The 121,896-nt window shown below is 38.5% G+C and overlaps 4 protein-coding genes across 9 annotated transcripts; 2 read left to right on the plus strand and 2 right to left on the minus strand.

Annotated features, from left to right (window-relative positions):
- Nucleotides 1-30,739: 30,739 nt before the first annotated feature.
- LOC137131963 (cystathionine gamma-lyase-like) lies at nt 30,740-40,033 on the minus strand. 2 transcript variants are annotated; one of them, XM_067513897.1, is made up of 12 exons: nt 39,764-40,033; nt 38,299-38,380; nt 38,057-38,152; nt 37,757-37,866; nt 37,296-37,430; nt 37,108-37,165; nt 36,593-36,670; nt 36,125-36,277; nt 35,662-35,783; nt 35,041-35,093; nt 34,646-34,784; nt 30,740-31,261 (listed from the first exon to the last, which is right to left on the minus strand). In XM_067513897.1, the coding sequence occupies exons 1-12, from the start codon at nt 39,947-39,949 to the stop codon at nt 31,244-31,246; spliced, it is 1,230 nt and encodes a 409-aa protein (XP_067369998.1). In that variant the 5' UTR covers nt 39,950-40,033; the 3' UTR covers nt 30,740-31,243. The 2 variants fall into 2 exon arrangements, with proteins under 2 accessions (XP_067369998.1, XP_067369999.1); XM_067513898.1 differs by lacking the exon at nt 38,299-38,380 and having other exon boundaries at nt 39,764-40,005.
- A 2,714-nt stretch (nt 40,034-42,747) lies between these two features.
- Nucleotides 42,748-67,352, plus strand: LOC137131961 (ankyrin repeat domain-containing protein 13C). Its single transcript, XM_067513893.1, has 13 exons — nt 42,748-43,422; nt 45,358-45,399; nt 51,094-51,198; nt 56,027-56,112; nt 56,851-56,896; nt 57,731-57,797; nt 58,986-59,130; nt 60,043-60,174; nt 60,753-60,914; nt 64,252-64,331; nt 64,620-64,718; nt 65,011-65,111; nt 65,200-67,352. The coding sequence occupies exons 1-13, from the start codon at nt 43,047-43,049 to the stop codon at nt 65,328-65,330; spliced, it is 1,572 nt and encodes a 523-aa protein (XP_067369994.1). The 5' UTR covers nt 42,748-43,046; the 3' UTR covers nt 65,331-67,352.
- Nucleotides 67,353-68,382: 1,030 nt separating this feature from the next.
- On the minus strand, nt 68,383-77,078 carry LOC137131962 (serine/arginine-rich splicing factor 11-like). Of its 3 annotated transcripts, none has more exons than XM_067513895.1 (12): nt 76,721-77,078; nt 75,681-75,814; nt 72,729-72,838; nt 71,390-71,479; nt 71,258-71,304; nt 71,036-71,169; nt 70,680-70,761; nt 70,420-70,533; nt 69,879-69,968; nt 69,599-69,670; nt 69,309-69,486; nt 68,383-69,144 (listed from the first exon to the last, which is right to left on the minus strand). In XM_067513895.1, exons 1-12 carry the CDS (start codon nt 76,840-76,842, stop codon nt 68,938-68,940), a joined length of 1,380 nt encoding a protein of 459 aa, XP_067369996.1. In that variant the 5' UTR covers nt 76,843-77,078; the 3' UTR covers nt 68,383-68,937. The 3 variants fall into 3 exon arrangements, with proteins under 3 accessions (XP_067369996.1, XP_067369995.1, XP_067369997.1); XM_067513894.1 differs by having other exon boundaries at nt 68,383-69,165; XM_067513896.1 differs by lacking the exons at nt 75,681-75,814; nt 76,721-77,078 and adding an exon at nt 73,114-73,579 and having other exon boundaries at nt 68,383-69,165.
- An 889-nt stretch (nt 77,079-77,967) lies between these two features.
- On the plus strand, nt 77,968-105,000 carry xxylt1 (xyloside xylosyltransferase 1). 3 transcript variants are annotated; one of them, XM_067513900.1, is made up of 6 exons: nt 77,968-78,118; nt 78,365-78,491; nt 79,078-79,716; nt 87,241-87,388; nt 95,192-95,324; nt 103,993-105,000. In XM_067513900.1, the coding sequence occupies exons 3-6, from the start codon at nt 79,180-79,182 to the stop codon at nt 104,387-104,389; spliced, it is 1,215 nt and encodes a 404-aa protein (XP_067370001.1). In that variant the 5' UTR covers nt 77,968-78,118; nt 78,365-78,491; nt 79,078-79,179; the 3' UTR covers nt 104,390-105,000. The 3 variants fall into 3 exon arrangements, with proteins under 3 accessions (XP_067370001.1, XP_067370000.1, XP_067370003.1); XM_067513902.1 differs by having other exon boundaries at nt 77,991-78,281; XM_067513899.1 differs by lacking the exon at nt 78,365-78,491 and having other exon boundaries at nt 77,970-78,118.
- The last annotated feature ends 16,896 nt before the right edge of the window (nt 105,001-121,896 follow it).

Here is a 121,896-nt window from a genome sequence, read left to right on the forward strand (position 1 = left end):
TGTAATGTTTCATTATTCTATGGGAAACTGTGGTAGGCAGTTTTTACTGTTAGCTGACCTTTTTATAGACAGATGACTCATCAGGAAAATAATCAGAGGATAAATTGCTAACAAAAATATTTATAAGTTGTGGCCCTGTTAGTGATACATTTTTAATGAATTAGGTCTTCATTAAGTACAAACAGCCTTAGGATTTAAGTTTTACTAATGCTAACAACATGAAGTCTAATATCTTTCCCCTTTTTCCAAACTGAAACCTTCTGCTCACCATAACTACCGCCCTTTGTCACAGAGAATGAAATAAAAAATTATAAATACAGCAACCACATTAAATTTGTAGGTTTTTAAAATTCCTCTTTGGGAACAAGATTTAAATCAGTTTTCATCAGAAAGTTCATTAGTTTTAACCTTTACAGTTATCTAGGACTGATTGTGTGTTTGTGTTTAATGATTGGTGAAATTGTGGAGGGGATTAAACTCTAAATCTTTTCATTAACAAAATGATTTAATGAACAAGTGGTGAATAAATCTGGAGTAAGAGGGACAGAACAAAGACCTCTGCAAGTGTGTTTATGCAGCTTAAGCAAAACGAAATTCTAGTAAAGCCCAGCAAAGTCCATGTACAGCAGGCACAACATTAAGTACACTTGCACACTTCAATACAGCAGCTCTGCCATGTATTTTTACCTTTACAAGATTATATTTCTCAGGTTTTAGGTTGAAACTTTCAAGTGATAATTATACTATATGTTTATTCTTGAGATTAAAGTGGGTAGTTGGGTCATACTGGAGTTCATTATAAGAAGACGTGCTACTAATGTTTTGGCCACCTCATCAGTTTTAAATATGGTGGCTTATTCTATTTTATTTATTTATTTTTTTATTGTTCATAAATGTACTCAACAACAAAGCGTCATTCAGTTGAAGCCTTTCATGTCCCACACTTATTCACTCCTCATTGTGAGGCAGTGCTAATGTGAACTGAGAGTGCATGAACGGTAAAAGTGGGTCGTCAGTTGCCATATGGGGTCAGTCACAGAATACATCCGAGAAGCTTTTTTTTTTCTTTTCACATTTTACTGACAAAATCTCCAAATCTCCAGTATTCTGAGAAATTTATGGAAGGATACATAAAAGTGTGGAAAGGCAGAATGAGTCCCCGCTCAGCAAGCTGCTTCATCTCCAAAACATTCTAAAATGTGGATAATAAGTGGCATAATGAGCAAGAGGAAATAAATAGTTGAGACTAAATTCTGATACATCTTCCATTTCATCCCTTTATCCTGAGGGAGATACTTTCAGATTTCTGTGTCATGATTCTGTAGCTAATGCTGTTTCTTATCACCACCTCCTAATATCTGTCACTCATTTTTCATCTTCCCCACAGTGACTGTGATGTGAAGCCTGATGTGTCAATTTTGCCCACTGTGACTTACTGGCAGGATGCTCTCTCTTTGTTCCATAGACAAAGAGCCATTAAAGCCAAGAATTTCCATTCAGTTCGACTGCAATGTGCCCTCAATATCTCTTGTTTGTTTTATTCACGGTATCAATAACATAACAATAACATGATCATCATGTTATTGATACCATGATATAGTATTGATACCGTCATATAGAATCTGGCTTTTAAATAGAGGAAATCATATCCTCAATTAGCACATGAATATCAATCCTTGCACCAATCTTAGGCTTTTCTTACTTTCTTGAGCAGGACTTTATTATGCTGAGGTCAGTTTTTGTTGCAGGACTCTAAATATCGGATACGTTGGACAGGTCTTAGTATAACGCAAATGAAATTATTCAGTGTGACACTGAGCTTCTGAGTACCCAGGAAATGATGAAAGGAGGGTATTTATGCTGTGATGTGTTGACCATAACGGGGAAATGCAGTCTTAAAACGGTGTGTATATTTGTATCTGCTACAGCCTGGTTAACTTAACTATTGTGGTGGTATATTGACAAAGTGATCAGTTTTAGATGTCATGTGTTACCTGATCAAAAGATTTGAATACAGTGAGTAAGACTTTCAAAATTGGGAATAGAACCGCACCTAAGGTCTCCTTAAGAGTGTTGCATCCATTTCTTCAAATGAAAAGACAGAATTACCTGTGTAAAGACTGGGGGAAAGAACTTAAGAGAGACGTGGCTTACTTTGAATACTCTGCACACTGAGTTAGCTGAATATGTTGGATGTAAGTTCAGATGCTCTATGCCAGTTTCAGACTGTAAGATGTTTTTGTCTGATAGGATGGTCACTGTGTGAAATTAGGTGAAATGAAATATGACAGACTAAATATCAAAACAAAATCAAAAACCTTGCCGTTCTTAATGACTGGTGGTGTCCTTAGAAGGCAGTGCCAGGGATTTTATTCATAATTATAACCATTTTTATATTTGCTCATATTTGTTCTTGAATCTACTTGCCAGCTCTGGCCTTTCTGTGTGGAGTTTGCCTGTTCACCCTGTGCATCAGTGGCTTTCGTCTGTGCACTCTAGTTTCCTCTCACACTCCAAACCCTTGCATATTAGGTGTGAATTTGGGTGTGAATGATTGTTTGTCTGTCTATGCCTCTCTGTGTTTGCCCTGAGTCAGACAGGCAACCTGCCCAGAGTGTACCCCGGCTCTCAGCCAATGACCTGAACAGGATAAGCAGTTGAAGATAACTAATAGAAGGATGGATATTTGTTTATTCAAGTATTTGGGAACTTACGAGGTATTCCAGAGGCAGTTTGGTTGAAACACATTCAGGCATTTTCAGTCCTAGGGAAAGGAAAATGCTCTGTACAGATCATCACAGGGATTTGCTTTTAACCAGCAGAGCACAACTGAGCCGCTTCGATATACTACACATAAACAATTTTTCTAGAAAATATTGTTGGAAGAAACAAATGTAAAAATTCTCCAAAGTACAATTTCATGCAGGTTTTGCAGATGTTTGCTGTCTGTAGCTGTCTGAATGTGTGTCTGTAGCTCTTTGGGAAGATTTGCTTTGGCCTCGAGCACAGCTGCCATTAACCGAAACAAACAGACTTGTTAAATATCCGTTTGCATGGACAAGGTAAGCTCTTAAACAGGAGTCTGGGGATGTACAAGGCCACAGCGGAGCCACATCTGCATTTTTAACCACGTTAAAATTCAAAAATTCACTTTATTCTGAGGGCTCAAGGTTATGAAGAGCTCCGCTGGCAATTTGTGCCATCACACAAGGTCTTTTCAATGAGTTTGTGTAGTTTTGGGCAGTCCACACTCTGCAGACGATCTCTTGTCACTGAGCAGGTGTTTTAAGGAGGATTTCTTGAGATCTCAGGGTCAGGACTTTCTGCCCAGTGAAACAAATTTGATCAGCTGTAAAATGTTGCATGATAGTCCAGGTATCTTTTATGAGTCTGATGTGTCAAGATGTGTTGTAATTTTTACTGTAATACAATTTGGTGGGAGATTTTCCACTACATTTGTTGGATAATCAATGGAAAAAAATATGGTAAAGTTAAGGTCTTGTGTTTGTTTAAAAAAAACCTGATGAGCTCACAGTGTCTGGGGTCTACAAGCAAACAGAGGCTTTATACATTCTGAATATGAATGGATAAAGAGAGACAGATCCTGTTTTGGAGAAGTCAATTCAATTTGGTGTAATTTTACTTTCCTGACTTTAATCATTTGACCCTGTTTTCTTAGACATCATTAATCCTACATAGCAAGTTTGAAAAAGTTCTTCAGTGGTAAGACTTCTGTTGGGGAGGTTACAAAACATTTAGCTTGAGCTATTTGGAGGTTTAAGTGAGAAGTTCTTTATTTCCATGTGTATATTTTATGATGTAACACATTTGCGAAATTGTCATCATTGCTCTGACCTCAGTCCATTTAATAATTTTCGCTTTTTAGTGAATGCATCTAATATAATACTTCGGGCAATGAGGCATGAATAGAAATTCACTGATCTTTTTTAAATCATCATTTCTGTTTGACTGTGTGTATCATTACTTGGAAATGGAAGTAGTGAGAAGACAGTCACTGCCTTTTGTTATAATGGTCTATAATTATGTGTGCAAAAGTTGCTTATCTCCTGTTTCATGCCCCTTTTCTCATCATTAGTTGCTTCTGTATGTTAGCATGTATAAACTCTTTTCACATATTTATCTGCCAGATTGGAAAAATAATGAATTTGTGTAGAATTATTTTTTTGTTCAATGGGCCTTTGCTCTGTTAAAGGGGTCAGCTTTACTGTGGTGTGTTTGTTGTCGATGTATCATCTCAGCTGCTTACTCAGGGACAGTGAAAACATAATTGGGTCTTAGCAGTGAGGTCGAGTGAGGCTGAGTAGGTAAGATTTTATCAGGCTATAATAGGCCACACTGTTTTGCAGCTTGCTTTAAGGCTGGAGACTACTTTGTTTTTCCACTTGCACATTTGTTGAATGTTCTGGCTTTAACTTTTGTGTATTAGTATTTTTCACACAGACTCCTCCCTATAAATCTGTCCCCACTTTGACACATCCTTTGGCTTTTACATGAGGCTGAAGTGTGGCACAGCTGTGACTTTTAGAGAAAGCAACCATGTGCATCTAGTGCATACAGTCTTCATAGTTAACTTTGAGAAAGAGAAACGTTGTCAGTCAAATAAATAGAACAGAGCAAGTGAAATATAATATAATAAAATGACCTCATCTTAAATGTCTGAGACTAGATACAAGTACCCTGACAGGTTTTTAGTGCAATTTTCTTAAAAGCAGGAATGTAATTCATAATTTCTAGAGGTGCACATCAGATGCTGAATTAAACAGAATAGAAAGCTCTTACATTAAATATATGTAATCTGATAGAAGTGCAGACTTTACTCAGTCAATGTCATTAATTGTATGTTAGAAATACTCCCCAAAATGCCCAGATAACATGTGTCATCTACATAAAAGTTGGATGTGCCAGGTTGTGAACAGCTGTTCAGGTGGGAAACTCATTGTTACTGTACAGTTTGTTGTTACAGCTAAACAGCATTAGCATAGCTGGATGCTGTGATCCTGTCAGCTATTCAGCTTCACCAGTGTCTGTTACTTTTAAAATTTCGATTGTCGTCCTGGTTCAACAAATGATGCAAGTAATATTTCAGAGGAAAGAAGAGGAAAATTGATCACTTGGCTGGATAAGACCCAGAAGTATCAGAGTGAAGCCAATAGGTCATAGATGCCATTTTGTGTAGTGTCAACAGAGCCTTTAAATAACAAATCTACTGAAATAGAAACAAAACTTTTCTTTCTTTGTCTAACAAAGCGTGTCCCATAGAATGCACATGAGGAAGGAACTGAAACATGCGGACCATGCCCTTTTATTGAAAAGATCGATCTTTATGCCTTATTGTAAAAGATATAAATCTAATCTCAGATCTCAAAGTCATCTCTATGTCTGACCATCTACAGCAAAGTCGGAAGCTTATTTGCCTTATTACCTTTTGTCGATGCCAAGAAAGTAGTAATGGCTCCCAGGAGCATTTATTTGTGAAATTACCTCTGCTGTTATTAAAGAAAGGGAAGCAGAGTATGCTGAGTCATTTATGTGCAGATTGTGTGATTGAATTTTAAATTTAGGTTTAGTTCATTTGAGGGCGGCTGCAGCACTGCATGTCTCCGGTTACTGGTCAAAATTGCGGAAATGTCAGAGGATTTGGTCATATTGTGGACGTACACTGACATTTAAACAATGAGGTAAGAGCCCAATTCTGATGACTCGCTTCCCGCCAGCTTCAATCAATTTTCTTAAATGTGTGATTGATCAGAGCAGTGACGGGATCCTGCAAAAAGAGAAACACTCTTACATACATTACACAGCCACAAAACAAAAATATACAATAAATCTGTGGTGATCAAAGGCACTGACTCAGCACTTATTTCCCTTAATTATTCTACTCGCTAATCTGTGTCTACACCCTGTTTGAGTTCATAACCTGCAATCACTATCTTTATCAACTCACTAAGAAGCGACTTTTTTGGAAGGTAACTGGTAACTTCCAGGTCGGCCTACAAAAAGACATCATCCCTACAGAAATCTATATCTTAAGATTGTTCACACTATTAAGGGCTGTCAGCGCCAGCAGCAGACAAACATTTTTTTTTTGTTTGCTGTTCACACACATTTGTCACTAGTTGATATAACAATGTTATTGTACAGTAGTTAAATGCAGTAAAGATGGCACAGCTTACGAGCCAGATACATGAGCTGTTCCAAGAAAACACAGGGAACTGCTATTTGACGGCTAATCTTTCCACAAACACAAAGGATTACGACCTTGACTAGAAACATTGTTCAAGTGAAACAAAGTTGTATTCTATCCCTGTATTTCTCAAAAACAGTATCATTTGTAATTATTGTCAGATTCAATTTATGTGCAGTAAATGATTCATATTTCCATTAAGTTTAAAATGCTGATGCATAACCTGATAGAAGGACTACACAAAAACAGTAGTACTTGTTTTAGATTCATTGCCGCTGGGGGAAAGTAATTAATCGAAGGAAGGTCTAAATTTTACTGGCTCACCACTTAGAAAATCCTCAGGTGGAGGATTAAAAAGCGCTTTCCTTCAGAAAGGGAAAGGGTGTAGCATGCAGCAGTATGCAGCAAAAGACTTTTACTGTATATGTGCGGCTGTGTTATGTGCTGCAGGAACACTCCCCTTTAAAAGAATATAAATTTACTCTCGTTTTAATGCCATTCCCCACTTTACAGCAATTGATGTAGTCAGGCCATATGGAAAAAATATAGCAGCCAGGACATCCAGCTTTAGGTTATATACTGCAGGGCAAGGCTGCTCTGCTGTTGCTGCTTATTGTTGTACTATGTCATAAAGACTAACCTGGCTTAGATTAAACTGCAGTGCTGTTTTCCTCATGACTCTAAAGGAGAAGTTACTTAAGATGCCTGAACTATGTTAAATTCTGTGGTATATTTATTCTGTCCAGAATGTTGACTGCTAATTCCTGGGTTGTTATGCATAAGACACATTTCAATTTTACACCAGTTTTACTGGAATCAACTACAACACTTTTCTCAACTGGTATGAATATGCTCATCAGATGGCATAAATTCAGCAACAGAAACCACCATCCGTCTCACCTGTGCCCTGCTTGTTCTTAAAAGATGCAGAACAGCTAAATGCCAGTTTGCAGGACACTAAAATAAAGTGATTATATTTGAAATGAAAGATATTTCTCAGCTGGTGAACACCACTACTCAGCAAAAGAGCCTCTTTTCCAAATATGTTCTTTTAATATTAATGCTCTAAAACACATTGAATAATGTCTGGATGTCTCTGTGGGGCCCTGTAGTGCATTTCTGGATCATCAAAGGGATCCATTAGCTGATGTTACACTGAAAGAGATGAGAATGCATTTTCGGTGTGCAGTACCTCCATGAGGATGATGGATCCAAATGGCACTGAGCCATCTTGGCCGTCACAGCCTCCTTGGCTCTCCCATAATTATCTTTGTAAAGAGACACATGTGGGACATTGATGAAAGCCTGAAATCACAGATTTTTTCCTTTTATTTTAATGCATGCTGGCATAACTGGTGCAATTAGAAGTGTTTTTTGAAATATTTCTCTTGTAGTTCTCATTGAAGTAATGTCGCAATAAGGGCCTCCATCTTTGCCATTGTCATTTTAAATATTTTTTTTTAGCTATTCAGAGCTAAAGAACTAAAGATGCCAACATTAGCTTATCCATTGACCACTTTCCACAATGAGGGCGGGCATTTCACACATCTAAGCCACTTAAACTTGATAGGTTGGTGAGGACTTACAGTTGTTATTGTAATACCTCACGGGATGGAAGTGATGTTTGTTACATACTTTCATGGTTGTCAGCAAAAACTTCAATCACCCGATCTCTTCTCTGATTAGTTCTGTGTGCCCGGTCAAATTCAGTTGTTGATCCAATACTTTGATTTATAAATAGACACATGGCATGTTTGTGTTTGGTGCTTGCTGCCATCAAAAAATTACCGTACACTCTAAACTACGGTGGTAAAAACTTATACTGCTAAACACAAACATGTCTGGACTATTATTGTAAGCATTTAGCTCAAAGTAAAGTATAGGAGACACAACTCTTAGTCTTTATTATGTACATCCGTACAGTCTAATAGAGCAGCTCTGCCATGAATTAAACTTTTTGCAGTGTTAGAATTTTCCAGTTTTTTATGTTGAAATTGTCAGGTGATAATTCTATTATATCTATCATAGTGGTTGGTAGAGTAGTACTCGAGTGCATTATAGGGGGGTTCTAATGTTTTGCCCCCTCACTTATTTAAATAGGGTGGCCAAAACATTTGACCCACCTCCTAATTTAATGCATTACAGTACTCCCCTGTATCTGCTTTTTTGTTGAAATTATTTTAGGAGGATGAGATAAATGGGAGAAATGCTGAGCACATTGTGGTGTTGATGTGGACCTGGGATTTCTGAATTAGTTTTGATTTCCCAGCTGTAACTTATTTTAGAGATAGCTTGAAATGTCTTGGATAGTTAAAGGTTGGCAGAGGTTTTCACTCTGCCAAAGTGGGCTTTTTAGGTTGAATTTATTGCTGTTGCATGTCTGACTAAAAGGAAAGGAAATTTGGCTGCGTGAAGTTCTTTAATCCTTTTTATGGACATCTCATACCAGAGCAGGTGAGAAATTGGGAGAGAAATGGAGTTGAAAAGCCTCGGTAGCCTTCCACCATGTTGTCAGATCAGTTGCCCTTTGAGAGATACCGGCTTGTTATCGCTTTATGCTCAGTGTGTGCTGCCGGTCAATGAGTGAAGCCTAAGAGCCAAGAAGCTGCCACAAAAGGTCAGCAGTGACAGAAGCCAGACACATAAGTCAGTCCTGTGCTTAAGCAGTGATGCAGCTTTTTTAAGCTGTTAGGAAATAGAATCCCACACACCAGACATCAAGTGGACTGGAGATTTGCACTGAATCTTTTAGCAAATTTCAGTGCTTTTACTTTTTAGCAGATGAAGGGGCTCCTTGGTCTCTTTTGTCAATGTGCGTAAGACTGCCGTAAACAGAATGTAACAAAGGTCAGGAAGAAAACATTTTGTAATGTGTACTGGCATAAAATGGGGCGGCACTTTGGTGGAGTGGTTAGCGCTGCCACCTCACAGCTACAAGGTTGCGTGTTCATATCCCCGGTCAACCGTTGGCCCACTGTGTGGAGTTTGCATGTTCTCCCCGTGCTTGTGCGGGTTTTTCTGTGGACACTCCAGTTTCCTCCCGCAGTCCAAAGACATGCACCTTTGCTTAACTACTGACTCTAAAAGTGAGTCTGTGTGTCTATCTGTGTTGGCCCTGAGATAGTTCTCTACTCATCCGTCACCCTGGAGAAGTAGAGGTGAATATTTGTTGGTTCCTTTGCCTGTGTATGTATGGTTGAATCTAAAAATGAAACAGTCACACCACCAGTGCTCAGACAACTAAGATCATTTAGTTTATGTATAGTATGAAAACACAGACGGGACATTTTAAAGAATATGAGGAAACTGTAACTATTACTTCTTGAGTAAACCAGGGTCAGGACCTTGGAGAGCTCTGTCTCCACTGACAACAGCAGGATCAGAACACTGGAAAGCGTCTGACACAAGTACAGTTAAATTAATAGAATTGATGCTAGTAACATGACATATAAAACTGAAATATAGATGCACAGTTGTAACCTCAGCATAGTTCAACAAAAGGCTGAGGTAGTTGGATAAACACAAACATTATTTGACATAACCTGAACACATTTTTGTCTGTGTTGCACAGCAACTGGGATAAGCTCAAATGTCATTGGCCTTTATTTGCTAATTAGTTGTGTCTTCGTTTACGGATGAGTGAAGAATAGACATTATTCTCCATAATATAAGACACTGCCCTTTACAAGTGAAATAATTCCAATAAAGAGCTTTATTCTCAAAAGATTTTCCTGGAATTACACCCTTGTTTCGAAATAACTTAGAAGGTCAAGTGTAAATTTTAAAAATAAATCATAACGGGGTTATTAGATAGAAGGCACATGTTCAAATTGAGAAATGTGTTGTTTTTTTGTTTTGTTTTTTACCACTGTTGCAGGTTGCATCGATTGGCCATTTTCATTTTCTTTCAGTAGTACTTCATGAACATGCGGAAGAATTGTGCAAGTATAGACAAATGTCTCAAGAACATACAGTTCTTTTCTGTAATCCTTGAACTAGTAAGAGTTCACTTGAGGAGGGCAGATGTTTGCCAACACATGGGCTTGAACCCTGCTAGGTTGGTTGAAGGATTGTTGAATTATTTTTCTCCTCTCCCTGCTGTCACACAAGAATGTTGGCACTTGTTCAGACAATAAACTACTACTGTGCACAGCTTGTACTCTATGCAGCACACTGTAGCGAGTATTAAAGGTAAAAATAAAACTCAGAAATCTAATGTTCCCTGCACCTGCGATTGAGTACAACAGCCCTGAAGGTACAGGCTGTCTGAGTCGAAAATCCAACAACATAGTCTGTTTGTGACACTGCTGATGGACAGAGGACAGAGAATACATGAATGCTCGACGCAGATCAGTTCTCAGATAAATAAATTATTTTTCATCAGCTCACAGCAATTTATTGGCCATTTATGGGCATAAAAGCTCATTTCCCAGATGCACCCACAGCTCACTTGTTTTGGATTGTACCAGCTTATTTCTAGATCTTCCACAAATGGTGTGTGTCCTAGCTAGAAATGTATATGAGCCACAGACTTTTTAGTCTGGAAACTGTTCCTCTTTTGTGAGCAGTTTATGCTCTAAAAGAAAAGGTCATGGATTTTTACATGGTTACTATAGTTACTGGAGGTCTGACTATAGTTTTAGCAAGACTTCCAGAGAAAAATAATATCCACAGATTAAAAATCTTTACCTGTGACATTCTTTCTGTGCACTTATGGGCATCAGTCAGCCCACAGATTCTGTGATCTGTCTCCGTGGATGCTACATGCTGGTAACATGTTGTAAAGCTGGCACAAGGGTGCTTTGGTGATGTACTGTGAGAAAGAAAAATTATGTCATACTTCAAATATGTAACATTTATTTCAACATGCTTGACACTGATTATGTGAAGCACTTGACATCTAATTTCTTTAACTTTTTTGATTGTTCAATTAAAAAAAATTAGGAAGTTACTTCAATTTGTCTAAAATAATAAGGGTAAACTGTGCAGGTCTTGCCTGTTCTTTGTCAGAAAAGCTCTACTCAACAGCTACACACCTGTCAGAGCTGCCAAGTGCAAGCTGAGTTCGCTGTAGCATAAATTCCTAACTGAGTGACAAATTAGCAGAAGCTGTTTAACAGTAAGAAGGTGTTACCTATTTACTTTTCAAACTGGTGTGGGAATTGAATTCGTTAGCAGTCCAGTAGATGACACACATCAGACACAAAAACCGGTCGAAAAGTTAAATATGTGCATTTCATTCTTGGTCACAGATGAATTTTGATCTCTCTGGACAGATGGTTCAATAAAGTAATTAAACACTTTTACCGGCTTGCATCAGTTTTTTATTAGCACAAACCTTTCAGAGGACACGAAAATACTTGAATGCCACTAATGCCCTGACGTCTCACAGTGACAGGCTGCTTTCTAATTGCTTCACAGGGGGGGGAAGTCATGGTCCACAGTCAGCAGAGCCCTGGCTGAAGCTCAGTTCTTATTAATTAATCCGTTTGGGTAAATGACTAAACATACGTTGTCGTGCTGTGGTTTCCGTGGAAATCCTCCCAGAGAATGAGCCTTTCTGCACACACTAGGCTCTTTTGCCAAAACAGCTGCAAACTAGATTTAATGCAATTTTCCCTCGGTTGCAGCATGTTCCTTTTGTGATTTCAATGAATGGATCATTGTTTGTTAGAAGATTCCTTATCTCCAAATTAAGCTACAGGCTCTGTGGCTCTTTCAGCCCTCTGGAAAACTGTGGCTACTGTGAACATCTGACAGTTTGGAATCACTGAGAAACTCCAGAGGAGGAAAACCTGACTGTAAATGTTCCCATTTACTGCAATAAGATAAGCAGTATCATTGTAGTAACATTTACTGACATTCATCTAAACAGTCAGTAGATACTATGCTAAGCTGACCTGGCGGCCTTAATGGAGGATGTTTGTACTTTGTTGGACTTGAGCCCTGCGTAGCAACCGTGTTTGCCCTGGCAACAAATGATATGAGGACACAGTTCATCCTTCAATATGCTAAACAATTTGCAGTCTGTCTAGGCACACAGGGAATTGTGCTGGCCTTTTTAGATGGAACTTGGCTATAATGTAGCTGCTGCAATCATATATCAGCAAAGGCTGATACCGAAACCTGGCACCCAAGTTGTAATAAAAAAGACTTTCACGCTTCAAAGTTGACCACTGTGCTTAACGGAGGGCAGGGTTTTCGATTACAGAGCGTTAAGTATAAGGCTGTTAGTGACTCGTATTTCAGTAAATCATAAACCAATTACATTAAAACCGATGGCTGTCTTGGTGCATGTAGGCCATTGGCTTTGGTCATTGTGTTACCATTAGTGGTGGACCATTGCTGCACCAGCCCAAGCAATCACATCATGTCAGAGGCTGATATTGTAGCTACATGAAAAATCAATACATGGAAGTCTAAACTCCAAGCATAAATAAATAAATAAGCTTGTCTATATATTTTTATAGCAGAGGTATTTTATGTAGGGATTATTTGTAGTGGGATTTTAGTGGCATTTTAGCATTTTTCATGTATCCAAAATAAACCATAAAGACATTTTTCTTCCTCTACAGTGTGAGATGCTCTTACTGTGCGCAGGGATGTTTTCTATCTGTTTACAGTGTCTCGGTAAAAGGTCTCCTTCTGTTGACCCCAGACTGAATTGCATTAACTGTATGTGCCTGTACCGGATCAAATGGATGCTAATTGCCTTAGCTTTCACATGCAAGCAGAATCAAATAATTGCACACGGTGCTGTATGAAAAAAGGCAGTTAAAAGGCTACAGGGGTTGCACTGATGTATGACTGCAGGTATCCTTTTTTCTCCACGCTTACTGAGAACGTTTACCTCTAGCTCTGTTCCACACTGCTGGCTCAGTAAGTGTGATGCATTCTTTTAATTTTATTGTGCGATCACATCATCGCACTTGCACACACATCCCTGTTTGCATTTTCCATTATTTAATCCTGTTTTTTTTACTCTTTTCACTTTTCCCTGGGTCATGCCTTAATTATGATACGTTAGCAGAGCAAGACATGTTAGCAGATTTTTATCACAGACCCCTCTTTAGTCCAAATTCCACAGAGAAACCAGTTTCCTAATTGAGCTTAGGTGAAAGTTTAGTAAGGAAGATTTTGTTTGTGTTCATGTAATTTATCTGATCTTATTATCTCCATGATTTTCACTTCCCCACACTGTTTGACTCATCCAGTCTTTAAATTTCCTTGCAGTTCTGCTTCTCTGTCTTTCAGACCTACTTTTGCACAACATACCTCCTTCCCATCACCTTCGTAAGCTTGCAATTCAAGGACCACCATTCAAAGTTTTCCCTTGACCACTCTGCCTAAACTGCAGCCATTAATTGATAAGTTATGGTCACATTACACTTATTTCATATGAAAACTCCATTAAATTTTCCATTCACTTCTCTTGACGTTTTGGGATCAATGGATAGCGGATAAGGTCTGGTTTCAGAGTGATCACTTGCCAGCAATAATCTCCAACATCTGAATAATCAAAGGAAACAACAGACAAACATGACAGTTGCACCTTTAGTCAGCTTTGGAGAATGTTGGAATAAAAGCAAACCAAGAGTAAGGGGGGAAAAAAGACCGCAACAAACCCTATGTATATCAGGGTTTTTAAACAGTATAACAGACTAAAAATCAGCTCTGCTTGTGCAGTGGAATTGATCTCCAGTTGTGTGCATCTCTACACAACCGATACTTCACATGTTTGCGCGGCCCCCACCTCATTAACTGTATACTGTAATAACATAAACCCCCATGCTATAGTTTACCAACTTCACAGGTAATGTCATGCCACGCAGGAGCCCGTGTTGCAGATCCATAATCAATTGTGACTCTAATGACTGTGAATGTTGTGGTGATTAGCACTTCTCCCCCAACAACAGATGGAGTTAGAGCAGCCAAGGGAAGCTTGAGCTCCTGTTTAAACAAATTAGCCATAGGCGAAACCTTGAATATTTTACTGTTCGCTGCACAGTCGTGTTTATAAAATCGTCCATATCAATGTTCCCGAGCTTGAGCTGGTCTGCGCTTTCTACCAGATGGCTACAATCAGTCATGGCAGGACAATCAGTCATGGTAGGACCAGACCTGGTGAAATTAACACCAGGTCTATGTTAATATTGCAGTTATTTATAGAGGAACAATTTCTATGCAGTCAGTAAACATGTTTTATATTACTCCACCGTGTGTCTTAACATTGTGCAGAGCAACTGTTTGCACACAGTGAGCAGCTGATAAGTTTATACTGGCAATGGCTTAATTTCGTGTTTGGCTGGAGACTGTTATGTGCTGCTGATTTAATGACGGTTTCAAGCTTTAATGGGTTGGACAGATGTCATTAGTTCCAGCACTGTTTGCTGTGGAAGAAAATCTGAGAGAGAGTGTAGTGCATCAGTATTGAAAACCTGTGTGGAGTGAAGGTGACATGACATATCTCAGTATGAGCTGCAACTTGTGAAAAGTGTGTACATTCCCAACATAAAATCAAAAATGTTTCCAAAATTTTTAAAGGTACAAATTCTACGCTTTTGCAGAAATTTTAATTAATCAAAATGCTGCTAATTACAAAGTTTGAATATACTGTATATTTCTGTAAAAGGCTCATCTACAGAATTAACATTCAGGAATGTTTTCGTTACCATTTTTACTCTTCAGGTCACTCGCTTGACTTTCAGCTTCATAACATCTGCCCAACAAATCAGTGTGAGCATTGTTCACTAACAGGATGCAACCAGCCAATGAAATCAATGATAGTATAGATAAGAAAGTCTTTCAGTGCTGGAAATGTAACAATATTGTCCTTCTGGAATTTGAACACTGCTGTAACATCCCTGTGCACTGTGAAGATTATTTAAAGTTGGTTTACCCTAAGTGGTTTAACATTATGTTTATGACATGTCAGCTTTAATGCCCAGAGCAATGCTTTTGTTAAAAAGTAAACAAAAGCAGTGGCAGGGCCGGAGGGAGGCAGTGGACAACCCCAAAATCTGATTGTTGCATTATGAGAAGTAAATGTTTTTTTATATCTGAAAATGTTTTTAAGTTCAAAACCTTTTAAGTCAATTTCTAAATGTGCCACAGTATTTTGAGCATGTCCCCCAGTCTGGCCACCCCAGTAAAATTTCTAGACCTGCCATTGATCAGAAGTAACAAGTTACATTCAACTTGATAAAACAATGAAAATAGTTACATTAGTCATTATATTTCAAAAGTAACCCTCCCAATCCTGGTAATAACATAAACACTCATACTTTACTACTGAATACTTCTCAGTTAATGTCACATCACACAGGGGCATGTTGCACATCCATAATCAGTTGTGTAATTAAGTAGTGCCACAGGAAAATACATCTTGATAGAGATAATTAAATGTCATGTTCTCTCATATTAAGTAGATTTATTCGTTCTAATGTATCCTATTTGAGATTAACATATTTCTATCTAGGGAGACCTGATGTGACCTGAAACTTACAAGAAACGTTACAAGCAGTGTGCCATTTATGAGGTAATTTATTTACATAAATGAATTAATCATTTAACACAAGTCCACACAGAGGAAATGGATCTGCTCTGACAGAATAAGTACTTCAGTTTCTAGAAAAAACACACAATCTGCTGTTTTAATATGCAACATTTATTTCCTCTTGCACAGCATTAATCCTTGTTTGTGTTGCTCTACCATAAGCTTCTACCTGATCAGCATTTATCAGATATCACAGGGCCTTAAATAAGTAATAAATTAATAGGAGAAATGCCAATGCTTTGTTAAATTAAAGTTAAAAAGATCAGAAAGTACTGTATGTTTAACAGTAGTAAATGTTGTATCGGTTCCTTATGTGGAAGATATTGGTTTGTTTGTTTGTTTTTTTAATAGAAAGCAGTGACAGGAATGCAGTGACAGATTTTGTTAAAGAAGGTTATGTATCAGCAAAATGGCAAAATACAAAAGCTTGGTTTCATTCGTTCACAACATATCAAGTTACAGTGGATTTTTGTGTTTCAGTGTCTAGTTCCAGAAAACAATGGAATCATAAAGGTGATTGAATTCAAAGAACACTTGTTTTATAAAATCTACAAAGTTAATTTTCAACCAAACACATTATCTTAGATCAGATAGGGTAGTTGGCACAGCGCATAAAGACTGTTAATTATTTCACAACAATCGTCCTCAAATGAATGTAACCTTCAGTGTGAGTTGAATGTTCAAATATGTATAAATGAACATTAACAAACAGCATTTCTGCAGCAGTACAGTCTGGAGTTTATTTAAACATTTGTCAGAGACAGAGCTGTTTGCTCGATATAATTTCAGAGCTGAATCAAAGGAACAAACACAAACTGCAGTTGTTTTCAGAGAATGGGGCTAAAGTGGAAAATCCTTCAGGGCTATAGCTTTAATTGGTACGTTGAAAACTAGATTAAAGGTTTAAAGCAGTTAGGAAAGTGACTCCAGTTGTTTGAGCATCACACATCCTAAAACTAAAGGGGGTAATGGTGATGTTACTGATGGCTGCACGTTATCAGCAGCCTCTGGAGGAGAGAGTGTGTTGCTGAAAGAGCACAATGATTAGTTTTAGGGTCCTGGGGGAGTTGCACTGAGGTACTTGATTGGATACAGGTGGAAGTTCTCCCTGTTTGTTCTTAAACTCATGTACAGAGGACTGGCAGGAAAATATGAAAAGAGGATCTGATTCAGTTTTGAGAGTGGATGGGAGAGAAGTCTCTCCATGTGCCCAGAAGCTTTGGGCTTTAATAAGGCACACCAGCATTTAAAACAAAGGTTTGATGCAGACTGAGACTTTACAATCCTGCTTACATGTGGGCTAAGATGCCACGTTACTTAGTTTATTTTCATATGCTAAGATGCTAATTGGCACCAAAAACAAAGTGCCACTGAGTCTGGTTGCACTGTAATGTTAGTAAATTGTCAGACTTGAAAGTCAGAGGATCATCAGCATCAGTGTTGTTATTACAGTTCGTCCTCTAAAAGACATAAAGTCCAAAATATCTAATTTCACAGTAATTCATTTTATAGCAGTAGCAATTTCCCAAGCTTGTCTGACTGTCTGATATTCAGAATATTCAGCATTTCATGAGTGTGATGCTGTCGAGCTGTTCTCTGCACACTATTCTCTACGCGTTAAGATGGACATCTGTTCATCAAGATGCTGCTCAGCTGCAGTAACAATGTGTCACAGAAGGGCAGAGTCAAGCATGTTTGCTCATACTAGTACAAAAGGAAAACCTGCTCAGGAAAAATATTACTGATTCTGTTTGATAAGATACATAACAAATGGAAAGATGCAGTCTTTTTGTGAAGCCCAACCATCTGCAGCAATGTCTGGTGCATCTCAGAGCTGCTGGTGAATTTCTCACCCAGTCTGAGTGACCGTGGGTCTTCTCTCGCAAGGAATGAAAATTGGCTCCATGGAGTTAAATCCTTCTGCAGTTCCTGCTGAAGTGGAGGCATGGTGGCAGTAGAGTCAAAATAAATGGATTTGCTAGATCTGCTAGATGTCAAACATACAGCACCCGGTTTCATGCACAGGTGGGGGATGGTGGTTTCTCATAGTCTGTACGTGCGAAAACTCATTTATCTATGTTCATGGGAAGTTCAGAATAACACACCAGCATTTTTCATTTCAAATCGATGGTTATCAGTATATTCACAACATTTCTATTATCAATTCATCTAAAAAATGATTATTTTCCATCAGATACCAAATGTGATGCTCTTAAATGTTTAACACTCGAAATCACTACAATATTCAGTTTACCAGCAATTAGAGGAGCTGAAACCAGAAAATGTTTGACATTTCTTCTTTGGGAAAAGTTTCACAATCTGCACAATGTTCATCTCTCCCAAGATAAACATTTAACCTCTGGTCCAGAAAGAATAATCCCACAGTGATTGGTAGTCTGGCATGCAATGATTATGCCACTGCTGTCAGATTTATGGCTATCGGGTTATGTCAGGTTAGCACTGATATGTAAACAGGCTTCAGATCTAGGCAACATGTTTAACGATCTAATCATAATATGGAATGATTTGTCAGTTAGTTGATTAGTTGAGCAACACATGATTGTCATACTTGAATTGTTTGTTTTGAGTGATCTTGATTCAAATCTCATTATTCTGAAATTCACTCTTCCAGTTTACCATTTAATGACTCTGTGGAGCATGACTGGTTATTGATTAATTGATAATGTACTATTCATGCAAATGCTTATTAGTTGAAGTCTGAATTGATCCACCCACTACCAACTCCAGCAGGGCCATGGAGGATTTTGCTATTTAGGTAGCTTTAGGTAGAGATATTAGACATTAACACAATTTATTGTAATTCAGTTCAGTGCAATGAGCCTGTAATTACAAACCTGTGTTCATGACTAGTATTAATATTTTGTACTACTAATTATGGGAATGTGGTTTTTATTGTTTTTACGCATCAGGGTTGGGGAGGGGTTAGACATGATATGTCTCTCAGGTGTTGTTTGTGTCCGTTGTGGTTGTGCTGAATCACCTTGCATTATGTGTCTCTGATATTCTGCCTTTCCAAATATGGTAATAATGTGCATGAAATAGTAGGAACAGTTGATACTTGGCACAACTTAGCATTGAGATGATTCAACACACAAAGCAGGCAAAGTCTTGGCAAAATCATTTAGTGTCGTGTTTTAGCAAGGTTCTTGTTTGGATCACATAACATCTTGGTGTGTTTCTTTTACTCATTGTCTGCAGGGAGTGGGTGTAAAACATCTGCAGGTTGCAGTGAAGCCACAGGGGGCTGACAGAGGTGAATAAAAGCTGACTTTTGGTGAAACTCCCACCTGCCTGCAAACAATCCCTGACAAACGGCTAATTTATTTGTGTAACTGATTCACCTGAAACTTGTACAATTACAGTTTTTCCAGGAATAGTGATGTTTATTTATACCCTGCAGTATGAAGCCTAGCTCTTGGCTCAGAAACATTTTAGTGAGTCTCCCTGGAAGCACATAAAATTATTTCAGCTGGAAAAAGGTCACTGAGGGAAAGCTAAAATGAAGAACAAGTGGTTAGCAAACCAAATATAAATCTCTTTTTTTTTTCTACATCATGACTTGAGGCCTTAATTTGTGCTAAAGCGAGTCAGATACAGTAGTTCTTGGCAAGAATTTCCAATACAATTTCACCTAATGTACATTGCATTTTATGATCTGTTACAACAGACAGATAATTTATATTCTGAGCTATAAGAATTAAAGGACAAGTCTGCAATTTATTACACCCTCACACTGTAGGGAGAAAACTTGTGAAACAAATCATCATTAATATGCTTCCTCTGGCCAATAACAACTGTCCTCTTTGCTCCATTCATGCATGGTCCTAGAGAATAAGCAGCACTGTTAATGGAATAGTAAATTGGTGTTGTCAAGAATGCTAATTCAGCAATAATGGAGTGTGTCTTCTATCTTTGTGAAGTGGCTCTTTTAATCATTATGTCCACAATAAAGAGCTGTTTGTGTAAATGAACTAATTGACCAACATGTTAAGAGTCACCAAGTTAACATGAAAAAATGCATGTAATAAAACATTTATGATGAGGTGAGGTTAAAAAAAAAAGTCCCATCATCAAACTATCCACAGGTATGGTGGACCTGAGAGCTCAAAGCACTGCTATTTGAGAAAACGAGTGCAAATACACAAAACATAAGCAAGTTTACAAAAATAACTTCATCAATTTGACAACACAGGAGCAGCATTAAGAAGCACACTGCAAAAGCCACAACCCAACGGAAATGGCTCCAGGAGCAACAAAAAGTGCATTTACAAATCTAAATGTCCGTCTCTGTTTAGTGTCCCCCGGAACCGCTGTAGAGGACTGTCATAGTAATGTTTCCTGGGGACACTAAAAAGTGAAAAACATTTAGATTATATTTAGATAAAAATTATTGCAAATTAGTTTCCAACAGATACCAAATGCGATGTCCTTTAAATAACCTTTGTTTAACAGTCTAAATCACCAGAATATTCAGTAACTCAATACTAAACTCAACTTTTCAGTAACTCGTTACTAAAAGTAGCGCGTTACATGCTTACCTATGTTAAAATATATTAAAATATTTTGACATTCAGTACATAAACACATTTCTAGGATTACAGACTCTAATGTTGTCCTATGCAGTTTATTTGTGATAATACCAATCAGCATGAGAAGAGGGGTCTAGTCTGTAATCAAATCAAAATAATTAATTATGCTAAGTTTGTTCATTATTTTAGGTTGTTTTTCTTCTGTGTGTATGAGTTGTTTGTGACACCATGAAACAATCAACAGGCTGAAATTAGAGATTGTCTACTGGGGTGAAAAATTACCTCGCCGTCTGTCAGGATTAATTAAACCTTTTCCTGTGCACTCCTGTCTTACATTGACTGGAAATGAGGCTGGTGTGCTCAGAGAAAAACAAAACCCAAACAGCAATGTACTTCTGTAGCGTTTAAGATTTTAGAGTCTCGCCCTCTCACACAACAAATCCCATACCCCTGCAGATGTGTCTGGTTCAGTAAAGACCCTTATAACTCAATTGGTACTCAACAGGTACTTTGCTTTATGGTGCTGATTCAGTTCTTAAGAGTCCAAGCCTGAGTCACATTCATGTTCCTGGGATTCTGAGCTTAGTGAAAACTTCTTAGCTTCACTTTCCAGAAACAGTGGCTGAAATTAGTACATAAGACAGAACATGATTGTGTTTACCCACCTGTGATATTTTTAAAGAGACACCAAAAAGTCTAGCTTCCTCTAAACATATGACCAGATTTCTACAGGTATGAACCTGACTTTGTGCCTGCATTTAATGCATTTAAGACATGGGAGTCAACGTTTGTGCTGATGTTTCTTTGTCTCTAAAGACCAGGTGTAAACTGTGTAAATGAGAATTCTTTAAAACATAAAAAGGAAAGAGAAAAAGTAATTAAGGGGGTTATTTATAAAGCATCTTGTTACTTTAACACAAACAAATATTGCTTGCGGAGTTTACTTTGTTGCCTTGAATGTGAAGCTGACTATTAGTAAAATATGAAATGACTGCAGGCTACAATTAAACTGTTTCTTATTCTTTTCTACATTCTTTTAAGACACACATTGGGATGGTCAGCATTAACATCAACAACATCCCAACCTCCATCTGTAGTCTTTTTATTGAATCTCTACTGCACCTCTGAGCTTAGTGTGCAACTTAGGGATGTCCCAAGTGCAGTGTTACACGTCTTTCTGCTGTCATAGTAAATCATTTCTTTGGCACAATCCAACATATAACAAATGCAGCTCGTTGGTGTCCATGTGTTTAATTATTTGTCACGTGGGTTGTTTTTTGGGATCTGCATCTTCATGTCCAAGCTCCGGTTACTGTGCTTGAAAGGTTTTTCTACTGAGGCACTTTCCTTCTACTGTGTGTGTGAGTGTTTGTGTGCCTGAACGTTCCTCTCTGGAACACATTATTTGATTTGCCCTGGCTTTAATTATGTTGTCTTTTTTTTTTAATGCACACACACACACACACACACACACACACACACACACACACACACACACACACACACACACATAATGGTGTGCTAACCATTAAATGAGACTAGACGACATCAGGCCACAGTAAATGTGCAGCATCACTCAGCAGCAGATGGACGTGTACTGTAACACGTGTAAGTGTGAGAGCAGGTTTGTGTAGGCACACCACTCATGTGCCAGTGAAGATGTTTTACTTAAACAGGACCACACTGTGTTTTTCTGTATAAATGTTGCATAAATCCAAATTGAAACTGTGACAGATTTTAAAAACTGCTGGTAAATATAGGATAAATTTTGCTGCTGCTGTGGCAAGTACAGTGTTAAAGCAAAGCTATGATTAGAAAGATTAGAACAACCATCTAATGCACACAATGTAACATTGTAAAAGTAGGATTCATGGCAAAGCCACTGTATTGGATTGTATTGGATTGTATTGGTGTATCTAACAAAGAGGTAATTCCAATTATAATTTACCTTCTTTAGACTTTTTAGAAAACATTTCAAAGCCTTGAAAGGGAACTGTATGAAGTGGGCCAGTGAAATGTCAATGAGAGAGGATTTAATTGATACTGACCTTTTTAGACCGAGGTCTCGAACATAGCAGCCAGAAAACGTAATAAAATTTTTTCCAAATCATTCAAGGAAGAAAAAACAATCAATTGTCCTGTGTGCTATCAATCTGCATCGGCAGGCAAGCAAGACTGATGTAGGGGCACAAATTCAAACTGAGCTATTCAACCACAATCCAGTCAGAATACCATGTGGCACAGTAGATAGAAGTTACACATAGTGATTACACACTGGTATGAGATTATTCTAAAGCATTTTACCTCAAGCCTTAAACCTCCCTCAGATGTTTTTATGTTGATTGTGAAGGCTGTACCCTCTGATTAACACTATTATGATACTCATGAAAACATTAATTTGTTGGATTTTTCTAATAAGCCCTCAACACTTGAAACTACCCACTCCCGTGTGGCATTTGTATGTTACTTAATTTAAAAAAAAATAATTAGCAGGTTTGTCAACAATTATAACCTCTGCTATGAATATGTCCACTCAGTTGGCAATTTATGTGGTGCATCAAGTTAAATCTGATGCAGTCTAGAACTAAAGTCGAAATAGCAATATCCTTCATCATGAGGAAATAATGTTCAGTTTTTGCTGTTTTAGAGAGAGAGGAAGATCTTGATTGAACTATGGTAACCACCCAAGCTGAAAATACTATGAAAATGGACTCTCATACCTAAAGCACCATTCAATTTAGTTGGAATCAGATATGAAACAATTGAATTTCAGACTTATGTCTGATCTTTGTAGATCTAAATTGTCGTTGTTTATATTAGAACATACTGTACTGGTGAATTTCACTGTCCATTTATTAATGGACAGAACTTAATGATTCAACATGGACACAATAAGGATCTGGGCTATGTAACTTTACATCAGTATGTATTCATATAACATAGTAATGTTTTTAAAAGCTGTTCCCCTAAGTTCTGCATGAATACAGTTTTTCAAATAAGTTAAAAGACTGGAATGTAAAAATGACTGCCATGCTGTGCCAGCTAAAATCTCTGCAAATACACAATAAAGTTTTTAATATAGAAAAATGTTTATAGTATAACACTCATTTTGCGCCCATATCTGCTCAGAGCGCTTTGTCGTCTTCCCGACTAAGACTTATTTGCATTGTGCCTCATTTATAAGGTGCTTTAGATGAAGGTGTCTGCCCAATCTGTAAATAACACACATACTGTCGTATTAAACTCTGCATGTAATAATACAGAACCTTTTGAATTTTTTTCCTTTAGATTGATTCTTATTTTCATTCTTATTCTAATCATATTTCTTTTTTGCAAAAGCCCGCCCTGCACTTCTTTACACACTGCGAGTATGTTACAAATAAATCCCTTGAATCTATTTTGCATACTTGCCGATTAATGCCACAGTTGGTTTCTCAGTGCATTCATATGTCTGCAGTGATGCATTATTCAAACAAAAAACACCTCAGACACTAGTACAATGATGCTTATGGAATCACAAATTAGATTAGTTTATGATCAAGTGTTCTAATTGTCTTGGTGTGCACACTATGGCTCAGCGTCTCTGAGTTTACCTGCTTAGTTGCTTCAGTCTTCTTAATGGTGATTTTATGTACTTTTTCATAATGATTTCAGCAGGAATGCAGCAGATTGCAGCGAGAACAATGATTAACAGCTTGGTGCAGTTTAAACTCTCACACACTCTGCTAGCTTTTGATATTTAGATCCAGATGCTGTGACCACCTCCCTCGGGAGCATCTGTTTGAAGGACAACAACAATTTTAGTCCAACATGCATCCTCTTCTGGCTTCTAGTTCTTTTTTTAATGCTCAGAAATGGTGCAAATGACATCTGGGTTTTCATTATGGGGTTTAAACTATTCATTCACATGATTTTTCTCTCATGTCATTGGGAGAGATGTGCATTACGTCTCAACATCAGGATCATTTTTCCCTTTAAAACACCATCACCAAAAGAATAACTGAATCTCTTGAGTATGTGTTCATCAGATTGTTTTTTAAATAACAAAAAGTCCTTTGATGATCCAGTGAAATAGGTACAAGACCACCTTGTTGGATGAAAAGCTCACCTTTTTTGCCTTTGCAAAATTAGAAATAACCTTGTGCACATATTATATCTTTGTTTGTCTTTAACACAGGTTTATTTAAACCTCCAACATCAAATAATACACTACTATATTATACACTGCATATAGTGCTAGTCAAATAATTAGAATCTGGGGGAAGAGAGGAGAGGCACAGAATCCACAATGCTTGAGGTCCAGTGTAAAGTTTCCACATTCAGTGATGGTTTAGGTGCCATGTCATCTGCTGGTGTTGCACCACTGTGTTTTCTGAGGGCCAAGGTCAATGCAGCTGTATACCAGGACATTTTAGAGCAGTTCATGCTTCCTGGTGCTGACCAACTTTATGGAGATGCAGATTTTTATTTTTCAACAGGACTTGGCACCAGCACACAGTGCCAAATCTACCAGTACCTGGTTTAAGGACCAGCAAACTCGCCTGTCCTTAACACCATAGAAAATCTATGGGGCATTATGAAGAGGAAGATGCGATGTGCTAAACCCAACAATGCAGAAGAGCTGAAGACCACCATCAGAGCAACCTGGGCTCTCATAACACCTGAGCAGGGCCACAGACTGATCGACTCCATGCCACACCGCATTGCTGCAGTAATTCTGGCAAAAGGAGCCCAACTAAGTATTGAGTGCTGTACATACTCATGTTCATACATTTCAGTTGGCCAAGATTTCTAAAAATCCTTTCTTTGTATTGGTCTTAAGTAATCAAATTTTCTGAGATACTGAATATGGGGTTTTCATTAGTTGTCAGGTATAATCATCAAAATTAAAAGAAATTAACTCTTGAAATATATCAGTCTGTGTGGAATGAATGTATATACATTATACAAGTTTCACTTCTTGGATGGAATTAGTGAAATAAATCAACTTAGTGAAGATATTCTAATTATTTGACCAGCACCTATATCACAAGCAAATCAAATCTTATTTATATGGAAAACGATTCTGTGGTCAGATGAATCAAAATTTGAAATTGTTTTTGGAAGCCATAGACTGCGTGTCCTGCAGACTTAAGATGAGAGGGACCCTCCAGCTTATTATCAGCGTGCAGTTCAAAAGCCTGCACCCTGGTAGTATGGTATCTCTGTGCTTGTGTTGGTTTAATGTGGATACTCTGGTTTCCTCCCAAGGTCCAAACACATGCATGTTAGGTTAACTGGTGACTCTGAATTGCACATAGGTGTGATTGGGAGTGTGAATGGTTCTGTCTATGTATGTCTCTCTGTGTTGACCCTGAGATGGACAACGCTCCAGACCCCTGAAACAGGATAAGTGGTTGAAGACAACTGAGAGATGTATCTGCCAAATGAGTAAATATGCATTTGTGTGATTAGTGAGACACAAATGAGCTACACATTTCAAGTTACAGCAGATCGATGAGAACTTTGATAGAAAGGATGATATTTTCCTTTGCCTTAATTTCTAAGTAAACATACTGATTGTAGATTAAATTAAAATATAACGATTGTCTGGACAGTATTCTGTACTCCTGGACAAATCGTCATCTGTTTTTGTGCCACACTGATTTGGCTTACATGAGAGAACCCCTATATGACCACAGTCTTGGTGGATGACTTACTTCCTAACTTAATGGAAGTGAGAGGGTGGAAAAGAGTGTTTCTCATTTCATTAGTTCATATTAAAAGCTACCTTTTTTAAAATGCAGTCAATACAAAGGCAGATATATTCTAAATCTGGATTATGAGTAGAAGTCTCATTTAATTATATCGATTTAATGCATGTTTAATAGCATTTAATGTTTTTAAGAATTATCTAGAAGACCCTCACAGCTGTTACTGTGTCAGTGGCTGTGGTGTCTGCTAATGTGCTGTTTTGTTGGCTGAGAGTCAGAACAACTATTATGAGTGAGGGTCAGACTCGGTGCACTGTCTGTGATGCAAACAGGATGTTTTTTAACTTTCAGGATGATACATTTCTTACTGCATAGAGAAGGGCTTCTGGGAAACAAATGAAATATCAAATTGAGACTGAGGGAGATGGGAAGCTTCTCCGTCTGACCTCTCAACAACCAACCAACAATACATGTGTGCATGTGCATAAATTTTACAATATCTTACCTCGACGGGGTCAGAGTATAAAAAAATACTCTTTCCTGCTCAACTTGCAGATGCATCCATCTCCATCGTGTTCACACTGACAGGTTATTTTTTTGCCCTCTAATCCGACTGACTCGTCTTGGACTTCTCTCTGGAGGGGGGCAGCACGTGCATATGTGGTATATTGACGACACTTAACAGAAATGCATAGTTACCATACTTACAGCTAGCAAATGGAGGTTAATATTGATAAACATGAGCCTCCTCATTTCCTGCTGCTACAAACTTTCAGAATAAAAGAGATGAGAGCTAGAAATTTCCTTAAAGCAGATATATTTTATTACAGCCTCGGTTTGTCTCCATGTACAAAGGATCCCAGGACTGGTGGTTTGATTCCCAGACTGAATGTAAGTGTGAATGAGAAGCGTGAAGCGCTTTGGGTACTACAAAGTTAGAAAAGCCCTATACAAGTGCAGACAACTTACCATTTGAGGGTAACTGGGTAGAGGAGATTTATCGACGTAGTAAGAGAAGACCTTGAGTTACTGCAAAGGATAGGGTTAGATGGAGGCAGATGATGTGCGGTGGTGACCAGGAATCAGCTGAAAGGAAATGGAACAGCTGAAAGGAAAAGAAGAATTTGTGTGTAACTGGGTGACTGCACTCTGATTGGGTTGAATGCAAACATCTGTTTCAAAGTGTCAAGGCAGTAGTTTAAAGGGGAATTGCCACACATTCATAGCACTGGAAACTATTGCTCAGTAAGTTGACACGAACCAACTTGACCATTATTGTGTCTGTATGTATTTACAGGAATAGTGTCACAGTGGTCACCAGTCAGTTTGACAACACAACCTTGCTCACAACCATTTGCTTCCAGCAAACTGTGGAAAAAAGAAGATGAAGATGGATACTTTATTAATCCCAAGGGAAATTCAATTTTCCAAGGGGAAAAATCATAGTTCATGAGCTGCTATATGTAGTTTTCTGGGGAGCATTGGAAAAATACTGTAACATTCCTGTATTTAAAACATTTCTGTATATGTATTGACAACATTGCAGTATTAAAGACAAATAGTTTAACCTGCTAGTTGTTTAACTTATTAAATTAATAAAAGTACCAGATGAAATCTGGTAAAGGCAGAGCATGTCAATCTACGATAATCAGAAATTAATTTTATCTACATGAGAAAATGAGAGTTAATGGCACCACATATTGTGTCAGTACATTGTTTGAAATGTGGCATTAAAACATGTATGTCAGCCAGCTGACAAGTGAATATGATTATTCTCTCTGCTGTTTTTTCCTTTTTGGTCTGAACATCGTTTCTAATAGCATCAGTGAACTTCTAATAACTGAATTAACCAAATTTTAAGCAAAAATGACTATTTTCCAATTGCTGACCCCGGGTACAGTTCAGTTGTTGCTTTTCATGGGTTAACATAAATGCTGACAAGATCAACAACTGCTGCTTGTGCTGTTTCTGGGAACGCAGGCGAAATTGACATTATTCAAAATCAATACGACAGTAATTATGTTCTGTTCATTTCCAAGTCAGAGTGGTTAAGAGAAGAATGAAACCCTTCGGAGAAGTAATTGTTGTTGTTTTTTTGTCCAAGACATTTATATTGCATCCGCGCTAAGAATACATACACCTTTAGCAAACTGTAGTAATCTTCACTTATTTTCTTTTAAAACTTTGGCCTTTAAATAATGGTTGCTGATTCACCCTTCATACAAAATAGAGAAGACGATAATTCTTCTTTAAACTTCTAAAAATGACAGCTATTTCCTGTCCAGTTTCATCTTTCAAGGAAACTGTGTGACAGGGCTGACATTCACAGTTGCATTTTATAGAAATGACTAAGTGTCCAGTGCTTGGCCATATGAGATGCCACTGTACAAGACGTGTAACCTACTAAAGGTCAGCTCCAACAGACTGGTTTGGTCTGATTCAGTCATACTTTTAAGCACTAAAATAAAATTACTATTGTACAGATTTCTGTAGATAACTGCAGTTATGTCTCAGTGTACCTCTTTATTGGCCTGTTATACTGTTGCTATTTACTCTCCAGTCTCGCCTTCCTGCAAACAAATTGGTTAATGTGGAAGAGCGTTCATAGGGTTTGTCATGTCATCAGGTGAAGTGGTCTACGCCCAGTGTTTGATCCTATATAGATTTACTTAACAAAACCAGCAGCTCCCAGACTATAAATAGTGTATTCTTCTGCTTGGCCTTAAAATGGCTTTCAATAGCTGCCACACACACACGCACGCTTAATCTTACTTCAAACTCCTCTTGGTTCAGTCCTGTTGGTCTGTTCACTTCTGCCACTCTACTGGCAATCAAAGACTTTCCTGTTTCCTGCAAATCATTCCTAAAACTTCTCTATCCAGATTAATTACTTACCTTTGCCCACGTTCTCCTGCAATGTAGTTACTTGCCTGATTCATGTATCTGTTGACGTTTCCCACCTGATTGCTGTAGAGATTAGCCTCCTGTTACGTTAAGGAGTAACTTGCCTATCGTTTATCCTGTTGAAGTAACTCTGGAGAGAAGTTACTTACCTCACTCTAGATACTGTTTAGCTCCTAACCTGTTTACTTGTTCAGTCTTTTGTTTCTTTTGGTTAGTAAATCTGTGTGAACATCTTTTCACTTTTTGAGTGTAGTCGGAATCTGCTTAACACTGACATTTAAATATTCAGTTAAGTGTTGAAGAAACTATGATTAAATGTATCCAACACATTAACAAATTTCCACTTTCAGCCAACTTTTGTGCCATATTAACATAAATATCTAGGTTTCTTTCAACCTCTCGTTGCAAATTAAGTTGTGAAGCACAACGAATGAATTTTAGTCACTTTGCAAATAAATAATAATGAAATTTTTTACATACTATATTATAAAGTAATGGACCAGAGCAACCAACCCCTGTTCAGATGTTCCTTAAAGGAAGAGTTCAACAATTTGGAAAAGGTGTTTTATTTGCTTTCTTGCTGAGTAAGACAAGACAAAGGATGTTACGTGTACAGTAAATATGAAACTTGCTTTTTTTTTTTTAATTTACTTTGCTTGGCTTTCACAACTGAATGTGTAAAACTCAGCATTTTGTCATTTTACTGGAATTTTTGTCACCGTGTTATTTCGTGAACTGTCCAGATTAAATTCTGCTGCTTATGTCACTTCACAGGATCTCTAGGAAGACAAGTCACTATTTCTAAAACATTGTCATGTTTTTGGCTAATAGCACATTAATTGGCAGTGTTTGTAATTTCACAGGCTAATCTGTAAAATAAACAAAAAGGCACAACATAACCACTCATGCTTCTGGTAGGTTTTGTCATCAGGGACTTTATGCCAGGTTTAAAACCAATGCAATATATAGTGCTCCCCAAAAATGGCTCTGAATGCTTGAACAAATCTGATAAAAACTAAAAACCTGAGTTGAATGATGCTTTTATCAACATCAAACCACACAACATCCCACCACAAGAGTCATGGCAAGGCGAACTGAATTTTAAATGGAAAACCTTCTACAGTCCAGACCACTTCCCTTGAATATGTACAACCGCACTGAACATGTGACATTGTGGTGGCTACAAAATTAAAGCAAATAGAAACCTGCTCTGGCAGTACTTTGGGGAAGCTCACACAAAATCAGACTGGCTGAGGTAGGAGCTCTGAGATGTAAAATCGATTGCATGGTTGTAGGTAAGACAGCTGAACCAAAACCTTTAAAGCTGTTAAAGAACCGAAACCTTTAGTTTCCCCATGGAAATGCTGATGGTTCCGTTACTAGGACAGCAACTAGCTCATCTTATCCATCAGCTAAACCCCCAGTGTGCAGCCCACCACTATCCAGGCTAAAATGAATGTGGTCACCATGATCACATTTACATCGCTCGTGTTTTTACAGTGGAATGGATGAGAGGAAGTGAAAGAAGTGTACTGCAAACTGATTTTAATGGATTTGTCAGTTGCATAGATGACTATCACAAGTGATAGTGAAATGTGCTTTTGAGCAGTGATGTGATAACAACAGATTAAAAGCCATGAGTCAAATGTTATACTAAGACATACCCCTTTGACAGCTTTGGAAGTAATTTTTAGGAGGTTCTCCAAATAGAATGATTACATACTAAAAAACCCCTCACTGGCAAGTATCCTTATTAGTCTTAAAAAAATATGACTGTCCATGACTTATTCCATACAAAAAAAATACTACTGACATTTTAGTCACACAAAACCGGCATCCATTCTGTTTTTATTGCTGAAACAAAATAACTAACATTTGTACAGAGCCTCTAACATGTTTGAGTAGAGGATGACATCAAGACATAATATTTGACTTTTGGACAGTAGGTGGCAGGATTAGTTGAGTCTGTATGAGCCCCTGGATAGCATGACAAATGAGCATTATTAATACATGTACATGTGTATTTGTGTGTGTTTTACAGAGCAAAACATGGCATCTGTCATGCCATTTAAATAAAGAAAATATTGAAAACTGCTAATACAGATTAGAGCTGGCAATGTACTGTATAGAATTAAAGGCTTTCAAATAAACATTGGATGTTCTAGTAAAACTGACATTAAAAAGCAAAAAATGTTAATTATTCACAGATAGGACTTTTTATTTATTTATTTTTTTAAGTATAAGTTGTTCCCTGATAGGCAAATCTCTTCTTTTCTCTTCAAGTAAATCCTTCATCTTCAGAAGAATTAGTCTCAGTCATAAGAACGAAGAGGTTTCACTTTATCTTTGGATCCTGCAAAAAGACAGCAGGAAAGGAGAAATTGACTAGGGAAATCAATACTTGGGAAAGTACATACCCAGGAAGCAGCAGAGAGACATGAGGTTACATTTAATACCACACTATTTTATTTAAAAAAAATTTAAGTGATGCGTTATGTTGGAGCAAAGACAAAGAGGCACAACCCATAGAGTGGTTCCTTGTGTTTTTGCTTGATGAGCTGCCAAAATGTCTGCCATAAAGTCAAGTCAAAAAGAGATTAACAGAGTTCCCACCGCAGAGGAAAAGTAAAAGCCCAATAAAACACCACAGACTCGGCATTTAAGAGAAGAAATGATATATAAAAAACATTCACAAACTATAGACTCCAAATCCTTAACCAACTTTCAAGGGTGTGAATCAAACCTAACTCTAGAAAGAGAACACTTGACTGCCCTAGCCTTCCCCGCCTGACCTGATGTCCCAACATATTAAACACTTCACTCATCAGAGGTGCCTTTTCCCAGGACCACAGACAGTCATTAGAGACATTTGTCTCCATTTAATTCCCATTTGCCACAGATGGGCAGGAGAGGGATTCAGCGACATTATCTGAATCCTGAGGAGAGGAGGTGCAGGCTGCTGTGCAGGATATGGCTGCAAGAGGAGGCAACGCTGGTTCTGGCAAATTTCGTATCGATGGCAATGCAAGTCAGTAGGTGGCAAGTGGCAATGATTCATCCAAAACCAGAAACGTAGATCTCAGTTAGTTCAGCTTTAAATAAAAGAAAGCTCTGAGCTAACGTCTGGTCTTCATATGCCAAATTTATTCTAAATGAGCTGTTGCGTCTTAGCTCTCATTAGTTTCACATTTTTCCTAAAGATGCATCTAGATTAAATTCAAAGACTCCAACCAATGACCTTTCCACACTGGTCAAAAAAAATTATAGACTCTATATATAAAGTACTCTAAACTGCAATACTTTGAGTTTAAAGTTTCGCAGTAATAAAAAGGAAAAGAAGTGGTAAAAATGCAGCAGTCTGTAGGAGTCAAGAGGAGCAGTGTAGAGAAGGGAGAAAGGCTGAAACTGAGTAATGCACTTCAAACACTGCAGTACATCTGAGTCACTTGTTGGTCGCACAAGCAGAAATTAATGGAATTCTTCCACAGACAAATAATGGAAATATTAGCTAGCTACTTCAAGTATTTTTAGCTGAAGATACAAGTGTGTTTGTGTGAATCTATCAACACTTTCCAAACTTTAACAAGCTAAAACAAAAAGGGGAAAAAAACTTTGGGCCACTACATATAAACAGTCTAGACCGTCAGGGATTTGTCGACCAAGGGTAAATGGAGGAAAATCCCACCGAGGACTGTGCTGAGAGAGGGCTGCCTCAGACTGTAGCACAGATACAGTTAATGATGGATCTCTTTGGGGAAGAGGGGTTTTTGTGACATAGGTGGATACACCAACATCCTCTGAATAGCGTGAAGGCATGAAACCACTGAATACCTAACTCAGTCCTGGTCTGCATCCTTTCCTGGCATGACTCTCCCTAAAGTTCCCAAGATAATTATCCCTTCTCCAGGACTGATTTGTCTTCATTTTGACAGACATGCCTTATTTGGTACTATACTTGCACACGCACAAGAAAATGGTCTACAAGAAAATGGTACTTATTAAAGAAAACTAGCTTGCATGTTCCCGGCTCTAGAGTTTTCCTTTTTTACAAAGCCATTTCATAGGAACTTGAATGCAGCGTTTTTTTCAAATACAGGCCACAAGTGCATGTGTGACATATCACACAGCTCAGATTAGATATAACCCCGTACTTGTAAAAGTACACAGAGCCACAGGTCCAATTATCTTCTGATTATTCAGTAGCAAGTCCCACGTGTGACAATCTGGATCCCTCTCACAGCATTCAGTCCATAGAGCTCAGGGTGTAAAGTGAGATGGGGATGAGTGTGGTGCATTAAATGACAATAAATCTGATATCATATTTGCTTTTGGCCAGTGATTCTCTCTTATGTGTAAAAAAAAAAAAAAAAAAAAAACACGGACATGCCCATGTTGAAATGTAGTTCACGACCAAAAATCTAAAGGGTTTGTTAATGTAGCGCATTCTCTTTACAAACTGTGATATCACAGTATTTTATCCAGTGAGATTTTCAACATCTAATAGGGCAACATGCTAATTTGTACAGTTTGACACTATAAATTCATCATTCTGAGTCCCACATCACACAAACAAATTTATAGTACAATGTGAAAAATTTTAATATTGGCAGATTTTATCAATTTTTTCATTTGCCTTGTTTGCTACTGTTGTTAAACCTACTGTACAGGATGTGAACTAAGCCTTGCATGAAACACGTTTTAGAAGACGTACAATCCACAATTACGGATTTACACTAAGCTGAAAAGTAATCTCAAAGACGGCAGATGTTCATCAGTGTGCTGATACACCCATTTCCTATAAATACTAAATAATTTAGTTCTGTGGCTGCTCTCCATCCGCACCCACCTAAGACAAATCTAAAAGCATAGCTTAAGGCCTAAAAGAAACCCAGAGCTGTGTTCACAAGTCCACCACTTGCAAATCATAACTGAATAAAGGAGGAACAAAAATAAACAAAGCAAAGAACACTACACCATACACTCCATAGCACCACTGTGATAATGTGTGGTGGCCTGATCACTAATCCATCTGTGAAGCACATGCAGCACTACATATGATACAAAGACAAACATGGCAACACCTCAGAAGAGAAGCAAGGTGGAGGATGCATCATGACCTGGTTCTGTTTCACTACTTCTGGAAGTACTTCATTTTTTGACCAATGAAGGCAGATATGTGACATGCTATTAACAAATGGCAGCTAGTGGGAGTAGAACCATCTGATTATTATCATACTATGATTATGGCTGAGCTGAAGCAGGTTGCTCCTTTTCCTCACCTGCTATTAGCACCTATTTGGTGTGTGGAATAAAGAAAAGACTACAACTGTTAGAGTGGCATTAGCTTATACACACTGCATTTGTCATTTAGATAAGTTCACCATCAAATTATGAGAGTCTGGTGAAACCGCAAAACAGCTGTTTACAGCTGGCTGGCAGTTTTCAGTATGTTACGGTAGCTCAACACAGCCTGACACAGACTTATTGATCAGAGAGGCTGACAAAGTGAGGTTTTAAAACCACCATAAACAAGAAGTAACAGAGTGCTCAGCAGTTTATGAAAAAATAAAAACATTAAACACACTGTAGTTTTGCAGTTTCAATCACTGTAAGTGAAAACATTTCCACTCTCCCACAAACTTGGTGTCACAATTGTAAAAGTTGATTTTGATTCATAATAAACAATATTGGTTTAAAGACCTTTTCATTAGTCTGGTGTTGGATGTTGGATACTTACAGCAGCGGCCAGTGCTTGCTTCAGATCTTCAACAATGTCTGCCTCATCCTCCAGTCCCACAGACAGTCGGATGAGTGTATCACTAATGCCCAGCACTTTCCTCTCATTTTGTGGCACAGAAGCATGGGTCATAATTGCCCTACATTTTCATAAACAGAGACACACTGACAGATTACAATTAATGGAAATGAATTGTTTAATGTTAATTTAGTGTAAGTCAGCAAGAGCCCAATATGGAGGTTCTCTTGATCTCTGCTGCCCTCTTGTGGTGGTACGGGTTGCATTACAGCTTAGAGTACACTTACAAATGTTCTTTTAATGTTCAGCCCTGTTAGTTATATAAAGAAATATTTGACAATACTCTGTTGAGAGAAACATTTTCCAGGGATACTTACGGATGCTCTGCTAAACTTTCATAACCACCGAGACTCTCAGCTATTGCAAACAGCTAGAATAAAAAGAAAACTGATTTAGTGAAACAGTCAAAACGCTGTGAAAAAACAAGCCAGAAAAAGATGCTAAGTATGCAACTACAAAAACCAAGAAAGCCACTAACATTTGTGATTTGGTTCATTTTCAGACATGTAAACAGCGAGCATATGGAAGTCTGTCATTTACTGAAAAACACAATATGGTATCTTGTAACAGAACCATTTCTTAATGATGAGGTTTGGTTCAATTTTTTTTAAATAAGCGTTTCAAAATTTACAGCCTATATCATCAATGCCTTTCTTGCCTAAACAGATGTTTAACCTTTGGACATCACCTTAAAAGACTAAAATATTGAATGCTTCCACGAGAAAATGCCTACAAATGTGACTTGACTGCTTTGCTTAAACTTGTTCGTGTATACTACTGACTTTTTATTTCCTTTTACCTGGCATAACTGTAAGGAAGGATGATCCTGTCATTATGTTAATCCCCTCCAGCTTAGCAACATCACCCATTTGTTAAACAGAAAGCCAAACAGTCTGAATCAAATTATCAAAAAAAAAAAAAAAAATGTGTCAAATTACTTTAAGGTTTTTGAGGAAGGTGCTGGCTTGCTCGAGTTTGCCCTTAATGTAGAAGCTTATCATTCCTGGACAGCCAGTGCACTGTTTTCTCATGACTTCGTACTGGGGGTGAGAAGGCAGGCCTGCGTCAAGGGAGGGAAAACATGAGAAACCAGTCAGTGACAGACAAATCCTGTAATCACCACCTAAAGCTAGATGATTGTACACTGTAATTTGCTTTGCTCCTTAGTAAGTTGAGCATGGGTGGATTGAGTGCTGCTTCTTTGTACAGTGCAGAAATAATAAAAACAACAATGGGAACATTCACAGTCCTCAGTGCATTTCATGTTTTTTATTATTCTTCCATACAATGTCACACTAAAAAGTAATTCAATATGCACAAACTGTTTTTCAGTTTGGCAGTGCAATGACTTGTCTCAAGAATATGTTAGTGACATAAGTGGTGGATATCAAGAGTTTTTACCTGGAAATATGACACGCTCCACCATAGGATTGGCCTCCAGAAACTTGGCAGCAGCCATTCCGTTCTTGAAGTGGCGCTCCATCCGCAGGTGTAGCGTCTTCAGCCCCCGGTTACACAGGAAGCAATCAAATGGAGATGGTACACAACCCAGTGCTGCACCAAGGATTAAATGCATTAAAAAAATAAATAAATAAAAGGGAGTTACAGCAAAGCCTCCCAAACCCACATCTCAAAACAACAAAAGCATACACAAATACTTCCTCCTGAAAAGGCTTTGGTTTAGCCTCAGGATCATGTTTGTTTTTTTAATGAGTGAATGTAGGTCAGGTTGAAATAAGGTGCGCCAAAACAGGACTGGTAACTTCCCGACATCTACTGTGTGTCCTGACTCAGAACCTGATGAGTGGCAGGTGCTGAGTAGCTAACAGACACATTTTTGTGTGTAGACTGTCCTGTCTTGCTTCTCACCATTTTGCAGAAACTTCAGTCGCTCATACAAATCGTCTCGGTTCACTGAGACCAGGCCCATTACCACATCACTGTGACCTGCAAATTAAATGACAAGAGAATCATTCATCGAGTAAGCAAGAAATTTGTAACTGAATTTGCATTGTCTTTTTATATGAAAAATATTCATAGTGATAGAGCCTCTTAGGGGGAAAACAACTTGTGAATACATTTTAGTAAAACATTCTGTTATTTCAGAAACATTTCAAGACCACAAATCTTGTTTTTTGACATGTGCATGTTTCAACAATGACTGTGCACAATACCTCTGACAAACCTTTGCTAATGAGGAAAATTGATCCTCATATTTGGACAAATAGTTCACTACTTTCACTCACCACCTTTTTTTTTTTTCCCCAAAGTTGTGATTAGAAGACCTAATCAAACATTTCTGTAAACCTACAGACCTTTGGTTTAGACTGAATTAAATTTTAATCTAAATGTTTTAATATAATGGGAAGCTGTACATAACTTACCATTCATGTATTTGGTGGCTGAATACATGCAGATGTCAGCTCCCAAAGCCAAGGGGCGCTACAAGACAAACACACGAGTTAATCATTCAGTGACTTGTTTCCACATCCAGTGGAATTTGATTGCAGGAAATGATCAAAAGCTTGTTTGTAAATCAAAAGGGCATAAAGTGCACAGCTGTCACACTCACCTGGAAATAGGCAGACATGAAGGTGTTGTCCACAACCACCACTATGCCTTTGTCTTGCTCGTGAACCAAGTCAGCACATGCCTGGATGTCAACAACCTTCATCATGGGATTGCTGGGCGTCTCAATCCACACAAGCTGCACAAGCAAAGAAACAATGTAATTTCACTGTATCAACATGTTCGGGCAGGGTGAGACAAAGATGCGGTAAAAAATGAAAGTAAAGTTATAAAACGGAGCATTTAACACGAGGCCTAAAAAATACACTAAGTGCTGTCATATCACACAAAGGGTTGATTCACAATTACAGCTCCAGGTGTTCAAGGAAAGAGACTCAACAGTTAAGTAAAAAAAACAAAAAAACAAACAAACACAAAATTAGACTTCACGTAGAACATTAAATCAGCTGTATCAGCTTCAGCTACAGAAGCTTTAGGCAAACCACAAAGTCAATCATTACTTACTTTAGTGTTGGCCTTCAGTGCAGCCTTGAGTACCTCTGGTTTTGTACAATCAGCAAAGGACACGTCCAGGCCGATTTCACCAGCAATTCTTTGGAAGTAGCGGTTTGTGCCTAGTGATGAAGAATTAAACACTTTAAAAAATAACCCCATATATAGTTCAAATCTGACTGCCAGTGTACCTTCATTTTGACACCTATAACCATTTTTGTGTGATTTAAATTTAATCAAATGGAATAAACAAATACTTCATGGTTGCGTGATTGTCTCTACTTAGGTGTTCGAGCTGCTGAGGCGTCTCACCTCCATACACATCATCCATGCAGACGATCCCATCGCCTGCCTTGAGTAGGTGAGTGATGGTCACTGTAGCCGCCAAGCCTGACGCAAGAGCGAGGCCTGCAGGAGAAAAGCACAAACTTTGTAGAGACCCAAAATAATTTCCATTACATTTTGAATGATGTTTGAAACTAATCTTTTGCTTGTTTTGCTGCAATGTTGTCCCATTGTTTCTCTCTCTGTGAAATAGAAACACTCTTACTTACAATACTTAGCTCCATCCAGAGCTGCCACAGCCTTCTCAAGACAGTTTCTTGTGGGATTTCCACTGCGGCTGTATTCAAATCCCTACATAAAAGCACGTCTGTAAGTACCTTTCAGTCATCAAATCAAAATTTATATAAATCTGGTTTTAAAGTAGAGAATAAGTCAAGAGCCTGACCATACCCGCAAATAAATTAGTAAATGTTAATTTTCTATAACAAGCAAAATGAAAGACTATTGTTTTTGTATAGACACATGAAAAACCATAGTGACCCCTGCTCCATACCAATTTTATTTTATAAGCTGTCCCAGTGCCAGTTCAATTACACACATTGAGGCACAGCCACAATGTTAATCAGTAAACAGTTTAATAATTGACAGAGGCTAAGAGCTGTTGCTTGTACAAAAGACATCTAACACTATTACTAAAACTACAGACAAAATTATGCTAGTGAGGGGAGAAAAAAAAATGATGTTTCCAGAACAGTTGGTTTTAGTCTGGATTCCCAGACATGGCTGCAGTTATTTCCACACCAAAGGAGAAAAACAAAGTTAAGCTGTCACTCTGAAAATGTATCAATAATCAAGGGTCGATTAAATTTTGACGGAGAAAGTCAAGGATCAATCATTACTGTGTTGACGCCTTTAAAGATTAGCAATTAAATCAAGTGTACGTTTCATGCATTTAGTGTCTAATTACAAACACAAAAAGGGCTAAAATACAGTTTTGTACAGTCATATACATACACTTGTTTATTTAACAAACTTTTGTATTTTTAGATTCTATGAATAGTTACACACTGCCTCTTGCATAATGTCAGCTTGGTTTCAGCCCCCTAGAGCTGCACTCTCCATACACAGTACAGAATATTGCTGTATTCATTACAGCTTTGCAGAGATTCAATTCCATTCAAATTTGTACTAGTCTTTAGCTTACAAAAATGTTATAAACTCTTCACAGACAACATGGCTTCATTTAAGGAATAAATGGATCAAATAGACCCCTATTTTACATAATTTTCAACCCTTTTTTTTTGCTAATCATTATAAATCATTTCACAATTTCTCTTGTGACCCTTTGGATTGACCCTGATACCTAGGTTGGAAACCACTGGAAACTACAGTTACTACAGTGATTGGCTATGTTATGGACTAATACTTGATTAATAATATAAGAGTAATACACGACAATTTCTTATTATTTGTTATTGTTTTGACAGTAAAAGCACATTCCTCTGAGGTTACATTTGCTCGAGTACACGAATTAATGGAGTAATACGTATTTGTACGGTTCTAGGTCAAATGTTTTTCAACAAAAACCAATGACCACTATATACTATTACTATATTATTTTATGGCCCACTTACGTTCACGTGCACGAGACTGGGCTTCCCACATGCCCACCCCTCAGACCTCTACACCACCTCCCCTAAATAACCAAGTCGTGTAACTTATCGGGCTACTCACGGTGTGATGTCCTGGTCCATGCTGCTTGAACGTGGTAGACAAGGAAATCGGCGGCACTACAGCCATTGATTTCCATTGCTCCGGCTCCTGACCGACGTGAATAGCCTCTGTGGCGAACGATTTAAAAGCCGTGCGGAAACCGGCGAACACGCCGCTGGGCTCGGCTGGGCTGTGCGATAGATCCATGACAATGCGATCCCCCAGCTGTAAAGTACAGTCGATTCAGGATGAGTATGCATTACTTCCTCGGGGATGGGAAAGCCATTTAACAGAGATACGAGCCCTTTGCCATGTCAACCAATCAACGCTTAACACCAAGCGAACGGCGGCTCTGATTGGCTACCAAAAAGGGGCGTCAAACCCATGTGACCGTTCACAGTTTTGCGTCCTGTGCATTCAATCCAATGTGCGCCATACTGATGCAATGTTTCCTGTTGTTTGAATCAGTAAGCTTTGTGACGAAATTGTATTGCAGATGTACTTCTCCAAGCCAGTTGGGAGTAGCTAGCTAGTTAATTTTCTATTTTATGTTTTAACTTTTTTGTAATGCCCTAAGGTTACAATTAAAAATTATTTTAATACCCTGTCATCAATTATTATCTGGGATTTCTGATGATTGTTTAGGGTAACATCTAAGAAAATTCCAATCAATGCCCTGAAACCAAAGGAAATATATTTCAATTAATTAACAATGAAACTGCGACTATGGCGCAGGATGTAGAGCGGTATTCCACCGCGCCCTAGTTGCTGGTTTGATTCCCAGCTTCATGTCGAAGTTTCCTTTACAAGACATTGAACCCCAACTTAGTTGCTCCTGGTGAACGTTGGCCGGCTGTATAGCAGCTCCCCCATTGGTGTGTGAGTGTGTGTGTGTGTGATTGTGATCAGAAATGGGGGAATTAAAAGCTGTGTAAAGCTATTGGGTGCCAATAGGTAGAAAAGTCCAGACCATTTCATTTTTTATTCTTGTCTGATAAATGATCAAAAACCCAGAAATACTGAGTTTGCTTGATTAAAAAAAAAAAACATTGACCTTAAAAGCTAGTAGGCATACCAGTAAATGTGGCATTTTTTTTAAAACATACGTAAATAAGAAACATTTTGTCAATAGATTTTCTATCAACGATGATTAATCTACTTATCATTTCAACTGTATTGTGCTTGAGAAGTAATGAAATTGCATGTTGTAAGCGGTCAGTAGTTCAGTCAGTAGAGTAAAAAAAATCAATCTTCTCCCAAGGGCCCAGAAGGAAATCATTCAGGCCATACTCCAAAAACTGTACTTGGGGTATTTCTCAAGGACTGCTAAACACTGGGTATAGATGTAAGTGATCTGCTGAAAGTACTTGGTGGCACATGCAGCAGTGAAGCTGTTGTTCCAGTCCTGGGCCATAGGGGGAGGAAGGAAGTAGGCTATTCTGTCATGCCTCATAGATGGATAGATGGATAGATGGATAGATGGATGGATAGTTAGTCTGATATAGATAGATGGTTTTCACCTAGTAGTGTAACTTTTATTATAATTTGACTGCCTTACATTTACTTACAAACCTATCCATCCATTAGTAAAATACTTAATAGTTGCAGTAATTTACAGTTAGCAAGCAAAAATTTACTATTCAGTAAGTGCAAGTAAGGAGCCTTCCCCAGTTATGTAAACAGCTTATGAATATTTCTACCAAAATTCTGTTCCGTATTGCATCTTATTATCTCACTTTCGCTTGTGACAACAAAAACTGTTTCAAGCAGCACTGTGGATCTTATTGCATACATTTTAAGGAGGACAAAATGACAAACTGTAAGAGACTAATGTTTATTATATTGCTGTTGGGTTATACACCAAAGTGAGAGAATTTGATATAATTATCCCTCTTTGCATCTGGGACCACTGCTCGTGTCATCAAAATGTGCATTGAAACCACCCTTCCTATACTCTTTGCAAATCCTTTGTTATAAGCAATGTGCTGTGAAAGTGAAAGTCTGAGTGAATTAACATGCACATCTACTGCTTGGCAATAGCTTTAAATCACAAAGCTTTAATATTGTTACTGTAGTACAAGTAGTGTATATATAGAATGGTATGGTGTACAGTTGTTGACAATGATCACATACATTTACTCATGTTTTGTGCTTCAGTTGAATTTTGGAGTATATACACTTCAGTAGTTATATAATATTAACAGCCTATGGCCTAACACACACCATAAGTACAGACCATAAGTAGCCTACAGGCTTCAAGTTTACTCAATTTTACTCATGAGAAGTATAGGTACTTTGACTTAAGTAGACCTAATGGTCTACTTCTTCCTTTACTTCCTATAGTCAGTGCTGAGTGTTTTTAATTCCTAAATAACAAACAGTTGTGCATTAATTTTTTTACTTAAGAAAATGTAACCCACAAAATTTGGTGATATCACCTACCCAGGAGCCGGAGTCCTGCATGTGTCCAGTTGAGCAAAGTTGCAGCCATAAAGCTTATATATATATATATACACCATCACGCAAAGGCGCTAGAAATACACTAAATCAGCTCTCAGGTAAAAGTGCAAATAGTTTTCCAGGTATACATAAGCTACCACTTTGTTTTACTTAAGTAGTTACCTAAAGTACAGTGAGTTGGTAGGTAGGTACTTAAAGCACAAGCACTTCTCTAAGAAATCTGTGCAAGACTTAAACCGCATTGATTTTAACGATGTTGATAACATGAATTTAAGAGTGTAGTGCAGATTTGTTCCACTCTACCCTGCTGACCCACTGACCACCAGCTCACACACTTTAACACTCATGCAGACAGAAGGGCTAGTGTGATGCTGGTCTGCAGCCCACTGTAAGATCGTTTTGGATAGGTCTTCGTCATCTATTGCCCTTCAGGTAACCCGGGGATACCCGCCCAAATGCAGTTCTTCGGAGTGAGGGGCAATCAGCTTGTGACCGATAGTAACCTCTTTCAACTCTCGCGATACTACGAGGCGGAAGACATCAGCTGAATCTTCCGTACTAGTCAACTGGAGCCGCTTATGTTGTGCAGCAATCAGCGACAGTTTGTGCGACTGGCGGAGAGCGAACTGCTTGTTTCCATTATAAAGCGGTGAACTGGACTTTCTACTTGTTCACATTTGAGTTAGTCGTTTTTACCGATCTAGTGGGCGGATTAAGTGTTTTCATGTTGTGCGATTTTCAGTGTTTACGTGAAGTCTCCCAAGAGGCGAATCGCATCAGTTCGCCCGGAGGGTCCTCGTCAGCGACGACACCCTCTGCTCAGTTAGCGCCAACTGTTTAGAAAATGACCGGAGAGAAAGTCCGCTCCCTGCGCAAGGACCAGAGGCCGAGCAAGGACGAGGATCTACTGGAGCCGGACGAGGAGGCTGCAACCGGGACGTTCACAGCCTCCAAGACGAACAACAAGAGCAGGGCAAGTAAAATCTTCAGCAACCACAAGTTAATCAAGTCACCGTCCACACAGCAACAGCACCAACAGTCACAGATTAATGCTAACTCCAACACGCTGTCAACATCGGATGTTATCGATGACAACAACAAGAACCCAGTTATCCGAACCGGGCAGGACTTCCCTGTTCACGAATGTGTGTTTAAAGGAGATGTTCGACGCCTGTCTTCCCTCATACGGACGCAGAACATCGCCCAGAAAGACGTCCATGGTGAGTTTACCAGCTGCTTGTCACATTAGCTCTTAAAGGTAGGAGCCAAAAACCCATCGCGATCCACCAATTTGAAGGTGTAGTGAAGCTCAGTTCTAGCTAATAGGCCAGCAGCACCGGGATCAGGCGAGGCTTCTCCGTGCCAAGGCCTGGAAAACTGATGGCCAAAAGGATGAACAGTTAAACTCATCTGTCCTGCATTTTTTTCCTATTCAAGTCAGCCTAAAGACAAACGGTCTTAGTGATTATTTGGCTCAGACACCTCAGTGCATCTTCCCACCAACAGCAGTGAAAATCCAAATTGGTTGTAATCAATTAATCAGTTTATTGTTTGGATTATCTGTTAGTTGTCAGAAGACGGTGGCAAGTGTTCATCGCAATTCGCAATCAAAGTGATATCTTGAGATTTTGTCCAATTCACTCTAATGAAATAAATTATTCACATTTGAGAAGCTGAAGCAGAGAATTTTGACATGCTTTTGAAATGGCAAAATGATTAATCAAATGTCAAATTGTGTTCTTGTTTATTGGCTGATTAGTCGAAGTAAGCCTTCTCAGATAAGTCATCTGGGATGAACACTGGTCCTTAATGTATTGTTCTGTAACCCTGGGTTCTTTTGCAAAAACTAGACTGACAGCTGTTCTTCTCCAGCTCAAAGCCTTCTTAGATAACAGCCCAGTGTTGCAAGAAACCCTCCCATACTAACTGAACCACAGGATTGTCTTATTAAATTCACGTGCCAAGACAAAACATGGCCTGTGCTTGTGATCAGTGTCACTACTGGAATGTGATCTGTGTTTACATCAAACCACTGGTGCTGTGTAACGCAACAAGTTGTCAGACATGACATTTGCCTCTGGTTTTTAAAAGTATTACCCACCTTGTTGCGTGTTTTTCTAGTTTAGTGGCAGCAGACATTAGTTGAGCTTTCAGTGAATAAAAGCTGTAGCTAAACCAACATGCAGGTTGTAAAAGAAAGAAGTTTGTTGCTGTAAGAAACAACTAGCAACAAAAAAGCAAAGAAATATTGTTTTTATATTTATACCATTTCTATCTTTATCTAAACATCTGCCACAAATATATTGACCTATACATTTTTAAATTGTACAACTGATCCAGGCCCACATATTATGAAAACTATTGACAAAATTATCCGACTCAGGACTTTGGAAAAACATATTGCTAATCTAATGGTCAAATGATTTGGGTTATTAAAATAAAGTTCATTCACCTCTTTTAAATTTGGCTGATGTTAGAAATATTAGATGGAACATCATCAGGATGTAAAAATATTTTTGTGGTCCTAGTGAAGTGAAACTACCCTGATGCACACAAGTATTTGGGGTCTTGCTCAAGGACCCTTGAACTTAAGAGCTTTCTTTTAGTGAAGACTGCAGCTGTTTCACCACTATACAGTCTGTGCAGTTTATCATAATGTAGCTCTTAAATCCACCTGGTATGTTCATTAATATCAGGACGTCTACAAAGCAGGTCCTCTTGACTCTGAATGTTGGCCCATTGCTCTTCTCCTGGAAGAGCTGACCAGGTGGTTTGGCTTCCTCTTAAGGGATTCTTGATTGCTTATGAGGCACATTTCACATGCTGGGAAGAAAACTGCTTCTCTACACCTGACTCATATGTTATTTTTCTTGAATGCATCTCTAGTGTGCAACTCTAAGCGTTCAGTGTTTACTTGGTGACTGGTAAAAAGTCATGCCCCTGCCTGTTAAATGCTGTGGATTTGGGGCATACAGTAGGTTAATAAACTGGAAAATTGCTTGTCGTGGCAGGAGAACACACAACAGGCATGTTTTTTATAATTTAGTGGGTTGTGCCTCCCATTATAAACTCCTAATTCACCTTAAGTGTGACAGCCGTAGAGGCAAAGTACTTTCAATTGCAGCCTAAAAATGCATTTTTTTTCCCTTCTTAAGGAAACACTCCGCTGCATCTTGCTGTCATGATGGGGCACAAAGGTAAGTAATGTTTAAAAATTTACCTATGCGTAGTTTATTTTTGTCTCCTCTGTGGTTTTCGAAATTAATCGTTCTGCCTCTTTCTGCTTCCACTTCTTGTTTGTTTCTATTTATTTGTGAGTTTGTCTTTGTGTGTGCACATGCTTCTGTTAGTGTGCATGTTTTGGGCTTGTTTGCCTTGTCTTAGTGTGTGCATTTGTCTGGCTACCAAACATTGTCACAGATCACCACACAAACCCCAGAAGGCAAGATACTCATGCATGACTAAAGAGGTTTTGTTTATGGATTTTTGCCTGGACATAAAAGGGACAAAGCAAGAAAACAATGATGTTCTTTTATATGGACATATATTCTCTTATATTTATGCTGTTGTAGAGAATATTAGAATATATTTAATTTGCAGTGATTAGATAATAGACAATGCAAGAAATAGCATCCTCTAAGCGGCGAAAGTCTCTTGTTCTGATTGATCTTTCACTGGTTGCGCAAAGATAAGCAGCTTAAAGCATACAGGATAATTAGTGAAGATAAAATATGTCCTTTTCAATTTCCATTGCACTTGATAAATGTTCTGTTATATTTCTGCCAGCGTCTCTTCATTATTAATTTGGTTACTTGATTTAGTTTCAATGATAGGAGAAATCTCCAACAAACTTTTATTTTTCTCATTGTTCATGAAGAGCTTTGGAGTTTTCAAATTTTAGTTATGACTTTTTTTAGAATAGATAGATTTTGGAATCCCGAGTGAAGCATATTCACGTATTGCTATTTAGTTTATAGTGGATTTAGCAGGGCTTCCTAAAAATCTTTACATTATTTACAGCTAAATTGTCTGGACTGAAATATTAATGCACTGTCCCTTTTGTGAATTGATGCTTACATGTAATTTCACAAGGAGACTTCAGAACATGTTATTGAAAAATTAATCCCCCACCCACCCGCAGCAGGCTCTCGGTGAACAAATCAAGTATAGGGTTACTCGTGCTGTGCGTTCCCATTTGTTTAGTATCTGTCACCGGAGCACGGGTTTCAATTGATTTCAGTTCAATTCTTGTCACTAGAGTAAAGACCCTGCCACTGCCTATTGGTAATTCAGACAGCAGAGAGCTGAAGTATAGTGGCGGACGCGACGCTGTGGAATTGATTGTGCTAATGAGGTTGCCTATCTCTTGCCTTAGCTGACGATGTCCTCTAGGGATACTCAGGCCAGACAGGCTGAAGGCTACAGTATGAGATCATAGTCTGGGTGTGGCAGCTGTGATGGAAAGGAGAATGCTCTCTTTGTGTGTTGCATTTTGTGTGTGTTTACTTACCAGAGTTATAATGACATTGATGCTTGTCTGTAGTCCCTTAATTTTCAACGTTTGTACAGGTGAAATATACGTGTAGGACAATGGGTAGCTTTGTGTCTGAGGCCAAAAACCAAACTGAACACAATGTGTTTCAGACGGTCTGCCACTGGTAACAAATAAAAATAACATTTGACTAAAAAGAAATGTCCACACATCACAGTGCTAAAATGACAGCATATTCATCAGCTTATAATTATAACAGTTTATCACAATACACCGAGGTATAAAATTGTATCCATTCAATATTTTCTCCTTTAATAAATACAAGGTAATGGGCTTTCACCTTCTCTCATTGGAACTTTGATCCTTAGTGAAAAGGTATTGGAGAAACTTATTGAGCCACACCTAACTCTTATTTTCATGAATCAACCCAAGATGATTTTTCATACCACAAGAGAACCTCTTCAGATGTTTTGTTGTGTCAAAACCAAACCCACAAAGCATCATATACTTAGTTAACAAGGGAAGCTGCAAATATTTCATATTTGAGAAGCTGCAACCTGAGACTTTCTGGATTTTCAGTATTAATTGATAACCTAAATAGTTGATCAGTTTTCTGCCATTCAACTTATTGTTCCAGCTTTAGAAATTTAGGAAAACTGTAACTGAGTTGATTGAAAGACATGTCCTGATGAAAGATGTGGGTGAAAAATGTGGGAAAAATGTGTGAGTCCATAAAAAAAGCAAAAAAACAAAGCATCATATACTAAAAAAAAAAATAAAATAAAAAAGCACTGGCAGATCGATGATGGATTTTTCCATTCATTTGATTCTTTTCATGTCTCTGTCTCGCTCATTGTGTGCAACATTACCATGAAACATTCTCTGGAAGCAAAACTCTGGAAAGTGAAAGTATTACTACAGTCCAGTAAATACTGTGGCTGATGTCATTGCAGATGAATACAATTTAGACTTTTTTTCTTTTGAAGTCTGTTTCCTTTCAAGGGCAGAAAATGATTAGTTTCTATCCTGTGGTTTTGATATCTGTTCCAGTGGCCACAAGGATAAAACAAGTCGTCTCAAAAAGTAATAAAAAACATGTTATCAGGTCATCAAACACAAACACATCTTGTATTCATTTGTCTGGGAAGTAACACAACTTCCATCTGCAAAACAAAACAGGTGATACTTTCAATTACGCCTCTAAAACTGTGACAGTATGCTTCTTCAACCCCTGTTTGATGAGAGTAGGACATTTAATAGACTCATGCAGTGGTAATTTCTTCATCTCAAAACAATTTTGACAACAGTGGTGGGTATACCACAACAAAAAATGTCAATGTCTCAATCAAAACGTGAGCAGTATGATGAGAAGAATGTTTAAATAGGAACTGTCATTGAACTAGAACATTTAGTGGTCGATTCATGGATCAGACAGATCCACGAATCCCGTTGTGATTATGTTATGCAATGAGGGCTGAAACATGGAAAAGCAGGACGTGCGCATTCAGTCGGTCAAATGAAGTTTATGTGTAAAGGTTATAGTGCATTTTAGGTGCATTATGAAATTTCACACGAAAGTTCATTAACTAACTTTTTGTGAGTAGAGTATGTCAGTGCAGAATTGTTTCTCACTTCTCAGGCTAGCAAGATTAATGTTAACCATAACTAAAATGTGAAACCAAAAGTCTGGGATTGTTTTGATGACTTACAGTATTTTAAATAAAAGATCCGTTCTTGCCACATCGGTAAGCAAGTAGTACACACCCATTACACAGAAATGTGTGAATGTACTTAAGTACACTGTTGGAACATTTTATGTGTCACTAATTGTTTTGAAGTTTTTGGAGCTGCAGATGTCAGAGCTCCAGTTTTATTACCAGAGCATGCTGTTAATGACAAAGTGAAGTGAACTTAATGGAACCTGTTAATGGCAGAGTGAAGTCATGACTCAGGTACTTCTACAGTAATAATGCTCAACACCATCAATATCCTTGTTGTAGAGTCATGGTTTTGAAGAAAAAAAATTATATATACCTTTAAATAATTACGTCTTTCTTCTTCTAATGACGTTAATAACACAATGGGTCCTTTGAACTGTGGCTAAAGGACCAACTACCAGACAAGTCGTACTAAATAAAAATATAGATCATTAGGCCTTTTTTCATGTCTGTAGTGTGACTAAAAGTTTGTGACCTTAATGTAGACCTCAGTGAATCTGAGTACTTATTATTACTAGCAGTACTATTATTATTATTGTTGTTGTTGTTGTTGTTGTTGTTCAGGCACAGATTGGGTTAATACACACTGAGTTTTGCTTTTTTTGTTTGCTGATGTCGCCAACGTTTCTGGTGAATCCACAGCTTCTTTGTTTAATTAAAGCATGCAATATGGCCAATATTTGTGATCAGCATTTGGACAGTATTCAGTGCTTAACATGCAGAATATGTCAAAGCAGACTTGGGCAAAAATATAATAATTAAAAACTAGTTTAGACTGGCCATGAGCCAAGTCACACTTCCCCTTGGTGTGAATACAATAAGTCTCTTTCTTCATTTTAATTTTTTTTTGCTGCCACCTTGAAATCCACTTCACATTAGAGCAATGCTGTGGATGATGATTGTTTTTGTAAAGAATATACTATAAGTGCTTATGTTGCTGGCCAACATGCCTTTTTATTTTTCTGTGACTGCACCTTGGGGATAGCCACACTTCTTTCTTGTGAGGATAATATGTCTAATTAGCAGGAATTTTAGAATGTTTTCCTCTGTCCCATAAAGTATGGATGATACACTGGGCTCCTTCTCATTAATAGAACATAGTCAGTATGTAAATCACAGAGGTGAGGTAGTCATTTTGTCTGTGTGACAATGTTGATGTGTGTTATACTCTTTTAAAATGGCAGTAGTTATTCTTTCTGGCTCAGGGCACCCAGTTGCCTCTGTGAAGGCGCCATCCGAAGCAAGTTTCTAATTAGCTTTCATTCCGATATTTAGCAAGGAAACAAGTCAGAACATGATTGCTGTAACCAGTTTGTTTGTGTTCACATGACTATCAGGTTTAACTCAAAGGCTTTTAATGAAAGACTGGATCGAGGATTTCTATGCAAGTTTGGTCAGACCAAATTATCACTGAACAGACTGGTCCTACAAGTGCAATAAAGTTTCTGTCATGTCAACCGAAAGCCCTACACATCCACTCACTAGCAGACTGGTAGCAGTTATCCTCTGCTTTGCATTTGGGCGGTTTGCTGCTCACAGGACTGTGACTGCTCCCAGTGCTGAGACGGAGCTGTACAGCTGCCAGCAGTATAATGGATGATGTCACGACAAAACTGACAGCTGAGCAGGAACAGCAAGCTTCATTTTTGGCTGCATGTAGTTTGTTGACAGGCTGCCCAGAGAGTGGAGGGATTTCTGTGCTGCACTTACTGCTAATCCTGCCACAGAAAAGGGAGGACGCTTTTTGGCTGTTTTCCCATTATAAGCACATGTGGAGCTCGGAGGGCTACAGGATGGGTCTTTTTGCGAAGTTGGACATATTAGTCCTGAGAAACCTTCCTTATTTGATAGTTGGAGGGTGAGACTTGTGTAACTGAAGGTCCCATATGGCTCTTTGGTTAATGGGTCAGCTGTCATCTCAATCCTACACACAATCTGTCTCTCTAAAACCAGGATTATTTTTATACCATTTGAATTAATGCTGCAGGAAACACCTCTATACCCCAGACTTTTTAAAAATTTGGATCAGTACTACTCTGTTAGACCTGGCTACAGTGTTTATGGCATGGAGTTCATTAATGAGCGTATCTGGCTTTTTAGTCTGTTCCAACATACTCAGCATATAAACTAAATGTGTAAGTTACCTTAGCAACATGAAAGATGCTCAGGAGAAGTAGCTCATGGTAAATGTGGAATGTTAACCCAAATCTCTGCAAGAGGCCCGCGTTGTATTTCTTGTTAGAATGATAAATATAAAATAAACAGGAAACCTTCACACACCATAAGAATAAACTAGATATCCAACTCAAACATGTTGGATATCTTATGTATGTACTAAGATGATACCCCAAGGAAATAGAACTTTTAGCATCATTGTGGATGTCATGTTTCTCTGGTACCTTTTGTTTAAGCAGAATATAGCATGCAGATTTTTACTCAAATATTTTTTTCTACTGGATTTCTGCCCTTTCATGTGGGAGCACATTCAAACGACGCATGTTGTATTTCTGTAATGATTTCATTTCTTTCCACTATTGTTTTGTTTGTGCTGCTGGTATTTTATGCATATGTGTAGTGTATCTTGTTGTCTTTTGTGATGCTATTAGTTAGACTTTTCATTACGATAAAGTTGTTACAATTTAATTTCCATCTACCTGACAGCCTTCCTGTCCCCCTTACAGAGTGTGCCCACCTGCTGCTGGCCCACAATGCACCAGTGAAGGTGAAGAATGCTCAGGGATGGAGCCCCCTTGCAGAGGCCATTAGCTACGGAGACAGACAGATGAGTAGGTTACTGTAACTGAGTGATGTACAGGAACTGGTTGTTTACACACTGTTACACACCATGTGTACTGAAATCAATGTGGCTCCAATTAAGGTTCAGTTTGGGTTTTCCTGTGTGAAAACAGTGAAAAGGTCCAGTCAACAGAAGCATATCAACAAATGGCTCGGAACATTCCTTCATACTTCTCCCTACCAGTTGCTCCTTTGTCCCTCAAAAAGAGGGGGCATTCCTCAAGGCCCTCTAGCTTTTGTGCCTTGGAGAAAGGCCCTTCATTAGATGTTTCTCTCCCTGTAGGCTGACAATACCCAAGTCACTCTCTCACCCATTTTGTGCCCAGTCTGTATTGAAACTGTAGTTAAAAAAAAAAAAAAGTTAAGAAAAATTACTAATAAAAATTAATATTCTTAATGGCCTTGTACAGAGTAACACTAGCACTGAGTAAAAATATGTCAAACAAAATTTAAGCACTACAGTGCTGCCTCAAAATGACAGTCACACTGTGAGAATGTCCAATTTTTTTAGCCAATAATGGTTTATGACAGGCACATTGATTGGAAAGCTGTATGAAAGCTTAGAACTCCTCTACTTCTCCACATTAAAAATATATATTTTTTTTTGACAGTATTGATTGCTTTAAAATTTCCCAGCATTTCAGGCTGCTGGGTAGCACAGGAGTAGTAGGAATCCTTCCTAAAATGTAAATTTGGTGGTGACACAGAAACACAGTGTGTATTTTTATTCCTGCAATCTTGTCACAATAATACAACTGGGCACTTAATGCAGCTGCGGTGAAGCACAGTGGCAGAACTTTTTTAAAACACCAGAATTAAACATCTTGTCAAGTGTGACATTGTCAGTGAATAAGGGTCAGCATTTACTAGAGCAACCACTTGGCACCAACACTGAGCACTCATGAAGGCAGGCAGCGTAGAGTGTCTCCATTGACCGACTCAAATGAACTCTCTAATGCCACTTACTTATGTTTACAAGTGTCTATTGACCAAAGCAGCCTCTAATGATCGCCACTTTACCTTTCCACTGACAGCACTTCACCTCACATGGGTCGTACAGACCAGCGGGCAGTGCAACTGGTACATGATATAAACAAAATATTCTATTTTTATTTATTTATATATATATATATATATAGTCACAAATAAATGTAAACTCAAATTTACTAGCTTTTTATGGTTCTTTCTAATATCTTTCTAAATTCAACTGAAAATTGGAAAAATAACTGAATTAAAATATTTACAACAAGCTCCTAATTTTACTGGAAAGGTGTGATATTTCTATAGCCTAGAAGAGTCACCGGGCTTATAGATGGATAACCTTTTACCAAATCACTTATTGATTCAGACTCATTTTAAAGTTCTTACTGAATATAATATGGTTTACTTTTCAACATTTGAGGAGATTTTTCTACTTAACTTAACAGTTAAGTATTACCTAAGGCTAAAATAATAAGTCCAGCTACAGTTCCCTAAATCAAGAGGCTGCCACCTACACATTTGCCATTTAAAAAAAAAAGTGAGAAAAAGGAGATTGTGTTATTTTTGGAGCTCAATGAATCTCTATATTTTATAGAGCTAATAGAATTTAATCAATACCTAAGAGTCTAAAAATATAATTATTTTAGTAAATAGTAATAGTGGAACCTCCTCTGTGGAATATACATGAGAATAGGCCTGGGAGCCCTATATTTTTGCAAATGGAGGTGATAAGAAGACAGGGACAGGGTCAACCTACTGGCAACACGTACAGTAGGTCAACTTGTTGCTCCTGAGTCAGATGACAGGTTTTTGAAGCAGGTGGGGCAAGCTACTTTTGTTGCAGTGAAGCAACAACAACAAAAAAAACCTTCTTCTGAAAAACAGGCTGTTTTTCTTTCTACTTTATCGGCACCAAAGTGCAGAGAAAGAACTCAACTAGAACCTTTAAGTGTAAAATCGGCTGAATCTGCACAATAATAAATGTTCACACTTGGCCCTCCACATATAGTTTTACCAGGCTGCCATGAAAACACTTTCTCAAAAGCTAACTGCTGCTTGCTCGTTATTTTTAAACAGCATTTGTAAATAATTTTCCCTCATGTCAAATCACAGTTCATGTGATGCATTTATCATCTGAGTTTTGTCACCCATGGCTTTTCATTTGAAAATAAGTCATCAGAAATAGATTTTGTCATCCTTTTAGTTTAGAAAGAGCTATTTCTGTCCCAACTTCCCTTTTACTATGTTGTCAACTCTGGGAGCGTGTTTGAAGTCTGCTGTGCAGCATCTATTAGAAGGAGCAACAATGGTCTTGGTGTTTGCTCCTTAAATACACAGCCAAACCTGAAGCTGGCAGCTGAAAAGTTTAGTTAAAAGTCTGTGAATTTTGGCAGCTAGTTTGAAATTTGAAGCCTTATTTCGATGTTTAGATTTTTTTATTTAAGCTCAATATATGATGGTGATCTTGATTTCATAGTTACTTCACTTATTTGAGCAATTACAACAGTTTACACTATTTGACAAAAAAAAATTGTTACCTTTTACTTGCTGTTAAGCCACTAAAGCCATCAAATGAGACTGACAGGTGGTTAAAAAGGAATGCCACTTCGATAGCTGCAGGGATGTAAAATTAATTTGTGTTTGTATTTTATTGAGTGGAGAAGACTAACCGGTTTAGTTTTACATACCCTAGTTTTCCCACAGCAAGACACTAAACCCTAAGCTACTGCCCCTCCATGTGTGTGTTTGTTTGTGGTAATTAGCATGTCCTGCAGTTATTCTCTCTACTTATAGGATCAGTCAAATACAAACCTTCAGTCAAATACTGTAGGTTTTATAGCAAGTTTAACTATAGTCGATTTAAAACCTCTAACTATTTGTGTAAATGATAAAGGGTGACGTTGGTCTCTGCACAGACCAGATGTAACAGTTTATTTAATTTTTAATTCCCCAATACATTTGTGCAGACTTTATCAAAGGTTAAATCAAAAGTCTTTTTACATGTCTTGCAAAATAATTGACCACAAAGTTTAGACATTTGAGACTATTTTTGAACAGGACTGTCTGCAGCTTGCCTGTTGAGCTCTGCTGCACAGCGACTCCATGGGGGACCTGTGTCAACATTGGCTGTTCTCACTTTCTTGGAAGCCAGCTCACAGCTGTTGTCCAATAAGAGTCAAAGAGTAATTGTAAAATAGCTGCAGTTTGTACTGATGCAAACACAAATTTGTTCTGATTCTGTCCAATTTTATTAATGTGTGTAGCTGAAATCAGTTAATATCACTAATTAACTAATTAATGCCAGGAAAGTGCCCTAATCAGTATCTGGTTGAATTAGTGCCAGAACAGCATGAAGTGTCCGTTTGACTTAGCGGTGAAGTGGTTGGATTGGTTTTCATCCTGTGTTGGCTGGGTGGTCTGTGGGCAGATGGTGAGATTGTACTTCTTTCCTTATCCCACCGAGAGGTGGCGAGTATCAGGAGGAGCCCCATCCATAGCTTGTCCACACTCATTAGGCAGGCAGGCCGCAAAGACTGTGTGAGTGTGTGCGTGTTCAGTTAGCATACTTTTACCATTAAGCCCTTTGCCTCTTCAGTGCTGCCTGACAGGGAGCACCAATTTAACAATACAAACACCATGTTTGTGTATTTTGACTCATTCTGTGAATGGAGATGAGAACGGGAGCTAGTTAGTCCAATAATTATGCCCAATGTTGACCACTAGTCCTATTGAAATGTAGGGCAATGTGGGTGTTACAAGCCAAAATTTTAATTTACAATTTCCTTGAATATATTTATATAATTATATATAATTAGCAGCCATTCTGCTTATATGTAGATGGCACATGATGCTTGGATGTGGATATTCCCTTCAATTTAATGCTGTGAATGCTTGTTAATGTGACCCGTCTTGGTAAAAAATCTCCCGTGAGTATGTCTCATGTCATTAAGGAGGTTAAAGACACAGCTCATTAGCAGGCCGCTCCATATCTGCCAGGCTTAGCCCCTTTGAACATCCTGGAATGTTTTGATCCCTGCAGGTGGTGCACGGGGATTGGATGGGTGCTGCGGCGAGCGTCTCATCTAGCCCCAGGAAGTCAGCACATCTCTGAACCAAAAACTATTTTTATTGTAAACTGTGTGGTCTTTTTCTAGGCAGAATTTGCATAGAGAGACCTTTTTAAAATAAATGTGGTGGCATATGTACATTCAAAAAGTCTGTTAGTAATAGACAATAATTTTGCAGCATAAATATTGGCAGCTTAAAATTGGTTTTATTCATAGCTGTAATATGAACCCGGAATACATTACATTATCTGCCATTAGAGCTTTTAAGGCGCAGGGAATCTGGTGCTTGTCCCCTCATCAAAACATAAACATGTTAATGTCTTTACATGAAAATGGATGGGAAGAGTCTGCAGACAGAAGCCTCCTAAATTCTGTCATAAATGCTTTGGAAAAGGTCTATGTACTGTAGGGAAAAATGCCAACTAATGGTTATGATCATGATTGAAGAGATGCTGAGTTTCATGCCATGCAGAGAAGATGCTGCCAAAACGGTTAGATCAACATTTGTTTTTCAATAGTGACAAAATGTTATTCTTGGATCAAGTTAACTGGTTGGACCAGGTTCAGCAAAGCAAAAAGTTTTTTTTTTTAAGAAGTCAGCTGGCATTAGACCAAACATTACATGTCGTACACTCTACTATTTCAGCACCTCAAGCTCTCCAGCCTGTGCCTTTTTATACAAAAACAAGAAGGTACTACTTGTTGATGTCTTTGGTCTTTCTTCTCTTCATCTATTTAATGTTTTTTTTTGTCCCTCTGTGGTCCTTAGTCACAGCTCTGCTGAGGAAGCTGAAGCAACAGTCCAGGGACAGTGTAGAGGACAAGAGGCCTAAGCTGCTGAAAGCCCTGAAAGAGGTTTGTACTCAGCTGTTGGAACCTTTTTCTCTGATGTACCTGCTCGTGAAGTTTGCTCTTTTTCCAGCCATTGGCTCTTCTTACATCTCATCCTGTATCCCCCCACCACTCCCTCTTACCTCTTGTATTGCACCCTCATAGAATTTAGAAACAGCACTAGTTACATTGTAATACAGAATAAGAAATCTGTTTCTGTTTCTCTGTCTTCTGCAGTTCTCCTTTGATCACCTTAACATCTTTTGCGTCGTTCCCTTGCCTCTTTTCTTGCAAACATCAAACCACATCCACACAAACACATAGTTAAAAATTTAAAACACACAGGTGCCCTAAACCCCCTCCTCCTCCGACCTCTGTGAACTTTGTCATGGACTATTTCTTTTGTATTTTTGTCCAACTAACACAAATAATTTTGGGGTTAATATTCAGCTGAAAATATTCCCCAAGACATAAACTGTGTCCTCCTGTTTGGGTAATGTTTGATTAAAAACCACAGTGCATAGTTGGTTTTCAAAATTATTGGGCCTTTTTTGGTCTTAAGGCTGAATGGCACAGTTTTTAGAAATGGACTCCACATAGTTAGCTTTGGTCCCATGGAATTTGTTGGCAGCAAGAATAATGTAATTATCACTATGTTTAACCTCTACATTTACAGAGATGTTTCCCATGCATACAGCTGTATTTCTACTCCTTTTTTGCATTTACATTTTGGATTTGACCTTTGTCTGTCTTCATTTACAGCTCGGTGATTTTTACTTGGAGCTTCACTGGGACTTCCAAAGTTGGGGTGAGTCAAGTTTCCTCTTTTGCTGTCTGACGATAATGAGGCTAACAGAAACCCATCTCGTTTTCACAAACATGATCCACTCTGGAAAGTAACCCTATGTCCTCAGTTAGGATGTAGTCTAAAACCCCAACTGTGCTAGGTGTTACACACAGGAAAATATCATAGGATGTGCCAGAGCATTTTGCCTAGTCTGCACAAGTCTGGTTCAAGACTGTGAGCCAGGCCTGAATTCTCTTTACTCACTGTGCCTTTGTGAATTATTGACAAGGAGTGCAAGATTATGCTGTATCCTAAATGTAGACTGGTTATGTAACCATGTACTTGAAATGGGGAATTGTTGTAACAAAGTAAAGGCTTTAATGTAGCAACAGTCATCTAAATATGATATTTTGTAGGTTAGACAGTGGCCGATTTACGTGCCTAGAATCTGGTTCAAATCCAACAGTTTCATGGATCTGTTTGCCAACACCAGAGGATTTTAGCCTTTCAGGCCTGCTTAGTGTAGATGTAGTGGAGGAGCCAATTGCTTTTATAATAACTCATTTTTTTTTTTTTTTAGTGCTGTCTTTTACATGAATGTTTTGGACTGTTAAAAGTTTTGTGAAGTGATAGAGGGATGCAGACAACGGACATTTTCTGCTTTCAGTAGCTTAGCCTAGTAAAGTTCCGTTATTAAATATTTAGCTTCTGAACTACTCGTTATATGGCCCTCTACAGTGCGATATGCTACAGAATCTTTGAAGTAGATGGTGGTTTTTATTATTAAGTGAGGATTCTAAATTTAGGAACTTCGGGATGTTTTACATTTCCTTACTGTATCTTTTTATGTTGCAGTGCCTTTGCTCTCCAGAATCCTGCCTTCGGATGCATGTAAGATCTACAAGCAGGGCATCAACATCAGGCAAGTCCTGTCAACAAATGCTATGCATTCCAAAGAAGAAGTTTTTGAATAAAAGTAAATGCAGTTTTGTGGTGGTGTTAAAACATTTTGACTCAAAGCAAAGAAGAACACTAACTTATGAAAACCAAAAGACGCACCCTTTAATGAAGTTACATTTGAGGCTCACTAATTTATTGACTAAGTCATCTTGCGTTGCATGTGGCAGTTTCTCCTGTTTCTGCTATCCATCCACTTAACATTTCCTCGGCTCAACCTAGTTTGGGTAACTAGAGTGTGAAATCTGTGGTAGTATGAGGAAGCAGAAAGGCGAAGCCTCTATGGACAAAGCTTTAATTTTAAATCAGAGCTAGACTCTAATGTACTCCCTCGCTCACTAACAATAGACATCAGCAAACACTTGTCACACTCTGTTATTGGCTCACAGTGACAACAATGAATGCACAGCGAGGGATCATGTAGCTGTGTTTGAATGACTCATCCATGGCATGTGCATGTACACGTCAACATAAGGTTTATTACATGTCACGAAAAAGCAGGCAGGCCTTCGTCCAGAACAGGCACAGATTTCTCTGTACATGTGTATCATATCATATCAGCTATATCTGTTTGAAGAGTGAATAATAGTTTGTTTATACCTCTGCATGCTCTTCCTGTGTGAGGTGGCCTTGATGCAGAACTTGTCATTATTCTGTGTAACGGCTCCCGGCTGTCTGATTTGGTATTCAAAAAGCTGCCTTATTATTCTGCAGTTTCAGAGAGCGAGAGAGCGAGAGAGCGAGAGAGAGAGAGAGAGAGAGAGTGTCACAGTAAGATCATTTACATTATATAGTGTGTCAGGCCTGTCTTTCCCATAGCACTTGAGCCACTTTGTGTCTGGTCCTCACAAGCAGATCAGTTATTCTCTTTGCTGTCATGCCTCATATCACGACTGCTCACTTTCACGAAAAAGTTTCTGGAAATGTGGTTTTGGACTCCTGTGGCAATGATTACCATACACTATCTCAAAATCCATCACAGATTGCCTGACAGGTCTGAAATACTTTTTGCAGGTGGTTGGTTGCTGGTGGTTGGTTTTGGCAAGAAGTAAAGTCACTCCAGCTTTGTTGCTATCATCCTTTTCTGCACTTTGCTATCCCTCCTTTTATTTATCTAACGTTCTTCCTCCTCTATATACATGTGGGTCTACAGATTGGACACTACCCTGATAGACTTCACAGACATGAAGTGCCAGCGTGGTGACCTCAGCTTCATCTTCAATGGCAATGCCATCCCTTCTGAGTCTTTTGTTGTGCTGGACAACGAGCAGAAGGTCTACCAGCGGATACACCATGAGGTGTGTAAGATATACACAGATGTAAGACAGAAAGGCAATGCAATGGTAAATACAGCCCACGTTTAGGGTTGTAGCTAATGGTTATTTGCATTTTTTGTTGCCAACAACAAATAAAGGCACCAAAATATTGTTTTCTGAAAGCTTTCTCTGTCATAGAAATTTAACTTGTTTCCATTCCTTTAATCAGCTTAAATGTCAGTTAATATTATAAAAGGGTTCCCGCAAATTATAATGTGTTTATGATTACAAGTAGAAATTTTTTCGTTTGAGTGGTGCTTTAAAAAAAAGTCAAAGGTCACACATATTTATCAGCCCGCCTCTGTGGACCATGCATATTCAGACAATATTTTAGTGTAAAATGGTCAGTAGGGTTTCAAGATATCATACATGTTTGTGATCAACTCACAAATGTAAAATGTAGAATTGATAGAAATCTGTTCTACATCAAATGGCTGGTACATGCTGCATACTCAGCCATGATAAACAGCCAATATGTTAAAAGGTGTAGTTAGCTGGGAAAAAGCAATCAGTAGTACTATATGTCCAAGTGTCTCTGGGCAAGACTGAACCCCTAATAGCCCATTCCTGTGCCAACTGTGCCAAATCAACATGCGGACAATGATCCGCTTTGGCTTCCCTGAACTCACGGGATAAGCCGAAAGGACAAAAAATGAATTAAATAAAATAAAATAAATTGAAATCAGTAGTACTAAAGCCCCTTGTACTGTTACTGCATAAAATGTGACAAAACAATGCTAAAAAGTTATTGATTAACAAGCCAATCATGCCAGTTCTAATGAGTTGTTATCATATTCACATTACTCTTGGAAACATACAGGCAGGTCCAGAACTGCTTTACACCTCCCATTGACTGTGCATGCCTGTGTTGATGCCTCCGTCCTGTATTCTCAGGAGTCAGAGATGGAGACAGAAGAGGAAGTTGACATTCTGATGAGCAGCGATGTTTACTCTGCCACACTCTCCACCAAGTCCATCACCTTCTCCAGGGCGCAGACTGGCTGGCTCTTCAGAGAAGACAAGACGGTCAGGGCCAGTTATTGTAGTCATGATGTTATTATTCCTACCAGCAAAGCTTTTACAATCAGGGATCCACCTGGCATGGGAAATTTTAGGAATTTTTAGTAGCTTGACCAAGACAAAAGCTGCGAATACATTCTCTGGGCATAGCAGGAAATAGAGGGGAAACAATATGCACTGGTATGTACTCAGATAAACTGTATATTAAAACGGAACTAGACAATGTTTTTAATTCTTTTTTTTTAGCCATTATCTTTCCATGTTTATTGGAAAATAAATTATTTTCGTATTATGTGTCGTTATATGAAGACTTATGGCAAAATGTAGTATGTCCGTGTCATCATGTTGTCTCACGTTGGTTCTGATCATGTTTCGTGTGCCGTAAATAAGTCAGAGAAACGGCAATGATAACCTCAGAAAGGAACCACAGGTGACAGGGTAAAGGTTAATGCCAACACAGACCTGGAGGTGGGGAGTCTGTTATGTGGGTATTGCTCTCCTTCTTCTCTCTCCCTTTGCCCTTTTGCCATGAGATTTAAAGGATTCGTGACTCAGCAGGGGGACTCTATGTCTTCTATCTCCAGGAGCGTGTGGGAAACTTCCTGGCAGATTTCTACTCTGTGAACGGCCTGGTGCTGGAGTCCAGGAAGAGACGGGAGCATCTCAGTGAGGAGGACATCTTGAGGAACAAAGCCATTATGGAGAGTTTGAGCAAAGGAGGAAACCTCATTGAGCAAAATTTTGAGGTGAGTTGTGGCAGCGAATTTTGACCGTTCCTTTCAGTTTGGTGATGGAATAAATAGATGACTGTTCCACCAGACAATTTAGTTTACATTTATAATTGGTGCAGTGTCCCTATTGTCACCCACTGAGGGAGCGTACAATCTTTTCATATATTAGTGTTTTAAAACTGCACGTTGTTAACGGGACACCCACCACTGCTTGAAAAAAGACTCACACGTGAAAACTTTAACTTGACTGGATGGTGGAGGCATAAAAACATGATGCAGTGATTTTATTCTTTTAGTTTTATGGGTAATATAACTTAATTCAATTCAGTTTATTTCTATAGTGCCAAGTCAAAATAAATCTCAAGGCACTTTATGCTGTTAGGCCAATTGAATACTGAAAAGGTCCTTGTTCTTTGGTAAAGTGAAAACAGCCTGCGTGTGACGGTCTGCACTGAAAATTGAATATTTTTGTTGAAAATGTGATAGTAACTATTACAGATATTCAGACAATCACAGTATGGACCTTTGTCTTCAAAATAAAACAAGTTTAAGAGGTTTTCTTTGAATAAAACACAGGCAGTCAGAAGGACACTTTAAAAAGCAAAGGTGCACATTTAAATTACTTTGTGAACCACCAATGATGTCTAGGAAAAAATGAGAGCCAGTTGGAGCACTCCTCTCAAGATAAACACCATGTTTACTTACACCTGCAGCGTAACCACCAGTCCAGTCCTGAAACTGTTCTGTCCCAGTGGAACCTTGGGGTAGGACATGAGTCTCAGACAAAATAACCTTCACAGAAATCCTGTAGAAACAGCATGGAGCTCCTGCTAGACTCTTTGAATTAACTTTGCATGGTTTATTGAAAAAATTCCTGCCATTCTTTGTGGGACTTTTTTTTATTTTATTATGTATTTCCAACATGAAAAAGAATGAAAATGCGAAAGAGATCTACCCTCCCCTCATCCACTCTGCATGGATGTGTCTATACACCGCCACCTAGTGGTAACATCTACTCCGCTGCACCTCTTGCAACCGTTGTTCTCTCACGATAGTAGGTTCCAGAGTTTAGCAAGCCTTTGTCTAAACATGGAGCATAAAGCCAGTCGCAGTGACACAGACAAAGCCACTTATCACTGCATAGATGCCTTTTTGCTGCTTGCTTGTTTTATGTTGACGCCCTCTTGTTCTGTTGTTCTGTGCTCAGCTTTGTCTCTTCACATTGTACTCTGTTGTGTGTCAGTCTATTTATACTCCATTTGAATCAGCACTTACTCTTGTTACTAGTGAAAAAGCTGGGTTTTAGTCGAGGCTTGGTGTCAGTGTGGAACTAGTTTCTCCTTCCACACTAGTGGAAAGTGATATGCAGAAGTGGGCGAGAGAAAAATAAGCAGCTGCTGTGACGTAGCTGTGTTTACCACCGCAAGGGAGAGCAGTTCAGCTCAGGGAAGCGTGGCTTACGAACAGGGCCCGACACAATTGATCACACGGATGAAGCTTAAAGCCCCCTGGAATGATGCAAGGCTTGGACCTGCATACCAGCAGATCAGAGGCCTCTGCAGCCAGTGTGTACTCTGTCCTCGTCACAACGTGGCAGAGTTGATACACACTGTGTTGGAATGAGCACTTAACCAGGCCACACGGTAAAAAGCACCACCACATTTCCGTGATGCTTGGAGTGTAGGTGGGGAGGAAAGAAAACTAGAATATCATGTCCATTTTTTTGGCACCTCGGTCTGCAAAGTCCTGGCACAGTCAGGTGTCTCATCATCCACCACGTTTTTCCACATTATTCTGCCCTAGTTGCCTTATTTAACCACGGCTTAAAAACGAGAGGTCAGCTTGTGCCACTCCTGTGTTTTAAACACTGGCAAGAATGACCAGTTTATTTCAGAAGAAAGTCAATATCAGGCAAAAAAAAATCGTTTAAATTCAGGGTCAGCAGGAACAGACTGTCTTTTCCTTCAAAGTCAGACTGTTTTAACATGATCCAGAGTCAAAATAATTTTCATCAGGCAGCTTGGATTAGGAGATATCAGAGGAAACTGCTTTTTTTTATCTGGGTGTTTTGGAGAGTTTTATCTTTTATGCTGCTCATGTTCGGTAGAAGATTCACAGAGCATGATAAATACGATCAGAGAAGCTGGGGTAGAGCTTGGCCCCAGAAACACTACAGATGAATCTGAAGTCAGAGCTAAGACAAAAGCTTCAGATGCCTAAGTTAATTCAGTTAATTAAAATGACACCTCAACAGGACACTTGCTCTAAAAGTCAAATAACTGGAAATAACTTTTGTAAGTGAATTTATGTTAAACTGAACCTGTTTTTAATGCATTTTCCAGTATAAACAGTATTTCCAAGCTCATGTGTGGGATATTTACACGTGTAGATACGATAAGATAGTAAACACTAAATCTTACAAGTATTTACGGTTGATTGAAGCTTCTTACGAGTTGCTTTTGTTTTAACAGTTTTTTTTTTCATACCGGTTGTCTTACCATCTGTCTGTTCGTGTCTAAAGTCATGAATCCCTTCTTTCATTAACGTGTTAAAGCTCATAAATCTGCGAAATAGCTCTTTGGCTCTAAGACAGGCAACATAAGTTTATTTATTTAATTTTTTTTTTTATCCTTTCGGCTTATCCGTGAGTTCAGGGTTGCCACAGCGGGTCATTTGTCCGCGTGTTGATTTGGCACGTTTTTACGGATGCCCTTCCTGACACAACCCTCCCCAATTTCTACCGGGCTTGGACCCTGCTCTGTGCAGATATGGATGGGCTTTTGGGGGTTCAGAGTCTTGCCCAGGGACATTTTTACATGTGGTCGGGAAAAGCAGGGTGGAAACCTCTGACCCTGTGGTCTGTAGGCGACCACTCTACCAACTTAGCCACTGCCGCCCCAAGAAAGCCAAAGAAAGTAAACTGTGATTAAAATATAAAATAAAATTGAGAAATTATTTATGAATAGAATGAAACGGAGGGAAACCTGATGTACAGCAGTAGATTAGAGCATCTTCTAAAGATAAACTTTGTCAGGTATTGGTGTCTTCTGGTAAACTGTACATGTGAAGCTGAACAGTACAAACACTGGGTTTAGTGATGTATTGGTGCCCTCCAGTGACCTGTGCTCTACATGTTGTTGTGCTCTAAGTGTTAAAATACAATAGCTCATAGTTTGGACAAATGATCAGCCCAGAAATCACAGGTTAAGCTTTTTTAAACTCAGTTTAGATTCAAATATAAGCTTTAGTTTCTTTGTTTTGTCGGTGTCTGTTTCATTCTTCTGTCTTTTTGGTTGTATCTTTAATGAGCCTAGATCTTGACATGTTTTATTTTCTTTTCGCTGCTCTTTAGCCTGTGAGGAGGCAATCTCTAACTCCCCCTTCACCCAACACTATATCCTGGGAAGAATACATCGCTGCTGACAATGGAAAGTAGGTGTCGAAACAAATGAAGAATTTATTTTTGATTTAATTATAAGTGTGTGTGTGTTTGAACTAAGTAACTATATATTTTTTTGTCATTTATTGCATTGTGTTACACTTGTAATATGTATTTCCTGTATGTCATTTGTGCATTTATTGTAGTTTTTTGTGTGTCTTCTCACAGTTGATGATAAAGGTCAAAAATAGAGCAGAGTAACATATGTAAACTCCCCTCCAGTGATCTGCCTTTATCAGGATTTAATTTTCTGACAGGTTGTTTTGTCTGTCTCCCCTCAGAGCTCCTCATCTAGGAAGAGAGCTGGTCTGCAAAGAGAGCAAGAAAAACTTCAAAGCCACCATAGCCATGAGTCAAGACTTCCCTTTGGGCATTGAATCGTGAGTCAATCACTTAAAAGCCACAAATATTATCTTGTACATGGGTATGGTCCAAGTAAAAAAGCAATTAAAAATGTGTTTTAAGTTGACTTGGATGTCTGGGTTTTGGTTTTGTCTTGCTGTTTTTGAAATATTTACTAATCGCTGATTGCGTGTCAACAATGTGTTTCATCCTGTGGTCCTCAGAGTGGTTGATAAACTATGCTGCTAGAAGTTGCAAATGGAGTCATAATCAAACCAACAAGTTTTGTGGATTTATTGTCTATAACCATTTGTTGTTTTTTTTTCTAAGGTTGTTGAATGTTCTGGAGGTAATTGCACCCTTCAAGCACTTTAATAAACTCAGGGAGTTTGTTCAGATGAAGCTCCCGCCTGGCTTTCCTGTCAAACTCGGTAAGTACAGTAGTAGTTAAAGGATAAATGATATCACCTGCGTGGTTATTTGAAAGATGTAATTTGTGCTGCTCGTGTCTCTCCACAGACATACCCGTCTTTCCCACGATCACGGCAACTGTGACCTTTCAGGAGTTCCGTTATGATGTGTTTGACGATTCCATTTTTACTATTCCCAATGATTATAAAGAAGACCCGAGCCGCTTCCCTGACCTTTAACCCTTTGAGCTGGAAAAGGAAACAAACATACAATAAGGCAACATTATGTTCCAAACCATAATTTCTGAAAGACAAAAATGGAAAAACTGCGAGGAGAATAAACAACGAGAAATGCTTCTTGACAGTTAAAGGATTTCCCTCGCCCAAACTAACTATGAGCACAGACGGCAAAAAAGACGTCATGTGACAAGTGTGAACATCTCGTCAGTAAAAGGGCATTGAAGTCAACCTGAGTGACTGAGTTTTCTTGATACAACGTGCAAGTAGAGAAAAACAACAAATTCAGCTGAGGCTATGTATTTAGAAATATTTGTAACAGAACTTTGTGTAACTGACCTGAAATCGAGCACTGATAACAGATGTTTTGGGAGGAAAATTGTTTTTAGGTTCTTTTCCTACTGAAGTAGACTTTAAATTAATCGCATGTGCAAGGACATCATCGTTTTATGATACTGGGGTTGAGATCAACAAGGCATAAAATTGTGTACCTCTTAGACAGGTGTGTCAGAGAATCAAATCACTACTTTTTTTTACACTCAATTCTTTATCATTGTCAAATTTAGAAGTATTCCCAAATACTAAACACTAGTTAAAATATGACTTAAAATTCGCAAAATTGAAAATAAGTTTCTACTTTTGTAGGTTAAAAAACTAAAAATCATTTTTTTGTTTTTTGTTTTGTAGAAATCCTTGCTTACTCTGCACATTATAAAATTGTGTGTTATCAGTGATTTTTCGTAGGCATTGCTTAGCATCACTGAACCTTTGGGCACGATTTAGAACCACTACAGCGACTCTGCTTTGAGTTGAAACTCGTTTTGTGAAACTCAGCCCTCACTCCTCTATTTAGCATATCCATTTCATTGCGGCAACGCTAGAAATGTGGCAATTTTCTCTTTGAGCTGCAAAAAGGTGTAAGTTATGACGTCCAAGCCTTTTGTTTGTTTGTTCACCTTTTGTAAACTGTAACAAATTGTACAGTCCTGCAAAGAAACTTGGGATTGCATTCAAAGTAGATGTTGGAGAAACAATGAATCGCACCATTTTTACATGTATAAATACATATTTTCTGACTTTTCTGTTTATTTGTGCTGACGAGTTTAACATGTTGGGGGGCCTGTCGGATAAGTGGGTCGGGATGCAGAAGGCCGCAGGTTTGAATCCTACCCCACCAGGTGTGGCCCCGCCCATCCACCGAGGGCAAACCTGGTGTCGGTCCTGAGCCCGGATAAAAATGGGAGGGTTGCAGCAGGAAGGGCAACCGGTGTAAAAACGTACACGTGCGCTGTGGCGACCCCTGAAGGGGCAAAGCTGAAATCTGTTAATTTAGGAAAAACTGTGGACATTTGTCCATTTGAGTTTATTGATTTATTTATGGTGGCAGTTATTTTTTGTACACAGTTGTGTTGTTTTAAAGAAAAAAAAATTCTTAATTCTCCTGTCATTTTTTCCCTCATTTGTTAAACCTTATGAACCTCCTTTAAAAGTGTGACAGCAACCATCTCTTCCACCCTGTGACATGATTCTTAGGGAAAGTCTGTTAAAGTCAAAAGGCAATCACTTGGAAAGTTTGAGCCTTTAGGGCTGCTGCTGTTACTGTCGTTCATAACTTTATAGCTAAATTAAAACGTGTTTAAGAGGATTTTAAGCCAGTATTTGTTTAACGGCCCCTGGAATTAGATGAATGTGTCCCGTCATCTTATAGTTAGCATCCACATTAACAGAACAACTTGTTAATTTATTTCCATATTCTGTATTTTTATAACCAGTAAACTTCATTTTTTACTTCGCATTCCTTAGAACTGGCTGTTGCAGCTAAAGGAAGTGTGCCTCCTTATTAACTCAATGCTTTAACTGACATTTTACTTTGTTCCTTTGTGACATCAGCTGCTTGAATGCTCTCTGTTGGGAATTATTCATCCATTTACATGTCAGCTTTGCAGAAAAAAAACAACTATTGTACACGTCTCCAACACTATTTTCATAAAAAAATGTACAAAAATAAAAATTCTACATATCTAATTAAGTTTGGACATGTTTTTATGCCCATTTTTTTTTAAGACTTGAACCAAAAGAGAACCATTCTAATATCTGCCAATTAAGTACAAAAGTACATGCTCCTGGCTCTTCCTTAAAGTGGACTATTCCACTAAGTGTTTAAATCTGATCAAGTTCAGTAATATTTTAATTTATTTCTGATGAACCTGCAGAGGTGACAATTATGGCAAACATTTGTAATTATGTGAATGTAAGGACCAAAATTATCTTACAGCTTGGTGTGGAACAAGCACAGTTGGTAAAGCTTTTGCATATTTTAACCTTTTTAATCACTGACAGAAGAATAATCCATATTACATTGTAATTCCTTTACTTATGTATTAAGAATCTACATTTGCAAAAGTTATTTAAAGGTGTAAAATCTGTGTGCTAAACATATATTTTCCTCCGTCAGAAAAAACTTCAGTAAAGTACTGCAAGTATAGTTGTGGAGTTAATGTAGTTACTTAGCAGTTCGTGATGGGATGCAGCTGCGGTATCACTTTTGTTAGCTAGGTTCTGTTCCGTTAATTTACTGAAGTTTAGTAATTTATTACAAAACAAAGCCCATCTAATGCAAAAGCTGTTGTAAGACAAGGTGATGCCGCTTCAAACACTGGTCACTACACTATATGCCTGACACAGAAATGCATTTTGTAGAATAAACCCCAAAACAGATCATTTTACTTTCATTTACATTTGTAAGCAACATTTAATAGAACTACACAGTGGAAACCCCTGAAGATACAAATGGTTGTTTCATTCTTAATCTTTTAAGTGGTAACTTCTAAACCGATATGGCCACATTTTACAAATGTCCCTACATTATGCATGTAACAAGCATTAAATTGATTTTAATGCTTGTTTTGTGTCCTTGCATTTGTTGAACCACTGTAAAAATCACCATTTAAAGTGCAGCATCTTTACTTCTGCAGAGTTTGCATCGACCAACTACATCATTGAACTACATAAATGTATAACCTTTGGTTTAGACATTTTGTTTAAGTGACAAGTCAACAGTTTAACCCAATTTTATTAGTTTCTTTTGGAAAACCTATTGCAGACAAAGGATTTCTTGCAACAACACATTTCAATCTACAGTGTACATTTATAAAGGTTGTAAATAGGAAGGTCAGCTGAAACACGACTGAGTGCATTACAGTTGAAGCTAACTGGTTCAGCAACAGAAACAAACATGAAGCTGGTGCTGGGTTGTGACTAACAGTCTGAGGAAAATAACTAAATCCTGACCAGTAAAATATTTACAAATACAGCATTTAACCTGAAAATGCTGTATATTCTACTGTCAGACAACAAAAAGAGGAAAAAAACAGCAATGACAATTTAAAATAATGTCCCATGTTTTTATATTTTTAGTCTTCGTTTTCTTAACTTTACAAAAATCATTTGGCCTTTTTTCCCCCTCTACAACCCCTCCCCAATGCTTCTACAGTTAAGACAACAAATCATTTTAACTCCGATCAGGCACAGACATGTTGTAGTCTATATTAAAAATATAAAAGAGGACAGTGGAAGGACAACGCAAACTGGTCCCGGCTCTGGAACGTTCTTAATCACTCATCTCCATGTCTTCCTGATGGTGATCATCTCCATTCAGTCGGGACTTTTTGGGGATTTGGCCTTCGGATCTTTCCATCTCCTCCTGGCCTTTGGGTGATGAGATGGAGTCTGAATCACTCTTCCTTTCATCATCCTCCTCCTCTCCTTCCTTTTCACTGTCATAACCTTGTTCCTCTTCATCGTAATCCCTGGTCACCTGTGTGACAGCATTAAAGTACTAAGTGATATTGAAAGAAGGTAAACATTTTGGAATTAGTTATTGGGTAATGCCTTCTTTGAAATATAAAAATCAGAATAAATTCACCTACTACAATATTTATGTAACAAAATATTTTAAAATATTTCCATCCCTGAACATACCTTAACATCTCCTTTCTCACTGTCAGACTTGCGGTCTCGATCCCGCTCCTTGTCTTTGCTCTTTTTCTTCTTACTGGTGGAGCGTTCTCGTTCGTCTCTGCTCCGGTCCCTGACCTCCCTCCTTTCTCTGTCCCGGTCCTTCTCACGATCCTTGTCCTTCTTCTTTTCTTTCTTGTGGCTGTGACCATTGCATATATACACACACACACACACCATCATGATGTTTAGCTGCTTTACTAAAGGTTGTAGTTACTGTATGTTAAGTAGAGGCATCGAACATGACAACTCACCGTCTGAGCGATGGAGACCTGGAGAGCTTCCTCCTTGGGGAACGAGATGCACTCCGGCTTCGCCTGTGCCTACTGAGAGTCACAATTTAAAAATAAAAGTCAAAAATCTAACAAAATAAAAAAAATAACTTATTCCTTTATTAAAGTTAGCATGTCTATATTAAATTTTAACACTGGCACCCAAACTATACATACATTGTATTGCTTTAAACACATAAATTTAAAGGAATGGTACATATTATGAATGGCTTTTTTTTGTATTACCGCTCAAACCACTCACCGACTAATGCTTCGAGACCTTCGGGCACTGCTGTAGCTTTTGGGAGGAGTCTTTGACCTTTTCTTAGACTTTTCCTCCTTTCTCCTGTCCCTGATGAAGACACAGGCAAGGCCAACAACATAAGCAACCCACAGCACTACATAGGAAACTGACTACAAGTTCACTGTGTTATACAGCTAACCTGCTTTAACAGGTATAAGTTACAAAACGAGATTTAGCACACACACTACAAAGTGGATAGAGATAGCATAAATATGGAATTTTACAACTTCTGGTGTGATTTGCTCGACAGACAATCCTCATTAATCCACTACAGTCAAGCTGATGAGAGACACTGGTAGATACTGCTGGTCCAAACAGTAACTGAAGACTAAGACTTAAAGACTGTTTCCCCCAACTCTCACAGATTTCTAGTTTACAGCTTCAGGTTAAGCGGAATGTGGTATCTGTAATGTTTCCTGAGTACGAGTGCTAGCACACAAGGACAGTATATGACTCGATACTGGTATCAGTACATCCGTAAAAGATTTAATATTCTGACCTAGATCTACTGCGGCGACTTCTATCCCGGGAGTGAGACCTCCTCCTTCGAGGGCTCTTAGACCTCCTCCTACTCCTTGAATGGGACCTCCGGCGAGACCTGCTCTTTGAGCGTCTACCAAAATTGGAATTAAACAGATTTTTTAAAATTACACAGTTGGATTTATTGATCATGTTTTGTATGTGAACACAGTCTATAATTTGCTCTCACACTTGGAATTATTAGTGCAGTGACAGAATTTGTTATGCAGGTGTCTTTACCTGTGTCTTGAGCGAGATCTAGATCGCCTGCGTCGGGACCGCGAACGGGAGCGGGAATGTTTGCGCTTGTCATCTTTCTTATCTACGTGAACAAAGGCAAAGTTTAAATGTAGTAGAGGCTTATATCTAATGTGATCAAACAAATATTTGACATCGACTAAATGTAATGCCTATACATCATTAAAAAATAAATGTATAAATAAAAACAAAAATCTGCAGCATTTTCATGCTTTATATTTAAAGGTGCCAAATAAAACATGCTGCCTAGGGCCAATCCAGTATCCTACATTATCATTGACACAGTCCCACAACGTTCCCAAAGGTTTCTGTAAAGGAGATTCAGAAAGACAACTCACTTCCCGGTTCAATGGCAGCAGAAATCAAAGACTGGGCCTCTCTGACTCTCTTCATGGCCTCTTCAATCTCCTTATTGGAGGCGTCAGTTTTTAGCCCTGGATTCAAGTTCAGTCCGGCTGCTAATTGATTCAATCTGCAGGTACAATCAATTATTTAGACTTTATATTTAGGACAAGGCATATTTAGACTGGACAGCATACATGAGATGCATTGTTTCTTACTTGGGGTCCATGGACTGCATTAGCTTCAGGAAGTCAGCAGAAAGAGCCTGAAAGAGATGAGTAGCACCTTGAAACAGCAACTATTTTGTTTGACTACGCTGCAACTACCAATGTGACTGATGAGGTACTCACCTGTGGGTTCATGTTAGGCCCTGGTAGTCCCATGGCAGCTAGCTGCTCCATGTTTGGAGCTCCAAGACCTCCAAATGGTGTTGCCCCCATCTGAAATATGAGTCACACACATCTATGAAATAACCCACTTCCAACTTTAACTTGTTTCTGTAGCTACATCTGCAGATCCTTATATAAGAAATACTTAAAATATTTTTTCCCAATATTTTGTCAACTCTAAATAAAATCATCTGTCTGCACTTTAGTACAACAGCAGCACAGAATACTCCTCTCCAAGTCTGAACAAAAATTCAATATTATCACATTCATGAAGGAGGATTAACTACAGGATAGCTGGCATAGACTAAGTCTAATAAACTTACAAATGAGTAGAAATCCATCCATTCACAGCTATACCAGCAGAGCTAATTATGGCCTCAATTATATCTCCCTTAAATGGAAACTGGGTGAAGTCTAGGTAGAATTTACATGAAATCAGTCACTATCACTCATCCCCATCATCCTCCTTCTGCTGGGTGGTGGAGACTCTCTGCTGACAGCTACAGGGTCTTGCATGGTTTAGGAGTGTGGGGGCTGCTGTCTCAGTGACAACCAGAATTTTCATATTCGCTAATCTTATTGGTGTTTTGAAGAATTGATATAAAGTCAGAACATTAAATTTATATTTGCAGGCTACTTAACTTTTTTAGAAAAAAAATGTGCACTGCAAGGTAATTTTCATTATTGTGCCAATTCCCAAATCTTAGTATGCCCCAGGTGTCATCTTTACGGTCGCGGGGACAACAGGACACCGTTAATTTCGATTAGGAAACACTCCATTATGAAAGAAATGTAGTGTAACATGTTCAGTCCCAACTGGTCTAAAAGTCAAGTACTTCTCATCCTCCTTTCACACCGAGACTGCTCATCATATAGAGTAAAAAAACAACAACAAAAAACATTTATTTTAGCAGATTACATTTTACTTCAAAAAGACTTCCATAAGAAAATCCTACACCTAAAGTACCTTTGCTTCATGATCTATTGTGTTTGCCATGTTGCTGTTTGTAAGCTAACTCAAGGTTACAGGCTTTTGTATGTAGACACACCATCATAGAGCTTCTTTTAACAACAACGAAAAAAAAAAGTTAGGAAATATTGACTTCTCGATTGACATATCTTCTACATACAAACAGCATGGATTGGTTTTAGAGGTTATTTAAATGAATGCTGCCCAGATGATATAAAAAATTATCTAAATCAAATTGAAAATAGTCAGCAGCAAAGTGTGAAAATGTTGACAACATCTCAAATAAACAGATTTAAAGATTCCAACGATTTTAAGACTAAAAGAACTCACTGTGGCCAGAGGATTGGGTGTTGGAAGCAGGCCTCCACCAGGCATCATTCCTGCCACAGCATTGGCTGGAGCCAGCAGCGACATAGCTTTAGATTCATCAGGAATGACTCCTGGAGAAAAACAACATTTCAGAGCATGCTCCAAGCTAACATCAGCAAACACTCAGACAAGACTTGCAGACAAGCCACCTCAGTCTAACTACTCTGAAGTAAAAAAAATAAATAAATAAAAAATTATTAAAAAAAAAAAAAAAAAATCCACTTTTTGTCTTGTCTGTAAATCTTGATTCCTGACTTGTTTTGTGAAAGTATGATTTTAGGATTAGCAGCTATGAGTTTAAAAGTCACAATACACACTGTGGTCAACACTGCCAAGATTTTATCACCTGTACTTGTTTTTTAAGTCATGAACCAAACGTAAGCAAGCACAGCCAGTTGTCCCGTGGGATGTGCTCTCAACTTTCATTAGATGTTTTATGAACAAGCGACTCGCGCCGGCTGCTTCGCTATAAAGCACACAAAAACATTGAGATACAGAAAACAAAGTTCATGATTTGGGTGCAGACAAGGGTACATTTCAATATCACTTACCATTACCAATAGAAAAACAGAAAAGGTTCAGTCATTTTACCTTTTCTGAGCAATTGTTGGTGGTTACTTTGTACAATCCCACCACAAAAAATTACTTGGCAACCAGATAAAGTGTTGCTAACAAGCTAAAGTACTGCTAACCTTTAGACAATGGTATGTCACAAAAAATAAAATAAATAAAAATAAAACAAACACTGTCCAAGATTATCTGCACTAAACAGTTATGGGCTAATGCCAGCAAAAGCCATGGTAAAAATCATTAAAACAATGTACCCAATGCTGAAGAAAAACGAAACAGTAAAATCAAAGGGAATAACTTATGGAGATGATCATCCATGGCAATCTGAAACAGGCTATTTTTCATCTGACATTTTTTTTTTTTACATTTTAATAGGGGGAGAGAGAGAGAGAGAGACAAACACACACCCATGCGCACACGCACATACACACACACAACAGAAAAGACACTTGAGAAACAGGATAAGGCTGCAGAAGACAAAACTGTTGGTGGCATTTTCAGCAGGGCCTGGTATATAGGGCTGGCTGAACCAGGAAAAAGAACTGTAAAACACAACAACAAAAGAAACACCACTGTTAAAGGTGAGATTCACTCAACTCTTTCAGAGTCATGTGTGGAGAGGGTCAATAAAAAAGCGACATCAAGCAGAAGCTTAATAGTACTTTTTATCTGTGTGTTTGTTAAAATTTAGTAATACAAATGCACAGAATACAAATAACACAAGGCTTTTGGCACATGGAGCAAGTAAAAGCTAAAGGTGCTTGTGTGCTTATGAAAATTAATTACCAAATTATATGCCAATTAAGTTTCACACCATCTAAGAAAAGTAATTGTAGCTAATGGCACACACCATGGAAATCTAGTCTAGCATGCACAGCTGATCAGGTATTCTACCTTAAATGCTTTGTGCCTGAAGTAGGGACGTCCCGAACATTTCTTTTTGTTCCCAACTTCAGTGATTATCAGCCTGACTCAGTTTTTAGATTTTTCTTTGTAATACAGTGGCACTGTGTACAAATCACACAGGTCTTTTCACTTGTTGATTAGACTCTTCTTACTGTGGCCGAGTGGCATCTCCCCACTTTGTAGTTGCTTTGCACCTGTTAGAACTGGAAAACTTATACCTGGTGACCTCAGCCAACTCCCACCGAAGCCTGACAAAAACTGACTCTAGAAATAGATCTATTTAGCTAATACCTGTCGTTATGTGAATGTTTAATACGGTTTTATTAAAACAGTAGAGTGAGAACGTCAAAGCAACTTAAATATATGCTACTCATCACAAAAATAATTTATACACAAGTTTAAACAGTGTTCTACTAAAGATATTTTAGAACTATGTAACAAATATATATGGTAAATCAGTCAAATAATTGTATTTGTTTCAGACTTTTTCTTGGGTCACTACTAGTTTCTAACAAACTGAAAGATCATCATTTATCAACTGCAACTGAGATCACAATATTAATCCATACTGGAATCTTATATAGGTTATTTCCTGTGATTATAAATTAAAACACCAATCATAATGTCTTTAGTTATAAGTACTATTCTCCAATTTATTTCTAATGTTTTTCTACAGCCTCTTATTCTATCTTAGTTGGTTTATTGACCACCTAGTGGATAATAATGTAGGTGTCACAAAAGGTGTCAAATCTAGGTGTCAAACAAAATAGTTGAGGTTTAAAGGTGCTACTCATCTCTTTCAGGCTCTTTCTGCAGACTTCCTTGAACTCGCTTTTTGGCACAGGCTCCAAAACTGGTTCTAACTTAAGTATCAATACCAGTTTTATTTTATTTTTTTGTGTCTTAATACAGATTTGCTCGGGGCATCCCTACTTTGATGCACACCTGCTAATGTTATACATTTTATTTGAAAAATATTAAAATTTTCAATGAGAAGAACTGAGCTTGCCTTGCACCCTCTCCCTATCCCCCTGGTTTTGCTTAAAAGTTGTGCAGCTAATTTTTTCAAAGAAAAGATCCTTGAACAGAGAGAAAAAAATAGTTAATGTTTTACTGCAGAACAAGAGATAGAAGGGGGCTTGCGAGTCTGGTGCGATTATTTTTTCAAATCTCCTGGTGGACCACTTTCAGCGAGCAAGGAAGGGGCTCTCTGCAAATGACTTGTCCACTATGAAAACCACAACACAAATAACAGAGAGAGAAGTTTACAGCTAGATTGTAAGACATGGACAGAAATGTACATTACCCTTTGCTTGGTCAGAAAAACTCACAATGGGTCATAGTTTTTCCTATTACATTAAATACACCTACACATTGTGATGTACTGTATGTTTCATTGATAGCCACGTGAGTGACAAAAATAAAACAGAAACCCACCTTCTGCAAAAGGGACCACAATCAAGGCTCTGTCCACGAAGACTGTGTTCGTCAGGTGTTGAGAGACTCCCACTGACTCAGGTTCATGGAACTTTACAAAACAGACACGTGAAGTCACAGGCAAGGGAGAGTCACTGGAAGAAAATACAGATATGTTGTGCAAAGAATACAAATAGGGAGAGCTAACATGCCTTCTTCAGATGGTCATTTTGTGTCCTAGAAGCAAGTAAGTTAATATTAAGTCCTCTGCTTAGTACAACACAGTATAATCTTAAAATAAATCTCCTTATAATTCTGTTATCACCACAATGACCCATAATTTGTTTAGGCTCATGGAGATACTGACAATCACAGATTCTTTGACCATTTATCTTGGATTTTGTTCTGGATGCCTCTAATGTGACTGAACTGCCAGTGTATTGGATTATCTGTATCACATTTCCTACCTGTACAGTAGCCAGGCATAATTCATTAGAAGAAAATACAAAGCAGACAAACATTATTTCCTACTATAGTGAACATTAAAAATACCTCACTGCAAAAGGTCCTGGTGGAATTCTTACTACCAAGGGGATTGCGTAGTGAATCACTGCTATGATATCTACATTCATTTCACTCAATTTAGGTTAAGCATTTGTTAAGTGTTCACAAATGCTGAGCACTTCACGATTACAGCTAGAGCTCAACGAATGCTTAATTAGATACTAGTCAATTAACCATTTAGTGACACTACATTTCTCAAAGCACTTAAAATGGAACATTTCTAAAAACACAAAATAAACAAAACTAATACATTTTCTTTATTTGTATGAACTGCAAAAATTTGGTAATATATCAGCTAAGTTGAGTTTTGTATATTTAAGGAATATGAGAGCCGTCTCCACTTTTAGTGCCTTTGCTGGCTAAAGACCCGCGCAAGCATTAGCGTTCCGTGAACTGAGGCCTACTAGACGTTACAGGCCTCATGGGAAGGCCACTGTAAGCTGCGCTAGCTAGCTCGGTGAGACACAGGTATTCTGCGTATATCGGATAATACTCACTCAGGTGGAAACAGTTTGAGCTCTTCTATGTTTCCGAGAAATCCAAACAGAGTCCGCATTTGCTCGGACGTCGTACTCGGGGAGACATTAGTCACCTGAATGACGTGCGTGCTGGAATTCATTTTTGCGATCGTTAGCAAGCTAGCTAGCTGTGTGCTAGCAACGCGCCTGAATGTAAAACCAAAAAAGATGGAATGAGAAACGTTTACGAGAAAAAAAGCAGGTTTAGGCGACTAAAAAATCTCGCATCGTTCCTGTAAATCGACGGTTCTTTGTATTTGCCACGGGCGAGGCGACCACAGCCGAGCACAAGAAGCAACAATGCCACTGTCGTAACTGTCGTGATGCAGTGACGCTGCCTTCAGTGCAATTTGTGCAGCTCGTAGCTATGAGTTTTCTGCAACTCCAAATGTTTTAAGTGATGTTACTAGTGATGGGAGAAGTACCGACAACCCTTTCTACATCAGAACCACCGTTCATTTTCACTTTGTACTGACGTTCATTTTCACTCTGTACTTAGTTAATAGTTTGAGCTATATGATGTACAAAATGCCATTATTACAAATTGTCAGAGCCCTCGATGATGTCTTCAGTTGGCATGTTTTTTTCAGACCAACAATCCAAACCGCAAATGTATTGAATAATAATAAATAACAAAGAAAAGCCGAAAACTCACTGTCAAAACAAAATAAATAAACAAATAAATACAAACTAATTAGTGCAAATAAGCCTTTTTAAAATGCCATTGAGAATAAACAAGTCAGATTCAAAATAGAGTTTTTTTATTTGAAAAACCTAAAACCTGTCAAGCCTTCAAGTAATTAGCAACTAAGTGGTATACTGTGGCCTATTCGTAATTATAGGAATTTATGGGATATGAGAGCATAGCAGAGTTTGACTGGCAGAGTTTGTTAGAATTATTTGCTAAAACATGAAAACAGAGCATTACAATAGTATTTTATGTATTATTCACTTGGTTGTTTGATCTTGAAACTACCAGTGTGAAAAAAAGGAGGGGAAAGTTTGTTAGTGTTCACCATAAATCTGATTTTATGCAGCTTATACAAATGTGGTATGGAAACCTAAAGCCTGTTTGTAAAACACTGTGTTTTCTGTGAGAACCAATTGTAGATCGTCCAGTGTTGTCAAACCTGTCTATCTGTCGTTTCTGTACAAGCCTCTTTCATGGCGCACACATTATCATATTCTCGACAAACACCCGAAGGCAACGCGGCTCGCAATACGGCTGACGCGTAGTGGGAGTGGTTACGGGCGTGTCACATGATTGGTGCTGCGAGGTTGCTTCTTGCTAACGTTAGTGGTTTCTGCAACGTTTAGCTATACTTCTGCTAACGCAGATAGCCATACAAATACGGTGGTTGTTTTAGACAAACAAAGGTATGCACATGAACATCAGTAACCAACTCAAACATTCTTTAGCTTCTTGCTTATATCAACGTAAACCGATATAGCACCGGAGGGCAAGTCAAAGACTTACATCTAGGCGCAAAGTCGTAGCTTGCTAATTTAGTATCTTCGTAGCCAGTTGACTTATCAACAGGTTTGTCTAGTGTTTTTTTAAGCCGATATTTGGATAATACGGCTTTCCCTGGAGGTTAACCGTGTCGTTAATTTTCATTGTAGCGGTTACTAATGATGGGTTCCTTCATAAGCTCGAGGATCCAGTAATGTATGGCTAACGTTAATCCTCACACTAAGCTGTCATCGTGGGGCTGCAGAGGAGTATCATTAACTATACAACATGAGACGGGCAAGTGGAAAAGATTGTTTTCTTTTTAATTTAAGCTTTTTATTTTATTTTATTGTAAATGGTGACTATTGGAGTGGGAATCTTTTTAAGCGTGAGACTTGACTATGCAACGTTGGCGCGAAATGTATGAAAACACTGCCTGCCAGCGGTGGAAGAAGTAGTAAAAATATATAGCTGTTGTGTACATGTGAGCTGTTACCAACAATCCTGCATTCAAAATTTCAATTGAGTAAAATTATTGTTAGAAAGAATTATTTAAGTGAAAGTTTCAACTAATATTTAATAATTATATCAACTAATTATTTCAGTTATTGTAATCAGCTAATGTGTGGATTGATTTTTCATTTATTTGTTTAGACTGTAATAGATAAAGGGTGTTATTCACATATTCTTTGCATGTTTTCATTGACTAAAGGCAAAAACTTGAAAAGCTTTAGTTTATAATGAAAACATTTGACTTTTTTGTTGTTAGTTTTTTTGAGAATGAGTGAAAAAATGAATTAATTTATGAATATATGTGCCAAGAAGTCATTTAGTAAGTTGTTTCAGTGTCAGGACAAGGCCTAAAACATTCTTTCTCTTACAGGAAAGTGTTGGCAACTCATAAAAAAATAACTATGAACTGGTAGGACACAAAATGGTGAATGTTTTCCCCTTTGCATCACCCTTCTCATGACAAGAGGGCGATATGGGCATCCTAAGACTGGTGGCCAGAATCATGGGTAGGATCAGTACATTCAGGTCCTATCAGTTTGTAGTTCTCCTGGCTGCTGCACTTGCTGTTGTAGCTTTTTACTACTTTGGCTCTGAGAGGCAGAATTTCTCCAGCACCACAAAGAGGATCAAGCAGACCCAGGCTAGCCACAACACCAACAGAAATGATGCAGACCTGACTGTGGACACCAGGGTCTCACATGCAGCTGGATCTGAGGAGCAAGAAGGAGAAGAGCAGGGTGTAGAAGGAGAGAGTGAGGGTTTTAGCTTCAGGAAAGCAGGCAATGTGTCTGTTGACCAACGCTATCATGCACTCATGATGTTTACAAAGGTGGACAAGAGCCGGAGCCTGCAGGATAAGTTTCGGGTGGCTATGTTGTCTATGGCGAACCATGGACACTTTTTGGAAGGAGAGGTGCTGGTCCTTCATTTTGTGAGTGACCAGGCAAGTCAAGAACTGGGAAGGAGGATGCTTCAAGAATTTCTTCTTGATGCTACATTTAAATATGAGGTAAGAAATCACAAATTATGCTCTGTTGACTTTAAGATATCTTCTTCTTTTCCTTTCGGCTGCTCCCTTTCAGGGGTCGCCACAGCGAATCATGTGCCTCCATCTAACTCTATCCTCTGCATCCTCTTCACTCACACCAACTAACTTCATGTCCTCCCTCACTACATCCAAAAATCTCCTCTTTGGTCTTCCTCTAGACCTCCTGCCTGGCAGCTCCAACCTCAGCATCCTTCTACCGATATATTCACAGTTTCTCCTCTGAACATGTCCAAACCACCTCAATCTGGCCTCTCTGACTTTATCTCCAAAACATCTAACATGAGCTGTCCCTCTGATGTACTCATTCCTGATCCTGTCCATCCTCGTCACTCCCAAAGAGAACCTCAACATCTTAAGCTCTGCTACCTCCAGCTCTGCCTCCTGTCTTTTCTTCAGTGCCACTGTCTCTAAGCCGAACAACATTGCTGGTCTCACCACCGTCTTGAACACTTTTCCTTTCATTCTCGCTGATACTCTTTTATCACACAACACACCTGACACTTTTCTCCACCCGTTCCCACCTGCCTGCACTCGCCTCTTCACCTCTTTTCCACACTCACCGTTGCTCTGAACCATTGACCCTAAGTACTTAAAGTCCTGCACCTTCTTCACCTCTGCTCCCTGTAACCTCACCATTCCACCTGGGTCCCTCTCATTGACACACATGTATTCTGTCTTGCTGCGGCTAAGCTTCATTCCTCTGTTTTCCAGAGCAGACCTCCACCTCTCTAGATTTTCCTCCACCTGCTCCCTGCTCTCACTACAAATAACAATGTCATCTGCAAACATCATAGTCCAGGGAGATTCTTGTCTAACCTCATCTGTCAGTCTGTCCATCACCAGAGCAAACAAGAAGGGGCTCAAAGCCGATCCTTGATGCAGACCCACCTCCACCTTGAACTCCTCTGTCACACCTACAGCACCCCCCACCACTGTCTTACAGCTCTCATACATGTCCTGCACCACTCTAACATACTTCTCTGCCACTCCAGACGTCCTCATACAATACCACAGCTCCTCTCTCGGCACCCTGTCATACGCTTTTTCTAAATCTACGAAGACACCATGCAACTCCCTATGACCCTCTCTGTACTTCTCCATCAGGGTCCTCAAAGCAAATACTGCATCTGTTGTACTCTTTCTAGGCATGAAACCATATTGCTGCTCACAAATGTTCACCTCTGCCCTTAGCCGAGCTTCCACTACTCTTTCCCACAACTTCATTGTGTGACTCATCAGCTTTATTCCTCTGTAGTTGCCACAGCTCTGCACATCTCCCTTGTTCTTAAAAATTGGTACCAGTACACTTTTCCTCCAGTCCTCTGGCATCCTCTCACTCTCCAAGATCTTGTTAAACAAACTAGTCAAAAACTCTACTGCCACCTCTCCTAGACACTTCCATACCTCCACAGGTATGTCATCAGGACCAACTGCCTTTCCGCTCTTCATCCTCTTCAATGTCCTCCTCACTTCACTCTTACTAATCTTTGCTACTTCCTGCTCCACACGAGTCACCTCTTCTACTCTTCGTTCCCTTTCATTTTCCTCGTTCATCAACTCTTCAAAGTACTCCTTCCATCTTCCCATCACACTCCTGGCATCTGTCAATACATTTCCATCCTTATCTTTAATCACCCTAACCTGCTGCACATCCTTTCCATCTCTATCTCTTTGTCTGGCCAACCTGTACAAATCCACCTCTCCCTCTTTAGTGTCCAACCTAGCATACAAGTCCTCATATGCTCTTTGTTTGGCCTTTGCCATCTCTATCTTCACCTTACGCTGTATCTCCCTGTACTCCTGTCTACTCTCTTCAGTCCTCTCAGTGTCCCACTTCTTCTTAGCTAACCTCTTTCTCTGTATACACTCCTGAACTTCCTCGTTCCACCACCAAGTCTCCTTGTCCGCTTTCCTCTTTCCAGATGACACACCGAGTACCCTCCTACCTGTCTCCCTGATCAAATTAGCTGTAGTAGTCCAGTCATCTGGAAGCACCTCCAAACCACCCAGAGTCTGTCTCAGCTCCTCCCTGAAAACTACACAACATTCTTCCTTTTTCAACTTCCACCACTTCGTCCTCTGCTCTGCCTTAGTCCTCCTTATCTTCCTCACCACCAGCATCATTTTACACACCACCATCCTGTGTTGTCTGGCTACACTCTCCCCTACCAATGCTTTACAGTCACTGATCTCTTTCAGATTACAACGTTTACACAAGATGTAGTCTACCTGAGTGCTTCTCCCTCCGCTCTTGTACGTCACCCTATGTTCCTGCCTCTTCTGAAAGAAAGTGTTTACTACAGCCATTTCCATCCTCTTTGCAAAGTCAACCACCATCTGACCTTCTGCGTTCCTGTCCTGAACACCAAACCTGCCCATAACAGTCTCATCACCTCTGTTCCCTTCACCTACATGCCCATTGAAATCTGCACCAATGACAACTCTCTCACCTCTGGGGATGCTCTGCATCACTTCATCTAACTCACTCCAAAATTTCTCCTTCTCTTCTAACTCACATCCTACCTGTGGGGCATAACCACTCACAACATTGAACATCACCCCTTCAACTTCCAGCTTCAGACTCATCAACCTGTCTGATACTCTTTTCACCTCTAGAACATTCCTCACAAAATCCTCTTTCAATATAACTCCTACTCCATTTCTCTTCCTATCTGACCCATGGTAAAACAACTTAAACCCTGCTCCTAAGCTTCTAGCCTTGCTACCTTTCCACCTGGTCTCCTGGACACACAGTATGTCCACCTTCCTTCTCTGCATCATGTCGATCAACTCCCTAGCCTTCCCTGTCATAGTACCAACATTCAAAGTCCCTACTGTCAGTCCTACATTCTTAGCTTTCCTCTTCTCTCTCTGCCTACGAACACACCTTCCTCCTCTTCTTCTTCGTCTTCGACCAACAGTAGTCCAATTTCCACCGGTAACCTGTAGGTCAACAGCACCGGTGGCGGTCGTTGTTAACCCGGGCCCCGACCGATCCGGTATGGAAGTCTTTGTCACGATTCGCATGTTTGATTTGGCATGTGTTTTACGTCAGATGCCCTTCCTGCCACAACCCTCTGCATTTATCCAGACTTGGGACTGGCACAAGAAGACACTGGCTTGTGCCCCCTTGCGGTAGCCTTTGTTGACTTTAAGATATAATGAATTTTAAGGATGACTTTGTACAATTAAACACTGAGTATAAGTATATCAAAATCATCAGATTGAGACTATATCATTGAATGTCTCCCTGAGGATAGATTTTGCTCCGGGTGGAAAGCTATCTGCCTCGATTGATTGGGGGAAGAGGAAAAAAAGGGGATAAAAGAAAATGAGCAACAAGAAGCAACAAACAAAACTATATAGAACAAAACGAAGAGAACCTGCCACCACCAGATATTGTCTGGAAAACACAAGCTCCTCTTCATACCTAGAAAAAGGGCAGACAGACTGGTTCTCATGTGGTAGGAATAAAAGAAGATGGTTAAAAAATGTATTGATTTATAGTACATGTTGTCTTGAAGGCAGGACTACATAGATTGCATTGTTTAACTGGGTTTACAAATTAAATTAATTATTTGAGACTGAAACCAATGCACCAACCAGGAATTGACCAGTACAAACCCTGGAGTGGTCTGTAAAAATGGAACAAATTGAAGTTTGCTGTGTAAAAATGTGTTTTAAGTTTGGATTTTAAAACTTATAGTGAGTCAGAGTGCCTGACGTAAGGAACGAGTTTATTCAAAAGGAAAGGGCCGCTATAAAAAAAAGACCTTGTACCCAGCCGACTTCTTTTTTAGATCTGGGGACAGACAAGAGCCCTTCATTGTGTATGTGAGGAGCACATGGAATATAAGGTTTAAGGAGATTAGATAACTATGAAGGAGCATTGCATACGTCAACATTTAAGTTTATTAGGTTCTGTTCAATCATGGCATCATCATCATCATCATGTAGAGGCATAAAGTTAATCAGCCACACCATGAAGCTATAAAAAATAGTTGAATTGAGAGTGTTGAGAGTCCATGGACTATGATGTTCACAGAGGACATTGTAATCTGTAGTAAAAGTAGGGAGCAGGCTCAGATGAACCGGGAGAAGTGGAGATACACAATGGAGAGAGATTTGCAAGACAGTTGTAAGACTAGCTATGTTGAATGGCCTGTAGATGGTTGCACTGACAAAAAGACAACGGTGAGCTGGTGAAAAGGCCGCAATCTTCATTGGGAGTGACGAGGATGGACAGGATTAGGAAGGTAGGTAGGATGCTTTGGTTTAAGTAAGAAGTAGAAAGGGTTTAATCCTGATCTACTTTAAATTGCCACATTTGAATGCAGCTGAGAAGCCTGACAGGACGGACAGACATGATGCTAGCAAGCTTGTGAACCCTTTAGAATTTTTTTAAGTCCTACAAGTAGATTAAGAGAACCTATTTAAGAAGCGACAAAATTACACTTCCTCATTTATTTAGTCTGTAAATTGATTGTCCTACATATTTCTGTGTGGCAAAAGTGTATGAACCTATGGCTTAACTAACTAGTGTTACCAGTTCTGCAGCAGTAACTTCAAATAAATGCTCGTAGTTACTGTTAATCAGTTACTCCATTCCTCCTATATGAAAGATTGTAAGGAATGGTACAGGTACTAGTGCTATATAATAACATTTTTAAGATGCATGCAGTTTTAGACCCTGTTAAATCTGGCAAATGGGTAATCTGATGTATCCTGGCCTCTTACCCCAAATGCACATGTGCTCCTCAAAGAGAAACCTGTTGCCTGTAGATGTTGTTTCAATCTTAAACACTTGGGGCCAGTGTTGGGTCACCAAACTGACCTCTCACTCTCACTCTCCCACTGTATATTTCTGCCAAAAAAAGGGATTATGTGCCCTCTTTGATGCTCTTTCTGTTGCATGAAATGTTCTGCCCAGTTTCTACGTTTTTATATTCTTAACATAAGATCATTAACTTGTTTCATATTATTTATCCCTTCCCAAACCTCCCCCAAAACCATCCCTTTTCTCTCAAGAATACCTCATCATCTGCACCATCTGTTCTGGTTCAGATCTCTGTTAACTCACACGGATCCCATGCCCACTTTGGAATAGTCAGAAGGTTAGAGGTCTGCTCTGCTTGGCAGGTTTAAGCCTGTGGGTTAGTTTTGTTTCCCATGCATTCCACTCTTTATATTTTGACTCAGTATGTATCTTCTAGGAGAAAATCTAAAGTGTGTAATTTAGTGAGCTGGATACTTTTTTGATCTGATCTGACGTGATTGTGCATTGGGGTGGGAGTGAGTTGCACTGATATAAATCGGATCTGTTGTTCTACAGAGGAGCTTTCACAAAAAATACAGCCCAAACTGGCATGCGGAGACTATCGCTCACTTCTTGCTTGAATGCATTAGTCACCCAATAATAATAAATGCTCTGTGTGTAGTCTAACTATTGAAGTTGTCTAGGACACAGAACAGGGATAGCATATAGTTTTCCAATGAATAATGTCCAACCTCCTACGTAATATGATCACAGTTATTTAATAAGATCTAAGCATGCATTTGAGGTTTTGTGGTTGTTTTAAAAAAAAAAAAGTATTTATTTTATTTATTTTAATTGAGATTGATCCTATTAATTGGCCAACCACTACAGAGCACTGGACTGTATATTATCTGTATTTTTTAATAAAGGGTGCTGAACATATGCCACACCATTTCTGATTTGGCACTGACAGGTCACTTTTTTAAAATAATCTTTGCCTTTCTGTTCTCCACATCTAAATAAAATCACAAAATGCTCACAAAAATCTTATTTAGATATATCTGGCTGTCTCTTCTGTTAGTTTCGTAGTGGTGTATTGCGCCCATTGATCTGTAATAAGCAGTAGCTGGCTGAAAATAGTAATGCTGATGTATCACTCAGACTCTAGCTAGTACTGGCCTAGGGAAACAAGCCTTGCACATAATTTTGCTATTTTAATATTAAAATTGATTTCTCAATCAGTTCAGACTGTGCCTGGATAGTACCTGCAAGATGTCAACTTAGTGAATTTGCAAATCTCTTGGCATCATTCCACACTGCTGCATTCACTGAGATAATGAATAATGAAATAAAGTTCTGCTGCCACTGTTATGAGTAAAGCTGGCGTCTCCTCAGACTCTGCTAAAGTTGTATCAAAGTTGCAGATGGGAAGTGGATTCCCCAAGGGCAGTGTGACTGAGTTTACTTGAACATGTTGATGTCCTTGTTTGCTCATCATGAGCCTTATTTACTTAATTTTGTATCTTTAAAGAGCACGATAAGGCAGCAGTTAAGCAAGAATTCAGCGACCCACTTGACATTCGTAACGAACAGCCTGCAGGATCACACTGCCCAGAGGCTGTGCTCATTACTGCGGACCATTTTTCACACAACATACTGGAGTATTTAGCAATGTGTTTACTAGTGCTAATGACTGAACATGAATTAACCAGAATATTGTGATATAATTCTCACTTTATAACTTGCTTCTGTTAGGCTTTTGGAGACCTCAGGACCCTGTATTTAAATCCAAAACACTTCAGGTTTAAGGGGCAAAGGGTTTTTATTTTCAACATCTTCACTTCTTTATGGAGATCAGGTTATGTCTGTCCAGCCTTCCCTTGTGATATTTACCATTTGGTACTGAAGTGTGTACAGGCTTAATTTTCATCCTCTGTTCCCTAACATTTTTAGTCCTTAAATAAAAGTCAGAAAAGGACATTTTGCACAGTACTGGCATCCCTTCAAAAAGCTGCACAATGTGCCAATGACTTCCAAACATGTCCAGTCTCTCAAGTCAACTTTGTGCAGCTTTTTTTCCCCCCTTTTTTATGAGCTAATAATATTTTTTTGGCCAAATACAATGACAGCTAAAACATTCGAAGTACAAATTTGTATAACAAATTAGTATTTACTTTATGAATAAATTTAAATATGCTGTTCAGCTTCTTGGCACTTGTCAGTGTGTCCAAAAGACTGTAATCTTTATTTGTCCTGATGATCCATGATAAGCAGTAATTTGTAAGCAAAACATAAAGTCCTTGTTCCTTGAGGGATGATTCAATGATGTCTGCCCATCGAGGCACATGGGTGTAATTTTTAACAAAGCTGCTTTATTTTCCATTTTGTCTGAAACCTCTAAACTTTACAACAACCTCCAGGTTTGGCAACTACATGATTTAATTTTGTCAATTTTTCACTTCATGCAAAAGCAAACCTAACTAACTAATTAAAAACAGACAGAAAAATCTGAAGGCCATTTGGAAAGGAAGGCTACATTAGAATTGATCAGCTTTTTCAAGATGACTATGCAAAGGCAGCACCTGCGCTGACGAAGCTGAAGCGATGGCGGTAGTCTCTGTGAACTTGTGTCATCTAATTAAGATCTAAACTAAGCTCTAAGATCTAAACTACAGCCAAAACATCACAATGTTTTATTGACTTATTCAACCGTGTTGATCTTCCTGCAGGTGCTATTTCATGATGTGGTGGCTCTCACACAGAAGCTGTTTCCAATAGTGGAGGCAATGCAGAAGCACTTCAGCGCAGGCTCTGGGGCTTACTACAGTGATGCCATTTTCTTCCTGTCTGTAGCCATGCATCACATCATGCCTAAAAGTAAGAAAAGCTAACTTTCTTTTCTCAGATATTCAACTACAGGTGTAGTTTACTTTAGAATAGCTTTCGCTGGCTCAAGTGTCACATTAAATCACTTCTGAAGTGTCTAAAGGCAAATAGGTGCCATGAAAGCCCAAGTTTAGTTTTGGACTAATAATAACCTCCTACATTACGTTTATTTTATTTTTTTTACATTTCCATAACTCTATTACTTTATGTTACTTAAAAAAAAGTCTTCTGCTTTGAGTTGCTGCCAGAACTTATTTGAAATTCACTCACTTCTCTATTCTGGTACGGATGATGAGCAGCTGGAGAAGGCTGTATGGGCAAACCTCTAACAGACACGTGGTTTGCTGCAGAGGCCCTGTGAAATGGGCAAGGCAGGATGTGGTCTGTCAGTGTTGCCCACAGTACTGCCCCCTTGCTTACTGATGGCAGCAGTCTCTTCATTTGTGCAGTGTTGTGGTTTCCTTTAGTTTGTGTGCAGCATGAGGCATCACTCCTCAAATGAACCAAACCATTTTACTTTGGGCTTGGTAAAGGCAGTCGTCCATGGACTACAGGGTCAGTGGTTCGATCCCTGGTCCCGGCTATATGTCAGAGTGTCTCTGGGCAAGACACTGAACCCTAACAGCCCATTCCCATCCCCAGCTGTGCAATGCTGGTCCAAGCCCAGTAGAAATTGGGCAGGGTTGCGTCAGGAAGGGTATCCGGTGTAAAAACTTTGCCAAATCAACATGCGGACAATGACCTGCTGTGGCGTCCCTGAACTCACGGGATAAGCTGAAATTAGACTTTGGGGCAAGAGAGATAGACATACACACAACCTAAAGTGTCTCATAAAGAGTTAGGCGCTATTTCATTAAACATTTTTTTATACTCAGGGTTCACATTGAGATGTAATGTGGACAGTTTTTATCATAACCATAATAAATTAAACATTTAAATATGTTAAGGGATGAAATATATCAAACATTGGTTGTTAATTTTACTATTTTTATAAACTTGGCAAAACCTTGATTCATTGTCCAGATTTAGAGACAAGCACTATATTTAAATTACACATCAAAATATTTTCTTTACAGAGGATATTAAAGGACACCTCACTGATACTGAACTTGCTTCTTTTGAATGCCATTAAACATCCCTCTTCTAGCTGTAAAATGCCTCCAGATGACATCACTGCGAAGAGCCTTAATAGTGTGAGCCTCTTTGCTCACACTATGGAGGTCGTACTTATAGTCAACTTGCTTAACCAGAGCTCCTCCAGATGACATCATTCAAACTCCTAATGAAGAAAAATTCTTCTGGGGGATGTCATCTGGAGGAGTTTTCAAATCGAAGCAAAGAAACATTTTAATCGAGGGAAGTATAAAAGCACGAATGTACATTTATAACCTAAACTAAGTCTATATAAAGCAAGATTAAAATTGGTGCCCGTTAATATATCATTAACAAGCAGAATTGGAAACCTGTGAAAAAAGCAATATCTTGATGCAAAAAGAATGATAAATAAATATTCTGCAGTCATTCAGCTGTCAGTGCTGAAAAGTAATTTGTGGTGAAGCACAGAGTTGTCTAGTACAGTTTAAATGTACCATACAAAAGGTTTTGTATGGCCAGCACTTATACTGGAGTTGTGTATCTGTTAGTGTCTCCTGTTGTGCCCTCAAAATAGTTATTGATCAACCACGTGTGTACACGTCTGCACTGTGCCTAAATGGTCACACATGTCTTTATAAAGAATGCTTTTATCTTGAAAGGGCATAATGTGGTTGTCTTAACTGATAGAGGGGCGGATATGTGGGGGTCCTGTGTTTGATGTAACCATTTTCTGAAACACTTTTGAGTCTGTGAGTCTCAAAGCAGACAGCAAGCATTGTTTATAATTACCAATAGTAAAAACAAGTTACTTATTAGTTTTTTATAGTATAACCCAAGGTTTGTACAGGTTTGCTGCTTCTGCAGATTGTGCTAATATCCTAAATTGTTTGGAATTATTGCAAAACTGTGCTAGGATGTGCTAAAAAAAAAGGGTGAATACAAAAGATGAATGAATAAACTAATGCACCGGGTAAATTCTATTGTTCCTGCTGGTTTGCATTGAGATGTTCTTACTTTGATCAGTGAATGAAGTATTGAGTTAGCCTATATGAGGTAATAAAAAGCTTTATATTTAAATATGTAAATCTCTAAAAACCATATTTCTTCTCAGTTGTGAAGCCTTCATTTTTAAAATGAACATATGGTCTCAAATGGACAGAATGCTGAAAGCGCTAGAAGGTTATTAGATGGACTACATAACGTATAAAACATATATGTCTATGAAGACCACGTGCTCCATCAGCTCACGTTGCATTTTGTCTGGGTCGACAACCACTTGAAGACACTGCAAAGACAAGCATGTAGCATTGTAAGTTTTGCCCTTGCATGCGAGAAAAAGAAATGGGAGAATCTAGACTGTGGATAAACAAAACAGCATATGTTCACTATTTTCACAATACTCTCGACACAGTTTATAGCTACTTCTAATCAATGATATGTCTGATAAGTTACAAATTGTGCTGGCATCATTATTGCCACGCGCTAATTTGTTATACTGAATAACCAAGCAGAACGGTCTCTTTTGCCAATAGGACAGAAGCCAAATCAACATGCTGAATCATCTAAAAAGCTGCCGATAATGGTACGACTAATGCAGATGGTGCAGCACACACTAATTTTATGCACTAACTTACACTTGTGTTATTTTGTTGACATCAACACTTCTTTAATTTCACAGTATTTTGAAAGCACTCTCCTCATTCAATGAGCCTTGCAACAGACTGACTCCATCATTTGTGATTACCACTCATAGAAAACTAAAGTTATATCCACAAACACAGAATAAACAGCATCTTTAAGTGGAAGGGGCGAAAACTTGAACTTGTGAATTGGGAGATGTTATCTCAGTGAGTTTAATTAGGTTGTGAAAGTGAAGGGAGTGGTCAGTGTTGAGCCAGGCAAGATTCGTTATACAACTATTTGACAGTTTATAACACGACTTTGGACTGACAAACTATGTTGAAAGCAGTTGTGACGGAAGATTTTTTCACCATCAGTCCTTAGAGGATGAGAAATAAAAGGGCACAGTGGAAACCTGTTGTAATTAATGATAATGTTTCTAAGAAACACTTTTTATTAGTGGAGAAGTGTTCCATGTTATGCATCCCCTCTAGAGGTCTCAACATGCTGGGACTTGAGTTTCTTTAACAGCCTTGATCTTACAATTGGTTATGCTAATGTGTAGATTGGTTTACTAAAAATGGCTAAAGATGGGACCTGGGAGTGAGGATAGCAGCTGATCTGTTAGTTGTCATGCCAGCTTGATTTACATAGCAGTTTATGTTTTTAAAAAAAAAAAAAAAAAAAGTTTGTTTTTATTTTTTTCTATTAGTTCTTGGTTTCTACCTTTTGGTCAGTTTGACATGATGAATATGGTGAAAGTCTAAGATTAGTGGAGCTAATACATAATGTATTAGCTTTTTTAAATAGAGTTAAACACTTGCGACATATACTTGTGCTTTAGTCACATCTCATCCCACCACATTTTCCCAGAGTTATTAAATCTTCCCCCTGGAATTATTCATTTAAAACTAACAGGGCATGGTCAAACATGATGGGTACAGTAGAGGGGCTCATGCTTTACCTGAATTTAAATGTCGTGACTTCTAGTCACTAGTATGCTAGAGGCATAACACAGGAGAAACTGGAGCAGCAAGGGTTGCCTGGATATACTGTTGATCAGGAACCCGACTGGGTCTAATGTGGACTTGAATTTATTTGAAGAATTGACTTGAGGACAGACTTCACTGAAACTGTGTTTGAGACAACTGCATCATTACTAAAATTCTGTACAAGCAGAGTTATTCCCACTCTCTTTGCCAAATCTCTTTCGCATTCTGTTTTGCTTGACAAAAAGGGAAAATTCTTCCACCTTCACCCGATTGTGTTTAATGAACCCCTGAGCTGTACGATGTAAAAGTTCTTGAGCATCTCCCTGTTTCTTTTCTACTCAATGTTTACTCAAACAGACGTGGAAGAAAACTGAATCCATAACAACAATTATTTATGGTCATGTTTTCGGTGCACAAAAACGTCAGTCTTTCAACAGAGTCTTGTTGAAAATGTTCATTGGTAACAAAAGCGTATCAGTGCTCAAATTGAATTGCAAGTATTTTTTTGAAAACTATAAACACTGTATTACCCACATGTTATGTATAATGCTTGTAATTAAGCTTTTTAGACAAGTAGCTGAGATGTTGTACTTGCCCAATAGTCAAACATGTTGGCCGAAATAGACAATGTAGGCCTATTAATAAACTGGGATTTTGACTGTTATTATATTTTATTAACATTAAAAAACTTAGAGCTGACAGGTAATAATATATAACGTCTACTTTTCTTAATTATTTTTTAAAAATAACTAAGTTTTAAAAGTAAAAAAAAAAGTTACAACATTGTATCTTTTAGTTATTTTTATCTGTATTTTTTTTAATAAGAAGGAATACAATAAAAAGAAATACTACATTGTTATAGTAAAGCATGAAAGATTGAAAATGAAATGAATAACAGAAAAGTTTTTAAGTGTTGGTGGAGTTAACATCGGTCCACTTTTGAGGAGCTGCTGCATCAAATGAAAAATAAAATGACGCAGTCTCTGGTTCAACTGAAATTCGAGATCACAGACCCTTCAAGATCACACTGCATGCAGCTCTACAAAGAAAAACAATTTTCAATAATTTGTGGCCATGTGACTCACATAAATCAATGTTTGGGAAATGCTGGAGTCATTTATTTTTCACCTTCCAGATTGGGTAACTACTTTACACATTTCACTGGCCCGAACATCAGTTTACTTGACCGTGTGTGCATAAACTCTGTTGTGATAGCAGGAGCCGTTTTAGTGCCCATTCTGTGTCCAAACAGGATGAGTTCAAGCACAGTGTTGAGCCTAGGTCAGCATTTGTTTAGCCAGCCCTTGGAGCCCAATACGTAATACCTGCAATCAGTGACATAAAATAGATTTAAATTAGCAGGAAACATAAAAATAAAGTCACGTGTTGGTTAGGCTTTTGTAGCTTGAGTTAAATATAAACCATGATGCCTGTGTAGAGAGCTATATGCATTACAATATGAGTCATGAGGTGGACAACTGAAAAATCATTCTGATGAGCCTCCTGTGTCGACACACCATTGCTGTTTGACACATTTTGAAATGCACGTGACATTTCGAAACAGGCATCTGTAATGACACTTAATGAATTAAAGAACTTATAGAAATGTCTACTTTGATTAAGTGTCAGAATACACACACACAAAAAACATAAGTTTACATTTTAAGTTCATTTATTAAAATTTAAATAATTGTAATGAACCACTTAGAGTGCAGTCAATGCTGTTTTGAAAGTCTTTGTAGACTTGTTGTCCCAGTGTAGCCTAGTCATTATAACTACGCTGCTGTGTCTCATTCACAAGAAAAAAGAAAAATAAAATATAAATTTACAAATACAATAACCAGAAAAGTACTCAGAATTTAACTTGTTTTAGCTTCTATTTGTGGTCTAGGAGGAAGTTGTTTTTCTTTCTTTCTAGCAGCTGTAAGCATGTCAGTTTGGGGGTGCATGGGAGCATAATAAGAATAAGAAATGTTTTTCAAGTGAGAATAAAGCGGGGTGCTTTCCTTTGAATTGTGATAAAGGCAGAAAAAATACTTACCTACAAATAAACTATAAGTGCTCACATCCCGACTGACATTAGGGTTTAATGAGGTTGACCTACTTTCTTTCAGAATAAAATGCAATGTTAGATAATAACATCTCTGTTATTTTGTTGCTGTGACTGTGTCAAGACTTGTTGGTCTGCCCAGAGCCTCAGGCAAGCCATAAGTGATCCTAACAACATATTCCTGCAATAAATTTACAACACTCACATGCAGTTGACCAAGACTTATTTCAACATTTTATTCAATCTTTTTCTTTTATTCAACAGCCAGTGTTGCAAATACATATATAATATGTAAAATCTACTCTTTCAAAAATATGTTTTTTTTCTTTCCCCCAGTGAAAACCTACAAAACCAGAACACAAGCCAGAGTCATGATCACCACGTGGCAATCCTGAACTCACGGGATAAGATGAAAGGACCAAAAAAAAAAATAGCCAGCCTACGTATTTAAAAATTAAAATCATACTGTTGCTAGCACTTTTAAGCAAAAGAAAAATAAAATTAAAAATTTCTTTTTGGTTTGATTTGCCTTTATTTTAACAAAACCGAGGTCATGATCATATTTTTAAAAAATTCTTCCATTGATTATGGTAATTTTCACAACACAGCCCAAAAGACCCAACTCAGCCAATTGAAGGACACAACAAACGCGCTATAAAGCCGCAACACAACCACCTGAACTGAAGAAATGCACTGCAACAACCCACAACAAAACCACCTGAAATAATAAATTGCACTGCAAAACAATTTTTGGAAACATTGGCCTTACGAAAGCAGTGTATGCTCAAGTATGAACGCAATGGCCGCCATTAATTGATGTGCATGCCTCAGTCCCCTGCACCATTATCATTGGACATCAAACAGGCTAATACACAACATTGTGTGCCATTGTTACAGTTTAATCGAAAAATAGGCTCTGATATATAAACAGTCTATACTGACCAACCCCGCTTTGACCTCCAGAAGGCTTTGTGTTCACTTGCTAATCCAACATCAAACCCATTACATCACAATGTTGTAACAATTTAAGACTCTCTTCCTGGTTTACTCCCACAAGTTAAGCCTGTCAGTACAAACAAACAGTGCTGACCACTCAGAGATTACTCATCTATACCCCTCTCTGTTGGCACAGTACATGAAGCCATTGTGATGGCAACTTCCTTGTTTGAAGAGCTTGAAAAACACGTTGCCATATTGCTGAGTCTTCTTTTTTGTTACTTGTTTCAACACCATCTTTTAGCACACATTTCTAATCCAGCCATTTATTATAGTGGATGTCAGATGGCTTTGTTGAGGCCTAGTTCATGATTTGTTTTTCCAAAAAATAACAAAATGTCAGTAATGTTTCACCCATTAGGCTTCCCTTCTATTATTTTTACTCAATATAATGAGACATGTAAACCTGCAACTTGACTTGAATATGGTGCAGTTTGATGATTTTCACCTGACTATACCTTTCAAGGCTGACATAGGAAGTGTTTGTCACCAGTTCAGTGATTACAGGGAATTATTTCCCATCCTTTTATTACTATGCCAACCAGCAAAACATAGGAAGCTGAAACAATGAGGGCCTGAATATCCTGGTTACTATTAAGATTTTGTCCACAAACAACAAGATACTCTGTTAATCATTTACTGTATGTGTGCTCACAGCTGTCAAACACAGACTTTGTGTGTTTATAATATGCTCACCTTTACATTTTCCTATAATTTATATATGGAGAGATTGATGGTCTGTGTTTAGGTAAATGTTAGCATTGCACAAAGCAAAAGTCAAAGCTGGATAACAAACATTAATGTGTAAAGCCTTTCAAAGTCTCTGGTCCTATAATTCTGTATTACTGGAGGGGACCCTCAGACGTGATTAGACAGGCAGGCAGTCACTTCATGACGTCCTGGTGGTCAGAGAAATCCTGCCTACATGCACAGTTAATTCATTAATTGTTTTAGAAATTGACTTATGTTTGCTATTGATTGAACAGTTGCCACTTGTGTTATGCATGTGATGATTTTTTCAATGGTCTTTTCTTGTTTCAGGTCTCACACGCATAATTCAGCTTGACCTTGATCTGAAATACAAAACCAACATTAAGGACCTCTTCCAAGAATTTGATAAGTTTCCTCCAGGAGCAGTCATAGGCATCACCAGAGAGATGCAGCCAGTCTACAGGTATGTGCCGACTATTACCTGGCAAATGTTAAACACCTATTTAATGTGACATCTGTTGCAATGTAGCACAGTTTTTGCTGGCCTGGTGGGTAAGTGGTAGTGCATGGTTCGAATCCCAGCCCACTAGGTGTGGCATCACCCAGCCACCAAAGGCCACCTTGGTGCTGGTCCTGAGCCCGGATTACAAAAAAAATTGGAGGGGTTGTGGCTGGAAGGGCATCCGATGTAAAACGCATGCCAAATCAATGTGCTGAACACGTTCCGCTGTAAGCCATTGATGTATTGGCTAATAAACTACATAAACTGTTCAGCATTTCTCAACTCGTTAACACATATTTCTAGTAATATAGACCACTATACTTAATCAAAATAAACAGTTTAGTGGATCTGGACACAGGTCATTTTCAGACGGTGAATTGGATGATTCATTCATTTATGGTAAGCAACATTTTTGCTCATATTTAGACATATGTTTGAAGGCCCCTATTTGTCTGAATTTTAAAACACAATTAGCTTAGCCAGACTATTGCTTTACTATTACATGTCAGATTGAGATTCCAAGTGTACACCTAGTGTCAAGACATTTACTTGCAAAGATGAGATCAAGGGCGAAAAGATTTATAAAATATGGAATGAAGAACATTATTCCTGGCCCATTGTTCGTCAGACATTGAATTGGTAATTGACACCAGAAATATTTTGTCTGTTATTTGTTAATAGCATGTTTTTTTTAAAGAATTTCAATCTCAGCCTATCTCAGCTGTCATAGGGCGAGAGGCAGGGTACACCTGGACAGGTCCCCAGTCTATCTCAGTTTACTTGCAATATTGTATGAAACTGACTTAATGATGTGATGTTTTATTATAATATTTTAAAACCTACATGCTAGACAAATAATTGAGGAATCGTCACGATATAAGCAAAGAGATGGCTCTTATCAGGAAAAGGTTTCTTCTTTTCCAGTCCTTCTACTGTCTCTTTTATAATACCAGTGTGGTGGGAAAAAAATCTGCTTTTCCTTTATACTTTTAAACTATGGCAGCACGCTTACTGGATCCAAATAAGCTCCCCTGACTGACTATATTAGCATATGTCTGGTTCAGCCGGAGCATCACATCAATAAAGTAAAGTTATTGAATCCACATTGGCTTCAGGTTATTGCACCTAGTGATAGCTCTGTGTGGCTTAACTAGAAATCTAGACTAGAAGCAAGATGTGAGTGTTGCTGGAGAGCTACTGAAAGGTTCGATCCCCTTGACTATTGCATGGCTAGATACTTTACTCTTGCTTCCTCTCATCCTAACTCATCATCATAACCGGTGTAAAAGGAACAATTCTTTGCATTCTCAGACCATTGTTTTTATCATTGTTAACATCCTCATAGTTTAGCAATGTGCATAAAAAGCGAGCTATGAGGTGGAATTATTGCAACAAATATCACAGGTTATTCGGAGGCTGTTCAGTTTTATTTCCCCAGATTGACCTTTAATCTGGTTTACGCAGTCGTCCATGGACCACAGGGTCAGTCGTTCAATCCCCGGTCCCTGCTATATGTCGACGTGCCTCTGGGCAAGACACTGAACCGCTAACAGCCCATTCCCATCCCCAGCTGTGCAGTGCCGGTCAAAGCCCGGTAGAAATTGGGGAGGGTTGTGTCAGGAAGGGCATCCGGCATAAAAACCAAATCAACATGCGGACAATGTCCGCTGTGGCGACCCTGAACTCACGGGATAAGCCGAAAGGGCAAAAAAAAATAGTTTATAACTAGTTTATAACATCAGTTGTGTATGTGTGTCTGCAGTCAAACATAAGCACTCTAACTTCTAAGCTCTTTGTTTCTCAGATTGATTTTTCCATACCTCTGCAAGATAGTAAGACAAACACGCCTCGTCTGTTTAGATTACAATATTTTGCTGTATTTCACTGAGGCACAGCCTCAAAACAGGACTTCACTGTCTGCATGAGTGCGTGTATGTGTATAAGATAGCAAGATTACATGAGACAAGGGCAGGTAGAAGGGTTTCATGTAGCAGCTGCTTGCTGGGATAAACACACAGCCAGGTGGCTTCCTCTGGGATTTCAAAGTCTGTGTGTGAATCAGAACAGACCAAGTGAGCATAATAGGTTGCACATTTTGTCATGGGGCCATTTAAATGTTGTACTTATTTGTACCGTTATTTTATTAGTATCTGTATATGCGATTTTTATGAGCTATCAACTAGCACTGTATTAGTGAATAATCTGTCCGACAATTTAAAATTAAATTTTTAGTCTAAAAACTTTGAAAAGTGTAAAATGACATTATTAAAGTAAGTAAAGTAATTTGAGATACCTGCAGGTTAATTTTTTGCAGATCCCCACGTCAGTGACTTACCGTTGTTGGAGCTCTAATTTAACAGTGAGAGGAATTACGTTTTATTACAACAAAATGCATTTCTTTATTCACAGTCAATTATGTGTTTCATACAGCTACCCCATCATATTGGTGGTCAAGCGGCCCTTCTTTAGAGCTTGTTTAACACATGAACTTCTGAGAATATGTTTGTTGGTTTTCTTCTATTAAATAGTTGTAAATGGATCACAAAACTCTCCAAAGACTCCCTGACAAATCAGTGGTGTTCTACTGCTCAGTTTCACAGCTATTTAGGTTGGGCAGTTGAGGTTCAGTCTATCTTCTCCCACAGCAGCTCAATGGGGTTCAGATCTGGTGATTGAGCTTGCCAAGCCACCCCTAAGAGTGGTCAAGCAGCTACATTCTTCTTCAGATAATTTTTACACAACCAGGAAGAATGCATGGGGTCATTGTCTTGCTGAAAAATGAAGTTCTCCCCAATCCATCATTGAATGGAGTGGTTTCCATGCTGATTGAGGATGCCTTGCACACAATGCAAATTGGCCTGCAACCTCTTCTTCCAATATGCCAACCTAAGGTTTTTTTTTCCTTGGCAATCCTTCCTGTGAGGCCAGCTGACAGCTTGTAAGTACCTGTCTTATTTAATTTATGTCTCTCGCTACCTGTTGTCTTGAGCAGATGTGCACTTGCACTTGCATTTGGAGACTATAATCCACACCTTTTACAGTAAATCTTTAATTCATTGGCTATTTCTTATAGATCAATCTCTCTTTTCAAGATAGGTATAGACAGATGAATTTCTTAGAAAATCATTTTTTTGGTTTGTCTTTTTTGTCAGTTTTGATGAGTAGAAGGATTTGACATGCAGTTATTTCTCAAAGTATTGACCATTTGATCATAATTCTTTGCTCAAATATGCCTAATATTCTTTTTTGTTTGTTTGTTTGTTTGTTTTTTCTAACAACCATTTGATTGAACAAAACCTAGAAAAATATAAAATTAATTAGATAAATAATTGTAAGTGTGTAGGTGTTCACACCTACGGGCAATTTAAGTAGCCCTGAGATTTGTGTACGTGTGTGTGTGTGTGTGTGCGTGCACACGTACAGGTGTTTTAACCTCAGTTTGTATAAATTTAAACATCGGTGTTGTTAAGTTTCTGCAGAATCAGTTTTAGGAACGAAGACTTTTTTTTCCTGCCAGACTCCAGTTGGCAGTTGTTCTCCAAACAGATCTCTATCTCAGCCCCACTACCGTTTTACTAACACTGGGAATTCCTGGCTAATTTTGTTGCTGTGTTCCTGGATGCTTTGATTTATAACATAGCAGAAGCTCATACTAAGAAGCATAAACAGCTTCTGTGGACGAAATTTGAGGGAAGTCACCAAAACTGTAACACAAACCACTATTCTTGGTAGAGCAGCGGGATGTCTGTGTGCTAGAGTTCAGAGAGTGTCATAAAGGACCCTGTAAACCAGCATATTTGAGGACTTTCATTTATTTTCTTTTGAATATTTTTACTTGAAAACACAGAAAAAAAATGACAGACTCAATAGTGTGTTTACACATTTTTTTCCTTTCCATTCGCCTTTGTGATGTCGTCATTCCCCATAGCATTTGGGTTTCTAGCTATATTCCAGGACCAGCAATTGTTTTTTCTTCTGGATCTTTCTCTTATTTAAAAAAACAAAAACAAACAATTGACAGAGGTGATTTCATTTCACTGGGATTCTCAAGGATATTGCTCTTCACCAAGTCAAAAGTGGTCTACATGTGTTTGGTTGAAAATGAAAATAGTACTGACTGAGCAGGTGGTATGGCATCAACTGTACTGACGTGCATATGTCATTTGGCCCTCTTTGCTAACAAGATCTAACTTTTGTTTTCTTTCTAAAATGTTAATTAGAAAAAAGTGGGGCTTGCAGTATATTATATTTGAGGACTAAATTGTTAGGAGGAACAAAATCAATTGCTGATAAGCAAAAACAATTGATTTGCTTTTCCCAACATATTTATTGCAAAAGCAAATGTGTCAAAGATATGTTGGAAAGGGAGAGAGTGTGTCAGAAGAGGTAGTTGAAGGTGAGATTTACTTTATGCTTCATGACAGTAGTCTGTGTTACACTTTAGAGTAAAGACATCACAGATGTTAATTCACTGGAGAAAGATACAGGTGCAGATTTTTTCTAAGAAGATAATTCAGCCAGAGTAAACATTTAAGAAAGATATCTACTACCAGCTTGTTCACACTACAGCATGGCTTACTGTATCAGCCATTAGCCAGTGGCCAATGGAACGTGCAATATTTTAATTTTGAAACTTTGTATTAGCAAGACATTGAATGCATCCTCTCCACTAGAGTGTTTTTCCTGTGTTGAGTGGAGAGGGCTCTCAGCTCCCACTCTGTTTTAGTGCTAATGGACAGAGCATTATGCAGGGGAAGGCATCCTCCCACCAGTCACACATTCAGAGCACATCCTGCCACTGAAAGTTTGTTTCTGGAAAAATGCCCCATGTCTTTTCCTACAGCTGCATTAATAATGTTTTTAAACCCAGGAGACAAGACCCACTTACATAAGTGTCACAGTCAGTGCCACAAACACACACAATAAGAGGCCTTAGTCAGGAGTAAGTCTCTCTACTTAGCTTTCTGTACTCAGTCTCCAATGTGTTATCCACTCTACATTCCCATTTAATGCTCTAAGATGAAATAAAAGATTTATTTCTGCAGTGGTTATGCGTCATAGCATTGTGAACTATGTCACAGTCTCACTGTAACATCAGTACAAGGTTTTGTAGACTTGGAATCTCAGGCTCTCTTGTTTGAAGCCTCCCTTTTTCCATCATTTTTGGAATTTTTAATATTGCTTGTTTATCTTGGCAAACTACTACGTGATGAAAACTGACTAGACATTTCATTTGTTTCATTTCATTTGTGTACCCCATTGTGTACCCCAGAATCAGGCTCCCTCTGTCAGCAAGTGTTTTACACAGCTTTCAGAGAGCAGCCTGTTAACAAAGTGGAAGACACATTTGGCACATTCAGATGGGACTGCAGCACAAAATGTCCCTGTCACCTGCTAATTCTTATCATACTTTTGCGAGTGAGAGACACTTCACTTGAAAGGCTGGCAGTGGCAATTGGAGTCAGGAGACAAAGCTGTGAAGTGGATGAGCAGGAGAAGAAGCTCTCATAACTAAGCCACAGCAAAAGGTTATATGTCTACTTTGAATCTGGTTTGCAAGTTATAAGGGACATAAACAACTAAAGTCACTGTGATAAAAACAGAGCTGCAATTCTATACATGTCACTCAAATTTCACAACTTCTAAAAAGCAAAGGTACTATGCATGTGTGTTATTTTTATTAATTTTTTTTTTTGTGCTCATCACCACAGTCCAGTATATGAGAAGGGTGTATTTAAGCTGGCCATTGTAAACGCAGGCATTTCTGAATTAAATCTGCAGGTTATGTGTTAATAGTTCCTAAATGTCTCTGTTTGGAAATATTTTCATGAGTTTTTATGCTGAGGTAGGCAGCAGGGAAGTGGAGTGGTTAGCGCTGCCACCTTACAGCTACAGTAGAAGGTCCTGGTTTGAATTTACAGCACCTGATGGCTATAGCCTTTCTTCGTGGGCTCTGCATGTTCTCCCCATGCTTGCATGAGTTTCCTCTGGGTACTCTGGCGTCCTCCCACAGTTCAAAGACATGTATGTTACAATTGGTGACTATATTGCCCGTAGGTGTGAATGTGAGTGTGAACGGTTGTCTGTCCTGTATGTCTTTGTGGCAGTTATGTGACAGACTGGAGACCTATCCAGGATTTGCCGCTTCTTTTACCAAATGACAACTGGGACTGGCTCCAGCAGCCCATAACCCTTAACAGGATAAGCCGTTAAGATGAAAGATGGATTTTATGCGTTTTATTTAGTCACAGAAACATTTTCTCGGGGTGCATAGAGACACTAGATGCAGAGACAGACAAACTTAAAACAGCCAAGATTAAATGTGGCCAAGTTGTCCAGACTTAGTTTTTATTTGACGTAAATGACTGCATCATGGCTGCAAATAGGTACACTTCCTACATTTGTCATAAACTCGAGACTCACAATAATCTTCTTGGAATTTGCACAGCTGAAATATTAATTTACCTCTTTTAATGTTAAAACATTGTTTTTTCAGAAACTAAAACTACACTTAAATCAAATGTTCACATTGTCTATAGTTGATGCTCACATGTCCTTTTGCAAAATTAAAGCATTATTGATGGCTAGAATTGATCACCATGTTCACACTGGCTGCAAACTGATCCACAGTCCTCGTTCTGTTATGTTCGAGTCCTATTTAATGTCAAACTAACTTGGGTGGATATGTTTTACTTCCATCTTCCAAACTTTGATATAGTGATAACTCCCCTTATCCATTCCATAGTAAAAGTTTGTAATTTCTGAATTTATTCATTTAATTTTCAAACATTAAATGATGTTTTATGAAACACTAATTAAGAACAATGAATTTGTCTATCCTCTCAACATTTGTTTATCTTTTATACAAGATGGTCCTGGTTGTATATTATAGCATCATGATACTAAAGTAAATATGTTCACTTAGTAAATTATTAAGTCAAAACCAAAGGATTAAAATGTCTGTACATGTTCCCCTACTGACCACGCTCACCCTGAATGTGTATCTGGGCATGTAGAACCAGAGTTTTTATTAAAATTATAAACGTTCCAGAGGGGCGACAAGTCTCCAGCTGCCAAACAACCAGACTGCATTAAAGTGTGTGGACAAGCTATGGATGCTGAATGTAGGTCAGTAATAATATCAAAGCATGACACAGGGAAATGTGAATCCACTGCTCCACTGAAAGACAGAGAGGTACCCTCTCCAATTAGAAGCATAATTATTTTACACAATTTACCAGCACACGATTAACTCTGTGACTGTGAACGTCACCAATTTATTAATGTGATGAAAATGCTAATTTTGTATTTTTGATAAAATTGACTGCACTGCAACAGCTCTGTCTCCTGTCCTCATATGATAATCCAACATATTAAAACTTAATCTACTGGTCAGTACTAAAAAATAATCTCCATTCTGTCAAGAGTTTGCACATGTACACATGTGTGAAACAGTACATTCCCATGCATCTTCATTTTAAGTAGAAATGAAACATGATTGCACAAGCTGCTAGTCAGAATGCGGGAAAGAGCCTTTTGTACTACACTTCAACCACCACCCAACAAACAAAAATAGAACATGCACAGACCAGAAACAAATGGTCTCTGTAGACTCGACAATACTATAAACAAAACAAGAACATGAACAAAGAAAGAAATAAAACATGTAGAATTTTTCCTCTTGTCTCAGTGAGACAAGAGGAAAAGCACATACACTAACTCAATTCAGAAAGGACATATTTTTCTGAAGACATTAGGAACACCCCAGCTTTAGTCAAATCACCCTTCCCTCTTTGGTATTCTTACTACTGCTATTGTAGAGGTGGAAAAATGTGATTGTTTTATTACAATAAATAATGACAGCAGAATAAGTTGTATTTTGCTCATCTGAGATATTTCAGGACATGCCGACCTATAAGTACAACAGGAGCACTTGGTAGATTTACAGAAATAGTCAGGTGTGCCAAAAAATAGTGACCCTTCTTTACACTGTGTTTACATAATATTAAATAAATACTACCGACTATCTAAAAGCACAGCTATTAGAAACCTCTGCCTAGGAGAAAATATACTCCCACACAACGTCTTACCTGTGTCTACACACATCAAATCTGTGTAACAAATGTTTGTTGAATGAAGCTCTGTATGTCATTTAGCTACTTGGTATTTTGGCAGAACGGGGTGCTGAGTTGGCACAAGCCTCTGGCCCACCAACATGCTCTGATAGTCCTGGGCCAAGGCGCTTCCTGTTTTTGGCTACAGCCTTGTTTGTTCAGCAAATGATCGAAACACAGCCGCCTCTCACTTATGAATGTACAGCTCTCAGTTCAGAGATAAGTACTTTTAATAGCCTAAAAAATGTGTCATTGTGCTTTACACCTGACATCTGTGCCTCTGCATCTCACAATTACTGACTCAGATTTTTGTTTTTTATGACTTTACTGACTAAATTGTTCTTCAGTCACCACTAGACTTAGCTCACAATAAACACACAGAAGGAAGCTCACAGGCAACTACATCAGCCTTGAAATGAAGCAAATTCTGCCTTGCACGGTTTACTTCACCAGAACTTTTTTTCTGGTGGTTGATAAACTCATGTTTTTCCTGTTTTTACCTTTTCTGTCTGCAGACACACCTTCTGGCAGTATCGTAAAGAGAACCCTCAGACCAGAGTAGGTGAACCTCCCCCTGATGGCCTCCCAGGATTCAACAGTGGTGTGATGTTATTGGACCTAGCAGCAATGAGGGCATCACCTCTCTACAACAAGCTTTTAGAACCCAGCAATGTTGCCAAATTGGCGGACCAGTATCGCTTTAGAGGCCATCTGGGTGACCAGGACTTCTTTACCATGATCGGCATGGAGCATCCTGAGCTATTCTATACCCTGGCCTGTGGCTGGAACAGACAGCTGTGCACCTGGTGGAGGGACCATGGCTACGGAGATGTGTTTCAGCTGTATTATCACTGTGATGGACCAGTCTATATCTACCATGGAAACTGTAACTCTCCCATTCCAGAGGACTGACGTATATAGTGCTTTCAAAGTTGGAACTGCAAAAAAGTCTGTCACATCCACTTTCCTGAAGAGACTTTTGTACCTGTTTCTCTTATGACTACTGTATTTGTAGTCACTAGTAAATAGGCGATTGAAGGGCATTCCCACACATGGTGTTTAATTTTAGAGGAAGTGGGTGTTCAGGCCAAAAACAACCCTGCATTTTAGCAGTGCAAGGGACTGCATTAGTGGGGGGTGTTTATTCAGGTAGAGATTATAAAAACATAAAATATGAACTGAAGTTCAGTTTGAGTTACAAATCCATTAATTTAAAGGTTTATGAGACACCAAGACACTTTGAAGCAGTTAAAATCATGTTTTGTTAAAAACAACAATTACAAGGTAAACAACTTAATACAGTTTAAATGAAAAAGTAATCTATCAAACACAGGTTTTTGCATGGATGTGATTGCCCCAGTGCGGCTCCATGCTGGACAACTGATAAGTTTAGTTTAAGTTCATTACAAGGCTAATGTCACTATGAATGTATCTTACAATGTCTGTCAGTGTTAAGTCGTTTTTCTTTTTGATTGTTCATTTGTATTCATTTCAATAAATGCTTGTTTTGAGGAGAATCTAAATGACCACTATTCATCATACAAAGTGGTGTAACCTACTAGGTCTATTCTGCAAATGTGTCTGTACTGGGTAAAAAATGTATCAATCAATAGAACATTATTCTGCAGCTATTTTAATAATGAATTTTGGAGTGTTGAAGACATCAGCTGTACTGTTTTCTGGCAACTTGTAGGCAACATGATCCATTAGGAAAACTGAAAGTGAATGGATGATGAAAAACACAGTAGTTAAAGCTCTAATTCCTGACGCATTAAAAAAACTAAAGGGTTGCCAAATCTGTTATAAACAAGCGTCTCATACCTTTTCTACTTCTCTCCATCTCCTCATTCTTTTTCCCAGCATGTCGAGGGCCTAAGCTCACGTTTCATCACAGTATACTTCTGCAGCACTACAGGTTTTGAGCCATTTACCTCCATCCACAGCAAAGGGAGGGGTTTGCTTAACACCAGTGGACTCCATCTTTCCAAACCCTCTAAGGTGAAGGGCACAACACACTACTACAGCTGTTTTCTAACCTCTCTTTTCACAGATTGGAAGATGGGAGGAAAAGAAATATCAGTGGGTGAGGGGTGCTAGGAGAGGATCGCTAAGAATGATTGTCCATCCTGTACATTTGAAATGTCAACCTAGGCCAGATCCACAACACAAAAACCCATTTCAGGAGGAGAGATGCAGCCAGGAGCATGACTGCTGGCCCACTTTTCAGTTTGTTTGGTTTTTTTGCTGTTTTCTCTGAACTAAGTCTTAGATTCAAAATGTCAACACTAAGTTCAGTAAAGTTATGTCAAAGGAAACTGGACTTGTAGACTCTTGAAGGCATTTTGTCTCTTATCCAAAAAGTTTCTTAAATTCTGACTGAGTGGTCCTGCTGTTGAATGGGCTCATTCACATGCTTACAGTTAGTCTCATGTGACTGTCACGTTTGAAAAGCACAGGGATATGTGTTTATTCATCTTGAGTTTTTCAGATGCTCTGGCTACTATAAGTGTCTATTTGTCTTTCTTGACTTCTCTGTTGGCGGCAGTGGTGCCCATCCTAGATTTAGTTTTGATAAAAACTTTGCTCTTTTTCCTTTGCCTCTGCTCTGTCAACCCAGTGGTGAAGGGTTCGGATAACCCCTCCATGTGTTTAGTGGGTGATGAGTGGCCTAGAGTCAATATTATTTTAATTGATTTAGCCACTTTAAATCAAGTTGCAACTGCACATGGAGCTGCTGAAAGTATATCGGTCATCATTAGCTGATAAACACTGCATGATAATTTGACAAAGTGGTGCTTCTAACTGAGGGGGAGCCGTTACACAACTGTCAGAAGTTAAAAAAAAAAATTTAATTGTTCTAAATTGTTTGAATTCAGCCAAACTGTAGAACACAGGCTATGTTTACTAGACTCCATGTGTATTTTTTGCTGCAAGTGGTCTTTTGTGTGCCAAGTTTAAATGGAGCAGACACCATGTTTATGTAGCACAAATCAGCACCATGTTGGTAGGGTTTTAAAGTATACTCATCCATCAGTAGAGGACTTCTGTTAACCTCCATATAGAGGCTTCAGTCTGCTTAAATGCTAAAAAAAGTCAGTCATCTTTAATGCCAGTGTTTTGTGTGAAGGCTTGTACTTCCTAACATCAGCTGTGTCTTCTACAGTGGAAGATGTTGTTACACAGAAGGTGCTTGGGGCTCTGTTTTGTAGCGGTTAAACACAATGGAAATGGATTTAAGAAAGGTCAGGCAGGGTGCATGTGCATCACATGACAGGTGTATGTACTCTCACAAATTGACAGTCTCGTGAAATGACTTGAGCTCATGGGGCTCAAATGAGCTTACTGAGGACAACACCTGGACCTGTCAGTCACAACTAAAGAAGCTTTTTGGATGTCAGGCAAAATGTCTTCAAAAGTCCACAGCAAGTCAGCTGTCTTTGATTACACTCTGCTGAATGACTGAAATCTTCACACATAAGTTTCCCTTAAAGCTGATTATTATATTTTCTGCCTCTTTAAAGAAACAGTCTTCAGTCAGATGAACTGAAAACACATAATAATTATAAAATAAAGTTAATTTTAGTAAATTAACTACAATATTAAATTTTGATACCCAAATCATGGCAGCCACTTTCCAGCAAGTTTCCATTCCCTTAACCATAAAAACTAAAAGTTGTTAGCACAGTTAGCACATCTTTATCTCTTCTGTATGCCGTTTTCATTTATCTATATGTAAAATATCCGCATCTTGTAGCTGGGATAAAGCCACTAATATCATACTTTACAATATTTCTTTTAGTTCTTTGTGGGTTCTCTCTCAAGTGTTTTTCCTTGTGTCATGCATGCAATCATTTTAAGCTTTATACAGTATGTCATTCATGGTCATTTTAAAACTAACTTATCTGGTGAATAAAAATAGCCGTTTCTTTAACTGAGATAAATGTGCAATAATATTTTTTGAAGGGCTTATAAAGGTTTTTAAGTGTATAAACAAATGCTCCATCTCTTAGTCAGACAACCTCTAATCAGATAAAAAAGCAGCTGTGTTCAGTGTTTAGTTTTAGGATGATGCAAAAGCAAGAGTTAAATGCCCTTTTCAAACATAAGCTTTTTGTTTTTTCATGTTAGATCTAGATGTTAGATGCCTTATGTATGATATTTCCGATCATTTTATAGAAAATAAAAATGCACACATGTGCTGTCCACTTGTTTCTCTTATGAAGCAGGTCATATGAGAGATGATCTTTTTTTGTTGTGTGTGTGGGAGTAAGAGCCGACAACAGTCCCCTTTTCAGGAAAGCAATGGTGCTTTTAGTCCTTTGTGGGTTAGTCTAAGGTGATAAAAATCTCTATGCCCTCACAGTTCTCATTATACAGCCTTATGGCTATGTTCCTATGCTGTAAGTAAGAATTGACCTTCACTCGAATTTGCCAACACAGGCAAATGATGCTCCACAGACAAAGACATTAATCAGCTTTGACCGTTGAATGTGCTGACATTGCTGACAACCCAGTTAACACCAGAAACTAAGAAAGTAAGTGTACCAAGATACGTTGCTATACAACATTTTTGTTTTGATTTAATCAGATTTGTCCTTAACTTTTGTTGGTTTGTTCTATAATTGTAGCATTTTAAGGGTTCATACATGTTTGTCTCACTTAATTACACATGGATCACATGGATATTTCAGCAGAGGTAACCAAGCCACCATTTCTGAGCAGTTTACTTCATGTTGCAAAAACTGACCATCATAACCATCATTCTGCTTCCCACAGCTTTTTCATTTTCCAGTTTCCAGTGCAACTGAAAATATTGGAACTCGAACATTGATAAAACTATATTAGCTTTATTATGATAACCGTAGGCTTTCTAGCCTGTTAGTGTCCTCTGATTTCCAAAATCCCTCAGCCTAGATTCACTGACTAACGCTTACCTTCAGGGAGAGCCTGCTGGCTTTTGTGTTACAGTGGCAGCAATTTGGTCTCATCCTACAAATAAACAACCTCTAACTAGAGTTTCATGAGACTCAGTATGTCTCTGCTCCTTTGTTTGACAGTGAGGTAAAATGCTGCTCTATAACTACTAATTACAGATGACTCACTAAATTTAATTTGCTGAATTCAGGGCCAACAGAAACATTACATGATTATACTTCTACAGATGCGCTTCTACTGCATTGTACCAGTTCAACTCAGCTCAACTCTGCTCTCCTTTGGAAGCCAGTGCTTTGTTTTCAACTGCAAATATGTAAAAAAAAATAAATAAAAAAATACAGTATTGTGCACTTCTTAGTGTTTGTTTGCATTAACTCACTGAGTCTCTGAATCCATTTCAAAGGCACACCTTCTGACAACAAAACAGTTGATTAAATTAGTATTTGAAAGTCTTCTTGGCAATATAAGTTTAGCTTTGTCTTGCTTTGCCGCTTGCACCGTTAAAATAACAGGCTAATGCATTAGAAACCCATAAAGCCCCTTTTCCTGAAGTGCAATTGTATTGCTATACAACGTACAATGATGCAATGTTGATTATTGCAGGCTTGGAAGCTGTTTGGCAGAAAGCGGAAACTAATTGATATTCCGCAGATCTAGCTTACAGTCTAACGTGAACATTCAGGCCATGTCAATTTACCAAGCAGGATAAATTTATAACTGTATTTGCTTGCACAGTAGAGTAGCGCTGGCACGGCACTCCACTCCACTCCAATAGGACCATACCATACTGACCCACTTTCAGCCTCTCATTTACTTACTCTCTGTCTTTCTCCTCTCCTACCACCACCGACTCCCCCACATACAGTTCAGTATTGGGCAGTCTGCCCACTAGAACAAAGAGCGGCCTTCATGAGCACATTGCCCACATCTAGTTAGTTTTTGTTCTGTATTGTACAGTTTCCTTTCTCTTACAGTCAACCTTTTTGGAAAAAAGTTTTTTTGCTCAAAACATTTATTTCTTTGCCCAAGGTTAATCACATCAATATTAACAATGTCATATTTGTAGGTCTTTGGCATGTTTATCCTCAAATCTTGAAGCAGGAGGAAACAGCACCGCCGAAAGGTGCCTGCCACTAACTACAGTTAAGTGTTACATGTACGTGTCTCATCTTTTGCACAATATTTACACAATACACAATAAAAGACACGTATCTATAATTGTTTTGTTTTAAAGTTTATTTAGGCATTTTAGCTGTTATTTGATTACATAGTAACCAATTAAAGCATTGAAGGCCTGTCTTCTGGGATGTTTCCATGATAAAACAAAAGTCCTAAAATAGGAAGATTTTATTTACACCCATTTCCTGCCTCGTCATTTGCACTCAGCACAACAAAGTGTGACTAGTGGGCATTTTGGCTCTTTTTAGTTAACTAGTACATGTTTTAATGGTGAAGATGTCTGTCACTAGTTGTGTGTTGTGGATCTTACTAGCGCTACTAGTAAAAAAAGTTCAGCCTCCCTAAGTAACTAGTAAGGTCAAACAGACTTCAACTAGTTAACTAGTAAGGTTTTTGCTGTTCACTATTAAGCATTTTTTTTTAACTAGTAGGGCCGAGGTACCCACTAGTGTCCAACCATACCCAACTGGTGTGCAGAAAGTGCGAAAGTTTTATATCAGGGATATGTAATAACACTCAGACGGCTTGCCATACCCGCCTGCAGTGCCCCTCCAGAGAAAGACAACTGGCTCAATTCATTGCAGCAGTGGCAAAAAGTGGCATGCTAATCCAGGTGCCTACAGAACTACACTATCACATTTCATAAACAAACTATATTGATAATAGTTTATGTCTTGTGACCTGATGTTTTTGTGTGTAGAGTTTGCTTTTCTGTTTCCTAGCACAGATTAACCGAATCCACATGTCTTTGCATTGTGAATCTTAATTTGCCTTACTTGTGAGGCACAAATCTGTTATGCATAGCTGTTTTTTTCTTATTCATTTTTACGTTCTTTATTTTAACACTGATAACTGCTAATGAGAAAAAGTCTTGATTATATTTTTAGATCAAGCAGTGGAACCAGGTTTAGAAGGGACACCAGGCACCCAACAGAGAGCCCGGTCCAATACTAGTAAGTACAAACTGCAGTTTATAAGATTTTTAGTCCATTTTGAAAGTAAATTGACTACTTTGTAAACTTTATATTTTACTGTAGTATTAGGAAATTATTAATTATTGCAGGTCTTACTGTTTCCTTTTTGTCAATTCATCTCATCCAGCTTATGACTGGGAATTTGGAGGAGGATTTTTCTTAATCTGATACCTTGCACTGTTACTTCTGGTACGTATTCATTGACCTTTTGTGTTATGTTTGGATTTTACTTAATTAATGTGCTATAAAGTAAGGATTTTAAATTAACCCTCTATGGGATGAATTTTTAATTTAACAAATTTCCCCCCTAGTTTTAAGGAGCATGGGGGTCCCTGATATCCCTGTAATATATCAATTATAGAATTTGGCCCCCCAGTCTCCCCACTGGATTTTGCCACAAGATGCTGTGAGGGTTTTAAAATGGCAAGGTTTTCTTGATTATATAAGTGAAGTGAGGAATGAAAGAACAATAAATACATAAGAAGAAGTTTTAATTTAATACCAATTTAAACAAGTTTTTTTTCAACAAATATCAGCCACAAATAGTTTATCAATCGATGGGTTAGAGATTAGCTGCAGTGTGTGTTTGTGTTTCGGAATGTGTGTTCCTGTGGGGTACTGACTGAACTTCAGGAAGTTCCACTGAATGGAACCTCAGGAAGCAGTTGCTGGTTGCCACCAAGGGCCACCTTGGTACCTTGGTAATTTCACTATGTTTTTTTATTATTATTTATTTATTTTGTTTTGCAGTGCAGGCCTACAAACTGAAATTGATTTATGAAAGCTGTTTCCTCCTGATTTCAGTCTAAATGTAAAAATGTATAGTTCATAGTCCGGTGGTTTCGTTTTTTAGAAATATAAACCTTTACTACAAAGTCTGATGGGTTATTTATTGAAGATTTGCCGTACAAGAAAGGTAAAACATATGTTCTCTCAATATACTTCATCCGGCTTCTTTTAGCTTCATCAGTCTTTTAACCACGTATACTGCAAAAAGAAAGGCGCCAAAACAAACAAAAAAACCCATACAAACAGTTATAATGGTTTGGGCATTTGCATCTGCTGGTGACCACTTTCCTCAAGCTGTCAAATTTCCTGCCATTTTAAAAACTAACTTTCATTTATGTTTAGAGTTTGAAGCTCAACACGCCATAATGAGATAATGTGAGCTAGATTACCTCAGACTGAAAGCAGCAACAAACCACTAGACTAGTTTAGCTTTTACAGTCACTTCAAAGCTGTATTATACACAGTATGTCCAACCTTGTGCAGAGAAAGATGACACAATATCCTGTGTGCCACTTCCTACAGCATCACCATCCTTCTTCACTGCCTTTACACCCTTACATCATCAAAATGCATGAAAGAATTTAATTTAAGAGCCTGTTGAGCTCTTATTTCCTGTCAGCTCATTTGATTGCAAACAATGGATGATCTCAATGTGAGGATTAGCTTTGAGAAACGACGAATGCCGCTGCTTACGCAGAAGGACTTCACGTGCTTCTGTGTAATGGGGCTTTAAGGATACACAAGTAAAAATCTGTTGAAGGAGACCTTCCTTCTCAAAAGACAGACTCCTGGTGCACAATCCCTTTAAACATAATAAAAATTTCATATAATAATGGTACAGAAAAAAGACCAAACACTATAGTCTCTGTCTTGTTTGCCATCTTGCTCCTACTTTCACACAGTGTTTTTTTCTGTATACATTAAGAGACAGGAACAAATTCACATGTACTCATGTACACACAACCATCTGTGTCCTGATTGCTCTGTTTTTCATCACTCAGTGTCAGAACAGCTGATGACCACTGAGGGTCATTTTGTGAATCACCAACAAATGAAACATAAGGGAAAATGGCACAGCTCAAAATTGGGTCACTGACTGTCAGCTTCATTATTTTACTTTCATAACAGGTCTGAATCATGTATGTGGTGTTTTAATTTGATCAAGGTATCGCATTATAACAACAACTGAAACCTATAGACAAACATTATTAGACACTTGCATACACATACACACACACTCACACACATTGACAATGTATAGGATAACAAGTATCAGGTTTCAGTGGTTTACCTCCACACTGACCATTCATTGAGTGAATAGTCTAACCTATATTTTGCCTTGCCCGATATGAGGCTAAGTTGATATTGTAAAATTCTGAAAATTCCCAAATCTAAGAATGCAAACCTGCAGTAAAACATTGTGCTACACAAAGTGTGCAAGGGATTACGTACATACAGTACAGAACAGTATAAGTACATTAACGGGATGCACAAAAACCATATCCTATGGGGCCATTTCTCATATGTACTCCCTGTTCATTTTTTAATAATGTGAATGACACAATATAAACTATGTGACAACAGGTGGATTTGGCAGATGCGTCACAAACAGCAGGGCACTGGCTGCCTCACAATGAGCAGACAGTATGATATATGAACAGACTGTCTCAAGAGCTACGCCTAGACATATTACAGACATGTATTCACAAGATATGGAATCACAATGCCTTTTAGAAGGATGCAAACTGTGAACACTAGCTGAGAGGCTGACCCACATAATATATAGCTCTATTTCACAAAAATAGGGTCTCTGTGTTGCCCTACTTCAAAGTCCACATGTAGAAATGTCCATGTTAATTTCTAATCCTGTATTACGCTGTAGAATGTGATTTAAAATCTGATGGATGGCAAGATATTCTGCAGTGGAGCTCATTCACTTTTTGTGCTTGATGTCTAACAGAAGTAATTTTGTAAAACAGGTAATAACGAACCCTGCTTTAGACCTGCACTGAAAGATATAGTCACGGCATCTTACAGTTTTTCTCATTTGCCTTAACACTTCTGTCCACTCTGAAGTCACATTCTCATAACAGTGACCACAGAGGTTGGAACAGAAGATGTCTAACACCCACAAAGTGTTAAAAACAAAGACTAGAACAACACAACTGGTAGTCGAACCATCACATTCTTTCAAACAGTCACTACACAGCAGACAACAAAATACAGCTTTCAATATCCCACTGCTCCTTGGTGATTTTTACTGCAGATAACTGCACTGTGCATCTGGACTTTATGGAGATGGTCTGTTAAAAAACTGTAAACAGTTTTCTTCATTCAGTCTTGTGTGCAGCTCATTCTGTGCACATGAACTGTTGTTTACATGCAAATAGTATAGAATAGACTAATTTCGATATATAATATTGAAAGAGTTTGTACTTTCTTTTTAATCCACATTGGGTCAAAATTGTTTCTTCAAAGAATTTTTCCAAAGTGAGAAACGACTTTTTTACTGTATGTTAATGCACCTCTCCCAATATACACCTTATTTTCTAAAGCTGTAGTATGTTTTATTTTATGTTTAATAATGTGGATGTTATGTGATTAGTTCAAGGCAGTATTGTTCTTGCTGTTCAGAAGAATTGAGCCTCTTCCACCAAATCTAACAATATAACACTTTGCTAATGTATTGTATACAACAGGAGAATAGTTCCTCGATGTAGCGGTCTCTAATGGAACTGAGTTTACGTTTTTGGTTGCCAGTTTTGGCTCCCAAGTTCAAACATGCCGCATTGGGTTAATGGATTTTAACATACACAGTGAAAGTTGTCAGGCCATGGAGAATCTCCATGCCTGCTTGGGTGCTCAGGATTTATTCAGATTTTGGTTTAAGATGTGTATAATCTCTGGGACCATGCAGATGTCTTTTCTAAGATACTTGTAAATCTGAATTTGAAATAAACAAGTCAGTAAAACTGTAAAACTTCGAATATGACACTGAAATAAGTTTCCCTCTTGGCAGTAAATTATCGACCACTGTTTGGCAGATGAAACCTATCCTCTTAAAATATCCACATTCCAAATGTATGGATGTTAAAATAACAATATATTGTTGCTTTTATTAACTTATGACAAATGACTGTTATAATTACCTATGCTCAGCTCTGTTAGCTACTGAGGTCATATTTATAGCAATTACATAAATAATAAAGCTCACCTAAGGCTTATCAAACAATTAGTGACCAAAGAAACTGCCCATTTTCTACCCCTTTGTGTTTGCTGGCAGAACGGAGCATACAGATCCCTTTGAGAGATGGAGACCGGTCACAGATAATTCTCCTATGGTTATATATCAAGGTAATCCTAAATGCGTGTGCCCTGAAATCACACTCAGATAATCTTGGATTTTGTTCCACAATTACCTGAGTTTTCTGTACTCCCTGTGCCAGTTACCTGACATGATATACTGTTGACCCCATTTTGTAGTATTTGTTGGTGGCATGACATCTTATGCTTACTAATGTCCCACAGGTCACCTCTGGTGAGATCATAAAATGGCAGTTGTACAAGCTTGTATGAGGAACTAGTCGGCAGTGTGTGTGTGTGTGTGTGGGTGGGTGTGTATAGCCTATATGTGCTGTCTCCCTTATATATGTGTTAGAAATAAGAGAGATGAGTCTTATTAAACTAGCACAGACACACTTGAGTCCTTTGCGTAAGTATTACTGTCATTTAATATTACATTGACACTGCAAACACACAAACACACACAGCTAACTTTAAGTTTAGACAAGCTAGCTAAAGAAAATATCTCAGGGTCTGAGAAGAAAACCAGAGGGAAAGGTTACTATAATGAAGCCTTGATATAACAGCCCATTCAGCTGCCTGTGTGTCAGGCAAGATATAAGACACAAACAGCAGACCATGTAACTAGGTCAGTGTGCTACAGTGCATGCAACAGGCTAGCAGTGGCAATTAATGGCCAGACTGAACCTGCTACAAGGTTGACACATTGATTTTTGTATCCTTCCATATTTAATAGCTTGAAATTCTTCATTATATGCTACAAGATGCTGTAATAAGCAGATGGGGACTGTCACTAGTCTAGATGCTTTGGCTTTAAACCTCTTGACAGTGAACAGCTGCGTGTTGAAGGCACTGAACTCCCAAGTTTAAGCATTGCTGTTTTACTTGACCTTTGTCCTCACATTTCCATGTGGAGAAGTGTAGACATGCAATGACTAAGATGAAATATTGAAACGCAGTGTACTGACCAAACTGTAAGCTAGTTTAGTTAGTTAGTAATTTAATCGGTTTAGTTTAGCTGTTATCAATTCACACAAACAAATAAATTGAAAGTAGCTTTACAGTAGCTACATATATTCTGAAATCCTGAGCCAAGCTGGACAATGTCATTGAACTTTATTTTCTGATATGTAATGAGAATTACAACTTCACGGTGTGGCTAGACTCACTATATGGATTTGGATCCTTGTTTGGCAGCAAAGCGAATTTTAATCAATCCACAAACCAATTATCAATGCCTGTACTAGATGCTTTTCACAAGCGCCCAGCGTTGTCATGGCAACAAGAAGACTGCAACTTCTCAATAAACACAGTCTCTATTGTTGGAAACATCATTTTAAGCCACCACCAAATGACTACATGTCCTGCAGGCAGCCTGCGTGTCCACATGTCTGTCCTCATTCCTTTGCTCAGATGGCCAGAATCCACAACCATGTGCCAAAGCAGTGGTGGTGACTCATTGGCATTTACGACGGAGAAGTCAAACAGTGAAGGCCTTCTTCTTCACTGGTGAGCAACATGGACATGCTGGTTTCAGACTGGCATCACTGACGGGGGGGACGGACATTATAATCACAAAACCCTCACATACGGTAAGCTCAGGATGTCAATATGGAATATAAAAAAGTGTTATGAGTTGACATGCAGCCTGTGATGATCCTGATTGACTTTTCATTTTAACCAAGAGATGAGCCACAACATAATACACACAGGGAAGAAGTTGTGTTTCCATAGCAAGTTTATTTCTAACCAATTCCAACACATTCCCACCCACCATGGACACTCGATTTTCCAGTAACTATTTGGATACAGGTAGATGTGAAGTATTTAAAGAGCAAAGAGCTTACTTTAATGAACAGAAATAGTTTTTATACTTCATTGATTTTTATTTTACTGACATATGGTCTTCTGATAGCAAGTCTGTTGCATATTTACAGGAGACACAGCGATAGTATCATTAATGTGAAGTCGTGTTTCTGGCCATGTAATTAATGAAGTCCAATACTCACTTGTCATTTTAGACTTTGCTAAATACTGAGGTACATTTCTGCCTTTTAGCTGCTATTCACCAGGTAATTTATTGTCTGTCGTTCGGTAATTGAAAGGCAGGGTTTTACTAGACCTTTTTAATAAACATTGCTGCCAGCTACAGCCGGAAATCTGATTGCTGACTGGAGAACCAAAACAACAAGCTGAAAGCCACCCTGTCTCCTAATAATTATACTTCTATCCAATTAAACTCCAAACATAATGACATTTTTTGTAGGGAAAGCATTTATTTTCTATCACAATGTATTTTTGAGACTTATGACTAATTTGAAGCTAATTACAAGGACAGTGGCAGGCATACAAAATACAGGACTGTCACACTACAGACCTGTATTTATCTGCAAAGTCTGGTGTTTAAGTGTAGACAACATAAGCAGGTTAGAAACAGACATTTTCTGGCAACATTTTCAATGTTATGTTCAATAGCAACAAGTTTGCAAATTTTTTATTTGCATTAAATGACAACTGGTTTATGGGGTGAATCTTTGCATGACTCAGTCCTATTTATGAATCTGAAACTCTATTGTAGATGCAAAACTAAAAAATTCTTTCCTTTTCTGTCTTGGGGCATGAAGTGAGGTTACATAATAATGTAGGTCATGCTTCTCACTTAAGACGGTTGCTTTTTATCTAAGAAGAACATTTCAGTTTTTAAAACGCTTGCCTTTTATGAGGACAGAACATTTATGAATGCCAGGGAAGAAAGAGAAAGGCCATGAGCAGCGATGACATCAAAGCTGTGGATGATGTAGGGAAAAAAGGGAGGAACACAGAGAAAGAGGGACGTACGCAGGCAAGCAGCTGAGTAATTAAACTCTCTTGGGGTCAGGCTGCAGACGAGCAGTCGCACACAGAAACAAGTCCTTCTCTGAGGAATTCATGCATTGATGACACGGCTGGTTAAAAAGTGGCAACCTCCACGAGTTTGACCCACATTCTGTGTTCAAATAACAAACAGGTGCTCCTACTGGTACTCTGTCTTACTGTTTTTGTCTTTCCTCATCGAGGAACCTGCTGCATGAAAAGAGGGATGACTAATGAAAATGACTCCTCTCCCTCAGCTGAGGCTGCTTTGGAAAACAGTGAGGTGACAGGTTAAATACTGACATTCTTTTAAATGTTGAGCTATTTCCTCAATGGTACATTCTGTTCAAGAATATTTTGTTCCACATTGCAGTAAAGACTTTGATTAAATTGAAACCAGCAGTGAAGCAATGAATTGTTCAATTGAAGTTCAGCCTTTCCCTCTGTTAGCTTTAATATCATTGTCAAATTGCAAATTCCCACATAGACAAGACCACCTGTGAACCCAGTGAACCCAGTGAGCTTGACTGTAACTTGCTTCGACACAGATGACCTTCAGACCACATGCTGCTCACGTTTTAAGGCAAGAGTGTCCTTGTGCGTGTGTGTTGGTTTCCACTAAGAAGGTGCCCAAATGAATTTCCTGTGCTCGCATGTGAATAAATCAAACCCAAATATAAATACATCCTGACATGCACGTGCAGTCACACAATCATCCACCGTCTTACATGGAAAATAGATTTTCTTTATACATGTAGCCACATGTCAGCTGTCAGTCCATTGTTGCATTTAAGATTTACCTCTAATGTTTGTATCGTAATGACTCATACTGTTATAAAATGATACCTGGGATAAGCTGTGGCTGAGCGTCACAGTTAGATGGTGTGTTCATGGCACCTCAGCCAGTTCAAGACAGTCATTTGTCGTAATTAGTTGAGTTAGTCAGCTTTGCATGACAACAGTTTTTGTCTTTGTCAACAGCCAAAGCTTGTTATGTTAGTCTGGAAAATTTCAGCCTTTTGACAGCAGAATAAGCAACCGCATGATTGATTGAATAAATATTACGCTCTTCATTATAATTTAGTCCTCCTGTTGGGTTACTTTTAAACAACCATACAAATTCCTACAAGTTCTTCTACAGAAAGAGGACAAAAAAGCAGAAATAAATAAAAAGTAGAACTGTAGCTGTCAACCTAATTTCCTCGGTTGCTACCAGGTCAGTAAGTTCGGTTTATCATTATATAATAACGAACGGTGTCTGTTGTGGAGCAGTCTGTACTATAACAGAGCAGCTGAAATGGTGAAACCCTGCTAATAACACACAGCTCTGTCTGAAATAAGTCCCTCTTTACAATGCTCGATGTTTTACAGTGGAGAAAATAACTTTTGACTCTAGACCTTGTGAACTCTTGGGTGTTTATTCCTGGGTGCAGAGCTGTTGCTATTAGTCAGCGGGACTTAGATTTATACATTATAGATGTAGATCTTCATGTCTTTAAATGGAACCCTTCAACTATACGGTGTGCAACATGTTTTCTGCTTTTTCAGTTTTATGTAACAACTAGAATTAATAAGTGGATTCATGGTGAAATGTGCAACAGCTTTCAGCAGCAGTAAATTAAAATGTGTGGGTGGTGATGGAGGATACTGAAAATATATTCTCCCTCATTCTGCCACGCTCTCTCTATACCTTACTGCTCGGTTTAAGACTTAATATACCAATCATCCATCTGTACACAAGCACCCACGACTCCATGGTTGTGTCTGCCTTTTCTCTTCCTGTCTATATGTGTTTAAATTGTCTCATTAATTCACATGCCTCTGTGAGGTTTATGCTTGGGTCTGTGTTTTAGTGGGGAAAGGTTTTGGATTTGAAATCGTCTCTCAGCTCGATTCTGCAGGATGTGATATTATGGTTAGTAACATAAACATAGAACACAGGGACTACACATGAACATGCACCTAATAACACAATCTAATAATGTTTTGTTTAAGAAAATGCATAATTTAAACAGGATTGTGAGTGTTGAGGAAATTGAAATTGATTGTTCATATTTGATTGTTATAACACAGGCCATGTGGGTTTGTGGTTCTGCTCTTATAAACACCCTCCAGTATTACAGAGCATTCATTAATTTCCAAGTATTGACCTTCTCTACATCCATCCATTCATTCTCTAAACTGTTTACTCTTTTGGTCGCAGGCAGAACAAATTCCACGCACAGCCTGGCGCATATGAACTCACTCAACAATGAATTCTGTCGCTCTCACCTCTCACTAGTTACCCAGATGTTTCTCTCTGCATAGATAGTTTAGTAGTAACTGTCTGCTCTTTCTTCTTTCTTTAGTCTTAAGTTCAAACTATAATATATGAACTAAAAATTGGAGACATGGGTGGGATGTTTTCTGTCTGCCAGTTGGCAAGCACATAGCCAGATTTATGGCTATGAGGCTGTTAATATGTGCCAAGAGTATGTAACAGATATGTAGAGGTGTATGTTGATAATTGGATCTGATTTCATGAGTTTATTTACTCTTTGGTGTCTTGAAACTAGTTCTCACAGGGACTACGATACAGCCACAGTCCCCCATCCCGCCCCCATGTCAGTGCCATTTCCTCCATCTGCCCCATGGAAGCTGCCAGTTCATCCCTGGCACAACACCTCGCCCGGCAGGCTGAAGCACCCACTTATCTCTGCTGTGACACTTGCCACGATAATTCTGGTTTACTATGAGTGGTACAGTACTTGTACCACTATACACACATGCCTTACAATCTTGTCTACGCAAACACACTGATGCACACACTGATTCATACACACACACACAGAGTGCTACCTTTCTGTCTGTATTCATAGATGTTATAGTGCAGTATGTGCCTTAATGGCATAACAAAACCAGAAAGTGTCAAACACAGAACAGAGGCAATACCAAAACAGGAAAAAAACAAAAGCAACCAGATAGTGATTGACATAATTTGGAATTAGATGTTGGACCAACACAGACACATACACAGACAGACAACCATTCACACTGACATTCACAAATTTAGAGACACAACTCTAACTTCGATTGTTGGAGGAAACCAGAGTACCCAGAGTAAACCCTCACAAACATTAGGGAGAACAAACTCCACTCAGAAAGGCTGCAGCCATCCAGGGATTGAGACCAGCAACCTTCTAGGTGTGAGGCAGCAGCACTAACCACTCCACCCCTGTGCCGCCCATTTGTGTTAACTATTCACATAAAATCAAACACCTGTATTCTCTGTACACTGGCACACCTGGCCCACAAATGCATGCCTGCATACAGAAAGTAGGCAGCTGCTTTGGAAAACCCACAAATACCATGCCCGCATGCATGCAATGCACACAGACACAAGCTGATCGACCACCTTTTCTCCTACTGAGACTACAGCTAATGGGGCAACAGTATTTGACTCTTCTAGGAATTGCAAATTGATGCTGCTGTGCTTTCAGTTAAGTGTGTTACGTAACCATGGCCATGGTTCATTATTTATGGCTATTACTGCAGGGGAAGTTCAATTTATCAATGCAAGTTTGATCACAGCTGCTTGTCACGGGTAAGAGTTATTGGGACCCAAGTGCAAGACACGAGAGAGGTATTATTAGCAAAGGCTTTAAAGAAAACAACTAAGGAAACAAAAACAGAACCAAACCAACACAGGAAATTAAAATAATAATGAGAAAAAGCTCTAAATGGAGGATGGGGCAAAAACATCTAACTAAGACTGATAACTGTGAAAAAACATGAACAAACAACTAAGTACAAGATGACTAAGAAACCAAATACAAGAAAAACACAGTACATGCATGAGTGAACTTGAAAAATACATAACACAAGCAAACCAGAAACACAACAGCCTTAAAACCAGGCCCGTCTGTAGCCATGCCATGAAGAGACCAATGAGTTGAATGAAGTTGAGGACAAAGAGATGCTGTCAACAGTCCGACAACAAACTGGCAAAATGTCTTGATCAGCAGGTCATTAAAGTGCATCGCTTTACTGTTTCAGCTGCCAAGGCAGGTGGCAGAGTAAGGAATGAGGGTGTGTGTGAGAAGGAGCTGGCGGATGTGCGTATGAACCTGGTCAGGGAGCAGAGAAAAACCAGGGACCAAATAGAAAACATGACGTGGATTGTGACACTGCTGTCAAGCCAGCTCTGCAGTTTATGCTGCCAGCCTCAGTATCAGGAGGCGACAGAACATGATGTTTGCTGCTGTGTGTTCTGTCATCTGTACTTAAGTCTGCCCACAAAGTTCTGTTTGCGCACTGTGGTCTTGCAAAGTAAAGTGGCCAGTCACTTTGAACAGGCACCATGCCAGGCTATGCTCTGAAGATTGACAAGTGTTCCCCCTGGAAGAG

The sequence above is a fragment of the Channa argus genome, chromosome 8, assembly GCF_033026475.1.
Source record: "Channa argus isolate prfri chromosome 8, Channa argus male v1.0, whole genome shotgun sequence".
Lineage (NCBI taxonomy): Eukaryota > Metazoa > Chordata > Actinopteri > Anabantiformes > Channidae > Channa > Channa argus.

Coding starts and splice junctions, on each gene's coding strand:
- LOC137131961 (XM_067513893.1), top strand. CDS start 43,047: ATGACCGGAGAGAAAGTCCGCTCCCTGCGCAAGGACCAGAGGCCGAGC. Junction 51,199..56,026: donor CTACGGAGACAGACAGATGA/GTAGGTTACTGT, acceptor TGTGGTCCTTAG/TCACAGCTCTGCTGAGGAAG. Junction 59,131..60,042: donor ACCAGCGGATACACCATGAG/GTGTGTAAGATA, acceptor CTGTATTCTCAG/GAGTCAGAGATGGAGACAGA.
- LOC137131962 (XM_067513894.1), bottom strand. CDS start 76,842: ATGAATTCCAGCACGCACGTCATTCAGGTGACTAATGTCTCCCCGAGT. Junction 72,839..75,680: donor TGTGGTCCCTTTTGCAGAAG/GTGGGTTTCTGT, acceptor GTTTTTCTCCAG/GAGTCATTCCTGATGAATCT. Junction 70,534..70,679: donor AGATCTCGCTCAAGACACAG/GTAAAGACACCT, acceptor CAATTTTGGTAG/ACGCTCAAAGAGCAGGTCTC.
- LOC137131963 (XM_067513897.1), bottom strand. CDS start 39,949: ATGGATCTATCGCACAGCCCAGCCGAGCCCAGCGGCGTGTTCGCCGGT. Junction 35,784..36,124: donor GGAGCGTGTCATATTTCCAG/GTAAAAACTCTT, acceptor CCCTTGACGCAG/GCCTGCCTTCTCACCCCCAG. Junction 35,094..35,661: donor CCTTCCTCAAAAACCTTAAA/GTAATTTGACAC, acceptor TTTTTATTCTAG/CTGTTTGCAATAGCTGAGAG.
- xxylt1 (XM_067513900.1), top strand. CDS start 79,180: ATGGGCATCCTAAGACTGGTGGCCAGAATCATGGGTAGGATCAGTACA. Junction 79,717..87,240: donor ATGCTACATTTAAATATGAG/GTAAGAAATCAC, acceptor ATCTTCCTGCAG/GTGCTATTTCATGATGTGGT. Junction 95,325..103,992: donor GAGATGCAGCCAGTCTACAG/GTATGTGCCGAC, acceptor TTCTGTCTGCAG/ACACACCTTCTGGCAGTATC.